General features: G+C 37.0%; 5 protein-coding genes and 1 long non-coding RNA gene across 7 annotated transcripts; 1 reads left to right on the forward strand and 5 right to left on the reverse strand.

The window, feature by feature from the left end:
* Window positions 1-568: 568 nt before the first annotated feature.
* Window positions 569-3,397, forward strand: LOC106070377 (uncharacterized). The gene is made up of 4 exons (XR_008779501.1): window positions 569-884; window positions 2,092-2,196; window positions 2,676-2,822; window positions 3,179-3,397. It is a non-coding gene; the product is annotated as an uncharacterized LOC106070377 (long non-coding RNA).
* A 7,967-nt stretch (window positions 3,398-11,364) lies between these two features.
* LOC106063806 (carbonyl reductase [NADPH] 3-like) lies at window positions 11,365-27,697 on the reverse strand. The gene is made up of 8 exons (XM_056039692.1): window positions 27,592-27,697; window positions 26,657-26,738; window positions 25,387-25,571; window positions 23,735-23,847; window positions 19,590-19,718; window positions 14,269-14,410; window positions 13,618-13,681; window positions 11,365-11,802 (listed from the first exon to the last, which is right to left on the reverse strand). Exons 1-8 carry the CDS (start codon window positions 27,610-27,612, stop codon window positions 11,678-11,680), a joined length of 861 nt encoding a protein of 286 aa, XP_055895667.1. The 5' UTR covers window positions 27,613-27,697; the 3' UTR covers window positions 11,365-11,677.
* Window positions 27,698-30,083: 2,386 nt separating this feature from the next.
* LOC106063807 (carbonyl reductase [NADPH] 3-like) lies at window positions 30,084-44,828 on the reverse strand. The gene is made up of 8 exons (XM_056038230.1): window positions 44,717-44,828; window positions 43,227-43,308; window positions 42,037-42,215; window positions 37,681-37,793; window positions 35,857-35,985; window positions 34,210-34,351; window positions 32,912-32,975; window positions 30,084-30,882 (listed from the first exon to the last, which is right to left on the reverse strand). The coding sequence occupies exons 1-8, from the start codon at window positions 44,735-44,737 to the stop codon at window positions 30,782-30,784; spliced, it is 831 nt and encodes a 276-aa protein (XP_055894205.1). The 5' UTR covers window positions 44,738-44,828; the 3' UTR covers window positions 30,084-30,781.
* Window positions 44,829-48,783: 3,955 nt separating this feature from the next.
* LOC106063805 (carbonyl reductase [NADPH] 3-like) lies at window positions 48,784-61,845 on the reverse strand. The gene is made up of 8 exons (XM_013222270.2): window positions 61,520-61,845; window positions 56,243-56,324; window positions 55,385-55,563; window positions 54,344-54,456; window positions 53,662-53,790; window positions 52,797-52,938; window positions 51,932-51,995; window positions 48,784-50,724 (listed from the first exon to the last, which is right to left on the reverse strand). Exons 1-8 carry the CDS (start codon window positions 61,538-61,540, stop codon window positions 50,624-50,626), a joined length of 831 nt encoding a protein of 276 aa, XP_013077724.2. The 5' UTR covers window positions 61,541-61,845; the 3' UTR covers window positions 48,784-50,623.
* A 562-nt stretch (window positions 61,846-62,407) lies between these two features.
* LOC129921595 (carbonyl reductase [NADPH] 3-like) lies at window positions 62,408-76,288 on the reverse strand. 2 transcript variants are annotated; one of them, XM_056038228.1, is made up of 8 exons: window positions 76,145-76,288; window positions 70,360-70,441; window positions 69,318-69,496; window positions 67,025-67,134; window positions 65,817-65,945; window positions 63,966-64,113; window positions 63,806-63,869; window positions 62,408-62,760 (listed from the first exon to the last, which is right to left on the reverse strand). In XM_056038228.1, the coding sequence occupies exons 1-8, from the start codon at window positions 76,163-76,165 to the stop codon at window positions 62,660-62,662; spliced, it is 834 nt and encodes a 277-aa protein (XP_055894203.1). In that variant the 5' UTR covers window positions 76,166-76,288; the 3' UTR covers window positions 62,408-62,659. The 2 variants fall into 2 exon arrangements, with proteins under 2 accessions (XP_055894203.1, XP_055894202.1); XM_056038227.1 differs by lacking the exon at window positions 76,145-76,288 and having other exon boundaries at window positions 70,360-70,465.
* Window positions 76,289-78,263: 1,975 nt separating this feature from the next.
* On the reverse strand, window positions 78,264-94,650 carry LOC106057936 (carbonyl reductase [NADPH] 3-like). The gene is made up of 8 exons (XM_056039322.1): window positions 94,436-94,650; window positions 92,410-92,491; window positions 89,955-90,133; window positions 89,226-89,335; window positions 82,923-83,051; window positions 81,133-81,274; window positions 79,545-79,608; window positions 78,264-78,479 (listed from the first exon to the last, which is right to left on the reverse strand). Exons 1-8 carry the CDS (start codon window positions 94,454-94,456, stop codon window positions 78,379-78,381), a joined length of 828 nt encoding a protein of 275 aa, XP_055895297.1. The 5' UTR covers window positions 94,457-94,650; the 3' UTR covers window positions 78,264-78,378.
* Window positions 94,651-101,715: the final 7,065 nt, after the last annotated feature.

Below are 101,715 nucleotides of genomic sequence, written 5' to 3' on the forward strand. Positions count from 1 at the left end.
AGCTAACCCAGGCCACTTCCATTGCGTCATGTGAGAGATAATTCTCAATGCTCAAGTTAATAAAAACAAAAACAACTCAGGAGCACAATGACGCATAATAGACTTAGCATGGCTTTAATGTCAGTGGAGTCACAAATACTAGACACAAGTATACTGTACCAATTTGAATGTAGGGCTATATATTTATTAAGTACATTATCTCATGTCATAATGTCGAATGTCAAAATGCAAGGGGCCCTCAATGAGGTCAATCCCATCGGGCCCCCAGATCTCTATAGCTACGCCCCTGGGTATGAAATAGCATTGTACAAAGATGCTAAAATGGAAGTCTGGAGAAAATTGTCTTTTTATAGTGGGAATGGGAATGAGCAGGACCCTAACCTAACTCTAACGGCTAGAGAAAAAGTGGATGCCCGGATGCCTGCATTTCCGGGAGCCTAAATATCCGGTGCATGAATTCGTAAATGGCCCACCCCTGCTCTGGCTACAAGCCACAAAAAATCGAATTATTTATAAATCTCTAATCCTTTTAATGCGAATTTTGTTTTAGATACATTCTGGACTAGTTTCCGTTTTCCTACAACATGTAAGGCCCATCATTACTGTCATGAGTTATGAATGATCATGTCTCTAGAGACTAGACATCTAAATCTAAACACTGAAATCAGGATGGCTGCCTGGTCTTGCGGTTTGCTCGCTGGACTGTCGTTCGGATTTATCGAGGGTTCAAATCCTGCCCGCTCCCGTCGTCCTGCGGAAGGTTTGGACTAGGAGTAGGAAATAAACTTAAAACTATCTTCAGTCTTCATCAACTCTTCACTTTAACAGACTGAACGTCTGAAGACAATGACAAATAAAGTGAAGAAACATCCGAAACAAAACATGTAAAACATATTATTTTTTTAGAACTAGATCTAGAGTAAACTGACATCTATTGAACAAGTTAAGCTAAGTTGCCCACATTTTTTATGTATGAATTTGTGTATCTCCGTAAAAATTAGACCTAGACTGCTAGACCTAGGAATAAACTGATCCTGATTGTATCTAAATATTAAAATAGGTACTTTGACAAAAAATTCAAAATAAATATATAACAACAGAAACTATCTAGTTATGTAGAGCTTGCTGAAAGGTTTACAGTGATACCAAATTTACCTTTCTATGTTAATATAGAATATAGGAGCTAAGTTATGCCGATTTATTTGTAGAAAATGGACTAGACCTATCTTTTAAATTAAAGATTCATTATTTTTTAATAATTTTTTTTTTCTAAAAATAGTATCATGTTCAGAGTTACGATACACCTCCTAAAACCCTCTAATTAATATTCATGGGGTCAATAGCTGCCATTTTTAATAGAGCACACGTGTGTCCCCATGTATCTAGAAGCCTAATAATCAAATTTCATCTTGATAAGACAGTATTCAACATTAAAAATAGCACTAAGCCTAACATAAGCTCCTTCTTCCCAAAAGGTAAAAAAAATGTAAGTTTACGTACCTATGAACTTGAACCTTGCTATTATTAGAAAATCAACCAAACACATGAAGAAAGAAAATGAAAATGGTGCATGCGCAGTACCAATGTAGTATTTTTGCTGTAATCTTCAAAATAAATTTAAGATTTCATAATAATATCGTAGGGTGTTTGAGAAGTACCGAGTTTTGGAGGTGTTCGATAGATGTAAGCTACTATATATATATACATATATATCTAGATTTTAAATCTACTTAGGGTATTAGTGTACGTGACGACTTAGATTCTATATATTCATATTGCCGTATAAAAACTCTAGAATCTTCTAAATAATTTTCAAATTAAGATCTCTCTATATAGTCTTCTATTACACTTGTTACACTTACACTCAGTGAGTTACACTGTGACTAGTGTGACTGTGACACTACTGACTAGATCTAGTAATTTTTAGTATAGATCTAGATTCTAGAGATCTAGATTAAATTTATGATTAAAAGAATACGGGTAACACTAACGGTCCTCATCAGTACTGGCAGTAGTCTCTGAGTAGTGAGTAGATACAGTCTCAGTAGACCTAGTCCTAGTCCTTAGTGTCACCTACATTACTCATTTCAGATATTTCAAATTATGAATAGCATCCTACCAAGAAGTACTTCTGAGGACTTAAATATGTGTCAAATGCACAGACAAAATCCATTCCATCCAGCTCAGCATTATGAGGTAAGTAATGAGAAAACACTTGTTACATGTAGGATGTGATTATAATTTTTTTTTATCTATTAAATTACAAACTGTTTTTTAAAGATGTCCCATTTCCACATAATATTATTCTTGTTCCAATTCAATTCTTAGTTTTAAAGATATTCACATATATAAAAATAAGAAATTATGTACAGCCTTTTGTCATATTTGTGTTATTTACTTATACAATAGAGCTCCTCCTTCATAGTACATGAGCACAATCTCATTTCCTATGTACGCAAAGATCTCTATGGAGTCCATTCCTCACTTTGAAAAGCCTGTCACATTGGCTGCATCTGCTGCAGATATGCCTGCATCTTTTCTCTGCTTTTTTTTTTTTGTTTGTAATCTGCATTCTTTGCTGTTGGCTTGCATTTTGAAACTCCGAATTACATGGCTTCACCCCATGAGGAGAGATCATGTTATTGTTAAATAATTATAATTGTTATGTCTCTTAGGCTTGCCTAACAAGTCAGCACATGGAGTGTGATATTTGCATGGGCAAGGTCAACGATCTTGAGACTGACAGATACTTTGGAATTCAAGAAAATGGCCATTACTTGTTTCTGCGCGAGGTTTCTTGCATGGTCAATGTGTAATAATGAGTAAGTCTCTTTTTACACAAATATATATATATATATATATACTTTAGAAGTGGTAAGAATTTTTTTCACACAATGTTTTGCAGAATATTAAAGTTTATTGTTAATTATTTTTATCGCTGAAAACAGCAAACGAAAATTTCCTTTTAAATTTTATTTAACCACTTTATTTTACTTTGTTGACAATTATAATAATTTATTTATAGAGCGCTGTTAACAAACACAATGTAGGCTATTTTATCTTTATAATGTTTATAAGAAGATAGTTGCCGTTAATAAAATATTTTTTTTTGGTGATATTATCACAACTCATCAAGTTTATGAAATTGTTCTAGTCATTTCCTTGTCATTTCTTACAGAGCCTATCCAGTGTGCCAAACTCCTACTGGCCATATCGTATGCTACAAATATCCAAAAGAAGTTGATAGAAATGTGAACAAAATGCTCGTTGAAGAAATAAAGACTCTTGAGGTAACTGGTCCAGTTGTCTCTTGCAGCCATTTATTTTTAATAATTTATAATTGATGTGATGGAATTCATCTAAACTTTGTCTATTAATAAATGAAATAACTTAAAAATTTTTTTTTACATTTTTAATGGAATATTTTTTCGGGCCGTATTTTGGTGTTTATTAATTTTTGTTACTTCTTCTTTGCTCTCATTTTACATGTCGGAGGGTACAGATCAGTAATCCTATATCTGAGATGAACTGCGCAGTGGTTTCCAGATCAGGGAGTTCTCCATATAGTTTTTGTTTTTAAGAAGGTTTGGGGTCATAGTCTTATTTGGGCCTCTTGATATCGTATGCAGCTTTTTTGTCTTGTTTGTTTCAGACAAGAACCTAATAATTCTTAATCACAAAATTGTGATGTTTTATCCTAAAACTTCTACAACATCTCATAAATATATAGTTTTATATTTGTTGCATTAATTTGTTTTCTATTTGACATTTTTCAGAGTTAATTTCCGTTACTTTAGGCTGATCCTTTGCTGACATAGATGAATCATCAGCAATTCTAATGAATACAAGCATCTTTTTGAGAAAGGACGACACACGCAACAACAACCCTGCAGAAGTTAAAGTTGTATAAATTATAAACTGTATAAAAGTGTTAAACAGTGTTATTAAAGGACAAGAGTATTGTAGTATTGTTTAGAACCTTTCTGAATGAGGTCTAGTATTTGAATGGAATGGGAAATTATACTTCAATGTTCAGCAATTGCTAGTGTTGTATCAGATAATATAACAATTGCATCACTGATGATATTTGTAAGTTACATCGTCAATTCAAAATGTGTTACTATAAAGTAGTGCTGGAAATGTGTATAAATGGTGGATATGTAAATGAATAATTCAAGATGGTGACAATTGTCATCACCAGATGTGTTATGAACCAAAGAGACAAGTCACACATTATCATCAGAAAGCACATTCAGCAACTGCAACTAGGCTTTAATACTCCAGCTTTTCATTTTCTACAAACTCCACAATTCTTACAAACTATACAAACAAATCATGTTGATAGAAGATTGTGCTAGACATAAAATGAAATGAAATCATCCATACAAGGGAATCAAAATAAAATTGAAATTATTTTCCTGTGACTATAAAGTGTGCCAAAGTTAAAGATTCATCGATGGACACGAATAGTAAAAGTTTATCGACTTAGTGAAGAAGTTGAAGAAGCTTAAAAAATGAATACAAAAAAAAAATAATTTATGTGAAGTCAATATGGCTATAGTCAGACTCACTGGTCAAATTAATAAACAGACTACATAGATTGAGCTTAGCATTTAGAAAAGAAAAAAAAAAGACAAGCACTCTTTCAGTTTGCTACATGTGACAACTAAGAAAACGTAACCAACTCAGTGTCACCAAGTCTATGCACCCAGAAAAACTGACTGCACCATTTCTAACAATAAAAATTAAAGTTGAGATAAACTTATTGCTGATAACCTACTTCCATGATTGGGCCCTGAAAATACAACACCATGACACGAACTAGGAAAACCATTCTTCTACCTTTTACCAAAATATTCATCACCTTAACAATTCCGGCAGATCTTTTTGCCTTCAGCTGGTTCCTGACCCCCACTGAACATATCCCCGATTTCTGAGATCTTTCAGCCTTTAGTCAGAAAATTACCTACAGTACCTACATTCAAGATGCAAGCCACGCCCTTCCAACACTTGCACATTTTAAACTAAAGCCAGATAAAGCCTACCTATTTTACTTCCTAGATGTCAGCTATCAATACAACTCCATCCCACTTGCTGACAGCCTTGAAGACATTCGTTACATTTTTTTGAAATACTTGAAAACACAAATCTATTTATACTGACGTACTAGTTCGCCTAGAAGTACGATCTCTACTACTTTGAATTTAATTGGCTTTTTTTTTTGGTTGACTAAAGTGGAGTTGCAATGGGTAGGCCTAAGCATTCAGTCCATTAAATGCCCACCTATTCATGTGTTTCTTAGCGCTTAATTTTTTAGCCTCCTACATGGGTCCAATGGCAGAATTTTATAGAAGATAATATATATTGATGATGGGCTAAAATAAATGAGAAATGGACGAGCTCCCATCCAAATCACAAGAAAGATGCTTACTATAAGCTATCCCGACAAGACCAACGTCTAATCTTTCGACTCAGGACTGGACACAACAGAATGCGACAACACATGTACCGGAAGCTCAAAATTGGAACCAGTGAAATCTGCCCATGTGAAGTATCACCAGAGAATGCAGACCACGTCCTCCAAAACTGCTCTCTATACCAAGAGGCCCGTATAAGACATTGGCCCCAAATCACCCCAATAGAAAGGAAACTATATGGAGAGCTCCCTGATTTGGAAACCACTGCGCAGTTCATCTCATGTATTGGTCTAGTCATCTGAACGCTCCAACATAACAATGAGAACGAAGAAGAAGAAGAAGAAGAAGATGATGGGCTTGGCATAACATCTCTGACATAGAATGAACTAATCAAATTTATTGAGTTCTCCAATAAATTCAATCTCCTTATCCGTTTTACTTATACCATCTCTAGCACTAGGGTGAACTTCCTAGACATCCCAATAGACCTAACCACAAATAAAATTATCTGTGAAAATATACCCATTACAAAAATACTGACAGCCATCCTGTAAAGATTCTATTCCCTGCTCCAATTTTCTGCGTATCCAATTTTGCCAAAATGGCAATGACTTCACTGAAAAAGCCACTGAAATGATAAAGAGCTTTTCTTGCGTCGTGATTACCCTGAAGTTATATTAGACAAATCATCATTGCAAGTGAAAAATCTCAAGGGGAAAAAAAATCTTTCAAGAAAAAACAAACTAGCAATGAGGAGAGGTCTGAATTGATATTAAGTTGCCTCCCTTACAAGGTGAAAGCAAAGAACATTATGATTATAAACCTTAACATTCTCTGATGAACATATTTGCAACATCTGTTCATCCCCACCCACCTCTTGTGGCATTCAGGCGAGACCAAAACTTACAAAATATATTAGTGCACACTTAAAGTCATATCATTTAGAGTGAACCTTGCACTTGGCCATATAAGCAATGTAACTGTCGGACCAGAAAACAAACGCTCGCTAGACACAGCAGCACTTGTCCTAAAAAGTCCCTCAAGAATTAGTGGTCAATTTAAATGTACGTAGTTGATTTAAAGAAATTCAAAGCAAATCAAATCTATACGGTTGATGAGAAAGGCATTACAACAGTGCAATCTAATAATGCAAAAATTATAGCACTAAAAGGAAAAACAAACAAATTGGAGTCCTGTCATCAGCTGAAAGAGGAAGGACAGTAACAACAGTGATTTGCATGAGTGCGGCTGGTGATTATGTACCTCTAATCTTTATCTTTCCTTGCCAACGGATGAAGATGAAGCTAATGGATGGAGCCCCGCCTGGATCCATTTATGCTTGCCACAAGACTGGGTGGATTCAGATGGATTTATTTACACAATGGCTTCAACATTTTATCAACTTTGTCAAGCCCAGTCAGTTAAACCCAAGCTTTAATAATTTTAGATGGACATACCTCACATACACAAAATATACATGCAATAAACCTGGCAAGACAAAATCATATCACAATGATCTGTCTACCACCACACTGCACTCACAGATTGCAGCCCCTTTTGATGTTTCATTCATGAAACCCCTAACAACATAGTACGACTCTGAATTACAAGTGTGGCTGAGGTCACATCCTGGACGAGTCATCACCGAATTCCAAATAGCTTCAATTTTTGCTAAAGCCTACCTTCGTGCTCCCTGCAGACCTGCCATAGCAGTTAATGGCTTTGAAAAGACAAGCATCTGGCCTGTCAATAGAAACATTTTCCAAGACTGGGAATTTAAGGCAGCGGAGACTACAGATATACAGGTAGCATCAAATGAAATTCAGGAGCAACAAATGAACTCTGCGATGGATTTACCATCGACATCCAACTGTTCAAATTTGGAACTTGGTGACCAGGAACCTTTTTACAAATCCTGGGGACCAGCTGACATTAGTCCTTTTCCGGTGGCACGTTGTGAACGAGGCAAAGGGAAAAGACGGCGCAAAGGATGTACCGCTGTTTTGACAAGCTCACCATACAAACAGACACTAGGTGAGCCGTCCACTTCAAAATGTGTCCCAAATCAGCACAAAGCAAGGAAACCAATACGCAAATCATCCAACCTAGATGATGATGACACTCCTTGCATATATTGCAATGGCTTGTTCTCAGAAGATACACATGGAGAACAATGGATTCAGTGTGTAGCTTGTAGTAAATGGGCCCACACTGAATGTGCTGGGGCAGAGTCCAGTATTTTTTAGTGTGATTTGTGTGTTGCGAGTGGTTAAATTTTTTTATTATTATTATTCAAATTATTTCCATTCTTTAAAAATGTTTTATTGTATCTTGTCTTTTAAAAAAATCATATTTCTTTTGGTTTATTTCTTATAGTTTCAAAGGCAAGTATCCCATATTACTCCCACAGGGCGGGTAATATGGGATACCAACTTAAAAATTTAAAATCTTCATAAGTTTCTAATTAAAAGGCCTGATGTTTAGTAGAAATATTCTTTGATGTGTAAGTTGATCATTTTTTTTACATTAGTAGCTAGTTGGAATCTACTACCAGGTACTGACTTTAAAAAATATTTTACTTACAAGTTAAGTATCTCATATGACCCCACTTTCCCCTAATAGTAGTGGGCACCTCCCATCTCACTGGATCAACAACACACTTATTTTAAATGAGATGTGGGCAAATACTCAACCTTTTCCCCATTTATCTTTGCCATAAATTACCTCCCTTTCTGATTACCATGCTTTTACACAAGCATAGCTTATTTCTTTTCTTCCTCAATAGACAACATCCGAAAGATAAGTTAATTATTAAGACTATTTTGTGTTACGGCTATTGTTTGTCTTTTCATTTGATTGTAGCTAATGTAAGCCACATGGCCTGCATATCCTTTTTTTTTTCTTGGTACGGCAGTTACCAATATACATGTTTATTTTTATTTTCTGCCGATCTGGGAGATATGTCTACCCATTAGATACAATGAAATTATGAAAAGGTGATAATGTTTTGCTACAGTCTGACACAAAATCCACTTTCAATAAAAAATATACCCCTGCCATAAATTCTCCATATGCACTGTCATTCTTTTTTTCTTATTAAGCTAAAGAAGTTGAAATTCCTCTTCAAAAATGAGTTGAGACAGCTCCATGAATTTAATGCACAAATAAAGGAAAAACCAGGAAACAGAATAAGTCATAAATTCAAGGCACAATCCACGGAGTTACGTCAATAAAATAAACATCCATTTAGCAGTTTTAATCATGATGGAAATGTTTGAAATCAACTCAACTGAAAGTATCAAACAAATTATTAACTCTCTCTTTCCTAACCGACGATACCAACGTTGATTTCACCAGAATGTGGTAAATAATTACGGAGAGAAAGAGTTAATGACATGGTGGAAGAGAGAAATAATATTCTGATAGAAAACAAAAAAAAACAGCTTGGATTTAAAAAAATAAATAAAATAAAACATTCATCAAATAGTCATACAAAAACAAAAAATAATCTTGTGGAACACATATCAGTGTAACCAAGTCAAAAGATAGTTACATATTTTAGAGCTAGAAGAATTAATACCAGCACCATGAAAAACTATAGAATACACATGAAGATTAAAACTAACCAGTAAATATTACAAAATATCAATGAATACTGCTAGAACTAAAGATGCCAATAAAATGTGAATAGAATATGGTGTTTAAAAGAAAGCCAATAAAGTTTGTACAGAGTTGTAAGGTGTCACTGCACAGCCGTCTTATTATAAATGAGAGATTTGGGGAGGTAACTCACAAAAAGTTTGCATATTAAAGGGAAAGCAGTACTATATACATGTATACACATTTAGCAAACTGTGCAAGCAGATAGTTTCCAGTATAAAAAAAAAACGCAATATTCTTAATATTACAAAAAGCTTCATTTGGTAACTAGAATAAAACATACTAGAAAATATTACAACTTTTTCGTTGTCTGTTGTACTGCCCTAATAAAAAAAAAAAAATCTTATATAAAACATTAAATTTTTATATATGAAATGAAAAACTGCCAATTTTTTCAAATTTTCAAAACTGAAGATATTTTTGGAAGGCGATCGTTTCGCCTATTCACCCATAACAATGTAATTTTTTCATTTTAATTGTGGAGATTCAATGAAAAAAATTTTTATGCACACTACTTTAATAAGGTTGTCGCAAAGGTAGATCTAAGAATTACTAGCGCACGGTTTTCATTACATTCTTGTTAAAGGAAAAACATTTTTGTTCAAAATTCAAGACAATGATCTGGCGCAAGCTACACCACATGTACATAAAGACAATTTAAATATTTGTTTATAATTATTAGGATGAATGTCTTCATTGAAATTTGTTTGATATTTTTTGTCTATTATTAATAATACCGGTATGTTAATTGTTTTAAAATATACAGAGCCGTACTGGAAACAAGTCTTTCGCCTAAAAAAACAACATTGTATGTGTTTAAGGAGAATGTTACTATTGTCCCAATGGAATTATTTAAGGTTACTCTGACACTCCATGCTAGTAAATCATAGGCTGTAAGACATGAATCTATCGTATCTATACTGTTGTGAATCTAAGGCAGGCAACTCAACGAAAGGCAGGAGGTAATAATAAAGATACATTTATTAGAAGCTATTAACAAATAGTTAGACTTGGACTTCCGCTATTAAGTCACAGGGAGTAATGCCTTAAGTTCTAAGAGTCCTACTTAACACTAGAACAGTACACCGACACACTTCCCAGTGTCGCTCCAGGTCTTCCAAACAGTTCACTGGTATCACACAGGACAGCACTTAGCTCCAGACTGTTCAGACTCCCATAACTTCATCCGGATCTACAGCAGTCCTTCTTCCTAATATAAACATGTCTTCTAGCTCATGTGTTGATGCGCACCATCAGTGTGGCGCGGGAGCGGAGTTACAACAATACTAATTGAAGCGAATTATAAAGTAAAATCATAGATAAAACAAGGTTACACAGACAGATTGTGTGGAAACACAAACTCAAAGTCGGCCCTCGAAGTGGTCCTCCCAGACAGGTAAAAAGGCAGGTTTCAATATTTTCAGAAAGAACATCAGAATGAAATAGAACACAAATGACAGAGAAGAATGGAAAAAGAAGGTTGACAGATCTTGTGTGGTGCCCCAGCGGTCCAGCAGACCAAATGATAGGTGAAAGTGAATGTGAAGTTGGATGTGAACCTGGCCTAACTGATGTCTTATAATGAATATCTAATTGATCTAATTGTTTTGTAAAGGGCCAATCTCTTATTCTTCAAGAAAAAACATTTCCGTAAAAAAAATGTTTAAAAAATCCATTATCATTCTGACACTACGCATGGGGGACATCTGCATGACGTCCTTGACACTGCTATGTTTATCAATGAAACGAGATGAAGCCTCAGAAAATTTTTGCAACGTGTCAGACTCTTTGTGGGCTGTACTGCATTGTAGCAGAGGTGTTTTATAGCATTGGATTGTAGCAACCAATTGCTGGTACGAGTAAACAGTTATTGGCGAGCTCTGTTTTTAATTGTAAAACGTGAAATAACTTGAACAAATTTAATAGAACTTTTATTACAATATAGGCCTACACAGATTTTAACTTCAGATGCGATCTAGATCTAGTTGTAATTATAATAAACTGATATGGTGTTTAACCAATTCAACTCACTACAAAAACACGTCTTCACACTTTCAAATCTTTGGGTCGTCTGCCGTTCGTGACACAAATTATGACAGACTCTGTTATTGTTTCAGCATTCTGCAAGACCAATAACCAATAGCTAACTTCCTCCTGCCATTAGATACACACACACAAACAGATACACTCCATAACTAGAGACGTATCTTCTAAGATATGCAAAGGTGCATTATTTTTAAAAATGTGAAATATATACAACTACGGTACTGGTAAATTCAAAGAATGCAATAGTCACACAATAGTGTATGCTACAAGTGCTTAGAGAATTTTAACTTTTATAAAGAGCACACATGACAGTATATAAGTTTACAGAGATTTTTGTTACTAGGCCAATATACAAAGGAGGTACGCATCTTTTTCTAAGATAATTTGTCAAAAAAAAAATCTTGAAAATACTGCACTTTACCTATAAAGGGGAAGTAACCCTTAAGGGATTATGTGCACGAAATGGCCTAAAGTGTGCCGATCTGCCGAAAATCCAAAATATCAACTTGAAAATACATTTTGGTTGTATTTTAAATAGTGTTTCACTTTAGTAGCTAGTTCTCGATTGACTTCATTGGATAATTCACCCAATCAAAAGGCTCTTTGTTTCGTAACATTTGACCTCTGGGGCTGTTCACATTAGGCGGTAGCATTACACAGTACAGAGGATTTACAATACCTGAAATAATAATTAAGAGAAACAATCGATATGCAAACAAAAAGTACCAATGTTGGAACACATAAAAACAAAACAAAACAAGAAAAAGACAATACAGCACTCATGACACATCCAATATTCTATACTTTTAAGCGAGCAGTTCTTGTATGTATGTATATTTATATATATGGGGGACGTACATATGCCAAAGGCAAGGTGGTCGGCGTAACATAGGTGCCCTACGGAAACGTTTAAAAAATAATGCAATTCTTCTTCTTCTTCTTCTTCGTTCTCATTGTTATGTTGGAGCGTTCAGATGACTAGACCAATATATGAGATGGACTTCGCTGTGGTTTCCAAATCAGGGAGCTCTCCATATAGTTTTCTTTCTATTGGGTTTTTTTGGGGCCAGTGTCTTATACGGGTCTCTTGGTTAAGAGAGCAGTTTTGGAGGACGTGGTCGGCATTCTCTTGTGATACTCCACATGGGCAGATTTCGCTGGTTCCAATTTTGAGCTTCCGGTACATATGTTGTCGCATTCTGTTGTGTCCTGTCCTGAGTCGAAAGATTAGACGTTGATCATGTCGGGATAGCTTATAGTAAGCGTCATCTTTCTTGTGATTTGGATGAGAGCTCGTCCATTTCTCATTTATTTTTTTTACTATTAATTTCTTCAATTCTTCTGGATAGAGTGCAGAGTTTATTTGTGAGTTAGTTCTCCCACTCTTGGCGAGTGTGTCAACCTTCTCATTTCCTTCTAGTTGTATGTGAATTGGTATCCATTGAACAACAGTTTTTTTTGCTGTTGTGATTGAGCTTTGAAGTGCTGTTCTGAGGTTTTTAATATAAGATGAATCAGAGTTTTGCAAGCTATGGAGGGTTGTTTTCGCATCGGTTAGAAAGACAATCTGAAGGTGTGGGGAACTTGGATCCGTGTTTCTGCAGGTTCAACGCAGATCTTGAATAGAGGTATTGTAAAAAATAAATATATATTGGAGAAACACAATGGAAAGATAAACGATAATTTAGAACTTCAACAAGTTGAAAGGTTGGTAGCAAAAAAAGGATAAATGAGTAACTTTTAAGAATGAAATATGATCATTTAATAATTGATTACGAGTTCAATGTCATTATTACCCACGAATGATAATGATACAATATACATATGAGGCATGAGACTAAGTGACATAACCAGCAAGGTGGGTCCGGGTTCAAGAACTTAAGCCCCGATGTAGACAAGAATTTTTGTTTTTTTTCGTAGTTTAACTCAATTTCAGAATGATGTAGCTTAAAATCAAAACGTCCCCTTCCCAGAATGGATCTGCTGTAAATAAACATGTTAATGTAGAAAAATAAGGCCATTTATGATCTGGTTGTGCCCTTTTGTTCTAAATTTAGATAACTGCATCCCAAATACTCACAGATTTGTTGTTATGACTCATTTTTTTCCCCTCAAGGTTGTCTAATAGGCTACCTAAGGTTGTCAAATTTCTCTAGTTGTAAAATTTCTGTTTTATTATGTTGCATAATTTCTAGAGCTTATATTGTCTGGAGGTCAGTTACAAAGGCCGCGGAATTCACATTTAAGACCAAGAAAAAAAAACCAATGCCGAGGACTGACGCACACAGCGAAAAGAAAATCTAAATCGACCACCGGCGGACAATGGTTATGACTGTAGATCGCTGCTTAGCCAAGGGAAATACTGCATTCCTTATAATCTTCTGACTCGAAGACAAGCCTTATTATTATTGTGTAATGTCTAAGGTAGTCTAATTTTTTATTAGAAATCCTCAACGAGTCTTAGTTTGGACATTATTCCAACAGATGAACTGACCTTCTTCCACGGTTAAATGACCACAAAGCTTGTTCATGTCCGTCTTGACGTAACCAGGACAGCACTGGAATATATAAACAGCTTTTAGATTGCATTCACCAAGGGTTTGGAACTGGCTTCCCAGTGATCACACCTCATTAAAACGTTCAAAACTAATTTGCCATCTTAAGTCTCGTTTTTTATGTATTGTTATATTTTCATGGCGCCTTGAGCCTACATTATGTTTTGTTATATTTTCATAGAGCCTAGAGCCTACATTATGTTTTGTTATATTTTCATGGCGCCTAGAGCCTCGATTATGTTTTGTTATATTTTCATAGAGTCTAGAGCCTACATTATGTTTTGTTATATTTTCATAGAGCCTAGAGCCTACATTATGTTTTGTCATATTTTCATAGAGCCTAGAGCCTACATTATGTTTTGTTATATTTTCATAGAGCCTAGAGCCTACATTATGTTTTGTTATATTTTCATGGCGCCTAGAGCCTACATTATGTTTTGTTATATTTTCATGGCGCCTTGAGCCTACATTATGTTTTGTTATATTTTCATAGCGCTGTATATATTAAAATCATTATCTTGATCTATAGGCTATAAGTAGGCCTATATAACGACGACTCTCGTAATGTATCCCAACATGCTTCAACTCACCGAGTTCACCAGCACATCCACAGCACCAGAAGTATCCAATTCTCTTTGCTGTACGGCCGTGGCAACGCTGAGGCCTACTTTAGAAAACCCATACATTTCATCGGTATAACCTCGTTCTAGATAGCTGCCATCTTTAGCAGATCTGAAACAAAAGTATCATATTAGACACAGATCTGCATCCAGTGCCAAACAGTTTTGTCTGCTTTGTGGCCGTCTGGTATACGCATTGGACTGTGGTTTACGGTTGTCCCGAGTTCTAGCCTACCAGCTTTCATCCTCTAAGGCAGTGATGCCCAAAATACGGCCCGCGGGCCAGATCCGGCCCGCGACGTGCTCCATCCGGCCCGCCTAAACGGGAAACCCGTTAGGGTCCTCACTCTTTTTCTAATGGATTACTACCAAGGCATTTAACATTTGTGCGTTCATGAAATAGTACTATAGAATCTACAAGGAAAAGTGAAAGGATCTTTACTTTTTTGTAGAACATGATACCATTGCTAGCCAACATGTTTGTTTTTATAAAGAAAGTCTGAGGCTGTTTAAAAAAAAATATACTAAAAAGAACAACAAAATATAAACACAATTCACGTTTTTTTTAAGAGTAAAGAGAAAATTCAAGTGTCGCAATAATTCAATGTAAGTACTAGATCCTCGGATTTAAAATAAAATAGTTTCAGGTCAATTTCATTAAGTTTTTGTATCTTTTCCAGCATGTGGCCCGCGACACTAGTTTTGGAAATTAAAATGGCCCGTAGATTGAATTAGGTTGGGCATCATTGCTCTAAGGTTTAGGTTAAGACACAAACATCTTCATTTCTGAAGCGACATCCCAAACTTATAAAACAACTCCTGTGGCATTTTACGTCTCGCGAGACGATCTTTTCCCTTTGCAACTTCTTGTGTGACTAAAGAGGCCAATCCTTGATACACAGCTGCGATCACAGGTTGGGCATATAAAATCACCAGGCGCCATTGCATTTTCACCCTTCTTTCTGCTTCTGTTGTGTGTGACATCTGCAATCTGTGACCCTTCCTTTATGCTCTCTCTCCATGTGGATCTGTCCAGTGCCACCTCTTCCCAGTTGCCAGTGTCGATTTTGAAGAGCTTCATGTCGCGTTTGCATACATCCGTATAACGTAAAAGTGGGCGACCAGCGGCTCTCCTGCCTTCAATTAGATCACCATACAGGATGTCCTGTGGAAGTCGACCTACTGGCATTCTACGAACGTGGCCAAGCCAGCCAAGGCGTCTGCTGCTGATAACAGAGCGGATGTCCTGGCATCCTGCTCTATGTAGCCCTTCCTCATTTGTTATCTTATCTTGCCACCTTATTTTAAAGATCCGCCTTAGGCATCGGAGGTGGAAGACATTCAGCTTTTTTTCCTGCCATGAGTAGGTTGACCATGTTTCACTTCCGTACAGCAAGGTGCTCAACACACAGGTCCGGTAGACTAGGGCTTTAGTCCTGCTAGTCAGCAATATGTTGTCCCAGACTCTTTTCTGCAACCGTGACATGGTGGCCATTGCCTTGGCTATCCTGTTGTTTATGTCTTTATCCAGTAGAGTGTTGTTGGATATGATGGAGCCAAGGTAACAAAAGTGATCAACAATTTCTAGTGGTTGGCCATTAATGCTTACTTGAGGTGCAGTGTTTGTGTTTTGGACAAGTATCTTAGTCTTGCTTTGACTGATGTTTAAGCTGAACTTCTGGCAAGCAGCAGATAGTTTGTCAACCATGGACTGTAGCTGAATATCAGAATCAGCCACAATAGCTGCATCATCGGCATACAGGAGTTCCCTGACGAGTAGCTTCCTAACCTTGGTTTTTGCCCGCAGCCTTGATACATTAAATAGTTTTCCAGAGGATCTTGTATGGAGAAACACACCTTCGTTTATGTCGCTGTACGCATAATGCAGTAGACAGGAGAAGAATATGCCAAACAGAGTAGGTGCGAGCACACATCCCTGCTTGACACCACTGCAAACCTCAAAAGGTGCTGATTGGGCTCCATTGAGTTTGACAGTACATTTAGTTTCCTCGTGAAAACACTCAATTAACTTCAGTAGTTTGGGAGGGCAACCTATTTTCCTCAGGAGTTTGAAAAGGCCACTTCTGCTGACCATGTCAAAAGCTTTAGTCAGATCGACAAAAACAATGTAACGGGGTCTGTCTATCTCTCTAAATTTCTCCTGCAGTAGTCGTAGAGAAGATATCATGTCTATAGTGGACTCCTGAATCCACACTGAGACTCTGGGTAGACTCTAGAAGCTATCACTTGCAGCCTGGATAGTGCCACTCTAGCAAAGATTTTGCCCACTATACTGAGGAGAGAGATACCCCTATAGTTGTTGCAATCACTCCGATCCCCTTTGTTCTTGTATAATGTGACTATAGTTGCGTCACGCATGTCCTGTGGGACATGACCTGTTTCCCAACAGCGGCAGAGGAGAATATAGAGTTCAGGGAGCAGGAGTGATTCGTTGACTTTCACTACTTCCACTGGGATACCATCACTCCCAGGAGATTTTCTATTTTTTAAGCAGTTAATTGCTTTTTTGAGGTCACTAAGGCTCGGAAGCTCATCTAGGCATTCCAGTACTGGAAGATCTGGTAGAGAAGCCAGGGCGACATCGTCTACTGTATTCTGTGTATTCGAGGTAGTGTTCTGTCCATCGTTCTAGCTGCTTGGTTTGATCTGTAATTTTTTCTCCTGATTTGGATAGAAGGGGGGCAGGCTTAGACACTGCTGGACCCAGGGCCGCTTTAATGACATCAAATAGATCTTTGCTATTTCCTGAGTGGAGACTGTCTTGGATTCTGTTGCAGGTATCCCTCCAAAAGTTGTTAGCACATTTTCTAGCCATTTGTTTTGCCTCTTTATTAGCACTTTTGAAGGCCTCCAAAGATTTTGGATTAGGCTTTGTTTTGTGAGCGAGGTGTGCAGATCGTTTTTTCTCGATGCAAGGTTCCATATGTGCTAGATTCGCCTCAAACCAGTCTACATTTTTGTGTATTTGAGGCCCAAAGGCGGTGATTGCCGAACTGTAGATTACGTCTCTTAATTTCTCCCATCTGATCGAGATGTGTTCTTCATCACTTAACGAGGGGATTGAACTGTTCAGGAGCTCGCCAAAGAGTGCACACTTCTCTGGGTCACCTACATGGTTTACGTTAATTCGCCTAGTTCTGGGTTGAGTGGAAGTGTAAGCCTTCTTGAGAAATAGTTTGATTTTGCTTAGCACTAGTGAATGGTCTGAGTTGCAGTCCGCACTATGGTATGAACGGGTGTGGATGACACTTTTCAGATCCATCCTTCGGGTGATGCAGAGGTCAAGCTGGTGCCACCTTTTTGAGCGTGGGTGCTGCCAAGAGACTTTATGGCGTTCCTTGCCAGAGAAGAATGTGTTTGTTACACACAGTTCATGAGAGCTACAGAACTCGAGTAGCCTTTGGCCATTGTCATTTATTTTGCCAACACCATGAGGTCCCAGGCATTTTGGCCATGCATCATTTCCATCACCAACACGGGCATTAAAGTCTCCATTTATATAGAGGTGCTCGGATTTTGGAATACTTTTAATTACGTCCTCTAGAGCTTGAAAGAATCTGTCTTTGTCCTCTTCTGGTGCAGCAAGGGTTGGTGAGTAAGCACAGATTATATTAACTTTGCCTTGCGGTGATGCAAATTTCATGTGTGCTACTCTTTCATTGCCAATGGGAAACATTGCAATGCAGGGGACGAGACTGTTTCTTATTGCAAAGCCGACGCCATGTATTCTAGGGCTTTGTTCTGGTTTTCCTTGCCAGTAGAATGTATAGTTGCTTTATGTAAGAGATCCACTGTCTGCCAGTCTGGTTTCTTGCAGACAGGCCACATCAATGTTTAGTCTGCTGAGTTCTCTGTCGATGATAGCTGTTTGTCGCATGTCGGTGACGAGTTCAGGGTCAGTATTGAAGCCAGGACACATTGTCTGTATGTTCCAGCTTGCTAAACGCATTAATGTTGAGGGTTTTCTTTTCATTTTATTTGCAGGTGCGGGTGAGCAGCTTGCTTTTTGATTTTGTCTTAGCACCAAGCACCCAGTGGTGCGGCAAGCTGTGGCGGGATAGCACTTTATTGTTCGAGGGCTGCTCGGCTTAAGGCAGGCAGTAGCTATCCAGTGAGGCTAAAAAGTCCCTCCTACCGTCAAGAGTGGTCCCTGGCTTTCCAGCTTACGCCAATCAGCTAGGAACTTATCACCGGTAACTACCACTCTCCGTGTTTTTTCAAAGACATTACTGTCAGAGATGGAGTGACCTCTCCATTGCTGGGGGAAAGCCTGGGCGGTAAATTTGCGAGTGCTGGGCTGCCCACACGTCAGCACCCGCCTCTCTTCCATACTGACCGGGTCCAAAGGGATGGCGAGCCATCACAATTTGGGGACAGGTGGCTGCAGGAGTTTGCCAGAGAGCAGTAGTCTTACTACTGTCCCCCCGCCTACGGGGCTCCAGGACCGGATTTTCTGTTAGGGTTTACTCCCTTAGCCTTAGACCTTACAGGGACACACACACAAGGCAGTGCGGCTATTGACCTATAGCTAGGGGTTTGGTTTGTGGGCAACAGGGCGTGTCCGCACGCCGACGGGCCATGCCTGCCTCACATCTTGGGGCCAAACCTCCTCCGAGACCCTTGCAGTTTAGCCTAAGGCTTCGCAGCCTCAGTTTCCATCTGCCACCACGAGGAGGTACTGCATAGGACTTGCTGTGGAGAGGCTATGTACTGGCAAGAGAGACTTACAAAATTGCTCCCCTTTCACAGATGCTAGCCAGCGGTGGCAACAAGTTAAGCTACCACACTAGACGCTTCACACAGCCATTGGACAGACTATAAAACTATATTAATAATATAAAACAACTATTAAAAGAGAATGGCAACATAAAGGAAGAAAGGATTAAACCTTTTTTTAGTTTCGAAATTTTAATAGTCTATTTGAAATGATTTAAAAATTAATTATTTTCTAGTTACATATTTATTTTGATATAGTCATTGCTGTAGTTCTAAACATATGTTAACAAGTAAAACCTAATATCAGTTAATAAATCTGAAAGGTTAAGTTTATTAAGTTCCTAATATAATGTTTCCCTTCATATGTAGGCCTATAATGTATTTTTAATTTGAACAAACCATGCCACACACACCTAGATCTCAAGACATACTAAGATTGTCATATACATCAAGATTACAAGACATTACATCTATATTTTAAAACTCTCACAGGCCTAAACTGCCACACACTCCTTGATTGTAAGACACACTTAGACTGTTAAGATTCCACTTACTGAACATAGTCCTTCATTACTGCCGAGAGTTGATCCAACGTGATCCCAGGGTCAATCAGCTTGGACACTATATAAGATGAACATTTCTTAATCGTCAAAGGGGCATACATACTGGACACATTACACACCCTAGGATATTAGGTCAGATTTAAATTTAAAAAAAAAAACCCATATATTTAAAAAAATAACATAGGAGCTACATATACATAAAAAAGAATATTAACACAAAACAAACAACCCTACGACATATTTAGTAGTACATAGATAAAAGTTAGCATATAAATATAAATAGTAACATTTACACACTATAGGAATTCCTCATCGTTTGGGGACCCTCAGGTGGGGCTTGACCTCTTTGGGGGCCCCTGCATTTTGCGTAATATTAAATTTTTAATGTAAAAAAACCACTCAAATGGGGGCTAGGGGAATTTTCACATTCTCCCCCACCCTAGCTTCGCCGCTGACACTATAATAGATTAACTGTTGTAACATACACACACACACACACACACAAACTTGAAGCATATACGTAAACATATTCTCGAAAAAAAAACAACAACTAAGAATAATACAGTAACTTTTACACAACAAGGTCACAAAAACAGTTTGTGTGGAAACAAAAAAAAAGCAAAATCGGCCCCCGAAAAGGTCCGCTCAGGCAGTTAAAAAGGCAGGTTTCAATATTTTAGGAAAGAATATTATAAGTAACTATAAACTACAAACTATGAAAATGTGCTAAAATATACACAACGAATAGACGTGCTCTTGTTGGAAGTGTTGTCAATACAGTTGTATTGTTCGACTAACGACTTGATACCACAGAATAAGGAAATTTATTAATGCTATTATTAGTGTATGGTTAATATTCATATATATTCAATGAACTGAAAGTTATGAAGATATAGTTATACCCCAGGTGTCACGTACAATGGTTTCAAAGGTTGTCATGGCCAGGGGTGTCAATGGGGTTAAGCTCCCATTGTCTATAAAATACTCCTAATGGCATGCGTCTCAAATAGCCTCTGACAACTAAGTCCAGCACCTGGCCTGCTCGTGTGGCTTAGATATTAAGCCCGGCGAAACTGCTCTTACTAACAGGTGAAGGGGTGAAGGCGGATACTTGGCGCCTCAAAACCGGGAGCTTCGGGCAGATGGAGCTCGTCAGCCTAGTAAGGCAGTTCAGCTAGGAGAGGGGTACTCTGACTTCAAACCCCTGCTGCCTTGCGGTACTTAGGCTTCAGGAGACAAGCTCGAGGAGAAATCAGGAGTGAAGCCCGTTAGGCGTTGGGAGTATCAGCTATGAAATTCCCTCCGGCAGCTTCTGCAACTGAGTGCCAAATGTAAAGTAATGCGTTCCTTTGGATCACATCAGCAAGGTCGAGAGAGGGATTATGACGCATCGGCCACCCATGACCACTTTATCCAAGGCCCAGGAATGCGCCCCGGAGAGGAAACTCTGGTTCTGATGCAAAGCGGCTAAAACGTACAATTACCGCATCAGGAACAAAAAGCTTAGAAGCAGGATTAATACAGCAATTGGAACACACAATGACCTGCTGACCACTGTCAAAAAACGTTAACCACTCTATGGCCACATCACTATGTTCTCAAGGCTCGCAAAGACCTTCCTTCAGGGAACAGTACCAGGAAGAAGATGAAGAGGACGTCAGAGAAAGCGATAGGAAGATAACATCAAAGAATTGACAGGCATGTTAGTGAATGAAATTGTATCAAATGCAAAGGACAGAGAGGAATGGAGAAAGACGGTTGACAGATCTCATGTGGTGCCCCAACGGTCCAACAGATATAAAGGGATAGGAGAAGGCGAAGTTATATGTGAACCTGGCCTAACAGATGTTATTGAATGATTCTCTAATTGATCGAATTGTTTTGTAAAGGGTTAATCTCTTATTGGAAGTCTCAACGAATAAAACTTTTCCATTTAGTTAAGTGTTCCAGATGCATGGAATAACGGTAGTTTCCCTATGGTTCACGTTAAAGATATGAAACACTGCTTATTAATTGTTGTTTTAAATTAAATTCCACTTGTATGCATACTTAATAGATATTTTCTCTTTAAAAATAAAAGCAAACATTTCTGTGTAAATATAGTAGTTTGTTGGACTGAGATTTTGACCAAAAACAAACTGAAACCAATTGAGTACATGTGTTAATAATATGGTTAATTATTAGCTCTTTTACTCAATAGTCTTCTGTACTTCTGACTATTAATAGTTAATAGTTTAACAAATGGTGTATTTTTATGAAAAAAACAACTGCTTGCATAGTTGATTTTTTAAATTAAATTTTTCGCATTCACAAAATAAAAAAGTAGCCGTTGCATGAGAACGTTGAAAGGTCTAAAATATCACGATGTCGGATTTTCCATATCTTTTCTAGTCTACGAGATCTAAATGTTATGGACAGACGGACGGACGGACAGACCTCACAACTAAAGCGTCTTTTCCTCTTTCGGGGGCCTCTAAAACGTAGATAACACATAGCGTTAAGTCAGCAACTTATCATTAGCTAACATGATTTACATGTTTATTAGCTCAGTTTATTTATTCATTTCTGTTTGGGACTGTTGGTTTGGGTTATGGTTATAGCTATAGTCATGATCGTGGATTTTATTCGCCGTTTTTCTCTATTTAGAACCCCTATTATAACTTTCTTTTTACAAGCTGACATAAAGACAACATCTGTTTGAAGGCAGGGCACAAGCTGACATTAAGACAACATCTGTTTGAAGCAGGGCACAAGCTGACATTAAGACAACATCTGTTTGAAGGCAGGAGACAAGCTGACATTAAGACAACATCTGTTTGAAGGCAGGGCACAAGCTGACATTAAGACAACATCTGTTTGAAGCAGGGCACAAGCTGACATTAAGACAACATCTGTTTGAAGGCAGGGGACAAGCTGACATTAAGACAACATCTGTTTGAAGGCAGGGGACAAGCTGACATTAAGACAACATCTGTTTGAAGGCAGGGCACAAGCTGACATTAAGACAACATCTGTTTGAAGGCAGGGCACAAGCTGACATTAAGACAACATCTGTTTGAAGGCAGGGGACAAGCTGACATTAAGACAACATCTGTTTGAAGGCAGGGCACAAGCTGACATTAAGACAACATCTGTTTGAAGGCAGGGGACAAGCTGACATTAAGACAACATCTGTTTGAAGGCAGGGCACAAGCTGACATTAAGACAACATCTGTTTGAAGGCAGGGGACAAGCTGACATTTAGACAACATCTGTTTGAAGGCAGGGGACAAGCTGACATTAAGACAACATCTGTTTGAAGGCAGGGCACAAGCTGACATTAAGACAACATCTGTTTGAAGGCAGGGGACAAGCTGACATTAAGACAACATCTGTTTGAAGGCAGGGGACAAGCTGACATTAAGACAACATCTGTTTGAAGGCAGGGGACAAGCTGACAACCGTTAAGCCAGTCATCATGTATGTAAATAGCGTTTTATTTTTATTATGCCACAGATTGGTGTGATAGAAAAAAAGAAAGAAAGAGAGATAGAGAGAGATGGGGAAGATTTGGTGTAGAGGATGAGGTAGGGAGAATGAGGTAGAGAGGATGAGGTAGAGAGGATGAGGTAAACAGGATGAGGTAGAGAGGATGGGGTAGAGAGGATGAGGTAGAGAGGATGAGGTAGAGAGGATGGGGTAGAGAGGATTAGGTAGAGAGGATGAGGTAGAGAGGATGGGGTAGAGAGGATGAGGTAGAGAGGATGGGGTAGAGAGGATGAGGTAGAGAGGTTGAGGTAGAGAGGATGAGTTAAAGAGGATGAGGTAAAGAGGATGAGGTAGAGAGGATGAGGTAAAGAGGATGAGGTAGAGAGGATGAGGTAGAGAGGATGAGTTAAAGAGGATGAGGTAAAGAGGATGAGGTAGAGAGGATGAGGTAAAGAGGATGAGGTAGAGAGGATGAGGTAAAGAGGATGAGGTAGAGAGGATGAGGTAAAGAGGATAAGGTAGAGAGGATGGGGTAGAGAGGATGAGGTAAAGAGGATAAGGTAGAGAGGATGGGGTAGAGAGGATGGGGTAGAGAGGATGAAATAGAGAGGATGAGGTAAAGAGGATGGGATAGAGAGGAACAAAGAATACGTATTCTACTGTTTTACCTTGCATGAGGTCTCAGCAGTGGGCGAAGAACTGTGAAACAGTTGACGCTGCCAAAGTAGTTGATTTCAATGACGTCCTCAACGTTCTCAGCGAAACTTTTCGCGTCCTCCGTCTAATTAATAAATAAATCCAGAAAGAAATCCTTTTATTGGGATTACATTTATATGCAAAAAAAAAAAACATTCTCACCAAACATCTTGGACATTCTTTTACAACAAGTGTAACAACCAATAACAACAAAAAAACACTCACCGAAAAAACAAAAACACGAGAAGAAGCAACAAACAATAACGAAAATGCAAAACGACAAAACTAAATAAAACACCATAAAAAAAACTATAACTAAACAATCAAAATATAAAAAAATAGACCAACATCCAGATATTGATTTAGGGGACAAACTCCACATTTACAGCCATATTCCCATACTGTAAGATCTATTTTCCTTTTTCGATATCAAACAAAAATAATTCATTACTTCTAAATTTAATTAAGTAATTTTGGTTATTTTTTTTTAAACTAATTTGAGAGTTGTTTTTTTTTTAGGAACAATGAATAATTGCGCAAAGTTTCACCTTGATTTGAGAATGGAAAGTGCGAGAACTAAGGTGTACTAAATGTGTACCAGACAGACGAAGTCAGTTAACTTACAAAGCTTACTTAGCCTACTGAAAAAAATTTTTTAAATAGAAGACAACAGTGTCACGGATGAATTGTCTATATGTATGTATAATCTTTTTTTAAAAATGCGTGAATGACCGGAAGTGTGTTAGTTGTCAGACAGAAGAAGAAAGAGATGTGTCATAAAGTATAATGAAGTTTCTGTGTTTTGATCGAGTTGTTAAGTGTTTGATGTAATTACAGCTGAACCCAGGGACGCCTAGACTTGGAGAGACACTAAGGCAGTTTCTAGAGAGCTATAAATATAGATATAGTAGAAAGCTGTAACAAACAGTAGACAAAAAACCTGCCACAATGTAAAACATCAAGTGGCAACATAAATCAGTAAAACAACAATGGCAAGCAACAACATACAACAACAACAAACAAGCAAAACTCTTACCTTTGCTCAAAATAGCCTCAACGTGGAGCCTCCGTGGAAACGTCCGCCTCTGGGAAAGCGGAAAGGTTAAGAACAAGAGCAAGCACAGCTTCAAGTGGGCTACGCAGTTCTGCTCTAGCGAGTGTACTTACACGTGGTGAGGATGGAAGAAAGGCTTGCTAACCCTACCGCATCCATTGCACCGTTTACCAGCGGGGTCCATATGGGTGGTGATGTTCCCCCCCCCCTTGGCTTCGGTCTCCGGCCATGGGATGGGGGAACCCATTGCATTAACTCATGGGACTATGTGCCATAAACAAACGGGTGTGACTAAATGATCATATAGGGAAAGGGGACCTCCAGACAGAAGGGTCGGGAAAGAGCCAATCCTTCATCCTGATCACGGGATAAAATCCTTTCCGGGGTCAAAGGCTCATAATGGGGATTTATCTCGAACCTTTTTTTGGATATCTCAACGAGGTAGAGGGAGATAACAATTGTACGGAGTAGTTCAAGTCACTCTCACACAAATGTTACAACTAAGTGATAAAAGTATTGTGTTCATTATAAGAGTGACTCATACTATAGCTAGCAAGAAACTACTTATACCGTCACATTCCTGTAGATTCCAGCATTGTTGATAAGTATATCCAGTCCGCCATAGTTTTCTGTAAGGTATACCTTTAAACGGACAATACTGTCGATGTCAGCAACGTCCAGCTGATGAAACTTTGGATGTAGGCCTTCAAGAGTTAAACTCTCTACAGCTGATTTCCCTCTAAGTACATCACGAGCTAAAAGAGATGAAAGTGATATAAGTCTTAAGTCTTAATATACCTGTAGCTCTTGTTTTTTTTTTCGTGACACAGAAAAAAGGTTCTAGATGTGGACCTTTAGAAATTAGAATCGCAGGGTCTTTAAAAGCTCACCCAACACAGTATTAATACTTGTCATCTTTTCGGTTACATCTTATCTTATCATCTTATCTTATATAATACAGACGTTACTTAAAAAAAAAGATGATGATTACGTCCTACGTGTCATGCATGTTAATCAATGACTTAAATTCTGTCATTGGTTTTCCCGGCTAGCTCAGGCAACCCATTCCATCCTCTAATAGCACTAGGGAAGAAGAAGCATTTTTACAACTTTGTACTAGCATATGTGCTTTTATCTTTATGTCTTTCCGAGTACTTTATTAGATTTTGTATTTGTATTTGAAGATTATGGTTCAGTGTTTTATGTATAATTGCTACTTTACCTATGAGTCTTCTATCCTGAAGGCTTTCTAAATTTAGTGATTTTTACTAAAGGTGTTACTCTAGTCAAATGTGAATATTCGTTTGATATGAATCTCACTGCTCTATTTTGTGTCCAAACACACGTGTGCCGACACCAGAGACGGTTTTGCATAGATGTATTTGGGCAAAGTGTTATCATATTGTAAGCCAGGTAGCGGACGTGTATTTGAGTGTGTTTGACAGGAAGGGTTCAATGATAAATGACCCAGAGATTAAGACCAAGCAGAATGAAGCTTGAATTAATTCTGACATCAGGTACTGTGGCAGGACCAGCTTTTAGCTGGACACTAAGAGGATATAACTATAGGATATAACTATCTTTTCATTGAAAAAAAAAACTCTGTAATTTATAAAATAAGATTTAAAAAACACAACAATTTAAACCGAGGTGAAAATGTGGATTAATTATCACATTTACGAAGTAGACTTTGTCAGCCTAACTTCAAAATAGGCCCTATAAAAGTTTATCACTGACTACTTATATTATATAGATAAATATTATGTTGTATCTGTGTTCCCACTACATTATAGCTACAGTTAGGATTTTTAAAAAGACTAAAGAGCACATAAAAGCTCACCTGTTAAAATAACATCTCCTTCAAACATTTGACACAAAGCTTTAACTAATCCAAATCCAATGCCTTTATTAGCTCCTGTTACCTATAGAGAAGTATTTAAAAATTCTAGTAGTACACACCGGTTACGCCCGTTAATTTGTTCCCAGGCTTTATATTGTTTAGTATGACCGGACACCCATTTCCTCTAAACAACGACATCTAAACAATCAACCTAACACCTTTTTTTAGTCCGTGAATTAGTGTATATATTACACTTCTTCTCACTCTCTGCTCTCTCACTTATGACGTCTCTCTTTCTCTCACTCTCTCTTTCGCTCTCTGGGGCCCTCATTTTGTTCTTTTTTTTTTAACCTGCGCATAATAATTTCTCCGACATAGACTTTTGACTTGAGTTGACTATACATAAACTGTCACATTTCTAAGAAAATCCTTAGACTCTTTCATTCCAGTTCCAGCCCAAGAAAAAAATGCAAGCTAATAGTAGACACTGTAAAAATAAAAAACTTGAATGGCAATGTCTTCGATTCCGAAGTTAAAGCAGAGCCGACCCTAACAATAGCGGGCCCTATTCGAAACGAATTGCGCGGGGCCCAGTCTGGGTAACGATAAGGATAATAAGAGAAAATTTAGATTTTGTATTAGAAAATAAATTCGTCTTTGCATTGTATGCATTCTTTACCAAGTAAACTATTAAAGTAAATTAAGTATTGGAACTTCCGGTTTAGGTTAAAATGGACCTCATTCACCAATCGTAAACAAACAACATTTAGTCACGTGATAATATTGATAAAGCAGTGGCCTAAGATAAAGGATGAGTGCAGTGTATCACATGACTACGTAAACCCAGTTGAACATAAGGTGATATAAAAACAAAGTATAAAATTTTCGTAAAATAACAATCAGTGGATTAAAATCATCCAATCATTTGAACTCACCACAGCAACACGCTTCTCCATTGTTTTCTCCGATCCTTGATTTAAAGAAACCCCAGCAGACGATGTATTGGTTTGGTATCGTTTAGCCAATGTACTCGTAATCGAACTTAAAATTATAAACCTGAGACTGAGCATCAAATGTGGAAAAGGCACACCCACTGTGTGTGTCTGTGTGTGTGGGGGGGGGATAGAAGTATAGAGGTCAGAGAGAGAGAGAGAGAGAGAGAGAGAGAGAGAGAAAAGTGATAAAACTTAATCTATATTATTTTTTTCTTGGCGCTTTTGTTTTGACTTTCAAATCATTGAATGTTAAGCAGTAGTAATACATTCCGTTCTTATAAGTCTTTTTTTGTTGTTAGTCAAATCACGTAAAAATTCTGTAGCAGAAATGATTCCCATTGTTGTTTCTGTGACGGCCATTCAGTTTCTGTACTCAGACTTAATTAAACTTCGAACTAGAAAACGCTAGCCTTATTCTTAACTTCAACACGAGCTAATTGTCACTACCTGTCACTGACAGGATTGAACTTCACTAAAAGGAAACAAATTCCTTGTAGTCCTATCCACAGTGACAAGTCTGCAGCAGTACCGCCTTCTAAGATGTCTTCTAGGGAATGTTCAGGGCCTCAAAGTTGCTTGCTAGGTCAGTTGTCAGTGGTTGTCCCTGTTACGAATCGACACTGTGACCTAGTTCAAGCTTGTTCTAGAAACCGGGGTCAGGTCATAGAAGACTCAGAACACGCATTAATTATAATCATCCAATCAGGGAAAGAGGTCAGGGAAAAAAAGCATGTCAGTTTTTAGAAGGTCAAAGCTAATAAAATATTTAGGAGAGAAGTTTCTAGGATTCTGGAAAGTACGGTTGAGAAAAGTATAAAGTAGGGGAAAGTTAGTTAGTCGGGGTCCTTGCCTAGTGACGGGCCTTTGCATAGTAACGGTTGTAGTGACTTATTAAACGACTGCAGGTCCATTAACTAAAGTTGTATCATTATTGGTGATAATGTTAATAATTAAAACCAAATTTGGTTGTTTGTCAATAAAATGTAAAACTCACATTCTTGACCATCACCTATTGGGCACCACACAAGATTTGTCGACCGTCTTTCTCCATTTTTTTTCTGTCTCTTGGCTTGGATAAAACCTCTTTCAATGGCAGGGTCGTCCATTCTTTTGTTTTCTTCCCAATCGCTTTCTCTGTCTGCCTCTTCTCCTTCCATGTAGGAAGCATCCGTAGTAAAAAAGAGTTGTTTTTTTTTAAATTTAAAATACTTTACACTTTCAGATACATTGGAGACCCAAAAAAGGGCCCTTGCCGAAGAATGACGCAGATAACCATCCTAAACAGAACAAAAGTAGACCCCTCCTGCCGGACAAAGCCTTGGTCTGCGATAGTTGTGGCAAAATATGTAGGTTAGCTGAGTCCATTTTGCACTCATCCTTAATCTTTGGAATTGAAAACAATGCTTTATTTCTTTTTACATCGATCTGAACATTGGTTCTATTAGATTACAAATATCACATCATCATTAGTAAAATAGTGGGTTTGAAGTATGTAAGGATATGATTATATTACGTTATTAATTTTAAAAGGCCGTTGACTTGTTTTACTTATCTTGTAAGTTTTACTTGTACGTTTTACTTATCTTGTAAGTTTTACTTATCTTGTAAGTTTTACTTGTACGTTTTACTTATCTTGTAAGTTTTACTTATCTTGTAAGTTTTACTTATCTTGTTAGTTTTATTGATCTTGTAATTTTTACTAATCTTCTAATTTTTACTTAACTTTTAAGTTTAGAGACGTTGGTTCTAAAATAAGGATTATAACGACCTATCCCAAATCTTTAGGGGAGGGCGGCAGATGGGATTGAACACGTGACCATCGGAGGCAACATTCAGTATTTCACACCCACATATATGTGCAATAGTATTCCCGTTGTCGTCTCTAATTAATGTTAATGTTTTACTAACGTCTGCCCGTCTCGATGAGTATGTAAATGTCACGTGACTTTGGCATTCCAGCTTTGATGAACCAGCAATAAGTGTCAGAGCCGTGTTGACTTATTCATGACTGAACACCAACAGTCCATTTGAAACATCCGATGTATAGTTTATATATATAACATTGTTTACAGCTTCTTTATAGCTTTTATAGCTTCTTTATAGCGCTACTTTCATGCTTATAGCTTGCTCAGAGCGCTATGGTCCAATGTCGTTGGTGGACCAGTTGGGGGGAGGGGGTATCTTGGAGAAGGTTTTCCGTGCTGCCTTTAGGCGCTCAGTAAACACAACCCGTATCGGGTGTCGAACCTGGAGCCCCCTTCTTAGGTAGCCAAGCCATGAAACAATATAAAGAAATCAAAGATCTTTTTGTTCAGTACGTCTTGTTTTTTTTTTTTTTAACTTTTAGGACTGTAATCACTGAAATGCTAAGATAAGATAAGATAAGATAAGATAAGATAAGATAAGATAAGATAAGATAAGATAAGATAAGATAAGATAAGATAATTTTTATTAATCCAATCTAACGGAAATTCAGTTTGACTACAATTGAAAAGCTTAGCGAAACTACTGTACAAAAATAATATTGATTAAAAATAATGAATGAAATAATGAATTATAATGTTATATCTATATATATATTTAAAGAGAGAGAGAGAGAGAAAGAGACCAAAGGGACTTAAAAGTACTACTCCCATTTGGGGAAACGAACAAAAAAAAAAAGAAAACAACAACAACGAAATTACATGTAAACCTATTTGGAACAACTAAGTACCTTACACGAAACAGTCGGAAGTCAGTTTTTTTTCACCAAAAATTTCCCAATACGTTGTAAAGCCGAAATGTATTTTAAATAGCATAAAATGTTGTTTTTGTTTTACTAATAGATATAATTTTAACAGTTTACAAAACAGCGTCTTGTCACAATGAGAATCAATTACGAGCCCATCAAATCAAACACAAAACTTCAACTATCGTTGGTCAAAATGATGCTATGAAAAATAAATATAAATACACTTTTTACCAAACAATCTCAAGTTGTGTGTTTTTTTTTTAAATGACTTTGTATTTCCAATTCATAGGAATTTTTGACATGTGTTTATAAAAACTAAAAGAAGTTATTTATTGTGATCGCTGCATGACACCTTCGTGAACCGCCGCGCTCTTCTGGGACTTCCATCTAAGAAACTCTTTAGGCTTCCCATGAGACCACTTGTTTTTGCATAATAAACTTTCCCCTAGGTTGGTGAATTTTGGGCGGCAGAAGTGCACAGTAAACTGGAGTCTCTGCTCCTGAAAAAAAAAATGAGTTAAAAGTGTTACAAGTAAATAAATAAAATAAATAAATAAACATCATCACTAAAACACAACGCCAGCAGAACTTGAGACATCTATCTCTGAGGACTATTTTGTAATGGCGGATGTACACGATACTTGCACGTGGTGAGTGTCTGACAGTTAGTATGAATATGCAAGACATATCGCTGCATCAGTACACACAACGGCGTTGTGTTCTATGACGAGCAGAAGTCTGGCGATCACGTGATAATACGTGTCTAGTCGAGACCGATTGTTATAGAGGCCTGAACACTGACCTGCAACGTCACAACCTTTTGTCAGTTTAGACGAATAGCTCGTTGCCACTTAGCTCTCTACAGATTGTGACGTTGCAGGTCAGTGTCTAGGTCTCTATAACGAGTGGTCTCGGTCTAGTTCAACATAAAAAAAATGTGCATTCTCAGAATAGTTTTTTTCCCAGAAAACACCGGAAGATTACTGTCGATTTTTACGTAAAATTTTCAACTTTAAACAATGTCAAGGACGCTATATTAAAAGTTCAATGTTGCCAACTGAAAAATAAGTGAGTTTGTGCTACAATTACTCAGAAATTCAGGACAGAAGACTCAAAACTAAAGTAGCAATTATACATAAAACACTGAACCATAATCTTCAAATACAAAAACAAAATTTAATAAAAATACTCAGAAAGACACAAAGATAAAGGCACATTCCTCGTCCCATATGCTAGGACAAATTTGTACAAATACTCCTTCTTCCCTAGTGCTATTAGAGCATGGAATTGGTTGCCTGAGCTAGCCAGGAAAACCAGTGACTTGGCAGAATTTAAGTCATTGGTTAATATGCATGACTGAATGCATGACGCGTAGGACGTAATCATCTTCTTTTTTGAAGTAACGTCTGTATTATATAAGATAAGAAGATAAGATAAATCCGATTTTTTAGCGCTAAAAAGTTTAGACAATAATCGTAAAAGTACACCGGATATACATACTAGGTAATTATAGTTAGTCGCTACAGATACGATGAAAAATCTCCCAGAGATTAGGGGGGGGGGGGGAAAGCCCATAAAAACTCAAGGGTATTCAGCTGTTGTTTTTTCACATTAATGATAATCCAGATAATTCTTAAAATATTTCGAAATTCAGGACAGAAGACTCAAAACTTAATAAAATAGTCAGAAAGACACAAAGATAAAGGCACATTCCTAGGTAATTATAGTTCTTCGCTACAGATACGATGAAAAATCTCCAAGAGATTAGGGGGGGGGGGAAGCCCATAAAAACTCAAGGGTATTCAGCTGTTGTTTTTTCACAGTAATGATAATGCAGATAATTCTTAAAGTATTTCGAAATCGCAGATTATAAATAAAGGGGCGAAGTTTTAATGTGTTGTTTATTGCACCTTCATTCCACAATAGTAGTTCATTTATATTATTTTTATATTGTGCTTGTATAGTGGAAGTATTGTGTGTGACTGTGTGCATATGTGTTTGTTTGTTTGTTTTTTTAATATAATGCAAGTTTGTAAAGAAAACTTAAGACTCCTAGCGGACAACGTTTGTATCAGATGTGGACTAAAATGCAAGTTGCAACTGGCTTTGCGCAGTCATGCGAAATATGGTCTTCGCTCTTCGGAAACAATGAAATGACTATTAATTTTCATTCATATAAATATACAATTTAAGTTTGTAAAATTTAAATATTCAATATTCTAAAGTGGATTTTCGTTAAGTGATTGCTACCTCAGTATCACAACCAAACGTTAAGACGCCTCCGTTCAACGAATATATGAGTTGTACACTCTTAATAACCATATAGCCTAATACTAAAGTCACACAGAGAGTTGAATGCCTTTGCTTCTTGATTGAAACGGTCTATCTGATTCTTTAATAAGAGACACATTGCCGCTTCAGAGCATCTCTAAGCTAGTGAACCAGCCTGACAAACAATAGGAAAGGCCCACCTATACATCTACCTAAAGAATATTGACAAAGAGGGAAAGATTGTAGACCTACAATTACCTTCATCAATAGATAGGTCGCCTTGATGATTGGTCATATCAGTTCTCACATAACCAGGACAACACTGAAGTATAAACAAGTATAAAATAATATTTAAAATTCATTTCCCACTTTATGTTGAAATAATATAGTAAACTATTTACCTTTACCTTTACCTATTCCTTAGTCTGTTGGACCGTTGGGGCAAGAAGCAAGACTTGTCGACCGTCTTTCTCCATTCCTCCCTGTCTTTTGCTTTGTTTAGAACCTCTTATAATTGCAGACCCGTCCATTCTTTTATGTTGTCCTCCCATCGCTTTCTCTGTCTGCTTCTTCTTCTTTTTCCTGGTACTGTTCTTCTACTGGATCTTATAATATGGCCCTAGATTTTAAGCTTTGCGTTAATCGAATAATAGGTCCTATATACGATTGGTTCACCAGACAATAGGTTCTTTAGGCTAATGGTTCACCTGACAAGAAGTTTATAAAGCGATTGGTTTACCGGATAATATGTTCTCTAGACTGCTAGTTCACTGACAAATTGGTTTACCGACAAATGATTTACTGACAGTTAGTTAAGGTTCACAGGACAATTTGTCCTCTTAATATTTGGTTCATTGACTCAATTGGCTCTCAGACAATTGCTTCATCGACGTATGTTTCACTGACAATCGGTTCAACGGATATTTGGTTCTCTGTCACTCTAGACCAGTGATGCCCTACCTAATTCGACCTGCGGGCCAGTTTCATTTCCAACACATGTGTCGCGAGCCACATGACCGAAAAGGTTCAAAAACGAAATGAAATCGGCCTGAAACTATTTGATTAGAAACTTATATTAATTAATGAGACATTGAAAGTTTATCGTTTTTTTTTTTTAAACGCGTCGCAAAGTGGATTCATTTCTTTAAATTTTTTTATGAAAAAGGGTGGTCTATCCTTTGTTCGTACGTTTTGTGGGGCGGATGGAACCACGTCGCTGGCCGGATGTGGCCCGCGGACAGTATTTTGGGCAACACTGCTCTAGACTATTGGTTAACTGACAAGTGGTTCAACGGAAATTAGGTTGTCTAGATTATTGGCTCACTGACATTTTTTTTTCACAGACTGCTGGTTCAAAAACAACTTCTTCACCGACGCGTAGCTCACTAATATGACTCCCACGACCAATAACACACTGACATTTGTTTCACCAACAATTGGTTCACAGAATGATTCACTTTGCTAGTGAATAGATCTCTTAATGAAGCTCATATTAAAAGTATGGAGAAAAAAAAATTGTCATTGAATCACTTGTTAAGTAACCTTTTCTTACTTACAGCGTTGACTACAACGTCTTCTGATCCCTTGGCGTCCAGCTCCTTCTGCTGTATCATGGACATGACAGTCACACCAAGTTTAGATGTCCAGTAGGCATTGCTTGGGAAGCCAGCCTCCTGGTGATGGTTCTTTTGTGCTGTGCTGAAGAAGAAGGACATCATTTCGGACATTCTGTTTTTTTTTTTTAGCTTATTGCTTTTGCTTAGAGTATCTTTTATGTTTATTGGGCTTCAGTCCAATCTGTTCTATGGACCAGTGGAGGTGTGAGTATCTAGGAGAAGTTACTCAGCAAAAACAAAACAAAAATTTCAGCTCGAGTCGAATTTGACCGCGAGCCCCCTTTATAGGTAGAAGAAGAAGAAGAAGAAGAAAAGAAGAAGAAAAAAGAAAAGAAGAAGAAGAAAAAAGAAAAGAAGAAGAAGAAAAAAAGAAAAAGAAGAAATAGTAAAAAAAAAAAAAAAAGAAGAAGAAGAAGAAGAAGAAGAAATAGTAAAAGAAGAAGAAGTAGTAGTAGTAGAAGAAGAAGAAATAGTAAAAGAAGAAGAAGAAGTAGTAGTAGAAGAAGAAGAAGAAGAAATAGTAAATGAAGAAGAAGTAGTAGAAGAAGAAGAAGTAGTAGAAGAAGAAGAAGAAAAAGAAATAGTAAATGAAGAAGAAGAAGTAGTAGAAGAAGAAGAAGTAGTAGAAGAAGAAGAAAAAGAAATAGTAAATGAAGAAGAAGTAGTAGTAGAAGAAGAAGAAGAAAAAGAAATAGTTAATGTAGAAGAAGAAGTAGTAGAAGAAGAAGAAGTAGTAGAAGAAGAAGAAGAAAAAGAAATAGTAAATGAAGAAGAAGAAGTAGTAGTAGAAGAAGAAGTAGTAGAAGAAGAAGTAGTAGAAGAAGAAGAAGAAAAAGAAATAGTAAATGAAGAAGAAGAAGTAGTAGAAGAAGAAGAAGTAGTAGAAGAAGAAGAAGAAAAAGAAATAGTAAATGAAGAAGAAGAAGTAGTAGAAGAAGAAGAAGTAGTAGAAGAAGAAGAAGTAGTAGAAGAAGAAGAAGAAAAAGAAATAGTAAATGAAGAAGAAGAAGTAGTAGTAGAAGAAGAAGAAAAAGAAATAGTAAATGAAGAAGAAGTAGTAGTAGAAGAAGAAGAAGAAAAAGAAATAGTTAATGTAGAAGAAGAAGTAGTAGAAGAAGAAGAAGTAGTAGAAGAAGAAGAAGAAAAAGAAATAGTAAATGAAGAAGAAGAAGTAGTAGTAGAAGAAGAAGTAGTAGAAGAAGAAGTAGTAGAAGAAGAAGAAGAAAAAGAAATAGTAAATGAAGAAGAAGAAGTAGTAGAAGAAGAAGAAGTAGTAGAAGAAGAAGAAGAAAAAGAAATAGTAAATGAAGAAGAAGAAGTAGTAGAAGAAGAAGAAGTAGTAGAAGAAGAAGAAGAAAAAGAAATAGTAAATGAAGAAGAAGAAGTAGTAGTAGAAGAAGAAGAAAAAGAAATAGTAAATGAAGAAGAAGAAGTAGTAGAAGAAGAAGAAGAAAAAGAAATAGTAAATGAAGAAGAAGAAGTAGTAGAAGAAGAAGAAGAAAAAGAAATAGTAAATGAAGAAGAAGAAGTAGTAGTAGAAGTAGTAGAAGAAGAAAAAGAAGTAGTAGAAGAAGAAGAATCACTTACTCAACAAACGTTTTAATAATTGAAGTCAATTCCTCCATAGTAATGTTGCTGTCAGTCAATCTGACCTTCAGAGTATCAGAACATTCTTTAAGTGCCAAAAGACCTCTCGAACTGGACACATTGACCACTCTGATGTGTAGAGAATAAAGAACACATGAATATCTGTCACATCTTAACAAGTTGTCGATAAATATTAAAAAAAAAAACGTGTTGGGCTAATTGTTAAACGGGATGCTTCCATACCGAAGGGCTTTAATTTCAAATCCCAGTTAAGGTTTTAATTGCTAATTCGATTTTTAAAAATGTACCCAGTATAATGGCTAGACTTTTATTTATTAACCATTAGCAACTGAAACATGAATTGTAAGCTATCTGCTTTAAAAAAAAAGGCTAGATCTTTTAGGAAATTGTTATTTTTGGAAAAAACTCACACAAAAAAAAAAATAGAGCCTTTTAATTATTTTTTTTTGTATGACGATTTGGATTCTGGACGATATATAGCTCAGTGCATCGAAGGATCATACAAATGATAAACAAAGTAGAAAATTAACCACGAGTTATTTATAGTTGTCACTAACCAGTACTGCTTATCGGCCACCAATAAACGACAAGTTTATAACCACTGACCAGAAGCGTAGTGAGCAAAACGTACGCCCTCGGCAAGGTACTTTATTGGCGCCCCGCCCCCCTCAATTTTCCATGAACATCACATTAAAAAATATAGGTGTGTCGCCCCCTGTGGGTAGCGCCCGGGGCATTTTGCCCCCCCCCCCAAACTTCGCCTATACATCTCTAAGCATGTAGTGCTTAGTGCTGCTGAGAAGAGACACTCAATCAAGCCAGACACAACTTGACACCATCGAGGATAGCTTCGACGGTCTGTGTCTGCAAAGGGAAACAACTGTTGGAAACTTCCGTTGCATGGCATTACAAGGGCGACGAGGAGTAAAACTGGTTTCCGGTAGACAAGCTCGGTCAGGGCTGGCCTTAGGCCACTGCAGCTTATGCGGGCAGTGGGCCCGCACATTCATAGCACCCATTCATTCATAGGTTTCCCGCGGACTCCTGATTTTAAAGGAGATCCTGGAAATCTCCTGAAATTTCAAAATATATGAAAAAATCTACTTTAATTAACAAAATCTCCTGAAAAATCATAAAAATGTTCTAAAAAATAGACTAATGTGCAATGTATGGTATCATACAATACGGAAAACGCCAATCCTAAGCATTAAAAAAAAAACAGCATTGTCAGATTTCTTTAACAAATATGTAATGCAAAGTCTCATTTTTTTTTCAAATACAAAATCTTAATTTTCACTTATTATTCTTATCCTTACTCAGAAAGGGCCCCGCACAATCCATTTCGGATAGGGCACGCAATTGTTAGAGCCGGCCCTGACCTCGGTGATCTGGAAACAAAAGTTTTAATGCACCTATATCCACGACCATAGCTGGGAATTCAACGGAGACTATTCGCCAAGTATTTTGTCTTGGTGTCGACAATTGTCTGTTTTAAAAACCCCGAATTTAATTACGAGTCTGACCAGACTCCCACAAAAACATTCCACGGTGACAGAGCTTTTGAATTTCGGGATTTTTAGAGCGCCCCTGAGTTCACCCAATTGTAATGGGTAAAGTAAAGGCGGTTGGTCGTTGTGCTGGCCACATAACACCCTGCTTGTTAACCGTTGACCATAGAAATAGAGTACCTTAACATCATCTGCCCCATAGATCTCAAGGCCTGAAAGGTAAACTTTACTTGCTTTAGTAAATTAGCGTAAGCATCTATCATCTAAGAAAAAAAAAATATAATTGAGAACCTACCTGGCATGAGGTCGTAACAAAGGGAAGAGTACCTGGCATACATGTAGAGTGTCAAAAAAATTGGTTTTTGTTATCACCTTTGCCTCTTCAGAAAAGGGAAAGGCGGAATAACTCTGTAAAAAAAAATATTTTGTTTTTGACATAAATATACATTTCTGTTATTCTATTTATTACTGGCGTTCAAGAAAGGCTACTCCCGTTGATTGGTTCTCATGGTATATACTGTAAATTTTGATGATTTACCCCCCCCCCTCCTATCTATTTTCTAATCCACAAAATAGAACCGTAGGACCCCCCCCCCCCCACAACACACATATGTGTGTTAAATATTAAATTACATCCTTTGCATCTTCCACTCTGACGGGAACCCCTTTCCGGGATTTTGTCCCTTCCCAATTAGTATACTTTTGGCCCTTAATTTCTAGTATTTGTTACGTTTATTTGGAACGGACCATTTTAAAAGGCGCCCCCCCCCTTCCTCCACATACCTATTTTTGGCCCGGAAATTGTAGTATCACATTTCTCCCCCCCCCCTTCCCGTTTCCAAGTTAATGGATATGTTTATTTGAAAGAGTTTCTATCTAAGGTAAAAACAGTGGCGTAGCTACCAATGTGCGGGTGTTGCGGGCCGCACAGGGCACCAAGTGGAGAGGGGCACCAAAATCCCCCCAGTCTGTATAAATTTCCTATTTCCGTGAGCTTTTCAGTAAAAATGACTAATTGTATGGACATGAACAAACTTAAACTACTGTATTTTAAACATGAACTAACGATTTATCAACTAGTCATGTCGCTATTTTGTTTCATCTCTTTGACTATTTCTTCCATACAATGTAAGCTATAGAACAGTTTGAATCTAATTTACTAGATTTATTTCGGACACAAGGTACATGTTGCTACTACACTGATCAATGCTCTGTAGTATAAAGAAAAAGATAGGCCAACCTTTTTTTCCTTCATTGTTTAGTCCACTGGTTTAATCTAGATATTGAGTTTACAAATATATTTCTAAACTCTAGCTCTATATAATTATCTTAGTATATTCATTTCTTTATGATTCTTTATAGTTTAATTTTGGAAACAATTCTATTGTAATGTCAATATTTTTAAATAAGCTAACCTTTGTTTTCTAGGATTTTTTTTAACTAACTAGTTAATTGTAATACTGTAACGTAAACAAAATGATGAACAGTGCTCAAGACTGACCAGTCTGGCTGACACCTCAAAACCATTTTAAGCTCAGACGGAGAAATCGGCATCTCTGATTTAAACGGCTGACAGCATGGATCAAAGAGTCTAGAGGGTGAAAATCTGTTACATATCAAGAATAAGCAAAAGGAAAGGCTAGAAAGCTTTCAAAGGCTTGGTTTTTCCGGCATATGTCAAACGGCGAGAAAGTTCTTAGAAAGTGGATGTGTTATTCGCCAAAAAAAGAATCCTTATTTTGCTTCCCCTGCATACTCTTCTGAACAAGATCAAGTACCAAATCTTCATTTAAATCCAAAGATGGATTCAATGAGTGGTGGAGGTTATCCCAGAAAATAGAAAAAGAATGAGACCAGCAGAGCTCACATTCAGTCATCGCTTGCTTGGAGGGAACTTGAAGTTCACCTGAGAGTAGGGAACAGTATTGAGAACAAGGCCCAAGATTTGATTATACAAGAGACGAAAACCTGGAGGGACTACCTGGAGAGACTAGCTGAAGAGAATGTTGGACATCATTCGTTTTCTCTCAAAGCAAAATCTGGCACTACGTGGACATCGCGAGCGAGCTGAAGAAGTGTTGGAAGGGCAAAATCAAGGCAATTTCATGGAGTTAGTAAAATTACTATCAAAGTACGGTCCACACTTGAGGGAGCATGTGCTTCGAGCTAAGCTTTGTTCCAGACCGAATACTTACATGTCTCCACAAATACAAAATGAATTTATTACAATATTGGGGGATCACGTTAAAAAACAAATCATACAGCAAGTAAAACAAGCCAAATATTTCTCTATTATTTTTGACAGTACACCTGACATCTCAAAGCTGGATCAAACTTCCCAAATTTTACGGTATGTTGTGGATAATGACGGGGTGCAGGTTCGTGAGTCTTTTATTGACTTCATCGACACAAAGGACAAGTATGCTGCTAGAATCGCTGAGATGATTCTAGAGAAACTGCGTTCGGATGGCTTCGACATAATGGACTGCAGGGGTCAAGGCTATGATAATGCTGCGCTCATGAAAGGTTAAAACAACGGTGTCCAATAACGTATTCAAGAAGTCAATCCCGAAGCACTATTCATTGCCTGCTGAAACCATTCTCTTAATTTAGCAGCTTCGAGCTGCTGAAGCTGAAGTCAATTCGGTAACATTTTTTGGTACACTGGACCGTTTACACGCCTTTTTCTCAACTTCAACACACCGCTAGGATATCCTCATCAAAATAACCGGAACTAGCCTTAAACGTTTAGTTGAGACCCGCTGGAGCACCAGAGGAGAAGCCGTCAAGATGGTTAGGGATAAATTTTCTAAAATTATAGAAACTCTGGAGACATTAAATAGCAGAGATAAAAATTCATCGACTAGATCTGAAGCAGGTGGATTATTAGTTGCTATTCAGTCTTTTAGTTTTCTCACCTATCTTGGATTTTGGGCTCCTGTATTAACTGAAATTAATGATGCGCAAGTCTACCTTCAAAAACAAGGATTGTCTATTCGAGACTGCTCACTCAAACTAAAAACATTAGAGACATTTTTAAGTAGTAATCGAGAGGACATCGCTGAAGCCAGCATTACCTTTGTCGAAAGCGTGTGCTCAGATCTGAGAATCAGTACAGAACCTCAAAAACGTATTGGCCATAAGAAAAAAATGCCTGGTGAGAAAAGTGACGACTCTGTACTTACACACAAAGAAGAGCTACGAAGGGAAATTTATTCTACCTTGGACAGGATAGTTCAAGAAATAATCACCCGATTCGAGCAACTTCATTATGTAGCAGATAGATATGAATTTTTGTCGCCTTCCCAGCTATTACATCCTCAGGTCGAAATCAATCTCGATAGTACTCTTAGCGACATTGATAAAAAACGAATTTCTGCTGGAGCGAAAGAGGCTTCAACGGTTTGTCACAGTTTCATCAGAAGCCTCCGAACTTCCAAAACCAGGACCTGTTGAGCAATTGAATTTTATAAATAAATATCAGCTAGATGATTCAGTCCCAAATATAGTCTTCATTATTCGCATATTTTTTACTATTGCGGTAAGCGTCGCTACATGCGAGAGAAGTTTTTCCAAACTTAAACTGATCAAGAATTACTTGCGATCAACGATGACAAATTTACGACTCACTAATTTGGCCATTTTGTCCATTGAACACGAGCTGGTGGAAAAAATTGATTTCGAAAAAATTATTGATACTTTTGCCAGCAAGAAAGCGCGTAAAATTCACTTGTAGTATGTTTATGTAAAAGTGATTTTTTGAATTAACAATATTTGATTAATGAATACATATTATTTTGAACAAAAAAGTAAGGTTTTTCAATGTTATTATTTAGTTACCTTTTTTTTGGGGGGGGGGGGCTCAAGATGAGGTACCGCACCAGGCATCATATACTCTAGCTACGCCACTGGGTAAAAAACATAAAGGATGGCTGCCTGGTCGTGCGGTTTGCGCGCTGGACTGTCGTTCGGACTTATCGATAGTCCCAGGTTCAAACCCTGCCCGCTCCCATCCCCCGTCGTCCTTCAACTCTGAAGGAACATCCGAAACATGTCAAACATTTTACAAACAAACAAACAAAGGAATGGAGAAAGATGGTCGACAAATCTTTCATAGTGCCCTAACGGTCCAACAGACCGCTCCTTCGTCCTTAGTGCTATCAGAGCCTGGACTCGGTTGCCTGAACTAGCCAGGAAAACCAGGGACTTGGCATAATTTAGGTCATTGGTTAATATGCATGACTGAATGCATGACTAAATGCATGACTGAATGCATGACTGAATGCATGACTGAATGCATGACTGAATGCATGACTGAATGCATGACTAAATGCATGACTAAATGCTTGACTAAATGCATGACTAAATGCATGACTGAATGCATGACTGAATGCATGACTAAATGCATGACTAAATGCATGACTAAATGCATGACTGAATGCATGGCCCCGGAGTCGAGCCCAGCCCGTCCTCAGACTAGGTCATATACCAATGAAAGGAGTGCATTAGAAAAGAAAACTACAACATGCACACATTGCAAGACAAACTGCATACAATATAAACAACAACAAACAAATAACAGCTAGAGCAAAATAATCCGTAGTGTAGATTGTAAACACCCGTTGAAACATAAATAAATAAATAGTGTCACCTTGGATGCAATGCCTGCGTTATTGACAAGAATGTCTAGCCCGCCATAGTTGTCTTGAAGGAAATTTCGAAGCGTGACGACACTGCTGTGATTATTGAGGTCAAGTTGGTGGAATTTGGGATGTAAGCCTTCCTTCTCTAGTTCCTCGACAGCCTTCTGTCCCAGGTCTACATTACGAGCTGATGAATGAAATAATCATGATCTAATCTTCCTTTTTTAAAACTGTTTTTCTTTTCTTCTTTCTTTCTTTCATTCTATATCTCTTTGTATCTGTCTTTCACACTTTCTTCCTATATCTCTTTGTATCTGTCTTTCACACTTTCTTCCTATATCTCTTTGTATCTGTCTTTCACACTTTCTTCCTATATCTCTTTGTATCTGTCTTTCACACTTTCTTCCTGTATCTCTTTGTATCTGTCTTTCACACTTTCTTCCTGTATCTCTTTGTATCTGTCTTTCACACTTTCTTCCTATATCTCTTTTTTATCTGTCTTTCACACTTTCTCCCTATATCTCTTTTTATCTGTCTTTCACACTTTCTTCCTATATCTCTTTTTATCTGTCTTTCACACTTTCTTCCTATATCTCTTTTTATCTGTCTTTCACACTTTGTTCCTATATCTCTTTTTATGTGTCTTTCACACTTTTTTCCTATATCTCTTTGTATCTCTATTTCATTTTTTTCATGTTTTCTTTCTTTTGTTAATGTTTTTTTTCTTTCTTTGTTTTCTTTCTTTTGTTAATGGTTTTTTCTTTCTTTGTTTTCTTTCTTTTGTTAATGTTTTTTTTTCTTTCTTTGTTTTCTTTCTTTTGTTAATGTTTTTTCTTTCTTTGTTTTCTTTCTTTTGTTAATTTTTTTTTCTTTCTTTGTTTTCTTTCTTTTGTTAATGTTTTTTCTTTCTTTCTTTGTTTTCTTTCTTTTGTTATTGTTTTACTTTCTTTCTTTGTTTTCTTTCTTTTGTTAATGTTTTTTTTCTTTCTTTGGTTAATGCTTTCTTTTTTTTTAACTCAATAAAAATGAAACATATTGAGTAATTCATTTTATTCTATAATTGTTCTTATGTTAATCAATATCAGATATACACATTTTTACAGTGTTCTGTTTAAGTCTCTATTTAAGTATAGTTCATGAAAAAAAAAAAAAAAAAGAATAAAGCGACTTCCAATTTTATTAGTTGTAAGCCACATACCAGTGAGAAGTACATCTCCATTAAATTGTCTGCAAAGTTCTCTTAGTGTGGCGAATCCAATGCCTTTATTAGCTCCAGTAACCTTTAAAGACAATTAGTCATTTGTTGTCATAGGATCCCACACTGCAAGATTTATTTTCCTTTTCTATATTTATAACATTTAATTTATAACAACTAATTAGTTTAAAAACTGGTTAATTTTTTTTTTATTGATTCATATGTTTTCATCGACTATGCATAATTGTGCAAAGCTTCAGCTTGATCCGAGAATGGGAAATGGCAGAAAAAACAAAAATCCTGACTGACAATTAGACAGTATATACATCAAAATCTATTCAGTCTTTAGAACCAAATTATCTCCCTTAGTTGTTCTAGTGGTTACATCAAAATCTATTCAGTCTATACATCCAAATTATCTCCCTTATTTTTTCACTCATAGCTACATCAAAATCTATTCAGTCTATACAACCAAATTATCTCCCTTAGTTGTTCTAGTGGTTACATCAAAATCTATTCAGTCTATACATCCAAATTATCTCCCTTATTTTTTCACTCATAGCTACATCAAAATCTATTCAGTCTATACAACCAAATTATCTCCCTTAGTTGTTCTAGTGGTTACATCAAAATCTATTCAGTCTATACAACCAAATTATCTCCCTTATTTTTTTACTCATAGCTACATCAAAATCTATTCAGTCTATACATCCAAATTATCTCCCTTATTTTTTTTACTCATAGCTACATCAAAATCTATTCAGTCTATACATCCAAATTATCTCCCTTATTTTTTTTACTCATAGCTACATCAAAATCTATTCAGTCTATACATCCAAATTATCTCCCTTATTTTTTTTACTCATAGCTACATCAAAATCTATTCAGTCTATACATCCAAATTATTTCCCTTATTTTTTAATTATAGTTAGATCAGAAACATGCAAGTTTGCTCCATAACAATATAAAAGAATTAGTCTTGTAAAAGGTTAGCCTCAATATACTTGAACTATGTAACTAATAATAATGGATCGTTCTTGAAATTAATGAAATAATTCGTTTCCAGGATTGATCATATTTCCATATTAAATAAACCGGTGTATTGAATCCTATTTCATTATAACATTGAATAAAAGATTAGAGTCTGTAATTAGTGTGTTCTTCCATCGCAGTCTCGACGTGTCATACATTAAATGGAGACTTGATATATGCTTATACACATAGATATCTATAGGAACGAACACATTTATATGCGCACCCTATAATACCAAACGTGTATTAACAATAATACCTATAACAATGATAGTTGTTCACAAAACACTTCTGCGGGACCGGACAGGACAGGACAGGGACCGATATGTCGAAGAAAGAGTTCCAACAGTCAAACCCAACGAACATTTTTTTAGAAGTTCAGAACTTACAACAAAGCAACTGCATATAAGAATATTAGATTATGTAAATCAACTAACGTTTTAATTAAGACAATATCTTACCACAGCAATACGGAGACACATTGTAAGAGAGCCTATCTTGTGATATGTGTTCCTCTATTCCAGTGTTTCCCAAAGTGAGGGTACGCTTACCCCCACAGGGGTACGGGAAGACTTTGGAAGGGGTACGCGTTGATCCTCATTAACTATGCTGATTTTTTTTTTTAAATACCCATTCCTTATTTTCTGTTAATAAATGAAAGTGTGGTGGGGGGGGGGGGCGAGGGGGGTACTCAGCATTACAAAAAATGATAAAAGGGGTACACATTGGTCAAAAGTTTGGGAAACACTGAGTTTCGTTATCAATTTTCATCTGACAAAAAGTGCACTTCTTTTAATGACATGCAGATCACATGAGTGTGTGTGTGTGGGGGGGGAGGGGGTAGGCTAAGGCAGTTAGCAGACGTGGGACACAAGAAATCACGGGAGGAAAAAAAAGGAATCATAAAGGGATTCCCCGATTTTAATCCAATAAATCGAAAAACAAAGAGAGTACATACGCTCTCAAAGAGAAATGCAGACATCTCTCTTATCCTCGGAAGCCAACGTGTTATGGTGTGTGAACCCTTCATTGCCGTTCCCCTGATCCCCCGGTCACTAAAACCATTGGCGACTTAAATCCCTTTGTCACCAACCCTCTGGTCCTCTCTTCCTGTTATCTAAGAAATATTAAGTATAAAAATCAGTCAGTCAGTGGAACCTCCCTCTCTCTTATTCCTGCTCTTTTTCTTTCCCGCCTTAAGAGTTTTAAGTCGTCCGGCAGAAGGAGGCAATGTCCTCTTTTTTGCGGTCGCATCCTTCGTCCGGCATTGGCCTAAACAGTAAAAATGTTCGTATTTTTTCACAACAGTTGGATACGATCCATCAATCGTTTTTATTCCTTCATATCTTCTGGATTCATTTTAAATGCTCACTGATAGACAGCAGTCACAATAATCTGGACCAGCTCCATCTCAGACAGGTGTTAGTTTGTTCCAGGAAGTTCAAAAGAAACCACTCAAAATACATCAAGATCTGCTAATGTTTATTTTGCAATCAAGACACAATAATAAAACCGAATAGACGGTTTTTGTTAATCAATGTGAAGTTGGCAAAAAAAAAAAAAAAGGAAATACATCCTCCAGTGAGCGGCACTTTTCTCACAAAGTTCACACTGAAAATAAAGGAGCTTGTCGTTCTATAAGTACATTTATGCTTATTATGTACTACAGGGAAAAGATATTGTGTCTGGGAAATACATTACTAAATATAGTCAAGTTCTATAACCTTTGATTGACTGAAATGTTTCATTAAATGCACTGCAACTCTATATCTTAATTGTTTTTTAAAGTTGACTTTGTGAGCTGGTCCTTATTGTTTGTTTTTTATGTGTCCTCCTTGGTAAGATTTTGTCCTTCTTTTTGTCATGTCTGGTAACTATATTCGTGCTAGAGCATTAGCCGCCTCGTTACCCCCCACGCCGCAGTGCGAGGGCACCCATCTTTATGCAGTGGGTGCCCTCGCACTGCGGCGTGGGGGATAACGAGGCGGCTGATGCTCTAGCACGAAAAGGAGCTCTGGCCGTGCCCACTTTCATAGCCCCAAGTACGATTAACCAAGCTACGACATTAATCCGAGAGTGGGTACATGACAAGTGGTTGAAATCCTGGGATGGCTCCAACAAAGCCCGGGGAGTCTGGCGGCATTTGCGTCGCCCGGACCGCGACGATCCATGGTGGAGGCTAAAAAGGTCGGAACAATCTATCATTGCGCAGTGTAGAACGTGTCAGTGTCAGCTGCGGGGTAGTTTGTCTGCAGAGTCACTTGACCTGTATGGGAGCTTAAATGCACTACGCCTAACAGCAGAGTTTCTCGCCAAGGCTCTACGGGAGGACTGATCCTTAGAGCCTTGCCACCAATTGGAGTTCATCTCAGGTAACTTATATTCTTCTCGGTCTTTCTCACCAGGGCCGGCCTTATTCATAGGTAAGCTAGGCAGCCGCCAAGGGCCTCCGTTGGTGGACTTTGCACAGGATTCAAAACATTTTTTTAGAGAAGAAATAGCGAAATTTGACCCAATGTTATTGTTGGGGTACACTAGGTTTTTAATAAAATGCATAATTTTATTTTTTAGCTGTTTATCTATTTACTTTTCTATTTCATTTGGGGCCACCTAATTCATTTCACCTGGGGTCTCCAATTATCTTATTACCCTGCTCTCTATCTGAAAGTCGAGTTTGAAAATTTGACAGCAGACTAGATCTAGACATTACGGTACTAGTCTGGTACACGTAGGCCTATAATTTTATTTTTTTTTGTTAGATCTAAATTCTAATGTAGTAAACGATTTCAAAATTGAAAAGCTTCACCCCACATCAGTCTGACTGGATGAAATCTGTGTTGAAAGTGTCGTTACCATAAAGTATTTGAAAAACAACTAGATTTTACTAGATCTATCATCTAGCCAGTGCCGGGTTTATGGCATTTGGAGGCCGTAGGCGCAGTGACTTTGGTGGCCCCAAATGAAAGCAATTAAATATAGAGAACAAATAAAATGACGCAATTTATAAAAAAAAAAAACATGAATGTATCTATATCACAACTTTTTCGAAACGTTCTTTATAGTTAATTGAAGATGACCATAAGCCTACATCTTTCCAATCGAAGCCGATATGCTGACTCTCCTCTGAGTCGCTTGATCCTTCATCTTCTGCGACCGTGTTCGAGATTGGCTGTGGAAGAAATAACGTGTACACACCTTTTACCAGACAGACAGAGTGACTTGATAAATGGTATAAGCTTTGTAAAAAGAGGACTTATAAAATTTGAGGGCTAGAAAATTGTGTCAGCTGATGCAGCCTAATGCATGCCGTTTTATGGGCAACTTAAAAATTCAAGGACAGCCGTTTCATTAGAGCATTCAAAAGGGTTATTCTAAACATGGTGCCTCTCTAGATCTAGATCAATGAATGACAAAATATATATGTAAAAAGTGGACCAAGTTGTGGATAGCGATATTTCTTCTTTCCAACAGCTCCGCGGGGAGGTGCGTTCCATTTGAAAATATTGTGTGTGGGGAGGGGGGGCACTATAGTGCAGGGAGATGGAACTTTACAACTAATGGGGGCTAAAAAGTGTTTGTGCATATTTGGGAGTTGCGGCCCATCGTTTGTCGGACGAAACAGACAAAACATAGAAGGACATAAACTTTGAGGGCTAGAAAAATGTGTTTTTGGGGGGGGGGGGGGGTGCAGCGCTGTAAGGTGGCCCGTTTTATTGATAGGTATAACGGTGTTTAAGGTGTTCCGGGCAAAATGAACATATACCAACTATTACAACCGTGGCATAGTACGTGTATTGCTACTCTATATCAATCACTATAAACGGGATACAATGCAGAGTCTTTCCTGATATATCATAATCATATAGATTATGTTTCCCTGGATGTGGCAAAATATGTAGGTCACAGCTGGGGCTGCGTAGCCACGGGAAATACTGCATTCCTCATTTAATTTTTCGCCTCGAAGACATGCCTTATCATTATTATTTCAAGATATGTATCAGTGAAATTGTAGATATAGGCTGTCTTATATCCTCCGTAGATCTGCAAAGGTTTGTCGAGTATATCTACATAAATAGTAGATTTTTTTAAAAAACAAAAGCATTTTGATACTAATGAAACTAACATATGCTGTACATAAATAGAAACAAAAGAAACTGTGATGGTATCCTTCTGTAAATGGTACTTCCAGGTAATATAACCTTTGTAACATTTAACAGTATCAGACTTATAACACTGACTGGTGCTGTACATTAATTAATGGAAATGAAGGAAATAGAATGGCATCAGATAATTTAACTTTTTTATCCTTGATTACCAAATAATATTTTCCACGACTCCGTAATTATACATAAGAGTAAAGTTCGCTCTTTAAAAAATGTACGGTTACTTATTGAAGTGCCTACATGTTGTTACATGGTGAGAAAAGCATAAAAAATTATTTTTATAATACATATGTATTGTTGTAGTTTAGCTTTATAATCTTATTCCAAAGTATGAATAACACTATTCCAATTAAAAAGCAATACAGTATTTTTATAATAATTTTATTGCATTTTATTAAGGTACATAATATTTGTACAATATTGGATATTTTAAAAAAAAAGTTAATTTTTCTATACAATGTTATGAATAATAAAATTATTTTTTTTCCCTTTAAAAACGAAATTGCCTATATTTACTTGTTACCTCCCCTACAGCCACAGTGCTGAATGTCAATACCAGTATTTACCAAATTTAATGCCATTTAAAATCTTTAGACACAGCTATTTCTAATTAATTTCAGGGCCAGAGTAGTCGGATAATGTAATCTAAACAATGAAGTCTTTATATATATATATATTTCCATCAGTATAAATGGTTTTTCATATAACTGATAGATCTGAGGGTTAGTGTCCTGCATCCAGTTTTCTCTTGTATACCCGTACCATAGATATTTCTTAGATTTTCCTTTGCCAAAGTATATAGCACATTTTCTGTTGCTGTACAGGTCCTAATGTTGTTATTATAGCCTTGTAAATACTTTTCTTTGTTTTTGTTATTATTATTATTATAGCTTTTATATAGCGCTACTTTCATGCTTATGGCATGCTCAGAGCGTTTTGGTCCAATCTCATTTGTGGACCAGTGGAGGTGAGGGGGGTATCTAGGAGTTGGTTTTCCGTGCTGCCTTTAGGTGCTCAGTAAACGCAACTCTGCCCGAGTCGGGTGTCGAACCTCGAGCCCCCTTCTAGGTAGCCAAGACAAGTCAAGTTCAAGTGCACTTAGCCTCTCGACCACGCTTCAAACAATGCCATAAGTGTTGGGTGCTTTACAATACTGTCGCCTCCTGCTATAAATTCCTTTAATGATATTAGAGTTAATTAATAGTCTTAAGTTTGAATTATTTATACTAATCACATTATATCTTTCAATATTATTTTAAAAAGTTACAGCAATGTCTTAGTAAAAGTATAAAAATTCTTGTCCAATTCTGTAGTTCCAAATAATTTTACCAACACATCTTTACTGAAGTTAGCTGGCACTGGACTGTCATTTGGACTGACCGTGGTTCCAGGTTCTTACCCTGCCCACTGCCATACCCCGCTGTGGGGAGGTTTGAACTAGAAAATAAATTATCTTAAACTCTTATAAACATTCGAAACATTTAAAAAAAAACATTTTCATTAACATATTTAATAAAAGCTTGTAACAAAGTTTTTTGAAAAGGTCACAAGATAGAATGAATAAAAATAATGCTAAAATGAAAAGGTCAACAAGGACTAGGTCTATATTAAGTACTTTTTACTCCGTTGAACCATTCATATAAACACATAGAACTAGCGTTGTTTTTTTTTACCATACCTTTAAACCTTTCCTTCATCTTTTCATTCACTTATACATGTCCTTAACCCTTAAAACGCGTATGGTAGTTTATTTCATTTTGTATGCAGTCACAGTAAAACGGCTCAGCACTTTAAGGGTTAAGAGCCCTCTTTTTTTTTTTTAACTTATTTCTCTCTGCTTGCATTATTTAAAAAAAAATGCATCTGAATCTTTCCACACTATTACAATAACAAAGTGTATACAATGGGTAGATAACTTGTATTTTCTGAATTATAAAACACTCTGCAAAAATACACATCCTCTGATGTTCAAATCAAGCTCTGTGTAGTACACATACTTTGATATAACACTGACCTAAGTCAAGATCAAAGATTTATCTTCCAAAAATTTTTTTTTGAAAGTTATAGTTTTAACAGCAGTGTGAAATGAAATGGCCTACTTAAACAAAAAAGGCACACAATAAGAGCATTTCGAAGCGTAATAAAAAAAAAAAAACTAGAAAGGAAAACATTTTTGGTGACCAGACAAAGCTAAACGTTGGACAGTCATGCCTTCCACTCGGCCACTTTCTTCTCCCTGATGAACTTTCCTCTGGGGTGGTCAATGTTGGGTGGGAGTAGCGCACAGTAGACAGGAGTCTCTGCCCCTGGAGAACAAATAAAAATACAAAACCATTACACTGGGTTAGCATTACTATCTGTTAAGTTAATAAATGTCCCTTTTTTGTTTATAGCTGCATATTTTATAATAATGCAGTTAAAATAATAAAAAAATTAAGTTCCCCTTTCAGACCTTGCGATCTGTGGGGCAGATGATGTGAAGGTTGCCTATTTCCTTGGCCGATGGTTAACAATGGTTTTATGTGGCCAGCACATTGACCAACGGCCTTTACTTTTCACCAACTAATGTCAAGTAACCTATAGAGCTGGGTAGATTTAGAGGTGCCCTAAAGATCCCGAAGTTGAGAATCCCAGTTTTCACCAGCATTCACACCTGGGACCCTCGTTTTTGGTAGCCAAGCGCTATAACGCTCAACCATTGAGCCTCCAATCATAATAGTAATAAAGAATATTGTTTTACAATAGACAAAAGTATATTTGACACAAAAAATATTACAACCCAGCAAATGAAATGCACATTTGTTTAACATTATCACAATAACTTCACAAGTGGAGTTCACATCTTCACATCAGCAGTTTGGTGTTTATGGTCAGCAAATTAAATCAATAAAGCTATTGATAAGTTCAATGGTTAGGCTGTAGCTCTAGACAGCTAGCCCAACTAGACATTATTTACAGAACTTGGAACAAAGTTTTTTAAGCCATAATCAACTTCACTTTTATAGACAATATATAAAGCTTTCAATTTAAGGTGAACAAAAAAAAAAAGATGGTAAACAACTTAAACCAACATGGGAGTTACTTCAAAACTACAAAAACAACATATCCTTTTGTCTCTCATCCCCATCTTGTAACTACAACTAATGACATCCCCATCTTGTAACTACAACTAATGATGCCTAGCTTACATCATTCACTTCCCTCCTTTTATCCCCTTCTCTACGGTGGTATTACCCATGGTTACATCAGAATATTTTCATCAATACAGGCACGCACACACACTCTATCATGAAAAAAACAACACATTCTCCTAAAAAAAAAAATACGACTTACAAACATGCTTAGAATAATATTAATTTGTTAGATTACTATAAAAAAACAACAAATCAGAAAATTTGTTGTAAGATATTTACAAGTTACTTATTCATAAAATTGTCACATTTTAATGTTTTTTTATATTCATTATTTTTTGGACATTTCAATTTTAACTCATTTACGACTCACACAACCTACCCTGATCAATGGTTAGATGTCCCTGATGGCTTGACATATCAGTATTTACATATCCAGGACAACACTGAAACAGAAGCAATCTTTAAGAAACACATTCAGGTCAACCGAAGACAACATTGAATGGACAACCTTACTCTCTGGGAATAAAAGCAATTCAGTCTGCGGCAATTATAAATTCAAACTTAACAGAGAATCCTTTTTTGTTTTTTTCTCTCAGTGGGCCAGTTTGAGAAATTAATGGTGTGCAAAATGGCTTATAGAAACCTATCCCTCTAAGGATGTTCTTTTTGTAAAAAAAGATCTTGACTTGTTTACTATATCCCATGCAGTTTTCCAAATCTATATCAGTGTTAACTATTTGTCATCATGTGGGGAGTGGGGCCGAGTGACATAAACTGCTTGGCTACTTTCTCCATATCTCCCCTCCCCAGCGTTTACAAAAGTGAGTACTGAGCAAGCTAAAGTATTATGCAGAAACACAATACAAAAATAATCAAAATAAAGAGAAGAACAATAAAAGAAGACAACCTACACTTAGAGATTAAGTGACTAAAGAAAATAACTAAAATAACAATATACCCTGTTGTTATTATCAGCCAAGGGGGATATTAAAAACTGACTTAGCAGATACCTTCAATCCCCTAAACATCCCTAAAAAGATTCCCATTGCTTGTCACACTGCGTCATCTGCATTTTCATTTCAAAAAAAAAAAAAAAAGAGTTCCTTATTTATCATTCTAAAATTTAATTTCAATTGAAAAATCTGCTAGTAATTTCCCATCGCATTCTAGTTTAAACACAGCATTCTACCTAATAATTGAGATATTCATTTAATGCCAAGGCAGAAAAACAGCTGTCCACTTACAGCATTTACCACTATGTCATCAGCACCTTTAGCATCCAGCTCTCTCTGTTGGATCATGGACATTACAGTCACACCAATTTTTGATGTCCCATAAGCACTGTTAGCAAATCCAGCCTCTCTGTGTTGATTGTTTTGTGCTGTGCTATAAGTCAAATACCAAAAGAGTTTTTGTCCCAAAGGATGAAAACATTACATTAACATTACATTCAAAAATCCTATTTGTTCAGAACACATTTCAAAAGATGTGAAGAGGATGCAGTGGAGTAAAGGATTTCTAAATCACCTTAGATGATATTATTTTTATTTGCACAGTTGAATTTTATACAATCTGATTTACTAAAGACTGAAAAATATTTGAAACGTGATTTGCCAAACAAGACGAAATGTGGCTTGGCAGTACATGGCTACGAAATGGATTTTAGGAGTCAGTTTTAGAGATTGGGTCTCAAACAAGGGAGTCGACCACTTAGTGAGGTTGTGACAGAGCATTGCATGAGGTTTGTGGGACATGTTCTCTGACATGTTGAACTACGCATACCAAGAGTTGCAATGACAAGGAGGCCAATATGAGGGAAGCGCAAACAAGGACATCCTCTTATAACTTGGAGCCACACTTTCATGGAGGACCTCAGAGCATTGGACACCAGGTGGGAAGAGGCATAAGACATTGCCAGTGAGATCTTTGTGGAGACAGCTTACCGCCCAATGCGCCAAAGGATCTAAGTCTAAGTAAGATTTGTAAAAATGTTGGCAATTTATTATCTTATCTTAAATTACATTAAAAATCAAACTCAAAATTAATGTTTCAGGACATGCATCTATCAACAGAATTCTATTATTCCTATTACAATTCAATAGAACTTACTCAATGAACTGTTTAATAAGAGATTTAAGTTCATCCATAGTTATATTCGGGTCAGTGAACCTTGCCTTCAACTCACTAGAGCACTGATTGAGAGCCATTTGAGATGCCATGCTGGATACATTCACCACCCTAGACAAAACATATTAATTAAACATTAATAAGGTTGGTTCAAAATTTAAAATAAATGGTGCTGTATAAGGAAGTTGGTGAGTAGTATAAAGATAGCTATTGTGATAAAAAAAAAGGCTAGTTATATTCTTCTTTTAAAGTCAAACAGAGATTTTAATGTAAGAAATGGAGGAGTCTTCTGCAGGCTGTGCCACAGAAAATAGCAAATAGGATTTCCTCACCAGCTTCATACTTCCAAAGAGGACATTGTCTACAATTGTTATTAGACGTGATAAGGCTTGCTATTCCAATACTGAAACCAGAATTTCTGATAGTTTTCAATGGATTTGAACGATGTCAACATAGGAAAGTGTCTATGGTTAGTTTGTTTAAATGTAAGATGAAGGTGATGTGTAGGGAATGGGTGAAAAATATATATTCCATGCCAAATACAAATGTTCATGATTTATCTAAGGTTAATTCAGTACGGTATGCAAAGATTACAAAAACACATAATTATAAATAATTTTGAATCATCTTACTGACTTTTTTAGAACTAAATCCCAAAACTAACCTGGCATGAGGGCGAAGCAGAGGGAAGAGAATTTCACATACATTCAAAGTGTCAAAGAAGTTTGTTTTATTTGTCACCTCAGCCTGTTCTGAGAATGGAGCTGTGGAGGAATTCTGTACATGAAAAAAAAAATTCCTTCATTAAGATGATACACTTAATAACCATAAACAATGTTAATGCTATAACACCAGATTCATGAGTCAATCTATTAACACATACTTCTTTAACACACTTCACAAATAACATTAGAGCCTTTACTCCCTTGTCAAGGGGAATCATTCCAGACACCCATAAAAACAATGTTAACAATGAATTATTAAATTGTTTAATTTAATAAGGACAAAAATTGATTTTCCATTTTAACTAATCAGAATCCTGGCAGTGCCTGAGAATGACATATTAGCTCATGTTTATGATATTTTGTTTTTGATGTAAATGAAGGTGAAGTCAAGTGAGAAACAAATGAGTTTGAAAAATATCTAAAACAGTTAAGAGGAAAATGGGATTTGTAATAGAACATTTTAGAACTTCATAGAAGAAATAGAATAGTCCAATCATAGAGACCAGTGTCAGAAAGCATACTGTTGAATTTTTAAGAAATGCTTTTGAAGCAGGCTAAAAACATTTTTTTTTTTTAAGCTAAATATGGGAATTAAAATGTAGATTTCTAGAATTCTATTATTCTTATTTTTTACTGGAATTTTTCCCAACAGACAGTTATCAAAGACTAGAACCCCACATGATTTTTTTATATTTTGTAAGATGCAATGCCTTGTTCCTTAAATTTTTTTTAACCTGCCTATCTAGTTACTTCAAGCACAGGTTACATCAAGCACTGGTTTCACCAGGCTCTGGTTACTTCCAGCACTGGTTACATCACATTTTTGTTCTTCTATAAATAAAAGTCTTTAGTCTGAAGAGAATATAATTATCTGGTTTGAGGGCTACAGATACTCCACTGAACGCTGCTACTATGAGTCCACCACATTCAGAAGCTACACTATAGTATTGCATTTTAAATAGATGTGTTAATCAAATTACCTTGTATGCTATACCAGCATTGTTAACAAGTACATCTAGGCCGCCATAAATATCCTGTAAGAAATTTCTGAGTTTGACGACACTGTTGTGATCATTGAGGTCAAGTTGGTGGAATTTGGGATGTAAGCCTTCCTTCTCTAGTTCCTCGACAGCCTTCTTTCCCAGGTCTACATTACGAGCTGGGAAAAACAAAACAAAGTACAGGAGTAATACTAGGGACTTTCTAGAAGGAAGCCGGGGAGTTTAATCACATCAAAATCAGAGCAAGTAAAGACATTAGATAAAAAATCATGACATTTAGCATTACATAGCAGCACTACTAGCAGCTGGCTACATGACACTCTTGTTAACTGTGGGCAACAGAAACAGATGACCATTACATCATATGCCCCATAGATCACAAGGTCTCTTCTCTCTCTCTCTAACAGCATAAAATTATGACTTAAAACCTTACATATAGAAAGCTTCAAAAGTGATAGTCATTAGTAAAGACACTTGCAAGCTAAAAGAAAAATTTACTTATGGGTACTGATAAGGATGTCTCCCAGCGGTCAGAATAGAAACAAGAATGCCTCTACAGCTATCAAGTAATCCGAAAATGTGGCTAGTTGGCTTTTTTTTTCCCTTCGCTAGTGGTCTCTGATCAATCCCCACCCCAGGTCTCAGACATATATGCATTGAATGTGTTTCTTCCAATAGAAGTAATCCACTCCAATTTCATTTTCTGTTGTTAGCCTATCATCTTTCTACAGGTTGACACAAGAACTGGATAACCAAAAATATTTGAAACTCTACCCAATACTTACACTGGGCACAATAAAAATCTGAGTAAAACCTGGTACAACATTGTCTACATACCAGTTAGAAGCACATCTCCTTCAAATTTCTTACAAAGAGCTCTTACTATGGCAAAGCCAATGCCTTTATTGGCTCCAGTTACCTGAAATTAGTCATAAAGAAAGGTGAATAGCCCATTAAAACTTGATACATAACAGATACTAATACATGATATGTGTAGGCTTTCTATCTTTTAGGTTTATATTCTTTAATTATCATATTATCCTCATCATAAATATAAATAATAAAATCAATTTAGTAGAAAGGAACTACAAAGTGAATATTAAACAATTAAACAATGATAAATTAGGGGATGCTTATCTGGGTGTTGTTGATGGTCATTGACTTGTAGCACCAAACTGCTGGTAGGCAACTAAACCGTTGTAGGCGTATTACATCTTAATTTATACAAATTTGAAATAACCTGAATAACTTTTTTTGTGAACAATACTATAAATAACATTTACTACAATATAAACAAATTTAATTAACTTGAGATGAAATTAAATAAATGTGGTAGACTTTAGTAATAAATATAAATTAATAGTCAATGTTTAGTGTTATTTATTACTCATGTCTTATGTATGCCACAGCCATAGGTCCTTTTAAAACTTCACTAAAAGACTTTTTAACAGAGGTCATGAATGGTATGCTATTAACCAAACCCCTTATCCATAGGTCAACCATGATAAAGATCATCACTTAATCACATCTGTTAGGCTAGGCTCGTAACAATCAGTTGATTGAATACTCATGAATATTAACAATGTAACAATAATAATAAAAACATCAGTCAGCCAAACAATAATATCACAACTGCAGCATTTTGGACCTGCACATGTCTACGTTGTAGGTAGGGATTTAAGATTGTGGTGCTGTTTATATTTCATATTATAGCTTACTACCAAATTAAATATTTGATGCTGTTAGATGAGTCATTGAATTGGTGAATCAGATTATTAAAAAAATTGTATTTCCTCAATTGACACAAGGAAGGTGTTATTTACTAGTAGATTGATCGGAAGTGAACAACTCTGCAGACAGTATATTTAACTATTCTAAGGCAATTTTGCAAAATCCACAAAAGGTAAGAAAAAACTGTCATTTGATTTTCTGTTAAAGCTGCAGAAATAGTATGAAACACTTTGAGACATTAAAGGAACTGATTTCATCCTTTAGTTTGTTCAAGTTGATTCATATTTCCCCTGTAGGAATACCAGATGTCAGGCAAACAAAGAACATTTCCTCTGTCTGTCAGGAATTAGCGAAAAGTATAAAAATGTCTGGCTTTTTTTTATCTTGTTGTTTATTGCAATAACATTTTATCCAACAATCAAAATCAATATTTCAACCTTTTGGTTTAAATACACCAACTCCCTCACGAATAGCAGAAAGATGACAAGTTTTTTTTTTTTACTATTTTATGAAAAGGTATTTGTATCAAGGCAGTTTGTTACTTAGAGCCGAGTCAGAGCTCCTCAAGATCTATAACTTTTCTTTTGCTTTTCCAGGCATAGTTCTAAAGTGAAAATTAGTTTATGCAGATCAATGCACTGATAACATAAGCGAAAAATAGACTCTCTTAGGATTCAGAGCTATTCTTCTCAGAACAATGGGAAGAAATGTACAAGGTACATTCCTAGGAATGATGAGCAAAACTTTACTTTGTCTGAGTAATAAATAATACTTAATAAAGCAGTTTTCTGTTTATGTTTAATCAAATACATTATAAGTCTATCTGTTAACATTTTCTTTTTTTTTTACAAACTTAAGTGATTACACACAAAAATTAATCTCATTGTCATAATTTTCTTTCTAATCTTTTGAATAGTCTCTTTTTAAGTTGTTGAATATTTTTAGGTTGAATTGTACATTTTTTTTTATATAAATATTATTATTGCTGAATTCACAAAAAAAAAATGAAATTAAGCTAATGGGACATTGTGCCTCCTGCAGTCTGACAATATTAGAAATGTCAAGCTTTAAATTAGCAAAAGCAAGGCGAAGGTCTCCTCTAGTGGCTACACCCAGTCAATTTCTTTGCTTATTCATTAAGTTTGTTACTCACTAAATACATTTTAACCTTGTATGTTGATGAAAAAGCTAAAAATAATTCCATTTTCGACAACAGTTTTGGATTTCACAGAAACATTTAAGTGCAGCCATAACTCTGTTGTTCCTCCTTCTTTTTACTGAAGAGATAATTTTGTAAATCTATTTTTTTTTGCAACTCAATTTAAACATCAGTAACAAATGTTTAAAAATTGTTATTTATATTTAAATTTATTACACCTTAGAAACGAATCGTCATTTCTTTGTAGAGCATTTTTAGCTGAATAGCATAGACATTAATGTCCTTAGGCAGTAATTCATTTGTCATCAAACAAGTTTTGTGAGATTGTAAAACCCTTCCAAATATATTTAATATATCAATAAAAGAGAAAATGATTTAATCAATGAAAATCAGTTTCTTTCCTTGAAGTCGGCAATGGTTCCATTCATATGCATTAGCTGCTTACCATGTTAAACAAATCTTTTTTTTTAAAACTGCTTAAAGTCATCAGCAAACAATGAGACTTCCTCACAAAAAAAAATATCTAAAATTGTATCAAAGAGCTTAACAAAACAAGCAATAAACCCCCTTTTGAAATCCAGCGAACCTCAGTTTTAAGAAGTTAACATGTTGCTCATTATTTGTTTCACAAACTGTTGAATGATGAACTTATTTTCGGCATGTGTTTGTATTTCATTTACAATTTTTATAACTAGATTCAAATAGGAATGAAATTGTGGGCTAAAATTTTAACAAACTGTTGCCTGTGTATCACAACTCACAAAATGAATAGTGGATAGATCTGGATTTTCTTTATTCTATATCATTTAAAAAGCCTTTGTAGCCTCCAACCACTAATGGTGCTCCAAATGTCGCAATAAGCTACAGTTACACAATTTTGAAATATTTCATCACTAACCAAAAAAATATATAAGTATTTTTGTGTCACAGATAAGTTTTTAATAATTTTAATTTTAGTTTCTGCAACATCATAAAAAGTTGTTGTTTTTTTTTTCTGGCTAAAAAAAAATATTCTATGCAATTTTCTAAGAGGGCACTAAAACATACTCTGATATGCAGTTTTTTTTTAAAATATTGTTTGAATAGTAGAAAGTTTTATTATTGTGCATGAATATTCTTGAATTACTTTTTTGGATATTGCTATATGTTCATGAAGCCAACTTGGTTTCATAACCTTATTTGAAAATATCATTCAAAGTAGAACATTAGAATACTTTTTATCCAGTGGCAATTCACTATAAAACTTTAGGAGTGATTTACATTAACATGCTAGCTTTGTCTTTGTATTCATTTAAAAAAAATTGTTTTAATTATTCTTTTTGAATGTTAGCTTTAGCAGTTTTTTTTTAAATAAAAATTTACATATTAACATATATAGCCTACATATGTAGATAAAATAATCTTTAATCCAAAAAGCAAACCACCTAGTTATTTAGTTAGTCAGCGTTAATTTTGAAGAAATTTTTTAATTTGTTTTATTTCAGTGTATTTCTAATTTCTATTTCATTTTTATGTGTACGTTTTACGCCCAGCACCCCTTACCTCCCCTTTGGCTCCCAGCACCCCCCAAATTTCATGAAATTGCCCTCCAAGACCACTGATCTATATCTTGAAACTAGTAGACCCTACTGCCACTAAGCGAAGTCGTTCATCTAACGATCTTCAAATTCTAGCACTGGAGACCATTAACGCCTTCAAGCCCAGTGCCATTTTTGCATATACTGATGAGTCGGCATCAATAGATTCTGTAAGAGCAGGTTATGGAGCCTAGATCGACTTTCTTGGCTCTGACTCAGTCAAAATCTTTCGACCATGTAGTAGTGTTTGCAGTTTTGATGCGGAGGCCATGGCAGTCTGTAAAGCCTTAAAAGTCATTGACTCTCAACTCGGCGAGGGACATTTCAGGGCAACACAAATTTTTGTGGTCAAAGACTCAAAACCTGTACTACAGGCTTTGCAAAGCCCTGGACCATGGCCCCCCCCAATATGACACTGTCATCATGGCTTCACACAGCATAAAGCAACGCTATGGCACCCCTGTAATAATGAAGTGGGTACCGAGTCACATAGGTGTGACTGGCAACACTATTGCAGACTCCTTGGCCCACCAAGGAGGGCAAATTCCACCTACCGAACAGGCTGTAAGTTTCCACCATGCTCTGGCTATAATTAAAAAAACAGAAATGGAAAAGTGGTTTGAGTACTGGGACAAGTCCCAAAAAACCAGCGGAGTCTGGTAGCGCATGAGGCACCCTGACACACTTCCCAGTGGTGGAGGCTGTCCAGGCCTGAACAATCTATTATAGCACTGTCCAGGACAGGCCACTGTCCTGTCGGCTCATACTTCTCACGGCTATGGACAAATTTTGATTCATGGTGCCCCCGCTGCGAGGAAGAAGAGGAAACCGTGCCTCATATTCTGTTTAACTGCCCCAGACTTGCTGATCTCCGTCTCGACAGGTCTGGGAAACCAAAAATTCTCTGCCTATATGGTGACATGCATGCACTACGCAATACAGAGGGTTTCTCTCCAGCAGGGCTTTAGCAAGAGAGGATTTGAGCCTCTCAAGCCCTCACTCAAATGAAGATCTATATACCATCTTGATCTAGATGTAAATCTAGGAATAGGAATATCTGGTAGAGCTTGATATTTATCTAGATCTATTGTATTCAATAGTATTGCCAGACTATTCTAGTAAGTCTAGACTATAATATAGAATTTAGAATATACTCATATAGAGACTAGTTCCACATTGATTATATCACTTATTTAGGTATCTGGTCATGCAGTATGCGCGCTGGACTGTCATTTGGTTGTCTTGATGGTCCAAGGTTCAAACCCTGCCCACTACTGGCTACATATCCCCTGTCTTCCTGTGAGAAGTTTGGACTAGGACAGTAGGAAGTATAGATTATTATATAAATATAAATAATTACGTAAATAAAATAATCTGAGTCTGAAGGAATACTCCAAAACATGTATTATTATACATTATATATAGATCTAGTATAGTACTTAGTACAGTATACTAATATTAATATAGTTAATATAGACAATATAGTATTAGATCTCTAGTAATAATATATATATTATATATATAGATCTCTAGAGAACATTTTACAAAACATAGTCTAACTTAGTCAATTTAGAGTTAGAGTATAGACAGTTAAGACATATAAAGTAGATTTTGATCTATACTCTTTTACTTATATATTCTACTTACCACAGCAATACGGGTGCTCATATTTTATATTGAATTTACTATTTAGTCTAGTTTCAGGCAAATAATTTAATAAATTATTTTTATTTAATAATAATTTAATAATTAATTAGAGCTAGATTATAATAACTGTAACTTCAATTCTGCTGACAGCTCTAGTCTAGATGTAGATCTAGATTTGATTTATATAGCTCGATCTAGACTATGACTTAACAAAAATTAAGGTCCCGTTCCTCTCTCTTGACGTGAATGTTTGTATAAGACACTAAATCTATAGCGCAGTAACGGTAGGCCTACAGTCTGCTTGAACTGCCGACAAAAATGCGAGACTTTTTCACGGTTCACCAACCTTGTAGATCTAATACTCGTAGATCTATCCTGGATCGTGTGTGGCTTGAAATGTTCGCTTTATTTGTTTAGACTTTTTTTTTTAATTACCTGTTTTCTTAAGAGTTTGATATAGTTTAGATCTAAATCTATAAAGACATCCATATCTATAGACAGAAAAAAATATTGTTTCTACTCATTTAATTAAATATTGTCAGCTATAAGTAATTAAGTTTTCGTTAATTATTTTTTTTATGATGCCTAGTCTTATTTGAAATCTGAAAATATTTCTTTAGCATAACAAACTGGCTACGTCCGTTGATTTGTTACTAGGCCATAAATTTGTTTTAGCCCGTGAATTCTAGTATCACATTTCTCCCCTCTTCCCGAAATAGTTTCACACATTTAAGCAAAATGAATGTCATGTTCAGAATTCTGTATTGCCATTCTCATCATCTTAGTTTTCCATCTCCTAGAATGTGAGTGTATGAGGAAATACTGCCCTTTATTTATCAACAAATTTCCACTAGAAATAGTTTTTAGAAAAATAAATAACACACGGTAGATCTTAAATATATTTATTAAATAAATAAATTGTTCTTCATAGATATATTAAAAAAAAAAAAGAAACAGTCCTATTTGAATTATAAACTGTTACTGATATAAAGAAAAATAAAAAGAAAAAAAAAGAAAATGATTCCTGAGCGGACAATGTTAAAGGGAGCACAATTTTTGTCTTTTCCTTTAGCAAATAGATTCTTGCAATATCACCAAGTAGCTATATATAGCTCAAGTTTTGAAAATATTAAAACAAAGTTACATCTTCCATTCAACTATATTCTTTTGGCTAATAAATTTTCCTCTGGGAGAGCTAACATTTGGTGGCAGAAGTGCGCAATAAATTGGACCTTCAGCTCCTGTAGGGATATAATCAAGCAAATTGATTAGATAGAGATGTAAAGAGATTCTGATTCATGTGATTTTGAAGTTAATCTTAACCAGTGCAGTAAATTGTGTTAAGATTTGAAACCTATCTCTTAAAATTTATAAAATGTAAACAAGAACTTTTAAAGTATATTTATAAAACAGGGTAAATTAGGTGATACGAGTTCCTTTTAATTGCCAAGAATTTAATAATACTATAATTACGTAAAGCTAACATTCATACACAAGTAAATTCAGTGATGTTTTTTTTTTTCATTGTTTACAATACGCCCATGTCACAACTCTCCAGTCCACTAACGGGACATGTACCCTTTTCTTGACCGTGCGTCAAGTCGCACAACAACTGTGTCACCAAAAGTAAATTTGTTGTAAGTAAATTATATAACATACAAATACATTTTAAATAGTAGAAACAACATAATGAAAGCGTTGTGTTTTGTTTTTTTTTGGCAATTATTTTCTTCTTCTTCCGCGTTTTCATTATTATATTAAAGGTTTCAGGGGACTAGTCCAATACATGATGAACTGCGCGGTAAAAAAAAAAAAGTTAAGTTCCCCTTTCAGGCCTTTCGATCTAAAGGACAGATGATGTTTCAATTAACTAGGGTGTCATGTGGCCAGCAAAACGACCAACCACCTTTTACCCAACTATTGTCAGGTATTATACCCATTGGAGCTGGGTGGACTCAAGAGTCCTCCAAAAGATCCCGAAATTAAAAATCCCAGCCTTCATCAGGATTCTAACCTGAGACCCCCGGTTTGGAAGTCAAGCGCTGTACCACTCAGCCAGAACTGCTCAGTAGTTTCCAGATAAGGGAGTCTCCCATATAGTTATTCTAATCAGGTATTGATAGTTAGAATGTTTCTCTACCGTTCCCTCAAAGAAATACACACAAACATAGACCTACATATATATATAGGCCTATAGGCCTATATATATTACAAAGGGTTCATGCTCAATCGACCAGTTGCTAAAATATTTCAGTTTTGAGTCTAAAAGCAGTATAACATATTTACCTTGGTCAATGGTTAGGAATCCTTTATGTTCGCTCATATCAGTATCTACGTAACCTGGGCAACACTGTAAACAATTGTACGTAAATCAATTTTCGTACTTGATATGATCACCAAATGTATGTATTTTTTTATGGCACTAAAAACTACTATCACAACTTACAGCGTTGACAACGATATCGTCTGCTCCGGATTTGTCCAGCTCTCTCTGTTGTATCATTGACATGACAGTCACGCCAATTTTGGACATGGCGTACCCATGGTAAGAGCTGAAGTAACCAGCTTCATCTTGTTTCCCGTTTTGAGACAAACTGTTGAGCACCAAGGAAAAAAAAACAAGTACCGTATCAAACTTTGCGATTTAAGGGTGAAGATAGTGTAATGCTCGTCCTTTTATATGGCCAACTGTTAATGATGGTCAGGGCCGGCCTTAGGCCACTGCAGCCCATGCAGTCGCAGTGGGCTCCGCACTTTCCTAGGTCCCGCGCTAATTCAAGGTGTAAATTATTAAATAAAATCATTATAACTTATATTTAACAGGGTTCCCTCCGACTCCTGATTTTTAAAGAGATCCTGGAAATCTCCTGAAATTTCAAAATATACCGGGAAATGTGGAAATCTCCTTAAAATTAAGAAAATCGTCTGAAAACTCATTAAAATCTTCTAAAAAAAAAAAAAACAAAATTGTCCTTTTGCAATGTCATTCACTATTCAAAACGCCAATCCTACGTGCTTTAAAAAAAAAAAAACAAAGGCATTGTCAGATTTCCTTTAATAAAAACGATCTGCAAAGACGAATTAATTTTTTAATACGAATCTTAATTTTCACTTATTATACTTATCCCTACCCAGACTGGTCCCCTCGCAATCCGTCTCGCATAGGACCCCACAATTTTTAGGGCCGCCCTGATGGGGGGGGGGGGTATCATGTGGCCAGGACAACGACTAACGTATACTTTGGGTGCTGTTCTGGACAGCGTCTGTGTATGTGTGTTTCCAATGTAACCACGAGTAAAGGTGGGCGATTAGTTTGGTTGTGTAGACTGGTCTCTGATGAAACCACGGGGTGGTCTGTCGTAGTTCTGTCGTAGTTCTGTCGTCGTAGTTCTGTCGTAGTGTGAGAGTTGAATAGAGGGAGAACGAGCGAGAGACGAGTGACGTCAGCAACACGTGCAGATTGTTTGGAGGGAGTTATATTTGTTTTACATTTGTTCCAAGATAACATCATTTCATTTGTGTTTCTACAAACATCTACATCGAAGCTGTCTATATATTCAAATAAACGTTAAATCCAGTTTTGTTTAAAAAGAAGTTTATTCAAGTTTTTTTTTAAGTTGTACATATAAGAATATAATAAGCCTACACTGGTTTAGTTGTACCAGCTGTTTGTAGCTACAAGTAAAGTAAAAAAAAAGTAAAGTTCACCTTTCAGACCTTGTGGTCTATAGGGCAGATGATGTAAAGGTCATCTGTTTCTATGGCCTGCGGTTTACGAAGGTGTCATGTGGCCAGCACAACGACCAACCCCTTTACTTTCCACAACTACTGTCAGGTAGAGCTGGGTGGACTCAGAGGCGCCCAAGGATCCCAAGAATCATCACCAGGATTCGAACCCCGGTCCCCGGTTCGGAAGCCAAGCGCTTTACCGCTCAGCTACCGCGCCTCATTTGTAGCTACAAATTACGATCTAATTTTAATACACAATGGCTATCATGTGACAATTTTTTTCGTTGTTTTAGTAATATTATATATTAATATTTATTAATATTATCATGTGACTAAATGTTGTTTGTTTACGATTTGTGAATGAGGCCCATTGAATAAAACAAGACATGTTTCCAAAGATGAAAATTGGGAGCTTGAAATAACCCTTGTGGAGTGTCACCAGAGAATGCCGATCATGTCCTCCAAAGTTGAACACTTGATCGAGAATGGTTATTTTATATTCGAAACTACATATTTAAGTAGATATAATAATATAAATGACAATATTAAAAAAACAAAAGAAACATACTCAACAAATCTTTGCATCAAGCTTGATAGCTCTTCTATCGAAATAGTTGGATCAGTAAATCTGGCCCTCAGAGCTTCAGAGCACCCGTTCAGTCCAATTTGAGACATCACGCTAGAAAGATTGACAACTCTGAAATGAAGCAATCATAGGTCTTAGACTTAGTCTGACAAAGATTGAAAGTTTTGCGTTTGATTTGATCTAAGGAATGTAAACATTTTCCCCGGATAATCTAACAACAATATGTTTCTCTCATCTCAGGAAATCAATCAGCTGTAGCGAGTTAATACATTTTACTCTTAGCTGACATTTTACTCATAGCTGACATTTTACTCATATCTGATATTTTACTTATAGCTGACATTTTACTCATAGCTGAATTTTACTCATAGCTGACATTTTACTCATAGCTGACATTTTACTCATAGCTGACATTTTACTCATAGCTGACATTTTACTCATAGCTGATAAAAACTGCCTTTTCTTCTACACTGTGACAATAATAATGGCAATGTCTTCCAGTGGCGTAACTGGATGGGGTGCGAACTCATAAGCCCTCCATCCCCTAAATGTATGTCCTATATTTTTTTTTTACTTTAAATAATAAATATTACGCCACTGCCATGTAATCTAGCTATTCACGTGGAGTCAAAACTACAAGACAGCATTGATCTAGATGGTGTTATAGTTGCCTTTGCTGCACAGAAAGCACGACATGAGGCCATATGAATTGAGATTTCTCACTTGTGCAATATCTTCTAAAAAGGTCGAGCACCCCAGGCCCCCAAATACATAGCTACACCACTGATGTCTTCGATTCCAAAGATTAAGGATGATAGAGATATTTTACATGACTACGCAAACCCAGTTGCCGTTATCCGCCAAGGGGTCCATTCATGTTTTCTTTGCGTATTCTGTGCCTGTCTTCTTCCAGAAATTTACTTTGGGCCTCAAATGTGTCCTGCATCATTCTTGAGAGCTCTTCAACAGTCTCTTTCAGAGGCCAATGCTCCCACATATTTTGGTCTATAATTTAAATTTATACGGAGTCGATTCCGAATATTTCATCAGAAACACGCTTAAAACAACAACCGCTTGCTATTATGCACATTAACACACTCGTTCTGGAAATAGTTTCTTCCAAAAAGCAATATTTATTTTGATTACTACCAAAAAAAAAAAACCAAAATTCTTAACAAAAATTTTCTTACCTGGCATGTGGCCTTAGAATCGGAAATAAAGCATTGCAGACGTCTAGATTACTAAAATAATTCGTTTTTATAACTTCCTTGGCCCGCTTGCCATAGGGTAGGCTCTCATCCTAGAAATATTCACGTAAATTGATGACGTCATTTCAACAAAATTGAGCCGAAGACATTGATACGTATCAAGCAAGAAAACTAAAACTAAAATGCTACTTAACATTGGTTAGTGTATTACTAGATAATCGGTCATTCAGGGCCGGTCTTACAAATTACGCGTCCCCTTTGTAATTTTTTTTAATAACAACTATTACTGTTAATTAGAATATTATTAGATCAAAATTTATTATACAACATGAATAGGTAGCAATAAATGCAATAGGGACTAGTGGGTTCATTAAAGTGATGTCAATCGTATGATACATTAAATATGTTAACCCTTTGCGTCCTGCATCATAAATGCAATAGGGACTAGTGGGTTGATTAAAGTGACGTCAATCGTATGATACACTAAATATGTTAACCCTTTAAGTCCTGCATCATAATTGCAATAGGGACTAGTGGGTTGATTAAAGTGACGTCCATCGTAGGATACACTAAATATGTTAACCCTTTAAGTCCTGCATCATAATTGCAATAGGGACTAGTGGGTTGATTAAAGTGACGTCAATCGTAGGATACACTAAATATGTTAACCCTTTGCGTCCTGCATCATAATTGCAATAGGGACTAATGGGTTGATTAACGTGACGTCCATCGCATGATACACTAAATATGTTAACCCATTACGCCCTGCATCATAAATGCAATAGGGACTAGTGGGTTGATTAACGTGACGTCCATCGTATGATACACTAAATATGTTAACCCTTTACGTCCTGAATCTTTGAAAGCCTGTGACAAGAGCCACGAATGATAGTGAAATACTAATTGTAATTTTTTTGGGATCACTGCCTGGTGCGGGGACCAATTTTTAGAAATTGGTAAAATTGGCCTAAGGCAGGACTTGCGTTCGATTGTTTGGGATCCCTCAACTCAAGAAAACTTAAAAACATATAAAACTGATGTAAAATAATGTAATGAGATTTATTAGAGATTTTCATACACAGCATAAAAACCTAGCTTTCTGGTGCATCCGGTGTAGAAAAATACATATCTGTTTTCTTTTTAACTTTAACACGGCAGAATCAAGTTTTTTAAGCTCTACTGATTGTAACGTTTTGTTGGTTTGAAATTCAAGTTAGTATCCTTGACCTTGTTTTAGATTATCTTGGAAATCTCCAATACCAATTGAATATTCGCATTTGACTAAAGTAAGACAATTAACAATACCACTCAATTTAAAGAAACTCCATGATGCAAGACTAAAAAGTGGAATAGTAATAATGCATAAGTACTCATTTGAATGATTAAATACAAATTAAAGAAAAATCTAATAAAATACGCAAAGATAAAAAAAAAAACATTTCTTATTCCATAAGCTAGGACAAATTCGTACAAGTGACCCTTCTTCCCGGGTAGAGCAGGGAACAACTTGCTTGAACTAGTCAATAAAACCAATGACTGAGCTGAGTTTAAGTCTCTAACATGTATAATAATGTGACACAAATATGCGTAGGATGTATCACAAAACAAATAAACAAAAACTCATGTACAGGGCCGGCCCTAACAACTGCGGGGCCCTATGCGTAACTGATTGCGTGGGGCCCAGTCTGGTTAGGGATAAGCATAACGTCAAAATTAAGATTTTGTATTAGAAAATACATTCGTCTTAGCAATAGATTTTTATTAAACGAAAGCTAACAATGCCGGTTTTTTTTTTAATCGCGTGTAGGATTGGAACCCAAAATGAAATTCAGAAGACTTTCAGGATTTAAAAAAATATATATTTTGCAATTTACAGGAGATTTCCGGGAGGCCCTGAAAAATCAAGAGGCTGGTTTAATTTAATAATTTACACCTATAATTAGCGCTGGGCCTATGAAAGTGCGGATCCCACTGCGACCGCATAGGTTGCAGTGGCTTAGGTCAGGCCCTGAATATGTAATTAACTGTTGTACATTTCGCATGTAATGTTAAAGAGAAACTGGGGTATGAACGTATATTTTGTGTACTATTGTACAATGTTTGATCTTATCATCTTTTGTTTTTTGTAATGCACAATTGTAAAACAAATTTCCTCACGGATATTAATGATTATTATTATTATCTTCTCTTTTGAAAGTAGGTCTGTAACGTAAAAAATAAGAATACAATATTTAATCGTAATTGTTATTCTAACAACATTTAGCAACCCCCTTACATGAAATAAGATGGCGGCATTGTTGACTAGAATATCCAGCCCGCCGTACGTCTGCTGAAGAAAATCTCTCAAGCGTATCACACTGTTGTGGTCATCGATGTCCAGCGGCTGAAACTTTGGCTGCAAACCTTCACCCTGCAGCGCTTTCACAGCAGCTTGACCTCGACCTTCATCACGTGCTAAAAATTGAATTAAATAATTTTGGTTTCAGAGACATAAAAAAAATAATAATTAAAAACTTTAAAATTAACACGAGACGCAAACTCCTAATAGGATGTAGACATTATGATCATTGGGTGGATGTATATTTTCTTATATTGTCAAAGTCAAGGACACGTGCTCTTGAGCGAAGATGACCTGGGTACTTTGAGGACAAAGCGGCAGTCAGCTTGTGTTGTTTTTTTTCCGCTGAGGGTCGCATTTCTCCACTTCTGATAGTCTAATATTTTATAGTTGATATTTACGTTAAAAATATTTAACTTGATTCCAGGTCAAATTTGAAGACAACCCACTTCGATAAAGTCATTTGGATCTCCTAGTTTTTCAATTTCTTTGATATCTATTTATAGCTCCTCCTACGTGATTGAAGATGAGCACATTTATTTCTCACAGCCTAGGAACTCGAAGAAAATGACTGTATGCTAATTTGATCTTTTAAAAAAGGCGTCAATGACAGGGTTAAATTTTGCTATTAGGTTAAAGTCTGTCCCAGTCTTCAACTTTTTTCTTTTTATTTTTCTTACAATGTTCAATATTTTTTTTATCTCGCCCCACATTTCTCCATATAGCGTGATATTCTTTTTCTATGTTTCTGTATTTTATTGCTTAAGTACTGAAATTTATATCTTAAATATTATAATGCAAAGATGAGTGTGTTACAACATTTATCCACAAATTCCCCAATATAGCCTACACATAATTTTCACATAAATATATATTTTTTGTTATTGAGGTACCAATGCTGACTCTTTCACAAATTTTCTCCATCTTCGTCCACTGCTCATAGTTTTACTTATCGCTTCTATAGTTAATGTTCACCTACCTGTGAGAATGACGTCCCCATCAAACTGCTTGCACAAAGCTCTCACAATGGCGAAGCCGATTCCTTTATTGGACCCTGTCACCTTCAAAACAGAAACATTTACCATTAGAAACTTATCTTACTTTAATGAAGTTTTTTTATAGAGTCATTAGCAGCGTATACATAGCGCCACACCTAGCTGCCAATACGATATTTGACAAAAGTTTTGGAACTCGCTCCCTACGGATAACATACAAATCACTAAATTTAGGAACAACATTAAATAAGCTTGTCATTTTAACTCTTACTCCTTTTTCCGTGTCTCTTGTATTCTATCAGCGCCTTGCGATTACATTATGTTTTTTTTTTAACAGCGTTTCGCACATTAAAGGAGACGGAGGGGCCCGTGTTCGAATCCTGGGATTTTTAATTTCGGGATCTTTAGGGCGCCTCTGATTCCACCCAGCTCTGATGGGTACCTGACATTAGTTGTGGAAACGTAAAGGCGGTAGGTCGTTGTGCTGGCCATATGACATCCTCGTTAACTCGGTTTGGAAGTCAAGCTATTTATCAATCTACTAAGATGCCCCTAATAACAGATTTAAAAAAAAAGAAAATCTTTGGATGGATTTTATGGTATACAGTGGACCACACAGGGACGACATTGGTCCTAATAACCTGCAGGTCCTATTAACCGGCATCGACTGTAGGTGTATCCTAAAAGTACACATAAGAAAACGCCTTCATTATGGTTTTTAAGTCTTTCCTATACTCTTAAGGGAGCAAGTCTTCGATGTATGTTGATAACTGGTCTAGAACATCGATGTTTGTAGTGCAGTATTGACACCGTATGTCCATGATGAAGAGAAAACTTCTTTGGTGAGAGCGTAAAGAAGTCTATACAGTACTCAGGCCTCAGATCCATGTAGAAGGGTTGAGAGAACCGCTGCTTGGTAGACACTGATTCTTTTAGGAAGACAAAGCGATCCATTCCGCCAACTCATTCCTGGAGGCGTCCGAAAGCACCACTGGCCCTGGCCAGACGGTTATCAACGTCTCTTGAAAACGATGCCTCATTCGACACCATGCTTCTTAGATATGTAAAGTGACCAACCACGTAAAGGGGATGTCCATTTACGGAGATCTTTGTGGCTGAGTTGGTTTTATTGGGTGAATCCTGGAAAATGACTTCTGTTATTTTTTTTTCTTTTGTTTTTTTTTTAGGTTTATAGACAAATCAAAAGAAGCGGCAGCGTATGTGAATTCGTTGACCGCTCCGACTTTTTTGGTAAAAACAATTATTTGTTGAATCCTTCTTTAGAATACTAACGCAATGTTTTTAAGTCTTTCTGCCCTTTGATTTTGTTAAAAGTAAAAAAAAAAGTCCATGTTTTACCTTACATATATTGAATCATTTGATCTTTTCGTACTAATGAATATACTAATTACAATATTGATGCCTGAACGTAACTGTTTGAGAAGTTACACTGCAAAGACTTTCTTCCAAGCCAATAACAGCCCAATATTTTTAGGCAAAAGATGCAATGTAAACGACTCGACGTGAGCTGTGGTTTTCTAGACTGTATCTTATCTTATGATATACAGACGTTACTTCAAAAAAGAAGATGATAACGTCCTACGCGTGTTCTGTATGAGCACTTAAAAAGACTTTCTATTCTAATCGCCATGTACTTTGACATTTAGAACTACAAGAACACGAAAGCAACTCTTTGGATTGGGAATCATTGCTCGATCGCTCATTTTTTGTCATTACAAAAAATGTTTCCAAAATGAGTAAATATCTTTCCTCAACAAATTACTCAACCAAGCGAGGCTAGGTCACCTGGTACTAAAAATAAAATCAATGAACTTTTTACACTTTACTTCAGCTTGAAATGTGGACCAGAGACCAGCAACCATTGGCTGTTATATATTTGTGAACGACTTCTTTTTATCTCTATGAACAAGTACATAGGACGTCTCTTATGAACAAGTACATAGGACATCTCTTATGAACAGGTTCATAGGACATCTATTATGAAAAAGTTCTTGTGGTATATTTATCAGGACAATTCAGGACTATATATTAATCAAATTTTAAAATAAAAAGATCAGATTTAAAGTTGTTGTTTTTTAATATCAACTCACTCTGTCTTTGAGTGCTTTAGTAATACTAGTCGACCGGCGGCGTAGCATACGCCGTTATTTAGTGAAAGGTCAACACTTCTCGAAAGACACAGTTGTCCAAATGGCGTGGGTTTGGGCAAACGACTGTGAGTGAATGAAAAGAAGGAACTCCGGAGAGAACAACATACAATTGTACATGACTGAAAACAGGTTTTGGAAGGTACAGGCATATCTTTTGTAACGTTTGGTCTTGTGCTTTATTAATTGTCATGGCAAATATAACATGGAATTGTCTGCGGGGAAACGTAAAAGGCAAATTTGAATCTGATGGAGTCAGGGATACTCGGGGAATAAGGACAGTTTGTGAGGTAGCAGCTGCGATAGTTTTACACTCCAGTACGTTGCGGTGAATGCTGGTAACAGTTAGTCTAGTGCCATTACAGAGACCTCTTGCTGGCATGATATAATGTAAAATTGCGCCTTCTGTTCTGACATATGCGTCGACGACATATTGCTGGAAGAGTTTACCGCTGGAATGCAAGATGCAAAATGCAGATCTCATGGCAAGCCTGTAAGCATAAAATTGGAGTTGTGTGACCCGGGTTCTGTTCGCGGTTCGGCTTTTCTTCAACATGGGTCACTTGTATGTGCCAGCCTGGATCTCCGTAAGGGAATAGAAGTGGATAAACCATGGGGTCACAGTTCATATTGAGTAGAGAGATACGCTTGCAAGCATCTCCCCTTGGGTATATGCAAATGTCAAGTTGTGGAGGAGGTTCCCCGTCTTCCCCTATAAAGATTGCAGCAACATCAGTTTGACAGGATGGCGCGTTACACCTTCTCCTATCCAGAGTTGGATTTTCCATGAATACCATTCGTACAGCAGCAACAGGGTTACTATGAGTGATAATGTCGTGCATTTGCATATACGATTTAGCGAAGGGGCTAACGTGTCGTATCATTTTGTCTAGTTGCAACAACAACATATTACTGCAAGCGCTGTTACAATCGTTTTGCAAACGTTGAGTAGTATCCTCAGCAGATTCGAAGATATCTAGTTGACCGTCTCGAGGGGGCGTGTTAGCATTGGTAGACAAAGGACACACTGCCATTCGCATAGAGGAACATAGCATTGGACTACCTGGAGCGTCCAACCTGCGATCGCAGCTATGTATCAAGGATTGGCCTCTTTAGTCACACAAGAAGTTGCAAAGGGAAAAGATCGTCTCTCGAGACTTAAAATGCCACACAGACAAAGGAGAAACTTGATTATAAATTTGACCGTGGATTCGGAAAGCATAAGGTCCATGGCCAGGTGGTTGAGCGACGTGGGCGCCAATTGATTCGAAAGCTAAAGCAGAGTTGTACTCTCTGATATGATCACAGACATTTTGGGACAGTGGATTCTTGCCACTCAAGAGGTCTTGTAATAAGGTAGGAGTTTGGGATAGCGTTGGCAACGACACTTTGCCATTATGACAACACTTGGTATAATGTCCGGATTTGTTTACCTCTGATGACCAATGAAGAGCATTGCAAGAAGCACATAGTGCGGTAGGTAGTCCAATGCTATGTTCCTCTATGCGAATGGCAGTGTGTTCTTGAAATGCAGCGGAAAGTTGAATCAGATGAATGTGTATGTGTTTAGTGAGAAGATTCGACTGCTTGAAAGAACATTTGCAATGTACACACTTAAAGAATGTTTCATGGGGGAAGTGTTTTTGTATGTTCGTTGAGAAGAAATGTTGTTGTGAACGATTCAGTGCAGTAGTGACACTGGAAGGATTTCGCCAGGGTATGTGTTTTGAAATGGTTTGTAAGATATCTGCGTGAGTGAAACTGTTTGTCGCAAATGCTGTAAAAGAAATGTTGAATGTGTTTCTACCTGTACATGTTTAGTTTGTTAGTGTTTCTTGAGAGTGTCAGTTGTTTTGAAGCAACGCTGGCAATGTTCACATTGCATTATTCGTTCAGTGGAGTGTGTTTTTAGATGTGCGTTGAGATATCTCTGGAGTTGGAAGGTTTTGGAACAAATGGTGCATTTAAACACCTCTGTGGAATGCGTTTGTTTACTGGAGTTGAGATTATTTTTTCGTGTGAACTGTTTTGAGCAAATGTTGCAATGAAAATCCGGCGTTTATAAATGTTAATCAGTAACAGGAGAGTGGGAAGGTGACGTCACATCAGTGTGTAGATCACGTGGGTGTGAAATGTTGGTGCACATACCGACTTTGGCAACAGATGACACCAGAAGGTCATCACGTGTGTTTGTGACAGGCAAGAGAACTTCGTAATGGCCATGATCCAAAGGACCGCTAAATAGCAGGGATATGGAGAGACGTTGACCCGTATTGTAAACTCGAGGAGGGTCGTGCGGACGTTCTCGGAAGTGAATAGTGAAAGTAGAGGGAAGTATTTGAGACATCGCCACAATTTCAGCCTCGCCACCATAAACACCGGAAGTATTCATGTAGGCAGCGTAGTGTCGAGCAGAGTGTAAGACTGTGTTTCCGAGAGTTAGAACAACGTACAGAGCGTGGACATACTTATCCCAATGTTCGCAAACAAAGCGTACAGCCATCTTGCGAAGTTCGAGAGCAACTGTTTCGTCGATGACATTTTTCCAGAAATATGCGACAGATAAAAATAAACAGTTACCTGATGCAGGAATTACGACTACATTGAAAGACCTGTTGACTCCACGAAATGTATGTTTAAGCGGTGGCCATGGTTAGGAAACGAAAGGCAATACGAAGGAGCAAAATCAAAACAAAGCTACAGAAAAAAAATTCAACTATTTTAATGACACCAGATATTGACGTGTGTAAAAAAAATACACACATAAATATAGTCAAGTGCATAAAATGTATAAATAAAGAGAAAGATTTCTTGTTCTCCCCCCCCCCTTTCTTTTTTTCCTGAGCCGTGCTCTCTGTCGCCTCGATAGTTACTATGGGGTACTTTACTTTCCCCCTTTTTAACGTGAGGTAGAAATATAAAAAAAGAGTGATATATCTTGGTTACAGCGGTCAGGCCCTTTGCAAATTCTGAAAAACTTTTATACCCAAAACAGGTTATTATATTTTATATATTTAATATTATTAGCTAAAATATATATATCCTTCGTACGCAAACAAATAAATAAATAGGATATTTATTTAATAAAGCCGAAAAAAAGCAACACTTATTTTAATTAAAATAGTTTTGGAACAAACTCGACCCGAGTCATTATAGAATGAGTCTAACTGCAAACAAATTTTTCAAAAGATTTGGGTTTTTAAAAGCTAGATTTAGTTGTTAATATGTTCGATCACCTGTTCATTTTTTTTTCGCCTCACCTTTTTCACCAGATGACCTGGTTTGTGAGAAACTGTGCAGGACCTATCATTCGCTGAGATTCATTAGCACACAGTGAGAGAGAGAGAGTGTGGGAGGTCAACAACCAACCAACTCTCACTCCAGGCTTTCAGTAACATTGTTGGGTTTTACTGGGTTCGAGGGGCTACTGGATATTGATAAAATAACTAAAATGTCCTTAGCTTCTCAAACACATTGATCTATTAACATACATTGCATCGTACATTTGTTTCAGGAAATAATGGGTTTTGTTAGTGCATTTTATTGGATCAAACATCAAAAACATACTAGATCTACATTCTAAACGCATAGGGCTACTTACCACAGCGACGCGTCTAGCCATGACTGCTGAAGTGTAGATATCCAGCTGCCACCTAAATCTAGTTTTTTTTTTCGATGATACTTGTCGATAATAGTACTATAGTACTGATAGGTACACTTTATTAGTAGGCCGGAAACCGCGCTACGTCACGATTACACGGCACATTTGAAAAACGTTCTCTGACCTCTATTTATTTCTGGATTTTTAGAAAAAAAAAAGTGTCAGAAAAGTGACATTGTAGAATACAAAAGACTTGTAAAGGCTGCCCGGAGGCTTGTAAAGGCTGCCCGGAGGCTTGTAAGGGCTGCCCGGGGGCTTGTAAAGGCAAGGTATATAAAGTAAAAATACTGGACACAGAATGGGGTTATTACTCTAAGCGAAGGGGGCTGCGCACATGAAAAAAAAGGGGGTGGGGGCACGTTAGTGCATTTCTTAAGTCACAGTTAGTCCATCATACAATATTGCGGGGTCGTCTGCCACACATTAAAAATGTACGGAGATACTGTGTGGTGTTTTTCTTTGGAAACAGTTCTCATGAACCAAACTTGTTACTCAACTTTTTTTGAAGCCTTTCCCGGCATCTACACCAATTATTATGAAAACCATAAGTATGATACCTTTACACTGACTAGTGAGCAGCTAATGGCTTCTGCTTGATTACTCCTTCTACTTATGCTGGCATGACACTAGCTCAGGGTCGCGCTGTACTGTAAAGTCCGCAACTGTACCAAGGATCGGAAAGGTGTGACAATAATAAGGGAGTTAATTCCATGAGAAGTGGAAGAATTTAGAATTGATCAAAATACACTATATTAATGTCCGATCTCAAGACATTGAGGCCGATGTTATTTAAATAGAGAGCATTCTGTAGATGATATATACATTATGTATAATGACCTAAATTCTGCCAACTCAATGGTTTTCCTGGCTAGCTCAGGCAACCCATTCCATTCTCTAATAGCGCTAGGGAAGAAGAAACATTTGTACAAATTTGTCCTAGCATATGGGACGAGGAATGTGCCTTTATCTTTGTGTCTTTCAGAGTATTTTATCAGGTTTTGTTTTTGTATTTGAAGATTATGGTTCAGTGTTTTATGTATAATTGCTACTTTACATGTGAGTCTTCTATCCTGAAGGCTTTCTAAACTTAGTGATTTTACTAACGTTGTTCCTCTAGTCAAATGTGAATATTCGTTTGTTATGAATCTCACTGCTCTATTTTGTGTCTGTTCCAGTTTTTTAATGTTTTCTTGAGTCGAGGGGTCCCAAAACAGAGGATGCATACTCCACTATTGGCCTAAACAAGGTAAAATAACATTTTAGTTTTATCTTCTTATTTGATTTATAGAAATTTCTTTTAATAAACCCTGATTCCATCAAGTTTAATGGATAGAGATTGTAGAGGTGTCGTTAATGTTGTTGTTTTTTGATGGTATAAAGAAGGAGCTCCTCACTGCTGTGAAGATACGAAAGCTGAGAGAAGAAAAGCTTGCAGGATGTGAAAGAGTATGGACAGACCTCTCTCTCTCTCTCTCTCTCTCTCTCTCTCTCTCTCTCTCTCTTGATATTCTGATAAAAACAGCTGCTGACCAAAAAGAGTGGAGGGATTCAACATTTTCTGATTGAACATTTTCTGATTGAACATTTTCTATTCAACTTTGACTAATTTTTTTAAAGCCTGGAATTATAAAACTCTAGGCCTTCCTATAGTTAGAACTGATAAGTTCTAGGCTATATTTGAATGACTTTTGGAAGTAGACTCAAGATTTAATGACACTACATAAATAATCTTGACACCAACATTTTAAAAGCGTTAGATAAATATTAAGGGTGCTCCAGAATCCACGTCAAAGACCTAAATTCTACTTATGATGCGCGGTGGTCGACTTTTCTTTCCGCTTGACCATTCTTATATTCATTATCATCAGTGTGTTGTGTATAGGTATTTAGACTTTTAGTTTGTTTCACAATGATAAAAATAAACTGGGATGATCAAAGGTCCCAAATTCTGCAGACATATACAAGGCCACTCTATCCCATTTTACAGTTTATAAATATGATGAACAGGTGAAGATATTTTTGTGAAATGAATGAAAAAGCAAGAAATAAATTCATTAGCTTTAAAAAAAAACACGATTTTATTGAATTTATTGACACATAAAAGTATAAAAGAATACAACTTCAGCTTTTATATATGTTTACACATTAGATCTAGGCGTTTCATCAATTCTAAATTACATTTTCCATTCCGCTATTTTCAGTTCTCTGATAAATTTTCCCCTGGGGGAGGTAACGTTAGGGGGCAGAAGTGCACAATACACTGGAGTTACAGCCCCTGTAATAGAAAACATTGTATACACTTATTGAAAACTACTTTTGGAACTGCTGCTGCGACATTGTTGTGTAAGGGACTAATTTTTTTGGAATGTATTTATATTACGGTGATTCGGCCTTAAAAAATAGTTCTCTCTCTCTCTCTCGGCAATGGGCGCAGAGGGTATTGAAGAGTTAAAGAGTCTAATTTTAAATGTTAGGCAGCTTCAAATATACCACAGAGTTCATATATTAATTTAGTCATAAATGTTAATAAAAGATAGGCTATACTTCTTTTTAAGGAGCTAAGCAAAGGTCACTGAATGAAGGGTTACCATGGCATGATTTTTCTTCCATATTGCCCACCCCACCGCTTCACCGTTCCTTAAACTAGAACAAAAGATTGCCGGAAGTGGTCATGGAAGCACTAAATACTTCTTCAAGGCATGATTCTGAAATAGCCTCTGAGAATCAGCCCAACTGCTGGCCTTCACGCGTGGCTCGGATATTGAGTCCGGCGGAAATGTTTTCACTAGCAGTAGGGGCGAAGGCGAGTAACTGGCGCCTAAACCAGCAAGCTTCAGACAGGAGGGGGCTCGTTAGCAATGGCTAGCTACTTATGAGAAGGAAAACTCTGAATTTAAACTTTGCTGCCTTGCAGTCATACCGAATCGTGGGAATGACTTCGGGAATGAGCCCTAAGGAATAAATCAGGAGCCGGCGACCCTTAGGCAGTCTGCAGCACACAGTGCTACACTTGGCATGGCCTGTGGCGCCGCTGTCCCAAAGAAGGAAGGGGAACTCCGGTGTGGGCGACATCGCTCCGACCATAGCTAATGCCCAGGCATTCATTTCATTCTCAAGAGATGATTCATAAATGCTTCGAAACTGAAGAAGGCTCTCTCTCTCTCTCTCTTAGTATATATATAATATAATATATTCTGTGGAGTTACATTTTATATTATTGACAACTTGACTTCAAATTGCTGCCTGCTACCATCCGCCTACACCCCGCCCCCGATCAACGGTGCTGCATTTGCCAGTAATGTATTAATATGGCACTAAACATAGTTATTTAGTTCTTTACCTTCATCGATGGTCAAAGTTCCTTTGCGGTTGCTCAATTCTGTATCCACATAGCCTGGACAACACTGTAAAGAGTGGAAATCATATTAGAACTAACGGGTAGCCTGAACAACACTGAGAAAATCATACTAGATGTGGGCTATGTGGCTCAGAGGTATAAACCATTGGGCCACGTATCGAGGGGGACCCGCCTTTGAAACCCGACTCAACTGAGTTGTTCTTTCGTTAAGAACCTAATAGAAGCACGGACACTTCTCCCTCCCCCCCCCTTTTCCCCTCAATACCACAGAAAAGATAGGAACAGAAAAGATAGGAACAGAAAAGATAGGAACAGAAAAGATAGGAACAGAAAAGATAGAAAAAGAAAAGATAGGAACAGAAAAGATAGGAACAGAAAAGATAGAAAAAGAAAAGATAGGAACAGAAAAAGAAAAGATAGGAACAGAAAAGATAGAAACAGAAAGGATATAAAAAGAAAAGATAGGAACAGAAAAGATAGAAACAGAAAGGATAGAAAAAGAAAAGATAGAAACAGAAAAGATAGGAACAGAAAAAGAAAAGATAGGAACAGAAAAAGAAAAGATAGGAACAGAAAAAGAAAAGATAGGGACAGAAAAAGATAGGAACAGAAAAAGAAAAGATAGGAACAGAAAAAGAAATGATAGGAACAGAAAAGATAGAAACAGAAAGGATATAAAAAGAAAAGATAGGAACAGAAAAGATAGAAACAGAAAGGATAGAAAAAGAAAAGATAGGAACAGAAAAGATAGGAACAGAAAAAGAAAAGATAGGAACAGAAAAAGAAAAGATAGGAACAGAAAAAGAAAAGATAGGGACAGAAAAAGAAAAGATAGAAACAGAAAAAGAAAAGATAGGAACAGAAAAGATAGGAACAGAAAAAGAAAAGATAGGAACAGAAAAAGAAAAGATAGGAACAGAAAAAGAAAAGATAGGAACAGAAAAGATAGGAACAGAAAAAGAAAAGATAGGAACAGAAAAGATAGGACCAGAAAAGATAGGACCAGAAAAGATAGGAACAGAAAAGATAGGACCAGAAAAGATAGAAACAGAAAAGATAGGAACAGAAAAAGAAAAGATAGGAACAGAAAAAGAAAAGATAGGAACAGAAAAAGAAAAGATAGGAACAGAAAAGATAGGAACAGAAAAAGAAAAGATAGGAACAGAAAAGATAGGACCAGAAAAGATAGGACCAGAAAAGATAGGAACAGAAAAGATAGGACCAGAAAAGATAGAAACAGAAAAGATAGGACCAGAAAAGATAGGAACAGAAAAGATAGGACCAGAAAAGATAGGAACAGAAAAAGATAGGACTTTAACATGTCATAGCATGAAAGATATGTCAACTTCAATCAATTTTTTATCTGTTATCTTCTACCAACAAGAAAATAAATTAACTATTAAACGTGAACCTAATTAAAGGAATTTTTATGAGGGTATATAAGGTATGTAAGAAGCTATTGTTTTATAAACCATAATAATAATAATAATAATAAGATCAAACATTTCTTTCCCAATCTAAATTATAAGGCTTAACTTTTAGTATGAAGCGAAATGCAAAGGTGTCTTACAGCGTTGACAACAATATCCTCAGCTCCAGATGCGTCCAGTTCTCTCTGTTGTATCATGGACATGACGGTCACGCCAATTTTGGACAAGTAGTAGGAAGAGCCACAGTAGCCTCCCTCGGTGTGTTTCCCCTCTTGGGCCAACCTGTCCATCATTGGAAAAACAGAGAACAGTTTTGAGGAAGGCATTGTTACACTTGACCCCAACAACAAGTTTAAACATGTTAATTTATGATGCTGAACGTATGAATGCTTCGCCAAGCTCTTAATTTTATTGTAGTATACCCAATACAATCTTTGTTCCTCTGTGAACGTATATGTGCAGGGGCGGACTGGCTATATGGGCATTTGGCCGGTACCCGAAATGGCCTGATCGAAGTCACTATGGCACATATCAAGTAGTTAAAGGTTTTATAATATTCTTATTATCTTATTATTAGAAAGGCCCTCTGAGCGTGGTGTTAAAAAATCGTTCACAGACATTACAGTGTACTACTATTTTAACCTAACACATTTTCCGAAAATAAAATGTAGAATGTAGACAGTGTTACTAGTAGGCTTCATCTTTTTAGGGCCTACACAATGGCTGATTTAAAAAGACGCTATATTGCTGTATGCATGCATATCGATACATTATCAAACTTAACAATGATTTTTAAGGACCGATACACCTAGACATGGATGCCCATCACGTGATAGAGAATTTGTGGACCGAATTTTATAGAAATGCCCGGGCCGATTTTGAAACCCAGTCCGCCCCTGCATATGTGTCTCTTTGGGATAATCACGGTCGGATCCGAGGAGAAGGGGCAATCATCCATTCACTCTTTATCACTCTTGATCACAAGACTCCTGGTAGGAAATCGTTTACGAGTAGTTCACTGGTCACAGAGACAATTGACCATTTCGTATGGGTATCGAACGTTTTTTTGTATTTCCACAATATAGTTATACTATACGGAAATGTCTCACACAGATATAAGCGTTTTTTTTTTAAGGGGCCCACGTCCGGGTTTGCGTCAAGCAGAAATTTTCAGCTGCCCAGGGCCTTACCTTAATAAGGTTTCACTACAAACTCTATTAAAACAAGCAAAATAAAACGAAGCATCGGCAAATGTCACACTACATATTTATAACAATATTTCTAAATATTGTAAGATTTATTCCCCTTTTCGATATCATTTAAAATAATTAATTACCGCTAATTAATTGACTAATTCTTTTTTTTTTAATTGACTCATATTTTGTTAGGTACAATAAATAATTGTGCAAAGTCTCAGCTTGATCTGAGAATGGATGCGTACGAAAATTGTACAAGACAAACAGAGTGATTTAACTCTTTCTCTCCTAACCGACGATACCAACGTTGATTCCACCAGAATGTGGTAAATAATTACGGAGAGAAAGAGTTAATGTAAGAATTGTAATAAAATAAAATACATTTTAAATGATTATATTATGAAATTAAGTTTTAAAGTACCAGTTCACTATTTCTCTACACAAATATATCATTTTTAATTGCATTTGGGTTTTTTTTCTCGACGGAAATAGTCATTCCACCCCACTCACACACCAAAATAACATTCCTGACATGGTCTCCAAAAACGTTAATCGCGCTTTGTTCCTGCCATAATTAGAACTAACTTTTTCAAACTCTGTGTCTGAAATTCTGAAAGCTCAACATTTATCTTCAAGCTTAAATTTTAAAATTTGCATTTAAAATGTGATCTTCAGATAACTGTAGGCTATTAATTACATGAAAATGTTATTTTTCTTTTTAAGCGCACACTTACTCCACGAATCGCTTAATCAGGCTTGTGAGTTCTTCCATTGTAATTGTTGGATCAGTAAATCTGGCTCTCAGAGTTTCGGAGCACCTGGCCAGTCCCATCTGAGATGCCATGCTGGATACATTCACGACTCTGAAAGTTTGTGTTTTTAAACTTAATTACACATCTATTTAGTTTAATATAGTGCACATTTAAAGAAAATAATCTTCAAATATGGTTTCACCGTTTCATATAAAAAAAAATTGCATTAATTAAAAAATGTTTTGGCATCTTTAGCTTGACCTATAATATTTCAGGTAATCAACCTGAAAGGTAGACTTATAGGCCTTTAACCAGTGGCGTAGCTAGAAATGTGCGGGTGGTGTGGGCCGCTCAGGGCATCAAGTGGTGAGGGGCATCAAACTGAGGACAAACTTTCTCAGTATAAATACAAATGGTACAATACAAATTTATTTATTTTGGTATGTTGTTATGTCCTCTATTGTTTCGTAAATTAAACGTAAGCTAGAATCAGATTCACCAGATTTGTTTAAATCTCTGAAGCCAACGCACTTTTACACTTTCTTTTGAAGCCAATGGTACATCTTGTTACTTCCATGTTCAAGGCATGACTACGAGCAAGGTTATACTGGCGTTTTTTTTTTAAATTAATAATTATTTAATTGTAATACTATAATGCAAACAAAGAATCAGCTAAAGGTGAGATAGCTTGAAAGCTTTCAAAAGTTTGGTTCTTCCGGCAAATGCCAAACGGCGAGAACGTGTTGAGAAACTGAATGTGTTACTCACCAAAAAAACAACAAAACAAAACAGGAATCCTTATTTGGCTTATTTTAGACCAGTGATGCCCAACCTAATTAAACCGTCGGGCCATTTTAATTTCCAACACTAGTGTCGCGGGCCACATGATGGAAAAGATACACAAATTGAATGAAATTAACCTAAAACTCTTTTAGTTTAAACCCGAGGATCTAGTACTTACAGTGAATTATTGGGATATTTGAATTTTCTCTTTACACTTCATAAAATGACGTTCGGTTTATATTTTGTTGTTCTTGTTTTAAAAAAAACAGCCTCAGACTTTCTTTATAAAAACAAACATTTTGGCTAGCAATGGTATCATGTTCTACAAACAAGTAAAGATCCGTTCACTTTTCCTAGTAGATTCAATAGTCCAGTTCATGAACACACAAATATTAAATGCCTTGGTAGTAATCCTTTACATAATAGTAAGGACCCTAACGTAGGTAAAGATACATTTTGAACATTGTTTGGGGGATGGGGGATTTTCCATGTTTTGTGCCGACGTTTCGGCGGGCCGGATGGAAGCACGTCGCGGGCTGGATCTGGCCCGCGGGCCGTATATTGGACATCACTGTTTTAGACCATTCAAAATTCTGATGCAACGATACTTTTTATTTTCACATTTAAATAAGGGCATTTAGACGCCATGACTAGTTGCTGTGATGCTGGAGCAAGACTTAGTAAAAAAAAAAAAAAACAGGCATTGACAAAGTTCACCAGGAGATGCTTTAGTCTGAGACTTAAATGTTGGCATCAAGTTTTTGAAAGACTAGTTGCGATTGTACAATTTCTAATGAAGCGCAATTTAGCTTTCAGAGGGGCCATTCAAAGACTTGAAGAGCCAAGTAATGGGAATTTCCTGGTCTAGTAGAATTACTGGCAAAGTTTGATCCAGTAATGGGGGGACATCTTCCATGCGTTTTCAATGCAGAGATTCATGATCTTTACTTGGGAAAGAAGATTCAAAATGAACTCATTCCTGTAGTAGCTGATGGTGTTGTGAATGCTATCCTTCGAGACATCAAGAATGCAAAGTATTTTTTAAGTGATACTGGTTTGTACTGCAGACATAAGTCACAAAGAGCAGATGTCATTATCAGATAGGGTTAATGTGAAAGAGCCTGTGGTTCCATATGAACGTTATATTAAGTTTCTTCCAGTGGAAAGTACAACTGGACAGGATGCGATGTACTAGCGAATGAGCTGGAGAAGCTTAAATTAAATGTTGAAAATATTCGTGGTCAAGGTTATGGTAATGATGCAAACATGAAAGGCGGTTAATTCAAAAAAGGCTTTTAAATATTAACAGCAAAGCATTCTTTACTTCATGTACGTGTCATAATTACAACCTGGTGCTAGCAGACATGGTCAAAACTTGACCTGATGCGTTCACCTTTTTAGGGACTTTACAACGCGTGTACACAATCTATTCAGCATCTACAAAGAGATGGTCACTCTTCAGAAATCATCTTTCCAATCTGTCTGTAAAACCTCTGTGTGAAAAGAGGTGGGAGTGAAGACTAGATTGTGTCAAAGCACTTCGTAATCAATAACCTGAAATTTGTGACGCACTCGATGAATTAGCTGAAGAGCCTAATGATGCGATAATTAAAAGTGAATCAGAAACACTGAATGAAACATTGAAGCAGTAGAAAGTCTTAGTGTCACGTGTGTTATGGTACGGCGTGCTCTTCCAAGTCAATTTTGTGAGTAAAGAACTGCAAGGTGAAACAGTAGGTCTGAGCACTGCAATGGACTCGTACAACAACTTGATGATTTGACTAAAGAAGCTGAGATTTGATGGGTTTGTTCAGATTCGAGTGACTGAAAAGGAGTTGGCTGAAAACATGGATGTTGTGCAATCTTTCCAGCCAAACGTCAAAGGAAAAGGCAATATGATAAATCTGTGGAAAACTTCACATCTGGAAATGCTGAAGAAGACTACAGGATACGTTGCTTCAACAGAACTGTGGACATTGCAATTCAATCCTTGCAGCCGAGATATAAACAGCTGAAATCAAGCCACAATCTCTTTGGGGTTCTTGTCAGCTTCAAGGGACTTCAGCCTGATGACATACCAAAGTTTACAGCGAGCCTCGAGCAAGTATTGACGTCATCAACAGACCAGTCAGCAGATATGCGTGGGCGAGAATTAGCAGATGAAATGGAATCTATAAGGCATATTCTACCAAATACCACCAAAATCCCGGTAGAAATTTTAGCTTATCTGTCGACTAATGAAAGTTAAACTACTTTCCCAAACTACTTTGTTGCTCTCAGAATTTGTTTAACAATACCCGTAACTGTGGTATCTTGTGAAAAAGCTTCTCGCGCATCAAACTAATCAAGAATTAAACACTTTGGCAATTCTAGCTATTGAGCGTGATCTATGTAGGAAACAGAAATTTGATGATATACTGCATGACTTCGCTACACGAAAGGCTCGTAAAGTAAAGTTAATTTGATTGTGATTTTGTACTTAGTTAAAAATGAATAAAATGCAAAGACGAATGTTTTTTTCTTATAAAAACATTTATTTTCACTTATTATCCTTATCCCTACCCATACTAGGCTCCGCGCAATCCGTTTCGCATAGGGCCCCGCAATTGCTAGGACCGGCCCTGTGTAAGTAGATCTAGTAATTTAAAAATTCATTGTTAAAAATATTATGTTAAATGGCTGTTATATAGGGTGAAATATTTTTGGGTCGTTATAGATGTAGATCTACATTAAATTGTAGGGTACTAGCTGTTTGGAGCAACAAAGTCAACGACCGACCAACAACAAAGGGGGGGGGGGGCAAAATTAATGTTTTATTTTCGTTGTAGTTATTTATCCGTTTCTGAATATTTCCAAAGTTTACACATTAAAATACCCTAAGTTTCATCTTTTCATAAGACCTTATCAAATGTATACCGTTTTCGCTTGAGGCGTATGGAACAATATGGGTTAAAACTTATTAAAGAAAACATTTCAAAACGTCTCTGCTAGTGCAAGGTCTTTCAGGCCATGCGGTCTATAGGACAGATGCTATAAGGGTCATCTGTTTCTGTGGCCCACGGTTAACGAGGGTTTCATGTGGCCAGCACAACGACCAACTGCCTTTACTTTTTTCCTACTAATGTCGAGTACCCATTAAAGTTGGATGGACTCAGAGGCGACCTCAAGATCACGAAATTAAAATTATATGTCTGCTCCAGGATTCAAACCTGGCATCCTCCGATTCGGAAGCCAAGCGCTTAACCGCTCAACCACATAGCCACCGTTAGAGCTACATGTGCTATTTTTCTTTGACGTTTCTAAAAATAAAGTGCAAGCTCATTTTCGTTTTCTAGAAAGTTTGAAGCTCTACATGTTTCTTCAACACTTTGGAAATTATACTCCAAGATCTTGACCAGAAAATTGACAATAATTATTGAATATTACTCTCTGTGAAATTCGAATTTTTAGTGCATTGAAATCAGCATATCTTATCTTATCTTATATAATACAGACGTTACTTCAAAAAAGAAGATGATTACGTCCTACGCGTCATGCATTTAGTCATGCATATTAACCAATGACTTAAATTCAGCCAAGTCACCGGTTTTCCTGGCTAGCTCAGGCAACCCATTCCATGCTCTAATAGCACTAGGGAAGAAGAAACATTTGTACAAATTTGTCCTAGCATATGGGATGAGGAATGTGCCTTTATCTTTGTGTCTTTCAGAGTATTTTATTAAATTTTGTTTTTGTATTTGAAGATTATGGTTCAGTGTTTTATGTATGATTTCTACTTTACTTTTGAGCCTTCTGTCCTGAAGGCTTTCTAAATTTAGGTGTTACTCTAGTCAAATGTGAATATTCGTTTGTTATGAATCTCACTGCTCTATTTTGTGTCTGTTCCAGTTTTTTAATGTTTTCTTGAGTTGAGGGGTCCCAAACGGAGGATGCATATTCTATTATTGGCCTAACCAAGGTTAAATAACATTTTAGTTTTATGTTCTTATTTGATTTATAGAAATTTCTTTTAATAAATCCTAATGCTTTGTTTGATTTTTTTGTAGTTACATCAATATGTGGATTCCATGACAGTTTTTCATTTATTATAACACCTAGGTATTTTGCGTTTTTAGTCTGTGTTACTGGTTTGCCATGAATAAGATATTTTCGGACTAATTCATTAATTGTAGTCAATAACCTTAACTGCTCAACAGTATTATATGGTCTGGACGTGGAATGCGTTAACCTGTTTGTCTCGTGTGTTAGTGTAAATAAAAGTATAATCTGAATAAACCACATTAAAAACAATAATAATAATTGTAGTTGGCCTGCCTTCGTGAAAACGGTCGTCAGAGGAGACGATTAGGCCTTAGGGAAGCAAAACAGAACTAGGGATGTCTAAGGACCGTCCATTGCATAGGAGGGGATGGAAGAAATCCCCAAACAAAAATGTCACTATTCACACAATTTATCAATAAGCTGTGTTTATGGTGGTTATGTAAAGAAGATTAAGAAGGCCGGAGTTAGACGTGAAAAACTATAGCCCATCTCATGAAACACTAACTTTGTAGATTTAGAGCCCCAATCTAGATAATAATATCTCCAAAAGACATCACAGGGATACTGTTTGTTTTTTTCCCCTTGGCTTGTCTTTTTTTTTTTTTTTTTTGCTTTGTCAACACCCCTCTCCACATAATGGACTATCCCTTCCCAGTTAATTAACATCTATATAAATCCACGTCAGGAGGCTCGGTGGCTGAGCGGTGGCTGAGCGGTAAAGCGCTTGGCTTTCGAACCGGGGGCCGGGGTTCGAATCCTGGTGAAGACTGGGATTTTTAATTTCGAGATCTTTGGGCGCCTCTGAGTCCACCCAGCTCTAATGGGTACCTAACGTCAGTTGGGGAAAAGTAAAGGTGGTTGGTCATTGTGCTGGCCACATGATACCCTCATTAAGCATAGGCCACAGAAACAGATGACCCTATAGACCACAAGGTCTGAAAGGGGAACTTATCTTTTATTTAATATAAATCCACATCATTAAATTCCAGTTTAGTTGCTTCTACATAACATAAGCTAACAAGATCCTCGAAATAAAGAAATCACCCTGTGTCAGGATTTTGTGATTTTACCATCACAAAATAGATAGGCCTACAAGACACCGATAGCAAAGACAAACAAACACTCTTTTGTTCCCCTGGCAATCAAATCATTAAATAAGAACAATCTGATATAAACTTTGTCACATGTAAATTATGAGTGAGTCTGGTGTGAAAGTACACTTTGGTTTCTTAAGTTATAATGTTTTTAGTTTAGTGTAATGCACAAATTGGAAGACAAATTTCCGTAAGGACAATAAAGATTATTATTATTAGTATTATTATTAATATTAGATGGGGGGCACCCAATTCACTTTTTGTTTACCTCAATTTGCATTAGAAGATGACTTGAGATACTCACTGATCTTTCATATGTTAATGAAATGGGTTAACTGTAAACATGCTATGAAAAGTTTGAGCCTACCTGGCATGTGGTCTAAGAATAGGAAACAAAACATTGCAGACGTCCAAAGTATTGAAGAAATTTGTTTTTGTAGTCTCGTCAGCTTGTCTGGCAAATGGCACAGTATCGTCCTAAAATGGACATTTACGTTTAAAAAAAAAGAAACTATTATCAAAATTTGTTAGGCGCATTTAAAAGTCTCTCAACTCTGGTACAGCCGTACATGAGTTACCAATGCTATTAAGTTTATGGAACAGTCACGCAGTGTACACATATGCATCAAAGTTGCCATGAAAATAAAAACAGGAAGTTTGTTGTTGTTTTTTACTTTGGATTTTAGCAGCTTTGAGTTCCTTCAAAGAAGAGCAAGTAATGTAGGGGAGATAACTGGAATCTGGGAACAGAAAATTTAAGAACTTTTGATTTCTTAGGGGTTTTTTTTTTTTTGTCTTTTATTAAACCTGTAAATTGAAGAGACGATCTTTTATCAGGGTCCATTCAGTCCAATGTTTCAAGATTTAAATAAACTTTCCCGTTGTAATCTGTTTTTGAATTTTAATTATAAAGATTATTATTGTATGATATACCGGTATAGTGTGTGTTAAATCTTTTCACAAATTCTACTTGATGGATTAAATTATCTAGTTGTAATAGTAATATATATCCTCAAAAAGGATGTCCGGCATACAATTGGATATGATCAGAAGTTTGTTCATCCATGACAAAGCGGGGCTGAAAGCTTATACCTACATGAAACACAATGGCGGCATTGTTGACTAGAATATCCAGTCCGCCGTACGTCTGCTGGAGAAAATCTCTCAAGCGTATCACACTATTGTGGTCATTGATGTCCAGCAGATGAAACTTAGGCTGCAAACCCTCTCCCTGCAACTCTTTCACAGCCGCTTGACCTCGACCTTCATCGCGTGCTAAAAATAGAAAAAAAAAGTAAAATAAACGCGAATTACATTTTATTTGTATAGTATAGAGTACCTTGTGAAATTGATTACATCTTTGACAAAAAAAAGATGAGTCCAGTGCACAGTGGCCCAGTCTCTATGGCCTATGGCTTTTGAATATATCTATCAATATATTTTTTATTTCTTAATCACTACCCTTTCTATACCTACAACTTGCATTGCCAACAGGCTACGCACGTTGATTTGTTTCCAAGCTACAGATTGCATATTTTCTGTGTGTGTGTGTTCCTATAGTAACGGTGGGAAGAGGTTTGCGATTGGTTGGGAATGATGCAAGATACGAGGCATTGTCGTCAGCAGTCTTGGTTAGGGGAGACGACTCTAGAACGTCAGACTGAAAAGATGTATTTTTATAGCGAGTTTTGATTTTGTTCAGAATACCATGTTATGTTATTACTTAAAGTCTACTATATTAATTGTATTTCATCTCAGATTTGAATTTGTTTATATCGCAATAAAAGTTATATTTAGTTTCGTTCTCAAAGAAGTTTTTCAAGCTATTTTAAGTTTCATAAGTTTAAGATATATTACGCCTACAGCGGTTTATATACAATGGATCATACGCAGTCCTTTTCACAAAAGACCCCTCCTATTTTCTTCCTACTTATAACGATAACAAGACAAAGGTCCACAAATGAACCCCCCCCCCATACATTTCATTGGTCAGTGAATATACGTTGAAGTGGACAGGCCGGCATCACTTCTATCTCCCCCCCCCCATCAACTCTCTGCCTCTGCAAATAATCTTATTTACACTATTTGATTATTCTTCTGCTTTTCAGTTCTTTTTTCGAAATAGTTCATAAGCACAATGATTATTTATTTTTGGCCTGGGCCCGTTTTTCTTATTATTACCTGCAAATCGCTATGTTCAAATAATCTTTGACCGTGCCCCCCCCCCCTTATTTATTTGTACTTTAGATAAAACTGCCAGGATTTCAACAATTCTCAGTTTGGTCAGAAATTTCTAGTCTATGTGACGTTAAAAACGCCCCCACCCCCCACCCCCAAACACACTAGCTTCTGACCTGTGAATTCTATATCACTTTTCTCTTCCCCGTTTCGAGTAGTAACTGGTGCGTGAATGATTGAATGAATCAAGGCTTTTACGATAACAATATAGATCTAAATTCATTGGCGTTACTATTTCTACCACTTGCCGTGGACGAACTTTTTTTTTAAAGTAAAGTTTCGCGTTCAGACGTTGCAATCTATAGGACAGATGATGTTAAGGTGTTAACGGTTTACCAGCAGGGAATCATGTGGCCAGCACAACGACCAAGCGTCTTTACTTCCCACAACTAAAGTCAGGTACCCATTAGAGTTGGGGGGAATCAGGGATGCCCTAAAAATCTCGAAATTCAAAATCACAGTCTTCACCGAGATTCGGAAGCTAAGAGCCTAACCACTCAGCCACCGCGCCCCCCCTGAAGAATAAAAAATACGAACATTTAACCTCTTATTACTTGACTTAAGGCTTAAACAACTAAGCCATTTTCACGATCAAATCGCAGCGTTTAATTTACCAAAACCTTTTTTATTCGCAATTTCAACCTATTTAGGTTCGTAACTTTCTTTCGTTCCCATTTTTTCAAAAGATTTATGTTTATTTCTAAACAGCTCTAGATCTAGACATCAAATTGTATTTTCCTCTAGATCTAGTTAGGCCTAATTGTCAGATTCAATGTGAGGAATTATTCTTTGATCAGTCTGATTATCAAATTAGTTTTTTGTTTGCAACGGCTGATTTAAAGAAGGGTATGCTTTGTTTAAACTGTGCTTTACTGACCTTTCATTTACGGGATAAAAAAAAAAGGAAGGCGGTCTAAAAGTCGGTGGGCTATTTGTGAATGCCAAAAATACTATGAAATGTATTTTAATGCAGGCTATTCCACTGAATATACAAGGGTCAAAAAGTGTCTTGTTGGGAAAAGGCACTTCATTTAAAAGTATTGTGTGTATGATGTTTGTTTGTGTGTGTATGGTGTTTGTTTGTGTGTGTATGGTGTTTGTTTGTGTGTGTATATGGAATGGGATGTTATAATGCAGGCAAAAGAGAAAACTACAACAGATGGGTCTAAGAAGTATTTGTGCATTAGGTAGTTTTAACCGTTGCGCAGCACGGGTATCTTCTCGCTTATTATATTTTATTACAAATATTTTTTTCTGACACAGATGTTACTGCATTATTAGAAATATAACTGACAGCTGCTAGGTTTAAGTACCTGTAAGTATGACGTCCCCATCAAACTGTTTACATAAAGACCTCACAGTGGCAAAACCAACACCTTTGTTAGAACCTGTTACCTATTAAATAATAGAAATAAAAACTAAAAATATGGTTACAAAGAAAGTTTGGGTTATCACTCAAACTCAGAGGCGGTGCCTCATGGGCCTAACCATGCATCCGCAATGCAGGCAGACAAGTTTGGACAAATTTAGCACGAATACAATTTTATCGAAATCAGTTTTTTCCACTAGGTATTGTTCAATAGACGAAATTGCCAAATTAGTGAGTCGTTGATTGCAAGTATTTCTGTATCAAAGCAAGTTCGAAAAAAACTTTGCTTGCATGTAGCCACACTTACCATAGTAGTAAACAAATATGCAAATCAGGATGGCAATATTTGAAGACTGACATATTTTTTTTTCCTTTATAAAACTCTAAAGCTCAATGGATTCTTGTTTAGAGAAACTGCGACAATAAGCTGAAGCCCCCAGACAAAATTCGTTTTTGTCTATGTCGCTGGTAGAACCATCCAGATTAATTTTCATTTGAGGATTCAATAAAGGCAACAAAATTCATATGTATCATGATATTGTTCTTATGGGGTTATTATTTCATGAACAATTCGTTCCAAGGAAGGTATTTCCATCAGTAACTCTTTTTTGTGTGTTGATAGAAAATCTATCTTCTTTTTTTACCTGGCAATTTTTTCTTGTGGCCAATACGTCTTCGAGGCTCTGCATGACAATGTAACATAAAATTTGGATCCAGATTTTAGATGTTAGGTGTACTGCGGAAAATAATCGAGATATATTTGATGTTTATTGGCTACTTTATGTAGTTTTTTTTGGTTTTGTTATCGTGAGCACTTGTATTACAATAAATTCGTTTTTATTTTGTCGGCACATGTACGTATTCGGTCTCTCAGGAATGAATCGCACTTGTATAGTAGCTTCACTGCAGGATATTTCTTTGATATTTCTTTGATTTTGTACTGCCAATTCTTCTTCAACTCGTTCTCGATGCCCACGGAGTGCCAGATTCTCCTTTAAGAGAAAACGCATGATGTCCAAGATTCTCTACAGATAACCTCTCCCCATTTTACCTCTAGCTTATTTAAATCTTGAGCCTGTCATTATTGTTGACTAGTCACATACAAACTTCAAGTTTCCTCCAAGGAAGTGATGCCTTACAAGGGGACTTGAGTTCGAATCCCGACTCCAGCAGGCTTGTGTTTGCTGAGCGGTTGGAAAAACTTCTCCCAGATACCCACTCCGCCACTGGTCCACAAAAGAGATTGGACCATTACTGATTGGTAATTTTTAAATAATAACACCAATATAAACTTGTCCATAACAATTGCATTGAACAATGAAGTAACACCATGTAAGGCCTCAAAACAAAGTTTAAAAAAACATTAAATCAAATCTGGTAACATTTCATTTAAGCTGGTCTAGACCTTTCTTTAATACCTTAACTAAATAACATTTAGCTCTTGTGGTATGAAGGGAGAGTAACCTTTTAGGGATTACGGGCACGGCATGGCCTAAAGTGTGCCGATGTGCCAAAAAACTCCAAACTCAAACCCTGAGAAAGTTTTTCCTGTTTGATGCCCCTCCACCACTTGATTACGTGCGGCCTGCATCACCCGCACATTGCTATCTACGCCACTGACACACACACACACACATCGTGCTGGCTCGGACATGTTCGCCGGACATATACATAGAAAGAGAGAGAGAGAGAGAGAGAGAGAGAGATTCATCAAATGTGGTTAAGATAACTATTAATTTAATACACACAAATTTGATTAACCATCCTAATTTAATCGAAATAGTCGAACTGCATCTTTATTTTATTGGTATCATGGGGACACCAGGATACACCTCGAGATCTCCATACCACCTTCAAGAGTGTCGCAGCACATTACACAGACCTACACAGGCTGTGTTTGACCTACTTTCTGTTTAGATATATCTAATGAGTTTTTTTTTTAAATGTTATATGTGTATATATCAACTCACCACGGCGACACGTCTAGCCATGTCTGTATTCTTCCACTGCTTGTTCAAATAGGATTTCTAGACAGGAAATCCCTTTTCTGTGACCCTACACGTCTCTGCTTTTCACTTCTCTCGTTGTTTAGTTTTGACTGCAAATATTGAGCAACTACCGGTATTTAGACCTTACTCTGAAAACCTGATAAACACTGCGTGTTGATTCGAAGAATGAAAAAAAAAAGCTCAACACTAAAAAAAAAAAAAAAATATCAGTGAATGAGATAAGGTTGAAAATGGCTGAGTGATCATGACATAGCCGAAATTCTCATTGCTGTCTCATTGTATACTATTGTATTTTTTAAAACCATTTTAACCAGCAAATGAAAAAACTTTAAAAAAAATAATTAAAAAATCGCGTATTTAAGGGAAAGAACTATACATTTACAGTCATGCCTTCTCATCTCTTTCTAAATACGGATGTTACTTCAAAAAAGAAGATTACGTCCTACGCGTGTACCTAGGTGAATCTAGTCATACATATTAACCAATGACTTAAATTCTGCCTGGTCACTGGTTTTCCTGGCTGGCTCAGGCAACCCATTCCATTCTCTAATACCACTAGGGAATCTCAATAATGCAAGATTTATTCCCATCCTTTCTGTATTAAACACAAATGGGTACATACTAATTATTCTTTTTTTTTAACTGAATTATGTTTTGTCAGGGGCAACGAATAATTGTTCAAAGTTTCCAGTTGGTCCGAAAATGGGAAATAACCAGCTGCAATTACAACAGTTTTTTTGAATCGTTATTGATAATAACAAAGTAAGACAGTGATGTCAAACCCAACACTAATCTACCATTATTACTAACAGTGTTGAACGAGATGATCATTTTCCAGGCCATTATGTAAGAGGTAGAACCAGTGTGACGGCGACACTGTACCGACCATATTGTTACGAATCTCACTATCCAGGCTCTCTGCAAACTGCACCATACACCACCAACTTAAAGAACTTGACAAGTCAGGGCTCCAAAATAACGTAAAGGTTTAATGTCCATAAATAACAGCCAATACTGTACAATTGGCAGCACGTAGAACAGTACAAATAGCTCTGCGATAACAAATATCTCTCCGATAACACCGTTCCGCCGTATCAAGTCATGCACTGGCCTCTCCGTCTCGTTCCGGGCTTGCACTGGGTTCAACAGTTCAGGACTGACTTCACACACTTGGGTTCGTTGTGTCGGACTCGATCACAGACCAAGATCAAGACGCCGTTCGTCTCAACTGTACTTGATAGTACTCCACACTGAACCGTCGTAATGCTCCGTACAGAACCACACCGCTGAACTGTGCTGTAGTCGACCGTGTTCTGAACTCTTGTCGTGAACCTCCTTTCTGAACCGTCTTGACTGCGTCGCCTCCGCTCTTATATAGGGTCCCTACTGGCCTTCTCGAACCGGACAGAACGCCGCTCGACGTTTCTAGGTGGTCAGATGACTACAACTCTCGTGACGCTCCTGAGCTCTGTTCACGACGTCGATCCTTCCCGGACCGCCGTCGATCCTTCCCGAACCGCCGTGTTGACACTCGTCTCGGCTGACCGTCGTAACTCGTCACGGTTGACCGCTCTTCTAGCGCTGGCCTGGGGCGATTGCGTCGGCTGACTACACACACACCACTACCCCTCTCTGTGCCCCCACCAAGTTTATAACAATATAATGCCAGGGGCGGACTGGGTGCCAAGATTGGCCTGGGGATAACCATACCATCCGGCCCACAAATTTATGGAGTTGTGTCCTAAAAATCAATATGTAAAGTTTGATATTAATGATTATGTAGTGAAAACTGAGCGCATGCAAGCGCGGGCTTACGTATCATAATGTATATCTACGAGCAAATAGCATGTGTTTAGGGTTAGGGTTATTATGGTGGCAAACGTGGTCGAGAGGCTAAGTGTGCTTGAACTTGGCTTGGTTTGGCTACCTATGAAAGGGGCTCGAGGTCCGACTCGGGCAGAGTTGTGTTTACTGAGCGTCAGAATTCAGCACGGAAAAACCTTCTCCTAGATATCCACTCCCCCCCCCCACACACACACACACTTTTGGACCAAGGAGCTCTGAGCATGCTATAAGCATGAAAGTAGCGCTATATAAAAGCCATAATTTATTTATTTATTAATTACCCACCGGCTACGTCCGATGATTTGTTTCCGGGATATATATTATTTTGCCATGGATAATAATATAAACGCCCTCCCAAACAAACTCTATTTTGGTCAGTGACTTCTATCCCGGGCCCATTTCGCCCCCTCTTCCTCTGTTACACATAATTGGCACGGCAAGTCTCTTGTGTCGTAATGCTTCTCAGCTTTTTCTTTACAAATTTTTAAAATGCAGTGACTTCTTTCATAAACTATTTGTGTACAAGAAAGTATAAATACAAAATACACTCGTGTCTATAAATTTTACATTAAAAAAAAAATTATGTATACTTTCCCCAACTAAAGACAGGTACTCATCAGAGTTGGGTGGACTCAAGGGCGCTCTAAAAATCCCGATATTCAAAATCCCAGACTTCACCCAAATTTGAACCCAGGACCCCGGGTTTGGAAGCCAAACTTTTAACCACTCAGCAACCTCGCTCCGCGATTTGGTTTTTACTCCTCGCCCTTTTTCTCAGGCCTCTGGAGTTCGATTTACAAATCCACCTCTTCATCATCAATTGTTTGACCTGCCCTCCTCGTAAGAAAATCTGCTGCTTTCTTCACAACTTGAAGTAAATGGCGTTGCGCCTGTTCAATCATGAGCATTGCCAAGGAGTTTAACAACAGCTGTTGAATCTCTTGTGTTTGAGAGGAAACATTAATGATTTTTGTGATTTTTCTTTTTTTTTTTATTTACTTTTTAAAATTAAAATTATATTACATTGTTTTTCACTTTTCTTTTCGCTTCTTTTTTGTGTTATATGCACAGAGAGGTGCTGAGTGGCTGAGTGGTAAAGCGCTTGGCGTCCGAACTGGAGGTCCCGGGCTCAAATCCTGTTGAAGACAACGACTTTTTACTTTATGGATCCACAAGGCGCCTCTGAGTTCACCCAGATCTAAGGACAATAGTTGGGGAAAAGTAAAGGCGGTTGGTCGTTGTGCTTGCCACATGACACTCTCGTTAACCATGGGCCACAGAAACAGATGACCTTTACATTATCTGCCCCATAGATCGCAAAGTCTGAAAGGGTTGCTTTAATTGTTACTTGTTAATCACTTTGTGTGTATAAGCGATTGAAGTTTGTAAGAGCAGGTTCCGCCGGATTTTTGGAAAAATCACACGTGAAGGCCAGGAGCTGGATTGGACTGTCAGAGGCATTTAGAGACGCAACCCATGGGAGCATTTCTTGGAAAGTGGGAGCTTATCCCCACTATCACCCCCGGCATTGAAAGTCCTTTGGAACCCTTTTTTTAATAAAATGCTTTAAATGTTTAGGATGTTTTTTTCAGAGGTGAAGACAATTTACTTCCTAGTCCAAACCTCCCGCAGGACAACGGAGTGGCATCGAGACGACCGAACAGTCCAGCGCGCTTACTGCACGATGATGACACACCATTTTCAAATTCAAATCATGACTTCCTAATTAAAACAAGGCAGGCTTCTGACTAGCTACTATCACTTCAGAGACAACACATTACAACCAGGCACCCAACCATTTTATATATTTACCGTTAAAACAAACTGGCAGTCACCAGTTATAAGTTGTATTCAATTGGCATATATCAGAGCGCCTGGAACCCCTTCTAGGAGTCTCCAGAGTAGGCCATGGTATACGGTTTCATTGTAATCATCGTAATCAATCTTAATGGAGATTCGGTAAGTGCCAACAAGCAGCGCGGCCAAGATATAACTTTTACCAGACAACTTCACTCCCAGAGGAGGACAAAAAGGAAGATAAAGCCTTATAAAGGGGGGGGGGGGAGGAAGACAAGCTTACTTTAAAAATTAGACTTACAAAGTATTTGATAGAACATTAAATCATAACGCTGTACAATTGCTATACCGGTATAACTTTTTCCTCCGACGAACTGACCTTTGGCAGTAGCTCATCTTAAGCGCAAATATGGATGTTGGCTTCTATACAAATTGTGTTCATATTGTTCTTTGAAAGAAGAAAGTGAGAATCCACGGAGTGTCCAGCTATTTCTAATGTATGTCCACTGTGTATTGATCGGCAAAATACCTTTTGAACTTTAGCGTCATCACTGGTAATACTAAACAAAATTTGAGATCCTGAAGAGCTTTTAGTAGCATGTGACCTATTCATGAAAAAGATTGTCAAAAAAAAAAGGACATGTCCTCTTTTTGTCGGACATCTGGTAACCCCAATTGTTGGGGTGGCTCAAAATTTTACAAGGAAGGTCAATTCAATTAGTTCCAGATTCAGGTCTGTCGTGGTACTGGACACATCGGCAACGAAATGAAATAGTGCATTCTGTATTTTAATATTTAAGAGAAAACCCACAAATCTTCTAGCAAAACTGTGATCCAAGAACCCCCCCCCCCCATAGGTATTTCTCTGCTGTGCTTTTTGACTTCTGATTGTTAAGAAATTTCTTGGAAGAAGGTCAAGTCAAGAGGAATATCCAATATCAACTTGTCCCCCCCCCCCTTTTTTTTTGTCGTTTGAGGTTTGAGGTTGTGTTGCTTCGGATGTGTATTGATGTCGGATTAAATCGCCAAGCCCACAATCATAAAGGTTTTTTCATAGTGTTGTACAGAGGATGCCAAGCCTTCGGGTCAGCAAGGCCTGTCGACGCCCTCCTCGTCTTTTCCACCATATCCCAATAGTGCACGACGCACGTATTAGAGTAGTGTAGTGTTTCGATACCTGTTTCGACGCCCAAAATGCCTCTTGCGCCCAAGGCTGGACCACCTGCCCATCACCTTGGTACGCCACTGGTCGTTCAGCTTTTATTGTTCCGTCATAGAAAATTTCAATCTCATGTCTCAAATCAAGATCCGTTTCGGATATTCCTTTTATTTTTTGTTTGACTGTGTAACATCAATGATTGTATAGATTGTAAAGAGCAGACAGCAGTTGTAACCACATTGTCCAGATTCAGCACATTGCCGCAAAGATTTCGCTACATGATGCAGCGAAGTCGCAAAGCTTGGTTCCATTGGACTCAACGTTATGTTTTATTTTTATAACTCTTACTGTTAGTTTATTAAGGCTCTCATTTAATACTTACGACACAATCAGTAATTTCTTTGGATATCTTTCCCCACGCAGAGTCATGACCCACATTATGGCAGAAAATTCTTTGCTAAAAGTGGTCATATTCAGGCTTCTCGATGCATATAACTCTTCTGTAATTTAAAAATCCGTTTTGTACAATAAATACAATTCGTTAAATTAATGGTTCATACCCTATAACTATTGGTCTCGGTTAAACGCGATGTTATGAGAAGTGAGATGCAAGGAACGATAACAACTTTCTGCATTGACTAAGGGAAAAAAAAGACTAATTACTTCCCTTTTCTTTTTAAAAAAAAATACTAACCTGACGTTTCTGTTGCTTAACAACTCACCGCAGATCACCGATTTGTGGAGGTTGACAGATCTTGGCACCAATTTTCTTTTAGCACTCGCTAAACGTTTTTTTTTAACATTCTAAATGCTAGATACAAAACAATGCTAAACCACACCTTACAAATAGAAAAACATAACCTAATGAAATACTCAGAAAGACACAAAGATAGAGGCACATTTCTTATTCTATACGCTAGAACAAATCTATATAAGGGCTACTTTTTCCCTAACTTTAGAGTATGGAATGGGTTGACTGAATCAGCCAGAAAAAACAACGACCTAGAAGAGTTTAAGTCATTGATAAACATGCATGACTAAGGTTGACACATGAAATGCGTAATATCTTCATTTTTTAAGTAACGTCTGTAATATATAAGATAAGATAAGATAAGATAGGATAAGATTAGATACGATTTGTATTTTAAACTGCAGCTGCCCATTCTTGGACTAGACGAATAAGAAACCAAAGATCACGCGTTTGTCTGGCCCTGCGAACTGGCGTTTCTCTGGCTTATGTCTAGTTTATAAATAGTACGCACTTATGTCTTTGCGCTAATTGCATTACATGCTTATTAACGAATAAGTATAAAGTCAGACCATGCTCAGGCCGGGACTATTTCATTCACAAAAAAAAATAAAAAAAAAAATAAAGCCACCCAATGACTCCATGCATGTGAAATAATATGAGTATTTGTGGCCTATGTTGTCTCCTTGGGTAAATTTTTCGAAAGACACACACACACACACACACACACGCACACACGCCGCGTGCTCGGATTAAGTGATGGGAGGTGGAGGTTTCAGGGAGAGGGGAGTGCGGAGGCTCATTTGTAGGCCTACCACCAAAAAAAATAGTGCATATGTATTAGAGAAATCTCTGACTCAAAGCTGTTACATAATTACATCACATTCTTTAAATATCTCTCACACTCCTGTATCAACCCTTTGCTGCCCATCATTTAAAAAAAAAATCGATTTTCTTACAAGGAGAAATAGTGCGCTGTAGACGCCGCGAAAATGAATTTCAGAATCTCAGAATGCATGAAAACGCTTTTGGGGTGAGGCTGACCTGCGCTCACTCTTCCTTAGCAATGGAAGTTTGGATGTAAATATTTTGATCTAGGGAAAGGCGACTCCAATACTTTAGGTGTTAGATTAAGTGTATTTGTCTGAAATGGATAATCCCTAGCCAAATTTTAAAAGTTTATATCTGACCTATACCTATAAAATGAAGGTGAGGTGGCTGAGTGGTTAAGCGCTTGGCTTCCAAACATGGGGTCCTGGGATTGGCTCAGATCGAATCTTGGGACTTTGAATTTCTGGATTTTTTAGGGCACCACTGAGTGTATCTAACTCTAATGGGTACCTTACTTTGGGGAAAGTAAAGGCAGTTAATCGTTGTGCTGGCCACATGACATCCTGTTCGTTAACCGCTGACCAAAGAAACTAATGACCTTAACATCATCTGCCCCATAGTTCTCAAACCCTGAAAGAGGAACTTTACATTACTTTTTTTTTATACCTCTAAAATAATTTGAATATGATCTAGTCCTTATATTCCTTCTTATTACAATTCCTTTTATCAGATTGCACTTTCTTCAATGGAAAAACCCGGAACCTGGACACATAGATTTCGAAAACGGCTCTAACAATTTTCCATGAAATTTGACAGTTTATATATATTTAGAAATAACAAAAACAACTGTCTAAATTGGCC

The sequence above is a fragment of the Biomphalaria glabrata genome, chromosome 8, assembly GCF_947242115.1.
Source record: "Biomphalaria glabrata chromosome 8, xgBioGlab47.1, whole genome shotgun sequence".
NCBI classification, from domain to species: domain Eukaryota; kingdom Metazoa; phylum Mollusca; class Gastropoda; family Planorbidae; genus Biomphalaria; species Biomphalaria glabrata.

Bases quoted from the DNA above. Each gene is read 5' to 3' on its own strand.
- LOC106063806 (XM_056039692.1), bottom strand. From the start codon at position 27,612: ATGGAGAAGCGTGTTGCTGTG. The intron at 25,572-26,656 runs GTGAGCTTTTAT...CATCTCTTTTAG, and splicing joins AGGAGATGTTATTTTAACAG to CTCGTGATGTACTTAGAGGG. The intron at 13,682-14,268 runs GTGAGTTGAAGC...TATATATTCCAG, and splicing joins TGGATGTGCTGGTGAACTCG to TGCTGTCCTGGTTACGTCAA.
- LOC106063807 (XM_056038230.1), bottom strand. From the start codon at position 44,737: ATGTGTCTCCGTATTGCTGTG. The intron at 43,309-44,716 runs GTAAGATATTGT...TTGTCTTTAAAG, and splicing joins TGTGTCTCCGTATTGCTGTG to GTTACTGGAGCTAATAAAGG. The intron at 35,986-37,680 runs GTAGGTTCTCAA...TCTACACATCAG, and splicing joins TTGTTACGACCTCATGCCAG to AGTGGTCAATGTGTCCAGTT.
- LOC106063805 (XM_013222270.2), bottom strand. From the start codon at position 61,540: ATGAGCACCCGTATTGCTGTG. The intron at 53,791-54,343 runs GTTAGTTTTGGG...TGTTTTGTCTAG, and splicing joins CTGCTTCGCCCTCATGCCAG to GGTGGTGAATGTATCCAGCA. The intron at 51,996-52,796 runs GTAAGTGGACAG...CTTCTGTTTCAG, and splicing joins ATGACATAGTGGTAAATGCT to TGTTGTCCTGGATATGTAAA.
- LOC129921595 (XM_056038227.1), bottom strand. From the start codon at position 70,465: ATGGTAAATGTTTCTGTTTTGAAGGTGACAGGGTCCAATAAAGGAATC. The intron at 67,135-69,317 runs GTAAGGGGGTTG...GAATATTTCTAG, and splicing joins ATGCCGCCATCTTATTTCAT to GATGAGAGCCTACCCTATGG. The intron at 65,946-67,024 runs GTAAGAAAATTT...GCTTCATTTCAG, and splicing joins ATTCTAAGGCCACATGCCAG to AGTTGTCAATCTTTCTAGCG.
- LOC106057936 (XM_056039322.1), bottom strand. From the start codon at position 94,456: ATGGCTAGACGTGTCGCCGTG. The intron at 92,492-94,435 runs GTGAGTTGATAT...ATTATTTAATAG, and splicing joins TGGCTAGACGTGTCGCCGTG to GTAACAGGTTCTAACAAAGG. The intron at 90,134-92,409 runs GTACTTAAACCT...TTCTATTTTTAG, and splicing joins TGGGGACGTCATACTTACAG to CACGCGATGAAGGTCGAGGT.